Source organism: Syngnathus scovelli, chromosome 8 (genome assembly GCF_024217435.2).
Source record: "Syngnathus scovelli strain Florida chromosome 8, RoL_Ssco_1.2, whole genome shotgun sequence".
Classification (NCBI taxonomy): domain Eukaryota; kingdom Metazoa; phylum Chordata; class Actinopteri; order Syngnathiformes; family Syngnathidae; genus Syngnathus; species Syngnathus scovelli.
This window is the reverse complement of record NC_090854.1, coordinates 2701284-2845462: the sequence shown is the minus strand read 5'-3', so window position 1 is coordinate 2845462 and position 144179 is coordinate 2701284. Positions and strand designations below refer to the sequence as shown.

The window sequence follows — 144179 nt, the reverse complement described above, 5'->3', positions numbered from 1 at the left end:
ATGAATGGGGAAAAAAATGCCACAAAATCGTGAATTTTGTGAAAACGGAAAATTTTTCGAACAAAAAAAATGTAAGCAGCCGTGTCATGAATATTTGGAATAAGTGAAAAGTGGAACGGAGTGAATCGGTTGAAGTATGTGGAAGGAGTTAAGCGTCAAAAAAGTGAGCGGAATAAGTAGAATAATAATAATAACTAGAATTTGCAATTCCTGAAGAAATTGCGTGTGAAGGTGAAGAGGTTGAATAAATACTTGGGGAATGTTGCAGAATGATGTTGAAAAGAGTTGAATCGGTTGAAAAATGTAGAAATTACAAGGGAAAAAGGAAATTTGGGAAAATTGGGTGTGAGTTACAAAATTGAAAATTTGGAATTTTGGGTAAGTGGGAAGTTGTGGAATAGGTAGGAAAATGATGAACAGTTGAAAGGTCGAATGGGTTGAATAAGTTGAAAAATGTAGAAATTAGATTAGAAAAACAAAATTGTAGAGAATTTTTGGTAAGTGGGTAGTTGTGGAATAGGAAGGCAAAAGAAGAACAGTTCAAAGTTGGAACAAGTTGAATCGGTTAAAAAATGTAGAAGTTAGAGCAAATCTTGAATCCTAATAGAGAATGAATGGGAATTAAAAGAAAAAAAATTGCACCAAAATTTTTTGAAATTTGGAACAAAAGGAAAAAAACAGCTTTAGGAGGTTCACTTTTGGGGTTAAAATGCTGAAATGGGTTTAATCGAGCAAATGTAGGTATTTAGGGCACTTAATGTTGAAATATGGTCACTTCCGGTTTGATTAGAGGCACTTCCGGTCTATTTAGGTCACTTCCGGTTTGATTAGAGGCACTTCCGGTCTAGCTGAGGTCACTTCCGGTTTATCTGGGGTCACTTCCGGTTGAAAAAGGTCACTTCCGGTTTGATTTGGGGTCACTTCCGGTTTGATTTGGGGTCACTTCCGGTTTACCTGAGGTCACTTCCGGTTCATTTGGGGTCAATTCCGGTTTGATTTGGGGCACTTCCAGTTCATTCCGGGTTCATTGGGGCACTTCAGGGTCAATCCAAGATGGCCGCCACTCTGGAAGTGGGGGTCAAGGGTTGAATTGTGGAAGTGGGGGTGAAGGGGGTGAATATGGTAAGCATAAGGTGAACAAAGTGAATAAAGTTGGAATGGGTTGAATCGGTTGAAAAATGTAGAAATTAGAAGGGAAAAACTAAATTTTGGGAAAATTTGGTGTGAATTTCAAAATTGAAAATTTGGAAATTTTGCCAAGTGGGAAGGTGTGGAATAGGTAGGCAAAAGATGAACAGTTGAAAGTTGGAACGAGTTGAATCGGTGGAAAAATGTAGAAACTAGAAGTGAAAATTTTAAAAGTGAAAACGTGAAATTTTTGAATTTGGCAAGTTTGGGAATGTCCCCAATGTGATTTGAATGTGTTGAAATAAGTGAATTTCAAACTGGAACAACAAAAATGTGAAATGTTGAATCTGCCATTAAGAATGAATGGGGAAAAAAATGCCACAAAATCGTGAATTTTGTGAAAACGGAAAATTTTTCGAACAAAAAAAATGTAAGCAGCCGTGTCATGAATATTTGGAATAAGTGAAAAGTGGAACGGAGTGAATCGGTTGAAGTATGTGGAAGGAGTTAAGCGTCAAAAAAGTGAGCGGAATAAGTAGAATAATAATAATAACTAGAATTTGCAATTCCTGAAGAAATTGCGTGTGAAGGTGAAGAGGTTGAATAAATACTTGGGGAATGCTGCAGAATGATGTTGAAAAGAGTTGAATCGGTTGAAAAATGTAGAAATTACAAGGGAAAAGGAAATTTGGGAAAATTGGGTGTGAATTTCAAAACTGAAATTTTGGAATTTTGGGTAAGTGGGAAGTTGTGGAATAGGTAGGAAAATGATGAACAGTTGAAAGGTGGAATGGGTTGAATAAGTTGAATGGGTTGAATAAGTTGAAAAAAGTAGAAATTAGAGTAGAAAACCAAAATTGAACAGTTGAAAGTTGGAACGAGTTGAATCGGTTAAAAAATGTAGAAGTTAGAGCAAATCTTGAATCCTAATAAAGAATGAATGGGAATTAAAAGAAAAAAAAAATGCGCCAAAATCTTTTGAAATTTGGAACAAAAGGAAAAAAAACGGCTTCAGGAGGTTCACTTTTGGGGTTAAAATGTAGAAACGGGTTTAATCGGTCAAAATTTGCAAAAGTTAGCGCAAATGTAGGTATTTTGGGCACTTAATGTTGAAATATGGTCACTTCCGGTTTGATTTGGGTCACTTCCGGTCTATTTGGGTCACTTCCGGTTTGATTAGAGGCACTTCCGGTCCAGCTGAGGTCACTTCCGGTTTATTTGGGGTCACTTCCGGTTTAAAAAGGTCACTTCCGGTTTGATTTGGGGTCACTTCCGGTTTGATTTGGGGTCACTTCCGGTTTACCTGAGGTCACTTCCGGTTCATTTGGGGTCAATTCCGGTTTGATTTGGGGCACTTCCAGTTCATTCCGGGTTCATTGGGGCACTTCAGGGTCAATCCAAGATGGCCGCCACTCTGGAAGTGGGGGTCAAGGGTTGAATTGTGGAAGTGGGGGTGAAGGGGGTGAATATGGTAAGCATAAGGTGAACAAAGTGAATAAAGTTGGAATGGGTTGAATCGGTTGAAAAATGTAGAAATTAGAAGGGAAAAACTAAATTTTGGGAAAATTTGGTGTGAATTTCAAAATTGAAAATTTGGAAATTTTGCTAAGTGGGAAGGTGTGGAATAGGTAGGCAAAAGATGAACAGTTGAAAGTTGGAACGAGTTGAATCGGTGGAAAAATGTAGAAACTAGAAGTGAAAAACTAAATTTTGTGAAATTTTGCAAAATTTTGTGCAAATTTTAAAAGTGAAAACGTAATTTTTTTGAATTTGGCAAGTTTGGGAATGTCCCCAATGTGATTTGAATGTGTTGAAATAAGTGAATTTCAAACTGGAACAACAAAAATGTGAAATGTTGAATCTGCCATTAAGAATGAATGGGGAAAAAAATGCCACAAAATCGTGAATTTTGTGAAAACGGAAAATTTTTCGAACAAAAAAAATGTAAGCAGCCGTGTCATGAATATTTGGAATAAGTGAAAAGTGGAACGGAGTGAATCGGTTGAAGTATGTGGAAGGAGTTAAGCGTCAAAAAAGTGAGCGGAATAAGTAGAATAATAATAATAACTAGAATTTGCAATTCCTGAAGAAATTGCGTGTGAAGGTGAAGAGGTTGAATAAATACTTGGGGAATGTTGCAGAATGATGTTGAAAAGGGTTGAATCGGTTGAAAAATGTAGAAATTACAAGGGAAAAAGGAAATTTGGGAAAATTGGGTGTGAGTTACAAAATTGAAAATTTGGAATTTTGGGTAAGTGGGAAGTTGTGGAATAGGTAGGAAAATGATGAACAGTTGAAAGGTCGAATGGGTTGAATAAGTTGAAAAATGTAGAAATTAGATTAGAAAAACAAAATTGTAGAGAATTTTTGGTAAGTGGGTAGTTGTGGAATAGGAAGGCAAAAGAAGAACAGTTCAAAGTTGGAACAAGTTGAATCGGTTAAAAAATGTAGAAGTTAGAGCAAATCTTGAATCCTAATAGAGAATGAATGGGAATTAAAAGAAAAAAAATTGCACCAAAATTTTTTGAAATTTGGAACAAAAGGAAAAAAAAACAGCTTTAGGAGGTTCACTTTTGGGGTTAAAATGTTGAAATGGGTTTAATCGGGCAAAATTTGCAAAAGTTAGCGCAAATGTAGGTATTTAGGGCACGTAATGTTGAAATATGGTCACTTCCGGTTTGATTAGAGGCACTTCCGGTCTATTTAGGTCACTTCCGGTTTGATTAGAGGCACTTCCGGTCTAGCTGAGGTCACTTCCGGTTTATTTGGGGTCACTTCCGGTTTAAAAAGGTCACTTCCGGTTTGATTTGGGGTCACTTCTGGTTTGATTTGGGGTCACTTCCGGTTTACCTGAGGTCACTTCCGGTTCATTCGGGGTCAATTCCGGTTTGATTTGGGGCACTTCCGGTTCATTCCGAGTTCATTGGGGCACTTCAGGGTCAATCCAAGATGGCCGCCACTCTGGAAGTGGGGGTCAAGGGTTGAATTGTGGAAGTGGGGGTGAAGGGGGTGAATATGGTAAGCATAAGGTGAACAAAGTGAATAAAGTTGGAATGGGTTGAATCGGTTGAAAAATGTAGAAATTAGAAGGGAAAAACTAAATTTTTGGAAAATTTGGTGTCAATTTCAAAATTGAAAATTTGGAAATTTTGCTAAGTGGGAAGGTGTGGAATAGGTAGGCAAAAGATGAACAGTTGAAAGTTGGAACGAGTTGAATCGGCGGAAAAATGTAGAAATTAGAAGTGAAAAACTGAATTTAGCGAAATTTTGCAAAATTTTGTGCAAATTTTAAAAGTGAAAACGTGAAATTTTTGAATTTGGCAAGTTTGGGAATGTCCCCAATGTGATTTGAATGTGTTGAAATAAGTGAATTTCAAACTGGAACAACAAAAATGTGAAATGTTGAATCTGCCATTAAGAATGAATGGGGAAAAAAATGCCACAAAATCGTGAATTTTGTGAAAACGGAAAATTTTTCGAACAAAAAAAATGTAAGCAGCCGTGTCATGAATATTTGGAATAAGTGAAAAGTGGAACGGAGTGAATCGGTTGAAGTATGTGGAAGGAGTTAAGCGTCAAAAAAGTGAGCGGAATAAGTAGAATAATAATAACTAGAATTGCAATTTCTGGAGAAATTGCGTGTGAAGGCGAAGACCTTCGCACTATTGTTATTCTACTTTAAGCGGGAAGAATAAAAAGGAAATTAAATTATTATGAAATAAATGGGAAAATGACAAAAGTTACAAATGATAAATGATAAAAATGATAAGCGGGAAGAATAAAAAGAAAATTAAATTATTATAAAATAAATGGGAAAATGACAAAAGTTACAAATGATAAATGATAAAAATGATAAGCGGGAAGAATATAAAGGAAATAAAATTATTTACACAATAAATGGGAAAATGACGAGAGTTACAAATGATAAGCGGGAAGAATAAAAAGGTTATTATTAAAATAAATGGTAAAATGACAAGTTACAAATCATAAGCGTAAAAAATAAGAAGCAGTGAATAAAAAGGAAAAAAAACAGTACCAACAGTTGGAATCGAACTCACACGGGGACATGGCTAGAGGTAAGAAGTGCCCTCGTTACCACCTGAGCTAATTGGTTCTCTTTTTTAAAATGGTGGAATTCGCTTAATGTGATGAATGTTCATGTTGAATACGCCATTAAGAATGAATGCGTAATTTTACACCACAAATGTACTAATTATGCAAAAACGATAAATGTTTATGACGAAAAAAACTGCAGCCAGTGTCGTGTGAGTTTGTGTAATGGTGAGACGCCCAATGTGACACATGTAAAATTCGAACCCACGCAGGGAAATGGCTCGTGTTGAAATTGCCATTAAGAATGAATGGGGATTTAAAAGTCACAAATTTGCTAATTACACAAAAACGGTAAATGTTATCAACAAAAAAAATGGTAGCAAGCATGCCATGAATTTTTGGAATGTGTGAAAGTTTGAACGGGGTGAATCGGTTGAAGCATGTAGGACTAGTTAGGTGCCAAAAAAGTGAGAGGAATAAGTTGAATAATAATAATAATAATAATAATAAAGTAGAATAACAATGTGTGAAGGCCTTCGCCTTCACACAATAATAACTAGAATTTGCAATTCCTGAAGAAATTGCGTGTGAAGGTGAAGAGGTTGAATAAATACTTGGGGAATGTTGCAGAATGATGTTGAAAAGAGTTGAATCGGTTGAAAAATGTAGAAATTACAAGGGAAAAAGGAAATTTGGGAAAATTGGGTGTGAGTTACAAAATTGAAAATTTGGAATTTTGGGTAAGTGGGAAGTTGTGGAATAGGTAGGAAAATGATGAACAGTTGAAAGGTCGAATGGGTTGAATAAGTTGAAAAATGTAGAAATTAGATTAGAAAAACAAAATTGTAGAGAATTTTTGGTAAGTGGGTAGTTGTGGAATAGGAAGGCAAAAGAAGAACAGTTCAAAGTTGGAACAAGTTGAATCGGTTAAAAAATGTAGAAGTTAGAGCAAATCTTGAATCCTAATATAGAATGAATGGGAATTAAAAGAAAAAAAATTGCACCAAAATTTTTTGAAATTTGGAACAAAAGGAAAAAAACAGCTTTAGGAGGTTCACTTTTGGGGTTAAAATGTTGAAATGGGTTTAATCGGGCAAAATTTGCAAAAGTTAGCGCAAATGTAGGTATTTAGGGCACTTAATGTTGAAATATGGTCACTTCCGGTTTGATTTGGGTCACTTCCGGTCTATTTGGGTCACTTCCGGTTTGATTAGAGGCACTTCCGGTCTAGCTGAGGTCACTTCCGGTTTATTTGGGGTCACTTCCGGTTTAAAAAGGTCACTTCCGGTTTGATTTGGGGTCACTTCCGGTTTGATTTGGGGTCACTTCCGGTTTACATGAGGTCACTTCCGGTTCATTTGGGGTCAATTCCGGTTTGATTTGGGGCACTTCCAGTTCATTCCGGGTTCATTGGGGCACTTCAGGGTCAATCCAAGATGGCCGCCACTCTGGAAGTGGGGGTCAAGGGTTGAATTGTGGAAGGTGGAAGTGGGGGTGAAGGGGGTGAATATGGTAAGCATAAGGTGAACAAAGTGAATAAAGTTGGAATGGGTTGAATCGGTTGAAAAATGTAGAAATTAGAAGGGAAAAACTAAATTTTGGGAAAATTTGGTGTGAATTTCAAAATTGAAAATTTGGAAATTTTGCTAAGTGGGAAGGTGTGGAATAGGTAGGCAAAAGATGAACAGTTGAAAGTTGGAACGAGTTGAATCGGTGGAAAAATGTAGAAACTAGAAGTGAAAAACTAAATTTTGTGAAATTTTGCAAAATTTTGTGCAAATTTTAAAAGTGAAAACGTGAAATTTTTGAATTTGGCAAGTTTGGGAATGTCCCCAATGTGATTTGAATGTGTTGAAATAAGTGAATTTCAAACTGGAACAACAAAAATGTGAAATGTTGAATCTGCCATTAAGAATGAATGGGGAAAAAAATGCCACAAAATCGTGAATTTTGTGAAAACGGAAAATTTTTCGAACAAAAAAAATGTAAGCAGCCGTGTCATGAATATTTGGAATAAGTGAAAAGTGGAACGGAGTGAATCGGTTGAAGTATGTGGAAGGAGTTAAGCGTCAAAAAAGTGAGCGGAATAAGTAGAATAATAATAATAACTAGAATTTGCAATTCCTGAAGAAATTGCATGTGAAGGTGAAGAGGTTGAATAAATACTTGGGGAATGTTGCAAAATGATGTTGAAAAGAGTTGAATCGGTTGAAAAATGTAGAAATTACAAGGGAAAAAGGAAATTTGGGAAAATTGGGTGTGAATTTCAAAAATGAAAATTTGGAATTTTGGGTAAGTGGGAAGTTGTGGAATAGGTAGGAAAATGATGAACAGTTGAAAGGTGGAATGGGTTGAATAAGTTGAATGGGTTGAATAAGTTGAAAAAAGTAGAAATTAGAGTAGAAAACCAAAATTGAACAGTTGAAAGTTGGAACGAGTTGAATCGGTTAAAAAATGTAGAAGTTAGAGCAAATCTTGAATCCTAATAAAGAATGAATGGGAATTAAAAGAAAAAAAAATTGCGCCAACATTTTTTGAAATTTGGAACAAAAGAAAAAAAAACGGCTTCAGGAGGTTCACTTTTGGGGTTAAAATGTAGAAACGGGTTTAATCGGTCAAAATTTGCAAAAGTTAGCGCAAATGTAGGTATTTTGGGCACTTAATGTTAAAATATGGTCACTTCCGGTTTGATTTGGGTCACTTCCGGTCTATTTGGGTCACTTCCGGTTTGCTTAGAGGCATTTCCGGTCTAGCTGAGGTCACTTCCGGTTTATTTGGGGTCACTTCCGGTTTAAAAAGGTCACTTCCAGTTTGATTTGGGGTCACTTCCGGTTTGATTTGGGGTCACTTCCGGTTTACCTGAGGTCACTTCCGGTTCATTTGGGGTCACTTCCGGTTTGATTTGGGTCACTTCCGGTCTATTTAGGTCACTTCCGGTTTGATTAGAGGCACTTCCGGTCTATTTAGGTCACTTCCGGTTTGATTAGAGGCACTTCCGGTCTAGCTGAGGTCACTTCCGGTTTATTTGGGGTCACTTCCGGTTTAAAAAGGTCACTTCCGGTTTGATTTGGGGTCACTTCCGGTTTGATTTGGGGTCACTTCCGGTTTACCTGAGGTCACTTCCGGTTCATTTGGGGTCAATTCCGGTTTGATTTGGGGCACTTCCAGTTCATTCCGGGTTCATTGGGGCACTTCAGGGTCAATCCAAGATGGCCGCCACTCTGGAAGTGGGGGTCAAGGGTTGATTTGTGGAAGTGGGGGTGAAGGGGGTGAATATGGTAAGCATAAGGTGAACAAAGTGAATAAAGTTGGAATGGGTTGAATCGGTTGAAAAATGTAGAAATTAGAAGGGAAAAACTAAATTTTGGGAAAATTTGGTGTGAATTTCAAAATTGAAAATTTGGAAATTTTGCTAAGTGGGAAGGTGTGGAATAGGTAGGCAAAAGATGAACAGTTGAAAGTTGGAACGAGTTGAATCGGTGGAAAAATGTAGAAACTAGAAGTGAAAAACTAAATTTTGTGAAATTTTGTGAAATTTTGTGCAAATTTTAAAAGTGAAAACGTGAAATTTTTGAATTTGGCAAGTTTGGGAATGTCCCCAATGTGATTTGAATGTGTTGAAATAAGTGAATTTCAAACTGGAACAACAAAAATGTGAAATGTTGAATCTGCCATTAAGAATGAATGGGGAAAAAAATGCCACAAAATCGTGAATTTTGTGAAAACGGAAAATTTTTCGAACAAAAAAAATGTAAGCAGCCGTGTCATGAATATTTGGAATAAGTGAAAAGTGGAACGGAGTGAATCGGTTGAAGTATGTGGAAGGAGTTAAGCGTCAAAAAAGTGAGCGGAATAAGTAGAATAATAATAATAATAATAATAAAGGACAGCAATAACAATAGTGTGAAGGTCTTCACCTTCACACTAACTAGAATTTGCAATTCCTGAAGAAATTGCGTGTGAAGGTGAAGAGGTTGAATAAATACTTGGGGAATGTTGCAGAATGATGTTGAAAAGAGTTGAATCGGTTGAAAAATGTAGAAATTACAAGGGAAAAAGGAAATTTGGGAAAATTGGGTGTGAATTTCAAAATAGAAAATTTGGAATTTTGGGTAAGTGGGAAGTTGTGGAATAGGTAGGAAAATGATGAACAGTTGAAAGGTGAAATGGGTTGAATAAGTTGTAAATGTAGAAATTAGAGTAGAAAAACAAAATTGTAGAGAATTTTTGGTAAGTGGGAAGTTGTGGAATAGGAAGGCAAAAGAGGAACAGTTGAAAGTTGGAACGAGTTGAATCGGTTAAAAAATGTAGAAGTTAGAGCAAATCTTGAATCCTAATAGAGAATGAATGGGAATTAAAAGAAAAAAAAATTGCACCAAAAGTTTCTGAAATTTGGAACAAAAGGAAAGAAACGGCTTCAGGAGGTTCACTTTTGGGGTTAAAATGTTGAAATGGGTTTAATCGGGCAAAATTTGCAAAAGTTAGCGCAAATGCAGGTATTTAGGGCACTTAATGTTGAAATATGGTCATTTCCGGTTTGATTTGGGTCACTTCCGGTTTGATTAGAGGCACTTCCGGTCTAGCTGAGGTCACTTCCGGTTTATTTGGGGTCACTTCCGGTTGAAAAAGGTCACTTCCGGTTGAAAAAGGTCACTTCCGGTTTGATTTGGGGTCACTTCCGGTTTGATTTGGGGTCACTTCCGGTTTACCTGAGGTCACTTCCGGTTCATTTGGGGTCAATCCCGGTTTGATTTTGGGCACTTCCAGTTCATTCCGGGTTCATTGGGGCACTTCAGGGTCAATCCAAGATGGCCGCCACTCTGGAAGTGGGGGTCAAGGGTTGAATTGTGGAAGTGGGGGTGAAGGGGGTGAATATGGTAAGCATAAGGTGAACAAAGTGAATAAAGTTGGAATGGGTTGAATCGGTTGAAAAATGTAGAAATTAGAAGGGAAAAACTAAATTTTGGGAAAATTTGGTGTGAATTTCAAAATTGAAAATTTGGAAATTTTGCTAAGTGGGAAGGTGTGGAATAGGTAGGCAAAAGATGAACAGTTGAAAGTTGGAACGAGTTGAATCGGTGGAAAAATGTAGAAACTAGAAGTGAAAAACTAAATTTTGTGAAATTTTGCAAAATTTTGTGCAAATTTTAAAAGTGAAAACGTGAAATTTTTGAATTTGGCAAGTTTGGGAATGTCCCCAATGTGATTTGAATGTGTTGAAATAAGTGAATTTCAAACTGGAACAACAAAAATGTGAAATGTTGAATCTGCCATTAAGAATGAATGGGGAAAAAATGCCACAAAATCGTGAATTTTGTGAAAACGGAAATTTTTTCGAACAAAAAAAATGTAAGCAGCCGTGTCATGAATATTTGGAATAAGTGAAAAGTGGAACGGAGTGAATCGGTTGAAGTATGTGGAAGGAGTTAAGCGTCAAAAAAGTGAGCGGAATAAGTAGAATAATAATAATAATAACTAGAATTTGCAATTCCTGAAGAAATTGCGTGTGAAGGTGAAGAGGTTGAATAAATACTTGGGGAATGTTGCAGAATGATGTTGAAAAGAGTTGAATCGGTTGAAAAATGTAGAAATTACAAGGGAAAAAGGAAATTTGGGAAAATTGGGTGTGAATTTCAAAATAGAAAATTTGGAATTTTGGGTAAGTGGGAAGTTGTGGAATAGGGAGGAAAATGATGAACAGTTGAAAGGTGGAATGGTTGAATAAGTTGAAAATGTAGAAATTAGAGTAGAAAAACAAAATTGTAGAGAATTTTTGGTAAGTGGGAAGTTGTGGAATAGGAAGGCAAAAGAGGAACAGTTGAAAGTTGGAACGAGTTGAATCGGTTAAAAAATGTAGAAGTTAGAGCAAATCTTGAATCCTAATAGAGAATAAATGGGAATTAAAAGAAAAAAAAATTGCACCAAAAGTTTCTGAAATTTGGAACAAAAGGAAAGAAACGGCTTCAGGAGGTTCACTTTTGGGGTTAAAATGTTGAAATGGGTTTAATCGGGCAAAATTTGCAAAAGTTAGCGCAAATGTAGGTATTTAGGGCACTTAATGTTGAAATATGGTCATTTCCGGTTTGATTTGGGTCACTTCCGGTTTGATTAGAGGCACTTCCGGTCTAGCTGAGGTCACTTCCGGTTTATTTGGGGTCACTTCCGGTTGAAAAAGGTCACTTCCGGTTGAAAAAGGTCACTTCCGGTTTGATTTGGGGTCACTTCCGGTTTACCTGAGGTCACTTCCGGTTCATTTGGGGTCACTTCCGGTTTGATTTGGGTCACTTCCGGTCTATTTAGGTCACTTCCGGTTTGATTAGAGGCACTTCCGGTCTATTTAGGTCACTTCCGGTTTGATTAGAGGCACTTCCGGTCTAGCTGAGGTCACTTCCGGTTTATTTGGGGTCACTTCCGGTTTAAAAAGGTCACTTCCGGTTTGATTTGGGGTCACTTCCGGTTTGATTTGGGGTCACTTCCGGTTTACCTGAGGTCACTTCCGGTTCATTTGGGGTCAATTCCGGTTTGATTTGGGGCACTTCCAGTTCATTCCGGGTTCATAGGGGCACTTCAGGGTCAATCCAAGATGGCCGCCACTCTGGAAGTGGGGGTCAAGGGTTGAATTGTGGAAGTGGGGGTGAAGGGGGTGAATATGGTAAGCATAAGGTGAACAAAGTGAATAAAGTTGGAATGGGTTGAATCGGTTGAAAAATGTAGAAATTAGAAGGGAAAAACTAAATTTTGGGAAAATTTGGTGTGAATTTCAAAATTGAAAATTTGGAAATTTTGCTAAGTGGGAAGGTGTGGAATAGGTAGGCAAAAGATGAACAGTTGAAAGTTGGAACGAGTTGAATCGGTGGAAAAATGTAGAAACTAGAAGTGAAAAACTAAATTTTGTGAAATTTTGCAAAATTTTGTGCAAATTTTAAAAGTGAAAACGTGAAATTTTTGAATTTGGCAAGTTTGGGAATGTCCCCAATGTGATTTGAATGTGTTGAAATAAGTGAATTTCAAACTGGAACAACAAAAATGTGAAATGTTGAATCTGCCATTAAGAATGAATGGGGAAAAAAATGCCACAAAATCGTGAATTTTGTGAAAACGGAAAATTTTTCGAACAAAAAAAATGTAAGCAGCCGTGTCATGAATATTTGGAATAAGTGAAAAGTGGAACGGAGTGAATCGGTTGAAGTATGTGGAAGGAGTTAAGCGTCAAAAAAGTGAGCGGAATAAGTAGAATAATAATAATAATAATAACTAGAATTTGCAATTCCTGAAGAAATTGCGTGTGAAGGTGAAGAGGTTGAATAAATACTTGGGGAATGTTGCAGAATGATGTTGAAAAGAGTTGAATCGGTTGAAAAATGTAGAAATTACAAGGGAAAAAGGAAATTTGGGAAAATTGGGTGTGAGTAACAAAATTGAAAATTTGGAATTTTGGGTAAGTGGGAAGTTGTGGAATAGGTAGGAAAATGATGAACAGTTGAAAGGTCGAATGGGTTGAATAAGTTGAAAAATGTAGAAATTAGATTAGAAAAACAAAATTGTAGAGAATTTTTGGTAAGTGGGTAGTTGTGGAATAGGAAGGCAAAAGAAGAACAGTTCAAAGTTGGAAACAGTTGAATCGGTTAAAAAATGTAGAAGTTAGAGCAAATCTTGAATCCTAATAGAGAATGAATGGGAATTAAAAGAAAAAAAATTGCACCAAAATTTTTTGAAATTTGGAACAAAAGGAAAAAAACAGCTTTAGGAGGTTCACTTTTGGGGTTAAAATGTTGAAATGGGTTTAATCGGGCAACATTTGCAAAAGTTAGCGCAAATGTAGGTATTTAGGGCACTTAATGTTGAAATATGGTCACTTCCGGTTTGATTTGGGTCACTTCCGGTCTATTTGGGTCACTTCCGGTTTGATTAGAGGCACTTCCGGTCTAGCTGAGGTCACTTCCGGTTTATTATGGGTCACTTCCGGTTTAAAAAGGTCACTTCCGGTTTGATTTGGGGTCACTTCCGGTTTACCTGAGGTCACTTCCGGTTCATTTGGGGTCAATTCCGGTTTGATTTGGGGCACTTCCAGTTCATTCCGGGTTCATTGGGGCACTTCAGGGTCAATCCAAGATGGCCGCCACTCTGGAAGTGGGGGTCAAGGGTTGAATTGTGGAAGTGGGGGTGAAGGGGGTGAATATGGTAAGCATAAGGTGAACAAAGTGAATAAAGTTGGAATGGGTTGAATCGGTTGAAAAATGTAGAAATTAGAAGGGAAAAACTAAATTTTGGGAAAATTTGGTGTGAATTTCAAAATTGAAAATTTGGAAATTCTGCTAAGTGGGAAGGTGTGGAATAGGTAGGCAAAAGATGAACAGTTGAAAGTTGGAACGAGTTGAATCGGTGGAAAAATGTAGAAACTAGAAGTGAAAAACTAAATTTTGTGAAATTTTGCAAAATTTTGTGCAAATTTTAAAAGTGAAAACGTGAAATTTTTGAATTTGGCAAGTTTGGGAATGTCCCCAATGTGATTTGAATGTGTTGAAATAAGTGAATTTCAAACTGGAACAACAAAAATGTGAAATGTTGAATCTGCCATTAAGAATGAATGGGGAAAAAAATGCCACAAAATCGTGAATTTTGTGAAAACGGAAAATTTTTCGAACAAAAAAAATGTAAGCAGCCGTGTCATGAATATTTGGAATAAGTGAAAAGTGGAACGGAGTGAATCGGTTGAAGTATGTGGAAGGAGTTAAGCGTCAAAAAAGTGAGCGGAATAAGTAGAATAATAATAATAATAATAATAATAATAAAGGACAGCAATAACAATAGTGTGAAGGTCTTCACCTTCACACTAATAATAATAATAATAATAATAATAAAGGACAGCAATAACAATAGTGTGAAGGTCTTCACCTTCACACTAATAATAATAATAAAGGACAGCAATAACAATAGTGTGAAGGTCTTCACCTTCACACTAATAATAATAATAATAATAATAAAGGACAGCAATAACAATAGTGTGAAGGTCTTCACCTTCACACTAATAATAAAGGACAGCAATAACAATAGTGTGAAGGTCTTCACCTTCACACTAATAAAGGACAGCAATAACAATAGTGTGAAGGTCTTCACCTTCACACTAATAAAGGACAGCAATAACAATAGTGTGAAGGTCTTCACCTTCACACTAATAATAATAATAAAGGACAGCAATAACAATAGTGTGAAGGTCTTCACCTTCACACTAATAATAATAATAAAGGACAGCAATAACAATAGTGTGAAGGTCTTCACCTTCACACTAATAAAGGACAGCAATAACAATAGTGTGAAGGTCTTCACCTTCACACTAATAATAATAATAAAGGACAGCAATAACAATAGTGTGAAGGTCTTCACCTTCACACTAATAATAATAAAGGACAGCAATAACAATAGTGTGAAGGTCTTCACCTTCACACTAATAATAATAAAGGACAGCAATAACAATAGTGTGAAGGTCTTCACCTTCACACTAATAATAATAATAAAGGACAGCAATAACAATAGTGTGAAGGTCTTCACCTTCACACTAATAATAATAAAGGACACCAATAACAATAGTGTGAAGGTCTTCACCTTCACACTAATAAAGGACAGCAATAACAATAGTGTGAAGGTCTTCACCTTCACACTAATAATAGAGAATGGTGTAGAATAACATATGTGTGAAGGCCATCGCCTTCACACAATAATAATAGAGAATGGTGTAGAATAACATATGTGTGAAGGCCATCGCCTTCACACAATAATAATAATAATAATAATAATAGAGAATGGTGTAGAATAACATATGTGTGAAGGCCATCGCCTTCACACAATAATAGAGAATGGTGTAGAATAACATGTGTGAAGGCCATCGCCTTCACACAATAATAGAGAATGGTGTAGAATAACATATGTGTGAAGGCCATCGCCTTCACACAATAATAATAATAATAATAATAATAATAATAATAATAATAGAGAATGGTGTAGAATAACATATGTGTGAAGGCCATCGCCTTCACACAATAATAATAATAAAGGACAGCAATAACAATAGTGTGAAGGTCTTCACCTTCACACTAATAATAATAAAGGACAGCAATAACAATAGTGTGAAGGTCTTCACCTTCACACTAATAATAAAGGACAGCAATAACAATAGTGTGAAGGTCTTCACCTTCACACTAATAATAATAAAGGACAGCAATAACAATAGTGTGAAGGTCTTCACCTTCACACTAATAAAGGACAATGTGTGAAGGCCATCGCCTTCACACAATAATAATAATAATAGAGAATGGTGTAGAATAACATATGTGTGAAGGCCATCGCCTTCACACAATAATAATAGAGAATGGTGTAGAATAACATATGTGTGAAGGCCATCGCCTTCACACAATAATAGAGAATGGTGTAGAATAACATATGTGTGAAGGCCATCGCCTTCACACAATAATAATAATAATAATAATAATAGAGAATGGTGTAGAATAACATATGTGTGAAGGCCATCGCCTTCACACAATAATAATAATAATAGAGAATGGTGTAGAATAACATATGTGTGAAGGCCATCGCCTTCACACAATAATAATAATAGAGAATGGTGTAGAATAACATATGTGTGAAGGCCATCGCCTTCACACAATAATAGAGAATGGTGTAGAATAACATATGTGTGAAGGCCATCGCCTTCACACAATAATAGAGAATGGTGTAGAATAACATATGTGTGAAGGCCATCGCCTTCACACAATAATAATAATAGAGAATGGTGTAGAATAACATACGTGTGAAGGCCATCGCCTTCACACAATAATAGAGAATGGTGTAGAATAACATATGTGTGAAGGCCATCGCCTTCACACAATAAAGGACAGCAATAACAATAGTGTGAAGGTCTTCACCAAAAGTTACAAAGATAAGCGTTAAAAATGATAGGCGGGAGGAATAAAAAGGAAAATAAATTATTTTTAAAATAAATGGGAAAATGACAATGCTTAGAAAAAAAAAAGTTACTTTTGGATTGATAATTAACTAGAGAAAAAACTGGAGAACCAGCAACACATGCAGAAGATGTGTGAACTGGGAAATTGAGAAGCGTTTTGGAAAGAAAGTCAAATTAAATGATGATAGAATCATACGTAGTAAAGAACACATCTTCCAAAAAAAAGTTTGACCAAGTGTGAGGCATGGGCGTTGCCAAGCCTCAGAAGGAGGGAGGGAGTAGGACAGATAGTGAAAGATAGTAATACTACAACACTTTACGACATATGGATTCTCTAATTCATTTGGCGTCATACTATTAAGTAAAAATTTTCTCAAGCTTTTCAAACTTTTGCCTGAAGCAATCGGAAGATGATGGGCTGGGCTTCCTGAAAAACTGGACAAAGGGCCCATCTGATGTAGGACTTTTAACGTCCATTACCCCAGTACAAATCCAACCAAGATCAGAGAATCTCCTTTAAAACAGGAGGCAATAAAAGGGATAGCTCCTGTCCTAAATGGTCTTTGGCTAGGAGCAATCATTAGGAAGTGCTCAAACTCTTCCCGCAAGCACTCCTATTTGCCCAGTTTAAAAGGGCAATACAATTGACTACAAGAGTTGCAAAAAACAGACGAAGAACATTCCTTGGCAGATAGCATGATCAGAGCACTCAAACTGAAAGATGTTGTTGGATTTTGTCCACAATTTAGGGAGCGCGCTATCTGCGCCTCACGGCAAAAGCCATTGCCAATCACTTGTTATCCAATTTACTCACTGCGTGCTCGTTTGATTTCTTCAGATTTAGGAAAATGCTAAGACAACTGAACCAGAAATTAGACCTACACAGGTTGGTTGAGTTCAATCACAATTCTTGTTAAGAAAGCTCTGTTTTCAGGAAAGTACAATACAGCGCTGGGCCCTTCGTGCGACCATGCTCAAGAGCAGAAAGTCTCCATTCAGAAAGGCAACGTTCAAGGTTCTTTGGTCAGCTTATATACAGTTGCACATTGTGGGCCCAGTTTGATGGGTGATGAGTCTTTGGGGTGGGGCAAGTTCGCAGCAGAGTTTGATTTCATGGGAGTGGGTGCTGGTTCGGTGAGAACTGGTTCCGTGGGGTTGGGTGCTGATTATGGGCGATTCGATGTGTGTGAGGGCTGTTGTTTTCCATCCCATCTTTCGGCCTTGGCGATCACCTTGGCTGTTTTCCTCCTGGCGTTCTCCCTCTGGCACCTCTGCTGGTTTTATCTCTAAATGACCTTCCTGTAAACATTCTCCTCCATTCTTGCACATACACTGTCGCACCTCATCCATTCCTCAGTCTTTCAATTTTGTCATTTTGTACGGAATTATGTGAGTTTTTGGCTGTGACATCATCAATTTATTGATGTTCCCTGACTATGCAAAGTTTGTACTCATCACTTACCATGTTTTTGTTTGTTTGTTCTTTTGATACTCCATGTACTTGCTTACATCATCATATTCTTAGTTTAATCATGCTTTCAACCATATCTTTTCTTTGTTAGGCAAAATATTTCCCTCTGTCCAGAACGTTCAGTAGTAATCGAAAACTGGCGTCTAGCATTAGTCAAAACATAAGATACAATCAAGTACTGAACATTTTTAGTCGACTTTGGCAGTGTCCGTGATTTACAAAATTATCAGGCATGCATTAAACAGTTCCTTAAGGGTCGTTAAGCTATTCAGGCAATATATCAAAAATCTTTGTTATTTCAAAGTGCTCAGAAATATATACTATATCAGATCATAAAGTTATAAAAACCTTTCTCATTACCACTTATCAAAAATGTCTAGTTATGTCTTCTTTATTGATTTGGTGTGTAGGTATAATTATATGCTTAAAATGTTTCTTTTATTGATTCAATATGTGAATATACTTTTCTGCTTATGTACTTTATTGAATAAGGTTTGAGCATATCTGTTTTTGTAGCTAGGCAGGACTTTTTGTATTTCGACCCCATTCCTTCACTGTGTCAAATGCAATTTTACTGCCGCCTGATCTTTCTTTCCCACAGGTCAACAACCGCTCCAAGCCAGGAGACTGGGATGACACAAACGTCGTCAAAAAGGACAAACTTGGCCAGCCATGGTGGGAGGGGCCATTCCAAGTCTTGCTGACTACCCCCACTGCACTGAACATTGCTGGAAGGCCCAGCGAAGTTTCACCTCAACCACTGGATGTTACAAAGAGTGGGGGGGGAAGTCTGACTACAAAGGGGCCTCGTCGTTTAGGGTGGGGCGTCTCAATGTTGGTGAATGGAATCCATAAGATCCCCACTCTGATGAGGCAATGGGAAATATTGGTGTCTCTGTCATCCTAGTAGCAACGGGGCTCCACATGCCAGGTGGATCCTCTGCTGCGTTGTGGTTGGAGTGTGCTATGGTCTATGGGCTTGTCTGAACAGACCAAGTGACAATGTCGACCGAGGAAAAAGATGGTCACATGATGAGAACTTTGAGGACTCGTCATGGGACTCCAGAAACCCACACAAAACTTGGTACCGTTCACCTTGTGGCCAGAGCAATGACTGTCACTGAAGCAAAATGCATGGCCTCTATAGGTGGAGTTGGATTTCAACACCGTGCTGTCAGTCAGTGATGCTCTACCCCCACCGTTCTGGACTCACAGAAAAGAACCTGTGATCGAACTCTTTTGGATTAGTCCCAATGTGACTGTTGAAGGACGAAGGATGCCACAAGTGGCCTAACAAAAAGGCTACCTGGAATGGACTACACGTGTTTCATCCAAGAAAATGAAACCCACAAATGCATTAACGACTGCTCTCCAGGAGGAAACTGGATGTGAGCTTTGGACATCATCGCTGAGTGCCAAGATAGGAGAACCATTTCAAGGCGTCAGGGCTCTCCCACCAACATGGCTGCACCATCGGGCGGGACCTGCTTCATTCAGAATGGCTCGTGGCTTTGTGGTCACAAGAGTTGTCCGATGCTGCCCGCCAACTGGACACGAGTGTGTGCACGAGTGTGGGTGACCGACCACACCTACAGGATACAACATCATCAGCTGACGACAGCACGCAACTCTTCTGGACGTCGACGCAGGGCTGTTGCAGCCTTTGAACCACGTTACCCCGTCTGGGGTGTGAATGTCCCTGACAGCCACAAAGTGTGGTCCGTCGGAGACAAAGTCGTTCATGCGCTTTTTCCTTGGATCGGAGATGGAAAACAATCAGTCTTCATCAAGACACTGAACTATCGTTTTCAATCCTTTGTGAAAATCTCACTGCAAGTCAATGATAGACAAAACAGAGAGATTCAGGCTATTGGACTAATGGTCTTGCAAAAAAGGATGGTAGTGGACTTGATGACTGCAGAGCAAGGTTGCGTGTGCCACATCATTGGGACTTCCTGTTGCATATACATTCCAGGAGTTAATGACACTCACATCAACGATGCCGTGAACTCACTGAAGAACTTACAGCAGGCCCTGTCAAAAGACAAAGTCCCACATCAATGGGATTTCTTTTCTTGACTATTCTCCGGGGCCTGGTGACAACTGCTGTTGAAACTTGACTCCTATGCTTGTTGTGCTGGTATTGTTGTGCTCGTTTACGACCTGTGTTATCTCATGTTTGAAGTCAGCTGTATCAAGATCTGTGTCTTCTACCGTAGCTGAAGTGCGAATGCAAAATCTCAGGCATGTTGAACGTGATGTTTTAATGCGCTGCGGACAGATAATTGCGATAATGTTGATTAGCTGAACGTTTTTCACGGAAACTTGATAATCTGACCGTCGGAAATGCCTCGCAAGTGATGAATACGTTGATGTACTGTTTCTGTGTTTTTGTTTTTATTTTTCTATCTTCATGATATTTTCTTGCTTATGTTTGTTAATCGGGGTAACATAATCATATGATTGTAACTAATCTCGGGGTAATATTTGACCAAACGCTCTCCTTTCAAAAACACATTAAGAATATGACCAGGATTGCGTTTTTTTTACCTTCGTAATATTGCTAAGATTCGTCCGATCCTCTCGACCGGGGATACGGAAACTATTATACATGCGTTCGTCACGTCGCGCCTGGACTACTGTAATGTATTATTCTCTGGTCTTCCTAAGTCCCTCATCAAAAGTCTACAGTTAGTACAAAATGCTGCTGCGAGGCTGCTCTCACGGACAAGAAAATTTGATCACATTACCCCAATATTAGCCAACTTACATTGGCTCCAGGTCCATTTAAGATGTGACTTCAAGGTTCTTCTACTAACCTATAAATCACTGCATGGCTTAGCGTCTTCATATCTTTTCGACCTAGTCGTTCCTTATGTTCCGTCTCGTAACCTTCGTTCGCAAAACGCTAGTCTTTTAGTTACACCGAGGGCCAAGAAAATGTCTGCAGGGTCTAGAGCATTCTCTATTCGGGCTCCAGAGCTTTGGAATGCCCTACCAATGGATATTAGAACTACTACCTCAGTAGAAACATTTAAGACACGTTTAAAGACATATTTATATGAGATGGCCTTTAACTAACTTGTAGTGGCCGATTTGGCCGGAGTTTGTTTTGTTCTCTCTGCCCACCCCCTCCCTGGCTGGGGAGAGGGTTAGGTGGCTCAAAAGCTGATAGCGGCTAGCGGGATTCTTGGGGACCAATTCAAGATGAGGAAACTGCAGCTCAACCTCCTTGAAGACACTGCCAGGACAATCGAGGGCACCTCCGACATCCATTTTTTCATTGATTTTCATATTATGTATTACTTGAGCCCTCTCTGCATCCATTACAACCTGGTGATCCTGAAAGGGGGATCCTTCCATCCGTGGTCCCTTCTCAAGGTTTCTCATTTTCCCCTGGCAGGGTTTTTTTGAGTTTTTCCTTGCCCTTTTGGGAGCTTAAGATCAGGGGATGCTTTGAGAATAATTGTCAATTTTTGTCTATGTGAAGCCCTTTGAGACTGTTTGTGATTTAGGGCTATACAAATAAACTTGACTTGACTTGACTTGACTTGACTTGACTTGATAAACAGAAGGGATATGTTAGGGTTGATAGATTAGTTTGATCCTATGATTATGTTGGAATGTAACCTGTAATAATTTACCTAGCTTGTCCTGTCTTAACAAAAGTAGTAGAACAAAGTGCTAAGATCTTTTGAACTGATTGACCAGCTGCAGAGGAAGCAATCAAAGTTGTTCTGTTTACACAACGTCGTAAAAGACCCCTGCTATGCTTTGACCAGAGGCCAGGGGCTTCAACCCCATCCTGTCCACTCTCACCTCCACTCTCACCCCCGCTCTCACCCCCACCCTGTTTCTCTCAATAAAAATGCTCTTGCAAGAGGCCTGAGTCAGACCTCATTCGATCATCGCTGTATGCAGAGCGACGAATGACTCTCCACTTGCAAGTGCTTAAAAAGGGCATACTGTCTCTCGTGTGGTTCTTGCAAAAATAAGTCAGAGTGAGCACCACTCTGACAAACGTAATTGTTTTTTGCCAAATAATAATTAACTTAGACTTTCATGGCTTCAACACGTCCAGTAGAAGTTCGGAAAGGTGGCAAATAATACTGAGAAAGCTGAGAAAAGCTCATAATACACCTATTTGGAACATCCCACATGTGATCAGGCTAATTGGGAACAGGTGGGTACCATGATTGTGTATAAAAGGAGCCTCCCAAAACATGCTCAGTCATTCACAAGCACAAGGATGGGGCGATGTTCACCACTTTGTCCACAACTGCGTGAGAAAATTGTCATGCTGTCATGTGTCGTCCGGATCACTTCCTGTTTTATTGTGTGATTTTCCTCTCGTTCCAGTCGGTGTGTCCTTCCCCTGTGCGTCCGGTCACGTGAACCCCTGATTCCAAGTGTGTGCACCTGCGTCAATGATCAACTGTCTTCACCTGTGTTCCCCTCCTGTGTCCATATAACCCGCGTCTTTCCCAGTATCCAGTGCCAGTGCGTCTTGCCTTGTAAGAACACTAGCGATCACGAAACCCTCGAGTTCCACGTAGAAGCCTTGTTTGAGCGACTTTGATGTTAACTTGGTTACATCGCTATCTTGTTTTTGTATTTCCCTCGGTTCGAGGCGCTTTGATTTCCCCTTTTTCTCCCTCGGTTCGAGGCGCCTTAGTTTTCCCTTTTTTCCCTCCTATTGAGGCGTTTTTTGTTCAACTATCAGTGGAGACAATAAAAGCCTTTTTGGACATTGAAATCTCTGCATTCGAGTCCTCTCCCTGCTCTGCGCCTGACAAAAATAGGTGAACAGTTTAAGAACAACATTTCTCAAGGCAAAATTGCAAGGAATTTAGGGATTTCAACATCTACGGTCCATAATATCATCAAAAGGTTCAGAGAATCTGGTGAAATCACTGCACGTAAGCGCCACGGCCAGAAACCAAGACTGAATGACCGTGACCTTCGATCCCTCAGACGGCACTGCCTTAAAAACCGACATGAGTGTGTAAAGGATATCACCAAATGGGCTCAGGAAAACTTCAGAAAACCACTGTCAGTAAATACAGTTCGTCACTACATCAGTAAGTGCGGGTTATAACTCTACCATGCAAAGCAAAAGCCGTTTATGAACAACATCCAGAAACGCTGCCTGGTTCTCTGGGCCCGAGCTCATGTCAAATGGACTGATGCACAATGGAAAAGTGTTTTGTGGTCTGATGAGTCCACTTTTCAAATTGATTTTGGAAACACTGGACGTCGTGTCCTCCGGACCAAAGAGGAAGCGGACCATCCAGACTGTTATCAATGCAAAGTTCAAAAGCCAGCATCTGTGATGGTATGGGGGTGCATTAGTTCCCATGGCATGGGTGACTTACATTTCTGTGAAGGCAACATAAATGCTGAAAAGTTCATACAGATTTTGGAGCAACATATGCTGCCATCCAAGCGACGTCTTTTTCATGGACGCCACTGCTTGTTTCAGCAAGATAATGCCAAGCCACATTCTGCACGTGTTACAACAGCGTGGCTTCGAAGTAAAAGAGTCCAGGTTCTCCCCTGGCCCGCTTGCAGTCCAGACCTGTCTCCCATTGAAAATGTGTGGTGCATTATGAAGCGTAAAATACGACAGGGAAGACCCCGGACTGTTGAACGACTGAAGCGATTCATCAAGCAAGAATAGGAAAGAATTCCACATGAGACGCTAAGAGAATTAGTCTCCTCTCTTCCAAAACGTTTATTGAGTGTTATTAAAAGGAAAGGTGATGTAACGAAGTGGTAAATATGCCCTTTCCCAACTAAGATAATTATTTGAAAAATAAAATAAACTTTGAGTTTGAGCATTAAATATGTTGTCTTTGTAGTGTATTCAATTGAATATAGTAGGTTGAAAAAGTATTTTCAAATCATTGTATTTTGTTTTTATTTACATTTTACACAATTTCCCAACTCCAACCGAATCCGGTTTGTACTATTGAGGGACAAAATGCAAAGTGAGGTAAAAAATGCGCATAGCGCTGCTATGGTAACTTGTGACCACCAAGTCAAACCACCTCAAATATATATTTTTGACTAACCTGGCTCACAACACTGTCATTGACAAACACATCCAGAAGTGTGTGATGATTATGTCGTGCAATATTTGGCACTTAGTTTTTGTCCCAGTGAAAGATGTTTGCATGTGCTCACATTCCCCCTGGTGGCACTTGTGTGCCATTAGAAGTGACAGAAGGGACTCGCAGCCACCTTGTGGTGCAACGTGACATCAAGCACAATTGTCCATGAACTGCAGACCCTGATTTTTACAGAAATTAGCCAGCCACCGCTTATACGAGAATAATCTGCTAAACCTCTCATCATTACCTCTCGCAGGCATGGAGGCAGCGATGCAGACTTATCTTTCTGGCGAGATCACAAGTCTTCGCCAAGTTTTTCTTTGTAATCTCTTATTGCATCATCCCAGTATCGTTAGAGCCGACGTGTGTCACTATACTCAAGTAGCCAGTGTTGTTAGTGCTACGCTATTGTCTAGGGCTGCTGTGAGCCAGCTTCCTAAGGTTAGCTTAAATGTCAGGTGGCTCCAGGCTGGATTTTTAAGCGTAATGATGGGTAATAGAGTCACCGAGGACCAAAGTGCGAGAGCCAGTAGACCGAGGTGGATTGGTAAGGCTATGTTTCTTTATAGGCTCATCTGTGTTAGCAAATTGCTTAGGGCTAATGTTAACCGGTTATTAGGTTATTCTGCTCTAACTGGCGGACATGTCCCACTAACAGGGACAGCCTATTTAAAAGAAGGGTGCAGGTGGTGCACAGAGCCGTACAAACCTGTTTATCTGAAGCCATACTTACGAGCATACTTGCCAAGTACTCTCCCAGGGCGACTGACGCTCACCAAAACGTGGCTGGAGGAGCTATCGGCTCAAGACCAGAGCCCTACTTGGCTGCTCCAGCAAGCGTTGCAAGGCAGCGGAGCCACTGCATCTGCCCCTTCGCTCATCCGTCCGGCCCAACTGCGTCCGCCCGCCTCTGTCATGGGTCCGCCCACAAGGTGGGAAAGCCAGAACCAAGTACAGCCTTTCATCTCAAGCTGCCGGAATCAGTTTGCGCTCCAGCCACAGACGGAGGGAGCCAAGGTGGGCTACACCACCACGCATCTCACCGAAAAAGCCCTCCTATGGGGAACGTCTGAGTTCGACCGCCAAACAACCACCTGCACTTCCGTCGAGGCATTTGCTTCCGAGATGCAGGAGATGCTCAGTGTCTGCCGGAGGGTCGTCCACTGACCGAACACACCTTGAACTTTTGCATCACAGTTAACCGTAGTTCGTGGAACCCGTCCTCAGTGGTTGATATATTTTATGAGAGCCTGGACGACTATTTGAAAGATGAGCTGGTGTCATGAGTTCCCCGGGTTGCTAGACGAAGCCGTGGAGCTGGTGACATGAACCGACTGCCGCGTTCAGGCGCGGCGCAAGGAATGTGGTCGACGACACGTCACGTGGTTTAGGACCGAACTCGGAGACTGGGTGGCCGGACTGTCCAGGCTCCTCCCCGAACAGATCGTTCAGACCGGGCAGGGCCGAACGAGTGTCAGTGGCGATTGGTTGACAGCCTCTGCCTCTACTGCAGAGGTGAGGGGCACCGAGTAGCAAGGTGCCCAGGAAGAGAAAGGGGGTCACGCGGGGGTCGGGGAATCTGCGTGAGCTCGACTACAGTCCCCGCTCCCGCCGGCTGCAATACCCTGCTGCCGGCTCGGCTATTAATTAATGAAGTCCACGATCTGTCCACCTTGGTGGACTCCGGAGTGGATGCCAACCTCATGGACCTACACCTCGCCCAGAAGCTGCGGCTCGGCAATCTGTCCCTGCCAGAACTCATTCCTGCATGTGCGCTCGACGGACGCCTCATAGGCACCGTCAGCCACATTTCTGCCCCAGTGACGATGCTGCTGTCAGATAACCATCAAGAAATCATCCAGTTCCACCTGTTGTCAGTTCCAGTCCAACCCCTCATCCTTGGTTGTGGCAGTACAATCCCCACATCGACTGGTAGATTGGGGTTGTGCGGGAGTGGAGCTCTAAGTGCCATCAAAACTGCCTGAAGCTAGCTATCATTGTAATGGGCTCCTGCTCCACTCGCCCACCACCTGATCTCACCGGGATTCCTGCTGCTACCATGACCTCGGTGAAGTGTTCAGTAAAGCCAAGGCCACCTCTCTGCCACCTCATCGGCCTTACGACTGCACAATAGACCTCCTGCCAGGCGCCCCCAAGGGGTCACCTGTACTCTCTGTCGGTCCCCGAGAGGCAAGAAATGGATGCCTACATCAAGGACTCCCTAGTGGCCTAAATCATCCAACCCTTATTTTCCCCACTGGGAGCTGGGTTCTTCTTCGTTGAAGGGAAGGACGGCACGGTTCGTCCCTGCATCGATGAACGTGGCCTTAATGACATCACCGTGAAAAATCGCTACCCTTTGCCTCTTTTGTCCTCTGCATTTGAGCTTCTTGAAGGAGCCACATGCTTCACAAAGCTGGATTTAAGGAATGCCTATCACCTCGTCCGCATAAGAGAGGGGGACGAGTGGAAGGCCGCTTTCAACACCCCCAGCGGCCATGATGAGTATCTGGTAGTACCTTTTGGCCTTACCAACGGGTCTGCTGTCTTTCAGGCACTAATCAACGACGTCCTCCAAGACATGCTTAATTGCTTCGTGTTCATCTACCGCGACGATATTCTCATTTTCTCCTGTACGATGTCCGAACACGTCATCCACGTCCAGTCCGTCCTCAGCCGCCTCCTCAAGAACGCCCTGTTTGTCAAGGCGGAGAAGTGAGTTCCTCGTGAAGTCGGTGTCTTTTCTGGGCTACATAATAGCCGAGGGAAGCATTCTGATGGCGAAGGTGTAGGCAGTTACCTTAAAAGAAGAAAGAAGTAACATCATTTCCTCGGATTTGCAAACTTCTACAGGAGGTTTATTCGTAATGTATGACCTAATTTTTTAATTCAGTTAATTTTAACCGTGATGATATTTTTCAATTATTTATTTTTTTAATATTTGATTTTGCCCATTTCTTGAAACACAATCTACCTGCGTCGTTTATTCATATAGCCCTAAATCACAGGCAAGTCTCAAAGGGCTTCACATATACAAAAAATTAACAATTATTCTCGAACATCCCCTGATCTTAAACTCCCAGGAAGGCAAGGAAAAAAAAGAGAAACCTTGAGAAGGGACCAGAGATGGAAGGAACCCCCTTCCAGGATGACCAGGCTGCAATGGATGCAGAGAGGGCACATAGAATACATAATATAAAACAATCCAAAGAAAAAGTGATGTCCAATTCAAAGCTGCAGCTTAGATTGACCTGGCAGTGTCTGTGAGTGGGGTAATCTATTACAGTTCCCTCATCCTGATTGGTCCGTGAGAAATCCAGACAGCCGTTGTCAGTTTGGGTTTCACCTAACCACGTCTCCATCCATCCATCCATCCATCCATCCATCCATCCATCCATCCATCCATCCATCCATCCATCCATCCATCCATCTTCTTCCGCTTATCCGGGGTCGGGTTGCAGGGGCAGCAGCTTTAGGAGGGACTCCCAGACTTCCCTCTCCCCTGCCACTTCATCCAGCTCATCCCGGGGGATCCCAAGACGTTCCCAGGCCAGCTGAGAGACATAGTCTCTCCAGCAGATCCTGGGTCATCCCCGGGGTCTCCTACCGGTAGGACATGCCCGGAACACCTCTCCAGGGAGGCGTCCAGGAGGCATCCTGATGAGATGCCCGAGCCACCTCATCTGGCTCCTCTCAACGTGGAGGAGCAGCGGCTCTACTCTGAGTCTCTCCCGGATGACCGAGCTTCTCACGCTATCTCTAAGGGAGAGCCCGGATACCCTATGGAGAAAACTCATTTTGGCCGCTTGTATCCTGGATCTCGTTCTTTTGGTCACGACCCATAGCTCGTGATCATAGGTGAGGGTAGGAGCATAGATCGACCGGTAAATCGAGAGCTTTGCCTTTTGGCTCAGCTCTCTCTTTACCACGACGGACCGGTACAGAGTCCGCATTACTGCCGACGCTGCACCCTCATTCGTGAACAAGACCCCAAGATACTTGAACTCCTCCACTTGGGGCAGGATCTCATCCCCGATCCGGAGAGGATTCCACCCTTTTCCAACCGAGGACCATGGACTCGGATTTGGAGGTGCTGACCCTCATCCCGACCGCTTCATACTCTGCTGCGAACCGCTCCAGTGAGAGCTGGAGATCACAGCACCACGTCATCTGCAAAAAGCAGAAACGCGATGCTAAGGTCCCCAAACCGGACCCCCTCAACGCCTCAGCTGCATCTAGAAATTCTGTCCATAAAAGTTATGAACAGAATCGGTGACAAAGGGCACCCTTGGCGGAGTCCAACCCTCACTGGGAACAAATCTGACTTACTGCCGGAAATGTGGACCAAACTCTGGCATCTGTGATATAGGGACCGAACCACCCTTATCAGTTGGCTCGGCACCCCGTACTCCCGAAGCACCCTCCACAGAACCTCCCGAGGGACATGGTCGAACGCCTTCTCCAAGTCCACAAAACACATGTGGACTGGTTGTGCGAACTCCCATGCACACTCGAAGATCCTGTCTAGGGTGTAGAGCTGGTCCACTGTTCCACAGCCAGGACGAAAGCCACACTGCTCCTCCTGAATCTGAGGTACGGCTTCCCGACGGACCCCTGAATAGACCTTGCCAGGGAGGCTGAGGAGTGTGATTCCTCTGTAGTTGGAACACACCCTCCGGTCCCCCATCTTAAAGAGGGGAACCACCACCCCTGTCTGCCAATCCAGAGGCACCATCCCGATTGTTCACGCAATGTTGGAGAGGCGTGTCAGCCATGACAGCCCCACAACATCCAGAGCCTTTAGGAACTCCGGGCGGATCTCATCCACCCCCGGGGCTTTGCCACCGAGGAGTTTTTAACTACCTCAGTGACTTCGACCCCAGAGATTGGAGAGTCTGCCTCAGAGTCTCCAGGCCCTGCTTCCACAATGGAAGGCGTGTAGGTGGAATTGAGGAGGTCTTCGAAGTATTCTCCCCACCGACTCATGACGTGCCGAGTCAAGGTCAGCAGCACACGATCTCCTCTGTAAACAGTGTTGAGGGTGCACTGCTTCCCTCTCTGAGACGCCGGATGGTGGACCAGAATCTCCTCAAAGCCGTCTGGAAGTCATTCTCCATGGCCTCGCCAAACTCCTCCCACGCCCGGGTTTTTGCCTCAGCAACTGCAGAGGCCGCGTTCCGCTTGGCCATCCGGTCCCTGTCAGCTGCCTCCAAAGTCCCACAGGCCAAAACGGCCCGATAGGACTCCTTCTTCAGCTTGACTCAAAGCCGTCCAGAAGTCATTCTCCATGGCCTCGCCAAACTCCTCCCACGCCCGGGTTTTTGCCTCAGCAACCGCCGAAGCCGCGTTCCGCTTGGCCATCCGGTACCTGTCAGCTGCCTCCGGAGTCCCACGGGCCAAAACGGCTCGATAGGACTACTTCTTCAGCTTGACGGCATCCCTTACCGCCAGTGTCCATCAGCGGGTTCGGGATTGCCGCCACGACAGGCACCGACCACCTTACGGCCACAGTTCCAGTCGGCTGCCTCAACAATGGAGGCACAGAACATGGTCCACTCGGAGTCAATGTCTCCCGCCTCCCCCGGGACGTGGGAAGAGCTTTGCCGGAGGTGGGAGCTGAAGCTCTTCCTGACAGTGGAATCTGCCAGACGTTCCCAGCAGACCCTCACGGAGCGTTTGGGTCTGCCAGGTCAGACCGGCATCTTCCCCCACCATCGGAGCCAACCCACCACCAGGTGGTGATCAGTTGACAGCTTGGCCTCTCTCTTCACCCGAGCGTCCAAAACATGCAGCCGCAAATCCGATGACACGACTACAAAGTCGATCATCGAACTGCGGCCTAGGGTGTCCTGGTGCCAAGTGCACACATGGACACCCTTATGTTTGAACATGGTGTTCATTATTGACAATCCGTGTCAAGCACAGAAGTTCAATAATAGAACACTGCTCGGGTTTAGATCGAGGGGGCCGTTCCTCCCAATCACGCCCTTCCAGGTCTCATTTTCATTGCCCACGTGAGCATTGAAGTCACCCAGTAGAACGATAGAGTCCCCAGAATGAGCGGTCTCCAGCACTTCTTCTAAGGACCTCAAAAAGTAGGTAGGTACTCTGAGTTGCGTTTCGGTGCATAGGCACAAACAACAGTCAGGACCCGTCCCCCCACCCGAAGGCATACGGAATCTACCCTCTCGTTCACCAAGGTGAACCCCAATGTGCAGGCGCCCAGCCGGGGGGCAATAAGTTTGCCCATGCCTGCTCGACGCCTCTCACCGTGGACAACTCCAGAGTGGAAGAGAGTCCAGCCCCTCTCGAGAGGGCCTGTACCAGAGCCCAAACTATATGTGGAGGCAAGTCAGACTATTTCTAGTCGGAACTTTTCTGCCTCACACACCAGCTCGGGCTCCTTTCCCGCCAGAGAGGTGACATTCCATGTCCCAAGAGCCAGCTTCTGCAGCCGGGAATCGGACCGCCAAGGTCCCTGCCTTTGCCCTCCACCCAGCTCGCTTTGCATCTGACCCCTTTGGCCCATCCTACAGGTGTTGAGCCCATGGAAAGGGGGACCCACGTTTTCTTTTCGGGCTGTGCCTAGCCAGGCCCCATGGGCAAAGGCCCGGCCACCAGGCACTTGCCTTTGAGCCCCACCTCCAGGCCTGGCTCCAGAGCGGGGCCCCGGTGACCTGCGTCCGGGCGAGGGAAAACTAGTTCCATATATTTCATTCATCATAAGGGGTCTTCTGAGCCGTGCTTTGTCTGGCCCCTCACCTAGGACCCTTTTGCCATGAGTGACCCTACCAGGGGCATGAAGGCCATAAGGTGACGACTCCCTATCTATCTATCTATCTATCTATCTATCTATCTATCTATCTATCTATCTATCTATCTATCTATCTATCTATCTATCTATCTATATATATATATATATATATATATCGCCCATTTGAGATGGCTAGAAAGAGCTGGTCTGAAGGACAGCACAGAGGCACTGATCCTGGCTGCACAAGAACAGGCCTTGAGCACCAGAGCAATAGAGGCCCAAATCTACCACACCAGACAAGACCCCAGGTGTAGATTGTGCAAAGAAGGTCCTGAGACAATCCAGCACATAACTGCAGGGTGTAAGATGCTGGCAGGTAAAGCATACATGGAGCGCCATAACCAAGTAGCTGGAATAGTGTACAGGAACATCTGTGCAGAGTATGGACTGGAAGTCCCAAGATCCAAGTGGGAAACACCTCCAAAGGTGGTAGAGAATGACTAAGCCAAGATCCTCTGGGACTTCCAGATCCAGACAGACAGAATGGTAATGGCGAACCAACCGAACATTGTGGTGGTGGACAAAGAGCAGAGGAAAGCCGTTGTGGTTGACATAGCCATCCCAAATGATGGTAACATTAGGAAAAAGGAACATGAGAAACTTGAGAAATATCAAGGGCTCAGAGAAGAGCTGGAGAAGGCCTGGAGAGTGAAGACTTCAGTGGTACCTGTGGTCATTGGAGCACTAGGGGCAGTAACCCCCAAACTGGAGGAGTGGCTGAAACAGATCCCAGGAAAAACATCTGACATCTCAGTCCAGAAAAGTGCAGGACTAGGAACAGCAAAGATACTGCGTAGAACCCTCAAGCTCCCAGGCCTCTGGTAGAGGACCCGACCTTGAAGGGAAAAAGAGACCACCCACGGGGGGTGAGGAAAAAGTTTTTTTTAATATATATATATATATATATATATATATATATATATATATATATATACACTGCTCAAAAAAATTAAAGGAACACTTTGAAAAAACATCAGATTTCAATTGTGAAATTTTTTGGGGGGGTATCTATACTGATATGGACAGTTTAATGTCTCAGGAACAAAAGGACGCCACATCTTTTGATGGAAATAAAAGTTTTCAGCCTACATAGGGCTCAGTATATAGACACCCCAAAATACTCAGTGAAAAAATTATATGGCAGGCTCGTCCATTTTGCCTAAATTCAATTTCTGCAACTCAAAATTATTTTCAATATCTTGTGTGCCCGCCCCCCCCCCCCCACCCCCCCCCACCCCATGCTCCTAATGAGACGAAGAAAAGCACAGGGCGCCAGTGGCGGACTTGCCAATTCTAGTGTTCAATGGCAAATGCCAATCAAGCTCCACGGTGCTGAGCAATGAGCACAGGGCACACTACAGGACGTCGTGCCCTGATGCCACCCTCGTGAAGTCTGTTTCTGACTGTTTGGGCAGAAACATTCACACCAGTAGCCTGCTGGAGGTCATTCTGTGTGTATATATATATCCCGGCTACTTTTCAGTGCTTTTGCACATTTGCAATCCTCATCCATACATGTTACCTGTTGTTTCCCCTGTTGTAGGTGTTCCGGCACCGCCGCTCTCGGGTTCGGCTCCTGACTTTGAGGATTCAGATGCCTCTGCAGAGTACTGAACCGCTATGGAGTATTGATCCGTTCCTGTTTCCCCCCTGCCCGTAAAGTGTCGGGGCCCTGCTTCCTGGATTTTGGGAGCCGTCACTTTTTTTCTTCTAATATCTCTATGTCCTGTTACTGAGTGGTCCACAGAATGGTACCAGGGCGTGGACCGGTGTTGTAGGAGGCTGAATCTTAGATAAGAAAAATCTTCAGATTTTTCACAGCCCGATCTTGGTAAGTGGAGACCCTGTATTCTCGCAACATTGTTATTGACTTGCATATATTTTGATTTTATTACCATATGCTTTTGGATGAGATTATATAGTGTATATGTGTGTGTGTGTGTGTGTGTGTGCGTGAGAGTGTGTGTGTGTGTGTGTGTGTGTGTGTGTGTGTGTGTGTGTGTGTGTGTGTGTGTGTGTTTGTGCGTGTGTGGGTGGTGTGCGTGTGTGTTCGTGTGTGTAAAAATAGTGTATATGATATGGTATCTACAATTGCAATAGTGTTGTAGTATAAGTTACAAAGGGGTAAGAAAAAAAATTCTACTTTCTACTCCCTTTCTGAGCATGTGTATATGCTGTTTTGTAGATACCTGTTTTATTTTTTTCTTCTGACTTTTGCTTTTTCATTTTATGCTTGCTTGAAGTAAAAATTGCATTCATTCATATTTAAAGACGGCATTTTTATAGCACTATAGACCAGGAAGGGAGTCCAAAATGAACAGTCTAGTAACTTCATGGATTGAATTTACGAAGGGAAGGCCAAATGCTAAGTAAACAGTAGTATTTTTTTGTACATGGATATGTGAAGGCGGCTCGGTGGCGCACTGGGTAGCACGTCCGCCTCACAGCTAGGAGGGTGCGGGTTCGATTCCACCTCCGGCCCTTCCTGTGTGGAGTTTGCATGTTCTCCCCGGGCCCGTGTGGGTTTTCTCCGGGCACTCCGGTTTCCTCCCACATTCCAAAAACATGCTTGGTAGGCCGATTGAAGACTCCAAATTGTCCCTACGTGTGAGTGTGAGTGCGATTGGTTGTCTGTCTCTGTGTGCCCTGCGATTGGCTGGCAACCAGTTCATGGTGTCCCCCGCCTACTGCCCGATGACGGCTGGGATAGGCTCCAGCACGCCCGCGACCCCCGTGGGGACTAAGCGGTTCAGAAAATGGATGGATGGATGGATGCATATGTGAAAGTCAATATTCCATGGAATTATGGGAAAAAATGCTACATTTCAAACATGCTGCTGGTTGATATTTGACTATATTTTATATTTTCTGCTGCCTCTTTGTGAAGACATGAGATTGTATGCTTCAAAAAGTGTTTCCCTTGTTAAATAAATGTTAAATACATCAATAATTTTGTAATTTTGTCATATTCATTCAAACACAAATGAAAAAGTATGTGTAAATAGTTAAAGCAGGGGAGGGGGAAGTGTTCAAAAAATCAACCCTCAACAAAACTTCTGGGGTCTCAATATTCATGCATTTAACTGTCTGAGACTATTTGTCTATGCACGAAGCTGAGAAGGTGTTGCAAGTGCAGACTCGTTATACTTCCTGCCAGGCAGTCTTTGGCATAACCGTCACCCAGAGGCAGCAAGCATCTTCCTCATTCTTGTGAGTTAGATTTTTTTACAAATAAATTATTACTGCTAATCAGTGCCTGAGGGAAAAATGAGGAAACAATGGCTATTTAATTATTTGAGTATTATTTAATGTTCATATGTTTGACTACCAAATGCAAACGCATGAGGATATCGACTGAATTATAGAGACACATTATAGAGAAACAAGATCCATATACATTCATCTGAATTAAAACATACTACTACCATGATACTTATCCACATTTTGATGCTACTCCTAGACAATACTGAGTGAGTAAAAAAAGTCTTCTGTTGTGTGAATATAAACTTTGCCAAGTAATCCGATACAACACAACTGCATAGTTCTTTTGATTAATAGTATAATATTGTAATTGTAAATCTGTATATGGGCTCACTTGGAAAGGACAGTATTTTAGTTTGAATAATATTGTATATGATTGCAAAACTGATGGAACAATACAAAACTCAGTTTTTAGAAATGTGAGAAATGGAAACGTTTTAATAAAAATAAAAGTTTTATTTGAAAAAATGACAATTTTCAACTGACGGCGAAAATTGTTTCTGTGAAGAGTTCAAACACAAAAAAACAAACTTTTTGTGCAGTGAGTGAAATGTTATTTTCTTTCCAAGTTATATATCTGAAAGATGTAAGGGAATTCGAAGAAAATATGTATCTTAATTTCTTAAGAGGCTAATTTTGGGGGGTCGATTCTTAACTCATTTTCTGCCAGTCCAGTTAATATCCAGTCCAGTATATGCAAAACTAAACAGCTCCAAGAAAATAGTTTGGTTAAAAAATCACATAGTTATAAAATGACACCGTAATAGTATGGTAAATCTTACACTTTGTAAAAAACAAAAAAAAAACGTTGCACTCCTACTACTACAACAATTTCTCTAACGCTTGAACTTAAATTAACCCATCATAATTACACCAACGGGAGAGAAAATTCACAGTCATGCACATAGCCCATAAGTTATACGCTCTTTGTTTCTTCTTTTCACAAGAATCTGTTGCAACCAAAATCGGCAAATCATTCCTCATAGTCTTTGTTGCTTAATTACTTCACACAGAGCACTTTTAAAAACACACACACACAATTTTAACAAAGTGCTGTACATAACATCAGACATGAACACAGCACACATAATACAGAAAACTTTTTTAATTACTCTTTTTATGAATCCACTTTATAATATCCATTTTCTAGTCCATTTTCTAAACTGCTTCTCCTCACGGGGGTCGTGGGTGCGATGAGCCTATCCCATCTATCTATCTATCTATCTATCTATCTATCTATCTATCTATCTATCTATCTATCTATCTATCTATCTATCTATCTATCTATCCATCCATCCATCCATCCATCCATCCATCCATCAATATTTGTTAACTTTGTTAATATTTGTTAACTTTCTTCCCATGCCAAAAATTTTTATTCATTGTTGATAATTTACAGATTCAAAACATTATAGAAGAATAGAAGAATTATTCAGAATATCAACCAAAAAACATGGGTTTAGACACAATGGAACGAAAAAGAATGAGAAGTGCCTGTGGGTGGGGCATTAAATTGGAACTTTGCCACCCTAATATGGAATATCAGTCTGGACTTTTTTATGTATTTATTTAGGTTTTACTAAAGTGAAACTCCCACTTAGTGAATAAAATATCTTGTGTAATGGAAATATATTTGTTGGAATTAAAATAAAATTGCACTATGTGCAATACATTTTAAACTATTTAGAATAACTTACTCAGCATGACTACCAGTGCTGCTCAAGTTCTCCTTTTTTGCTTAAAATGCACGTAAACTTGTGTAGCATGTTTTCCATTCTCATGTCTCTGGTTGAGTCATACTTCCTGTCCTGTCCAGCAGTCTTCTGTATAACGGTGAGCTACATAGTGAATAGTGTTTCTCTTCCTGTCTATCCTTATCTGACAAACCATGATGCAAAAAATGAGCAGAAGCTTCTTTTTTTCGATGAGGAAGTTGACTGAAGTTGACTTTACAGATGACTAAATATTAGTATACTTAGTCATCTGTAAAGTCAACTTATACATTTACCAGGGAATGGATAAAGAATACTTTCCAGTTTAATGGCTTTCACTTCTAGAATATACAGAGTAGTTTCAGGAAGTTTATTCTTGTCTTATGTGCAAGATTCAGACTTATCAGACAAATACAATAATAAGGCTGTATAAAAGTCTACGGAGACATATATCAGGTTGATATTAAGTACAGACGGATTGTAAGGGTTGTACGGATTGTTTATTCTTGTCTTATGTGCAAGATTCAGACTTATCAGACAAATACAATAATAAGGCTGTATAAAAGTCTACGGACAAATATCAGGTTGATATTAAGTACAGACGGATTGTAAGAAAGTTGTGACTGTGCACAAAGTATAATTTTGGACCATATGCAAACAATGTTAAGATGAACACTAGTGCACCAACAAACACACTAAATAAGAAAGGTTTTTCCTTCGTGCGCAGATGTGTCACGTTTCAGCTCTCGCCCTGCTGGCCTTGACGCGTCCTCCTCGCAAGGCCTCGGGGCGTGCATTACCAATACAGAACTGTGCGTGCTAATCAGCGATGACCGCCACCACCTGTCCTGTGTTACCCCCTGATTAGGGCATGTATATAGACGCCGTTCGCTAGTGATGGCAATTTTGATGCCTTATGAACCAATGAATCACTTCAACACAACTGCTCTAAACTAAAAATGCTACTTTGAAGCCTTTGATACACTTTGAAGGGTGCCATCTGGTGGATTTCTTTGAGTACTACCTTTGAGGGAATTCTCTGACGAACACGTGCCATAATTAATGAATGACTAATGTGGCTTGCTCTGGTAATAATGACAACAATAAAAATAAAAGGCAAAAAATCCAAACTCGTGTATTTTAATGCGTTTTAAGGTATGAATGCAATAAATAGCCATTTTGATGCATGCTTAATAATCAATGAAGCTTTTATTGTAGGTTATTTAGGTATTTATGTATTAATGAATAACTAAGCATATGTGGATAAAATGTTACGGGAAATGTGAGAAATGTGCTTCTGCAACTGGGATAGTGCTTTTGTAACTAATAGAAAATTTAGGAAGGCGGCTCGGTGGCGCACTGGGTAGCACGTCCGCCTCACAGTTAGGAGGGTCCGGTTTCGATTCCAACTCCGGCCCTCCCTGTGTGGAATTTGCATGTTCTCCTCGGGCCCACGTGGGTTTTCTCCGGGCACTCCGGTTTCCTCCCACAACACAGGCTGATTGAGCATTCCAAATTGTCCCTAGGTGCGAGTGCAAATGGTTGCTTTCTCTGTGTGGCCTGCGATTGGCTGGCAACCGGTTCAAGGTGTCCCCTGCCTATTGTCCGATGACAGCTGGGATTGGCTCCAGCACGCCCACGACCCCCGTGGGGACTAAGCGGTTCAGAAAAGGGATGGATGGATGGATGGAAAATTTAGGAAATGGCGATTGTGTGACTTTGTAGTCATTGGGATGGTTCACCAATTTTCATTCAAAAAAATAATTGTCTTCACAGTGCTTGGCTTTAATTGGCTCTTCTGCGTCACTCCCTCTCCAGCTTTGGAGAAGACCCTCACATGGCACTGATGTCGCTGGCATTGATACATATTTTATGTATCAACAACTACTATTGTCATTCATAGCTATATGCAATTCATTTCGTTGGACAATAATTATTTTTTTTATTTTTTTTGTCAGGACATGAATCGTCATTGGCCTTTTGTCCTACTGTCCATCTTCCTATCAGTGGCTCCAAATGGTAAGTTATAACCTATTGTTTAAAAAAAACAGATTTCTTTTCATTTCTTTCTTTTCTATTATTAATTTCTTTGAAGGCGGCTCGGTGGCGCGTCCGCCTCACAGTTAAGAGGGTGCGGGTTCGACTCCACCTCCGGCCCACCCTGTGTGGAGTTTGCATGTTCTCCCCGGGCCCGCGTGGGTTTTCTCCAGGCACTCCGGTTTCCTCCCACATCCCAAAAACATGCTTGGTAGGCTGATTGAGCACTCCAAATTGTCCCTAGGTGCAAGTGCGAATGGTTGTTTGTCTCTGTGTGCCCTGCGATTGGCTGGCAACCGGTTCGGGGTGTCCCCCGCCTACTGCCCGATGACGGCTGGGATAGGCTCCAGCACACCCGCGACCCCCGTGAAGACTAAGCGGTACAGAAAAAATGGATGGATTGATGAATGTCTATGAAACCGGCCTTATGATTTTATGATACCAAGTATGTGAAAAGCAGTGACGTGCGGTGAGGTTCATGACAGGGGAGGCTTATTCATTACTTAATTTGAAATATTTTAATTAAAATCTCATATCAGCAGTCTTCACACATAAAAACACTCAATAAAGCACATGGAATCTAAAACTTGATTTCGATCGTGCGCACCACTCCGTTTGAAAAGACATGCTCCAAAGTGCCGCTGTCCGAATCAAACCTTTTAAGTCCGGAGTTGGTCTTCCTTTACTGATGACCTTGTGCTTCGACCGAAAATCCATAGTTGAAAATAGTTTTGATATGTAATCTTCCATTGTAAAACGAAATGTAAAAACGAGGAAAAAAAAAAAAAAAAACGAATGTAAAAAAAACAAAACGAATGTAAAACGAAATAAATGGACGACTGCTCCTCAGTTGTTCACTGTAAATTTGAACTGGAGATATCTTATTCCACAGGTAGGTGCATGAAGCATCCCGGGATCACTAGCACCCCCTACCATAAGGCTGGAGAAACTTTATTTCGTTGCCTCCGTAAGGTCTCTTTTCAAAGCCGTTTTGTTCATCTAAAGAAACACGACGTTACAGACAGACGACAAAAACACTAGATATTATATACATCAGCTAGACTACGGAAATTAGTCAAGCTGATGCTTGACACGGTTTTTGAATACTTAAACAGCGACGGAAAGACAGAGAGCAGTTCAAACTGTATATAGCCTGTCAACATAGGCAGCCGTGTGATTACGCAATCCTCAGAAGAGGCAAGGCAGGAAGTTGGCTCCTCCGAGCAAATCGTCTTCGGTTTTAAACTAACATAAAAAATTCAGTGATTTTAGTCCAAAATGATGCAAAACTACTGAAATTAAAAGGAGAATGACTTTATAATAAAAACAATTAAATTAGTTTTTTTCCCCTTTTCATGATGGCAGGGGAGGCTGCCACGTCCCTGGTACGTACATATATTAAAGTTGTCACTGTGTGTGTGTGTGTGTGTGTGTGTGTGTGTGTCACGTTTTCAGCACACTGACGTCTGAAGAGACGTTTATATTTTCAAGCTGGAACTACAGTATAATAGTATTAATTTGGTTGTACAGTACATACAAAGTGTTTTCTACAAGAAAAAGAAAAAAAAGATCAAATTCAAAGAAACATTACGCACCAACCTGCAATGCAGCCATATCAAGTTTTAGTTTAAAATTACTTACTTAAATTTAACTAATTTACAGTGAACAACTGAGGAGCAGTCGTCCATTTATTTCGTTTTACATTCGGGTTTTTTTGGGGGGGGGTTCCTCGTTTTTACATTTCGTTTTACAATGGAATATTACATATCCAAACTATTTTCAACTATGGATTTCCAGTCGAAGCACGAGGTCATCAGTAAAGGAAGACCAACTCCGGACTTAAAAGGTTTGATTCGGACAGCGGGACTTTGGAGCATGTCTCTTCAAACGGAGTGGTGTGCACGATCGAAATCAAGTTTTTGATTCCATGTGCTTTATTGAGTGTTTTAATGTGTGAAGACTGCTGATATGAGATTTTAATAAAAATAGTTCAAATGAAATAATGAATAAGCCACTCTAGAGCAGCGTTCCCCAACCTTTTTTGTGACACGGTTAGTTGCCGGGGTGTGTGTGTGTGTGTGGGGGGGGGGGGGGGCACACGTCAGTGCCTCCCCAGTCATGAACCTCACCGCACGACACTGGTACGTACGTACATACATACATATATACATACATACACACACACACACACACACACCCTTGACCCCTTCCAGTTTGCATACCAAGCCAAACGGTCCTCTGAGGATGCAATCTGCTCTGCCCTCCACTCAGCCCTCACCCACCTGGAAAAAAGAGACTCGTATGTGAGATTGCTGTTTGTGGACTTCAGTTCTGCATTCAACACCATTGTACCACAGCGACTCATCTGCAAACTCGACAAACTGGGACTCAGTACCTACCTCTGCAACTGACTACTGGACTTACTCTGTCAGAGGCCTCAAGTAGAACGTGTTGGCGACAATATCTCAAGCAGCATCACGCTGAGCACAGAGGCCCCCCAAGGCTGTGTGCTCAGTCCGCTGCTCTTCACCCTGCTGACGCATGACTGCACTACAACCGACAGCAACAACCGCGTAGTGAAATTTGCTGACGACACGACTCTGGTGGGTCTCATCACCAAGGGCGACGAGACTCAATACAGGTCGTAGGTCGACCTTCTGACCACGTGGTGCAGGGACAACAACCTCCTGCTGAACGTAAGCAAGACCAAGGAGATTGTTGTTGACTTCCGGAAGGGTCACACCCAACACCTGCCACTGACCATCGACGGTGCTGTGGTGGAGCGAGTGAGCAGCACCAGATTCCTGGGGGTGCACATCAGTGAAGACCTCTCCTGGACCACCAACACCACATCACCGGCAAAGAAAGCTCAGCGCCTGTACTTCCTGCAGAAACTCAGGCGAGCAAGTGCTCCACCGGCCGTCATGACCACATTCTATCGAGGCACCATTGAGAGTGCTGGAGACAGCTGTATCGCTGTGTGGGGTGGAAGCTGCACTGAGTACAACAGGAAGGCCCTGCAGCAAATAGTGGACACAGCTGGAAGGATTATTGGTGCTTCACTCCCCTCCCTGAAGGACATTTACACCTCCCATCTCACCCACAAGGCGACCACGATTGTGAGTGATGTGAGTCACCCCACTCACACTTTGTTTGTACTGCCCTCTGGGAAGAGGTACACAAGCCTGCACTCCCGCACCACCAGACTCATCAACAGCTTCGTACTCCAGGCTGTTAGGATCCTGAACTCTCTTCCCCCTCCACCCTCGACTGCATAACGTCCTGGCCTTTTGGGCCACGTTGGCTGCCTTGCACTACTCCTACTGTACTTTTGCGCTATATACAGACTGTCTGCTGTATGCACAATTGCTCCGTTTCAACCATGTTGCTCTTATTTATCCATCCATTTTCTGAACCGCTTAGTCCCCACGGGGGTCGCGGGCGTGCTGGAGCCTATCCCAGCCGTCATCGGGCAGTAGGCGGGGGACACCCTTTATTTATTATTTATTCATTGCTCGTATTTGTTCATTCTTTGTGCCTTCTTGTTTTTACTTTTTGTATTGTTTACTTGAATGTTTTGTTTGTCCATGGACCATCCATCCATCCATTTTCTGAACCGCTTAGTCCCCACGGGGGTTGCGGGCGTGCTGGAGCTTATCCCAGCCGTCAACGGGCAGTAGGCGGGGGACACCCTGAACCAGTTGCCAGCCAATCGCAGGGCACACAGAGACAAACAACCATCCGCACTCGCACTCACACCTAGGGACAATTTGGAGTGCTCAATCGGCCTACCAAGCATGTTTTTGGGATGTGGGAGGAAACCGGAGTGCCCGGAGAAAACCCACGCGGGCCCGGGGAGAACATGCAAACTCCACACAGGGAGGGCCGGAGGTGGAATCGAACCCGCACCCTCCTAACTGTGAGGCGGACGTGCTACCCAATGCACCACCGAGCCGCCTTGTCCATGGACCAATATAATATAATATACAGTGGAGCCTCGGTTTTCGAACACAATCCGTTCCAGAAGGCTGTTCGAGAAGTGATTCCGAATCATATTTTCCCATTACAAATAATGGAAAAACAATTAATCCATACTTATGAATTTTTACGGCCTCCGGCCTCCAGGGGGCGCTCTAGCAGGAAGCAAGAGCGAGACAGGCGAAGAAGAGATAATGCGCCGAAGAAGACGTGCTAGTTTTTGTTTACATTTCGCGCATCACGCAGAACGCGATCAAGTCGGACATTAATGAAAGGAAGCCTTTATACACAAACCGTCATCATGGGGGACAAAAGAAATGCATATGATGCCGCTTTTAAGACAAAGGCAGTCGATGTTGATGACATTATCTTGTGTCTACTCTGGAGCGTACTTATGGATTTTTACGGCTTCCGGTCTCCAGGGGGCGCTCTAGCAGGAAGCAAGAGCGAGACAGACAAAGAAGAGATAATGCGCCGAAGAAGACGTGATCGTCTCGCGCACCACACACACACCCGCATTCACACAAAGACAGGAAGCTTTTATACACAAACCGTCATTATGGGGGACAAAAGAAATGCATACGATGCTGCTTTTAAGCTATACGTGTCGCTCGCTAGTTTAATGTAATTTGGCGCTTTGTGCATGAATAAGATTAGCATGAACAGACCCTCTTCGCACTCGAAGAAATGCATAAAACCGACGACGAAAGAGAGACTGAGAAAGTGTGAGGCGAAGGATATCTAATGCTATTCCAATTGGACACTAAGGAGGAAGACTTTGATGGTTTCAGTGCACAGGAGGAAGATGAAGACGGCTCTTTTTTTACTTTTACTGGTATGTTTTTTTTTTAACCAGCCCTGTTAGTGCTGTGCTACCGTGTTGCTCCTGTGTTGCTGCTGTGTTACCGCCGTCTCTCAGTGACTTTGCTGTGTTACTTCCGTGTTGCTGTGGTATTACTGCCGCGTCACAGGCAGTGTTTGGAAAGAAATGTTAAGGTATGTTATTAAAGCTTTAAAAAAAACTTTTTGTGTCCAGTTTTTCTTTGCTAATAACTCGCGTGCACACTTCCGCGTTGCTGCGGTACTACTGCTGCGTCACAGGCAATGTTTAGAAAGACATGTTCAAGTATGTTATTAAAATGTTAAAAAGGCTTTCTATGTACTATCTTTCTTTGTAAAAAACTCGTGTGCACGTGCGGCTTATAGTCCGGTGATGCTTATGTAAGAAAAAAACTGAAATATCCCTGAATTTTAGTTGGTGCGGTTTATAATCCGGTGCGGTTCCTTTATAATTTTTTTTAAATAGAACTATGTCTTTCCTTCATTTTATCTTCTAGCCCATTCCACATAGTTACTCCATAGGATGATATGCACCTGCTCCTGAGATTGGTGCGAGCATACCCTTTATCAAAGTTACATTTTCCTCTCAAATTATATCCCTTATCTTTTTCAATAAATAATTGTTTAATGTTCCCTGGGAGTTTTTGAGTCTTTGCTCGATACATTATCTGTGCCAGTATAAATTTGAATAAGTCCATTAGCTTTAAAGCGTTTGATTTTAAAAACAAATTATTTGTATGATCTTGAAATCCAACCTTGTGTACAATTCTCAAATATCATTTATGTACAAAATATATAATATGGGACCCAGCACTGACACCTGAGGGACTCCACGGGTAATATCTAGCTAGGCATGATGATATATGATTACCCATCTTAACAAGCTGTTGTCTATTAGTAATGTAACTTTTTTACCAGCTCAATGCTTCACCTCTCATCCCATATCTTTACAATTTATACAATAATATGTTATGGTCAATGATATCAAAAGCTTTTTCCAAATCAATGAATACTCCTACCGCATATTTCTTATTGTCAATACAGTTAGTTATTTCTTCCGTCAAATCCATTAGGGCCATACTTGTTGATCTATTTGTTCTAAATCCATATTGACTGTCAGTTAGCAAGTTGTGTATCTTAGTGAAGCTATCCAGTCTCACAATGAAAAGCTTCTCCAAGATTTTAGAGAATTGACATAATAGAGAAACAGGTCTATAATTTGTGAGAAGAGATGTTTATCTCCTGTTTTATACAGTGGAATAACCTTCGCCGTTTTCATTTTGCTTGGGAAGGTACCTATTTTAAAGGACAAATTACAGATGTAGTATATGTCAGAGGATTTACCACTCCATCAACAACTTCCTTAATTAAGGCCATATCAACATCATTCCCATCTGTAAATGTTTTATTTTTGCATGATTTTATAATATCTAAAACTTCTTTCTCATCAACTGCGCTCAAGAACATTGAACTTGGATTAATTCCAATACCATCTCCTACTGCTCTCGCCTGCTCTATCGACGGGTCACTGATACCCTCAGCCAGTTTCGGTCCTACATTCACAAAAAATGCATTCAAATCATTGACTGCATCTTCCATATTGTTTATGGTCTTGTCATTATCCATGAAGTGTTCAAGGTACTTCGTGTTAGCAGCTCCTTTCTAGATAATACTGTTTAAAACCTCCCATATCCCTATCCTTACTATTGTTTCTATTTTTCTCTATTAACTTGCTGTAGTATTCCTTCTTGCACCTCCTCATAATTTGCGTTAGCTTTTTTTTATATCTTTTGTACCTAATTTCTGTCTCTATGCTTTATAAATTCTCAATACATAGAATTTTTCTTTTTACTGGCATTTTGTAGACCTTTTGTGATCCATGGGGACTCTATACTTATGGTTCCTATTGCATTGCTTTAGTGGGCAGTTTTTATCATACAATGACATAAATCTTTCTAGGAATATATCATATGATATGTCTACATTACACTCATTAGACACACAATTCCAGTGTTCCGTCAATAGATCTGCTCTGAAAGCACTCAGGGATTCTGATGTTCTCACCCTCCTGTAAACTTTACTTCCATCCTTTACATTATTACAATCACGGTCATAAACCACAAAAACAGACAAATGGTCACTTATATCATTCAGTAATAACCCACTAATGATATTGTTTTCCAAGCTATTCGTGAATATGTTATCAATGAGAGTGGCACAATGTGATGTTACTCTGCTTGGCTTGGTGATCATGGGAAAGATACTCATACTAAACAATGTATCATAGAACTCGTCAGTCTGTTTATGTTTGTTGGGATTCAGAAGATGTATATTGAGATCACCACAGATGAAGTTCAATTTCTGATTTGTATTAGCAAATAATCCCTCCACAATGTCCTTAAAAATGTCAATGCTGGAGCCAGGAGCAATTACGTTTCTTTTTTTACCCATATCGATTTCTATGGTAATACATTCCATCACATCAGCAATAGTCATATTTTCGATCACCTTGAAGTTGAGATTCTGGTCTACAAACATGGCCACTCCCCCTCCCTTTTTTTCCATCCTACTCTTGTACTTGAGTTCATAACCTTTTAACTCAAAATCTGCACCCTTCTCGGAGTTAATCCAAGTCTCAGAAATAGCTACAATATTGAATTGCTTCTTAAAATGGTATAAGTACTCCTTAATATGTTGAAAGTTGGCGTAAAGGCTTCTGCTATTAAAAAGGATAATTGACAGTCCTTGATTTACATTGATTTTGGCATTAAATTGGTCATCTGAATAATAACCACAATTGCTATTTACATTCTTAAAGAAGTTGCAATCAGGTTCAATGTTATATTCAAATCCATGCATGTTATGTTCAGTGAGTTCAACTATATCAGAAGAGTCTAATGCCATTTCGGTCCACAGTCATTTCCACAGGTAGCCAGTCCATAAGTAGACAGCATCTTGTGTAGTTGTTGTCTGATTGTCACTGATACTTGTTCAATTCTTCTATACTTCTGATGACCATTCCTCTGGATTCCTCTGGTTCAGCTTTATATAGACTTTGCAGTTTGCTGTCCATATGGATTGGATCTTTCTGTCCTTTCGTAAAAAGCGAGCTTTCTTGGAGATATCCGCATTCTTTTTGGTGGAGTGCTCATTCAGGTAAATGTCGGATCCTCTCAGCATTTTCTTTTGTTTTAACAGTGCCGTTTTATGTCTTTGGTTTGCAAATCTCAGTATTACGGCAGGTTTGTCGCTCGTCCTCTGCAGTAGTGGGTGACAGGCCTCTATGCTACGCCCGTCCAGTTCTATGCCCTTGGACAGGAAAAAGGCTGTCACCTGTTGCTCTGCGCTGGTTAAGTCAGCCTGGTTGGTCTCATCGAAACCCGCCACCGCCCGGGCAAATGACCAGGGTTTAATCTCAAGTCCAGTGACAATTATGTCCTTCATTCTTGTGTACTGCTCGAGGTCCGACACTCGATTTTCCAAATGTGCAATTGTTTTCTCCTTCTCATTGAGTTGTAGTCGTAGCGTTTTAACTTCTTCTACCAAGTTGAGAATTGTTATCTGCTGTACTCTGACGGCCTCCATCTCCGCAGTCAGAAAATCGAGCGCTTCCTTACGCTCTTTTCCACTTTCATCGGCATGGTAAAAAGGTGGTAAAAAGAGTGTCCAACAGAGTTTCAACATTGGATCGGAGGCGCCGTGATGGCAGCACGGACAGGCTAGGCGGAAAATACTGCTCCAAGCGTATTTTCCTTTCACTCCTTGGTTTTGTTAATTCCACTCCACGTTCGTTTCTTTCACTCTTGAAATCTGCTGTGTGGCGAGCGTTAGCTGCGTTTGTGGAGAAAATCAACTTTCCCAACACTGTTAAGAGGAGAATGTTGTTTTTATGTTCCAAAAATGTTGAATACATGCTTTTATGATTTCAAAAACGTGTAAATAATCGTGATTTCAATATTGAACAAAATAATTGTGATTTGGATTTTCACCCATAATCGAGCACCCCTAAAACAAACACGCACACACACACACACACGCACGCACGCACGGACACACACACACACAAACAAAAACACACACACACACGTCAAACTTCAGCTGGGACGACTTGCTGAACAGCGTTTTAGCTGCCTCCGCCATTATGTGAATTCACGCTGGAACGCACGAGACTGCTGCGGGGCCTGCGGCAGAAAAATAACTCCAGTGCACACCCTGGTTGTATTAATATTTTCGTATTATGAATCCATTAAGTAAAATTTTAATGATATCGATTTTTACCCAGCCCTAATATATATAACCACCTACCAACAACAACTCCAGGCGGCTCTCAGTGCGTACCTGCCCAAGCAGTATCCAAATGATGCTGAAGAACACTGGGACAGGCTTTCCTCTACCATCATGGACTCCAGCAAAAGCATTCTTTGGCCAGAAAAAGTGGAAACGTCAGGACTGATACGATGAAAATGACATTGAAATCCAACACCTCATAGACATCAAGCGGCAAACTTTTATCACCTGGCAAAATAACATCAAATGAAAGGTTAAAAGAGCAGTCCAGTCCACTATGTCATCTCCTTTTCCCATTGATTGGTCAGCCGCCTTTGCCTTAACGGATAGGAAGCTGAAGAACCTTTGCTGGACAAGGAAGGCTCTGGAGATCCAGCAGCTTGCTGACTCTGGAGACACCAGAGGAGTCTTCGAAGCCACAAGAGCGGTATACGGCCCCAGCTACCGTTCCATAACGCCCCTTTGCTCCATGGATGGGCTCACGCTGCTGAAAGAAAAGGGAGCAATAACAAACAGGTGGAAAGAGCATTCCGAGGAACTTCTGAACAGGGACACCACTCCGGAGATGGAGGCCCTTGAAAAACTCCCTCAACAGCCCATAATTGAGAAGATGGAAGAACCACCCAGCCTGGAAGAGGCGCAGAGGCAATTAGGAAGATGAAGAGCAACAAGGCGGCCAGCCCTGATGGCATCCCAGCAGAAGTCCTGAAGGAAGGAGGACCCGATCTCCCCAGACACATCTGTGCCCTGCTTCTCAAAATATGGGAAAAAGAGAAAATCCCTGCACAACTTAGGGATCCCTTACTTGTCCCCATCTTTAAGAAGGGAGACAGGGCAAACTGCGGGAACTACCGTGGCATTTCTCTTCTGTCCACCACAGGCAAAGCCCTAGCTCGGATTTTGGCCAACAGACTCACACCCCTGGCAGAAAACATACTTCCCGAGCCTCAAAGTGGTTTCCGCCCAAACAGAGGCACCACAGACATGATTTTCATTGCTCGTCAACTCCCCAAAAAGTCAGGGAACAAAATTTACCACTACACATGGCCTTTATAGACCTCACCAAAGCCTTCGACTCGGTGAACCGTCAAGCACTCTGGCTGGTTCTGGCAAAGATTGGCTGCCCAGAGAAGTACATCCGGGTACTGAGACTGCTACATGACAATATGTCAGCTACAGTCCTCAGTGGCAGTGGAGATGAAACAGAACACAGAGTGAAACAGGTATGTGTCATTGCTCCAACGCTGTTTTCCATCTTCATTACTGCTATTCTCTATCTCACGGGCAAACATTTTCCCCATGGAGTCTAAATTATGTACAGAACTGACGGGCAACTTTTTAACATCAACCAATTCAGGGCCAAAGGTCGAACCACCACCATATCCATCATGGAGCTGCAGTATGCGGACGACAACGCTCTTGTAACCCTCTCAGAAGAGGCCCTACAGTGCACAGTGGTTGCCTTCACGAGAGCATACAAACAGCTTGGTCTACCCATCAACATAAAAAAGACCCAAATTCTCCATCAGTCACCACCAAACAGTACTCCTGTCCCACCCCGAAACATCTCCATCGACAACACCAGACTGGAAAATGTGGACCACTTCCCATATCTGGGCAGCCTCTTATCATCAAAAGCCAACGTTGATGAAGAGAGAAACCACCGCCTCAGCTGTGCCAGTGGGGCTTTCTCAAGGCTAAGGAAGAGAGTCTTTGAGAACCGCGACCTTCTGGCGAGGACCAAAGTCCTGGTCTACAAAGCTGTCATGCTGCCCAGTCTTCTGTAAGGGTCAGAGGCCTGGACCACATACAACGGGCACTTAAAAGTACTGGAGCTATACCATCAGAGATGCCTCCGAAAAATCCTCAGGATCAGTTGGGAGGATCGACGCACTAACAGCAGCGTCCTGAAGGAGGCTGATATCCCTACCATCACCGCCACCATTGCTCAACACCAGCTCAGATGGACTGGTCATGTTGTCCACATGCCTGATCTCTGCCTTCCAACACAAGTTCTCTACTCCCAGCTTGTTGAAGGAAAACGTGCCCCAGGAGGCCAGAAGATGAGGTATAAGGATAACATCAAAATAAACATGAAATGGTTCCACATAGACCTTAAAACTTGGGAAGATATGGCAAAAAAATAGGTTGACATGGAGATCATGTGACATGTGCACCCCCAGGAACTTGGTGCAGCTCACCCTCTCCATCATCGACGGTGCTGTGGTGGAGAGGGTGAGCTGCACCAAGTTCCTGGGGGTGCACATCAGTGAGGACCTCTCCTGGTCCGCAAACACCTCGTCACTGGCAAAGACAGCTCAGCGCCGCCTGTACTTCCTGCGGAAGCTCAGGCGTGCATGTGCTCCTCAGGCAGTCCTGTCTACATTCTACCGTGGCACCATTGAGAGCGTCCTCACCAGTTGCATCGCTGTCTGGGGTGGTAACTGCACTGAACAGAACTTGAAGGCCCTGCAGCGCATAGTGAATACGGCTGGTAAGATTATTGGTGCTTCGCTCCCCTCCCTGAAGGACATTTACACCTCCCATCTCGCCCGCAAGGCAACCTCGATTGCCAGAGATGTGAGTGACCCGGCTCACTCTTTGTTTGACCTTCTGCCCTCTGGGAAGAGGTACAGGAGCCTGCGCTCCCGCACCACCAGACTCGCCAACAGCTTCTTTCTCCAGGCTGTTAGGGCCCTGAACTCGCTACCCCCTTCTGCGTAGCGTGCGGCACTGTTGCGCTATTTTCGGGAATGTCTGCTGTACGCACACTTGCTCCTTTTTTTTCTGCTCCTCTTATTTATTTATTTATTGTTGTGTTATTTATTAATTATTTATTCAGCACGCTTTTGTTATACTTGTTTACTTGTTTGTCTGTTGTGAGCCATGTCTTGTCACCGTGGGATAGGGGGGAACGAAATTTCGGTTTCTTTGTGTGTCTTTGGCATGTGGAGAAATTGACAATAAAGCTGACTTTGACTTTGACTTTGAAACCTTTTCCGTGAGGATGCTGCACTTTATAATGACGACCTCCACCATACTACAGAAGACAAGCGCAGACTCAGAATGGAGAGACCATCCACCAAACAGGCCCAACCCAAACCCACCACCACTACTTTCACCTGCTTACACTGCACAAGAACAATCGGGTCCAGGATCGGCCTCCACGCTCATCTGAAGACCCACAAGACCAAGACGGAGGACAGTCATACTAGACAACGAGCGTGTATATATATATATATATATATATATATATATATATATATATATATATATATATATATATATATATATTTACGTATGGGTTTGACTGTATATATTGACGGTTCTCGAACAAATCGGAATTCGAACAAAAAATTCGAGATTTTTTTGCTGCGGTTGTGGAACAAAATTCGGAGGTCGAACCTCGCGAGATGAGCCGAAAGGACCCGAGAAAACCTGACCGCGGGGCCCGGATGCCGACTGACTCCGTTCATTATTGTATTTTCGTTACTTTGAGGATTGTATTAACCCCTAATCATGCCTCCAAAGAAAGAAAGCAAGTGGGAGCAGTAAAGCCATCCGAAAACACAAAGACGCTCTTAAAGCAATGCAACAGTGAGCCCCCGGCATGCTGCGGTTGCGCGATCAGATCAAATTAAGCTCCCTGCGCACTGGGGTCCACTTAAATTTTTGAAAGTACATCAGTACTTTACATTTTTTTTCTTAATTTCAGCGACGGCTCTGTCACAATAATCCGACCAGCGCTGTGCGTGTTCGGCGGTGCGCCGCAGTTGTGCAATCGGACAAAAATGAGCAAATGAAAAAATGCTTAAAAAAGGCGTTTTGTTAGTCTGGGAACGGATAAAAATTTTTTCCATTATTTGTAATGGGAAAAATTTATTTAGAATTCGATCGATTCACTTCTCGAACTGCCTTCTGGAACGGATTGTGGTCGAAAACCGAGGTTTGACTGTATATATATATATATATATATATATATATATATATATATATATATATATATAATATATATATATATACACAGTCATGCTGCCCACTCTTCTGTATGGGTCAGAGGCCTGGACCACATACAACGGGCACTTAAAAGTACTGGAGCTATACCATCAGAGATGCCTCCGAAAAATTATATATATATACACTACCGTTCAAAGGTTTGGGGTCACCCAAACAATTTTGTGTTTTCCATGAAAAGTCACACTTATTCACCACCAAACGTTGTGAAATGAATAGAAAATAGAGTCAAGACATTGACAAGGTTAGAAATAACGATTTGGATTTGAAATAAGATTTTTTTTACATCAAACTTTGCTTTCGTCAAAGAATCCTCCATTTGCAGCAATTACGGCATTGCAGACCTTTGGCATTCTAGCTGTTAATTTGTTGAGGTAATCTGGAGAAATTGCACCCCACGCTTCCAGAAGCAGCTCCCACAAGTTGGATTGGTTGGATGGGCACTTCTTGCGTACCATACGGTCAAGCTGCTCCCACAACAGCTCAATGGGGTTCAGATCTGGAGCGTCACATTTGTGGGGTCAATTAAACGCTCAAAATGGCCAGAAAAAGAGAACTTTCATCTGAAACTCGACAGTCTATTCTTGTTCTTAGAAATGAAGGCCATTCCATGCGAGAAATTGCTAAGAAATTGAAGATTTCCTACAACGGTGCGTACTACTCCCTTCAGAGGACAGCACAAACAGGCTCTAACCAAAGTCGAAAAAGAAGTGGGAGGCCGCGTTGCACAACTGAGCAAGAAGATAAGTACATTAGAGTCTCTAGTTTGAGAAACAGACGCCTCATAGGTCCCCAACTGGCATCTTCATTAACTAGTACCCGCAAAACACCAGTGTCAACATCTACAGTGAAGAGGCGGCTGCGGGATTCTGGGCTTCAGGGCAGAGTGGCAAAGAAAAAGCCATATCTGAGACTGGCCAACAAAAGAAAAAGATTAAGATGGGCAAAAGAACACAGACATTGGACAGAGGAAGACTGGAAAAAAGTGTTGTGGACGGATGAATCCAACTTTGAGGTGTTTGGATCACAAAGAAGAACGTTTGTGAAACGCAGAAAAAATGAAAAGATGCTGGAAGAATGCCTGACGCCATCTGTTAAGCATGGAGGAGGTAATGTGATGGTCTGGGGTTGCTTTGGTGCTGGTAAGGTGGGAGATTTGTACAGGGTAAAAGGGATTCTGAATCAGGAAGGCTATCACTCCATTTTGCAACGCCATGCCATAGCCAGTGGACAGCGTTTGATTGGAGCCAATTTCAGCCTACAAACAGGACAATGACCCCAAACACACCTCCAAATTGTGTGAGAACTATTTAGAGCAGAAGCAGGCAGCTGGTATTCTGTCGGTAATGGAGTGGCCAGCGCAGTCACCAGATCTGAACCCCATTGAGCTGTTGTGGGAGCAGCTTGACGGTATGGTACGCAAGAAGTGCCCATCCAACCAATCCAACTTGTGGGAGCTGCTTCTGGAAGCGTGGGATGCAATTTCTCCAGATTACCTCAACAAATTAACAGCTAGAATGCCAAAGGTCTGCAATGCCGTAATTGCTGCAAATGGAGGATTCTTTGACAAAAGCAAAATTTGATGTAAAAAAAATCTTATTTCAAATACAAATCATTATTTCTAACCTTGTCAATGTCTTGACTCTATTTTCTATTCATTTCACAACGTTTAGTGGTGAATAAGTGTGACTTTTCATGGAAAACACAAAATTGTTTGGGTGACCCCAAACTTTTGAACGGTAGTGTATATATATATATATATATATATATATATATATATATATATATATATATATATATATTGCACACACACACATAGTAAGGAATGAGTTTGAGCTCCGCCGTCTGATCCATATCAGGTGTTTTCTAATTGTCAGTGTGCTTCTGTCCATGACTTATATCATTGGTGCTGTCATATCAGGTGCGTCACAGGTGTTGAGTGGCTATGGTGGTGCAGCCGACAGAATAGAAATGTTTGTTAATTTGTTGTCAATTGTCAGAGTTGGATACAATGATGATTTCACACTAACCTCTGTTCCTGTCTCACTTCTCCGTTTCTACCTGTTTCTTTGTTTCCCTTTTCTCTTTCCTTGTTCACTCTTCCATCTTCATTTTTTCTTTCACTCACTGTTTCCATATTTCCTCCTCACAACACAATTCATAACTGATCTGACTCTGTTATCTCCTTTTTCTGTAACTTACCGCAATTTTCAGACTATAAGTCGCCGTTTTTTCATAGTTTGGGTGGGGGGGGGGGGCGACTTATACTGAGGAGCGACATATGTGAATTTTTTCACAAATTTTCAAAATAATAATAATAAAAAAGTTAAACTGCGATAAACGAACCGCGATGTAGCAAGGGATTACTGTAATTTGAATTTCAAGTGACGTCAGTGGCGCGGCGCAGCGGTTGTTTACATAAAGGACAAAGATTCGATCACGGGATGACGAAGATGACGAAGGGCCCCACGTACTACTGGCATCATTAGCGGCTTTGTTTGTAAGTGACGCGGAGGACGAAGAGTTTGAAGGATTTAAGGATTTGGAGTGACACAGAAGGTTTGAAAAACTATTATGGCTTTTACGCACGCCCGGGCCTACTCCACAGAGCTCTCTTTCACCTCCGTGGATGGAAGTCGGGGGCCGGCGCTTGGCCGGGTGGCTGTCCGGGGATGGTGGATGGGGCTCGGACATGGCTTTTACGCACGCCCGGTCCTATTCTATGGAGCTCTCTTCCACCTCCGTGGCTGGAAGTGCCACCTCCTGGGATGGAAGTCCACGCCGCCACACACCTGGAAGTCCACGCCGGTGCTTGGGGCCGTGTGGTGGTGAACTATTTATGTTATAGTTATTTGATATATTTTATTTCGTGTAGCAACTTGTATATGTTTTTATCGTTACAGTTCAGTACTTGTTGGCTCATTGAACTCTTTTTTTGTTAAATAAAGAGACTTTTACCAAACGCTCGTCTTTCCTTGTACTTTGTTAACGCTATAATATAGTTATATACTAGATCTGTGGAAAGACGACGAGGCTGACGTCAGGGCGTACGCGCGGCGTAGTTGACAAAGGACGAGGAATTTGATCGATGGATTTAATGATTTGGAGTGACACAGATGGTTTGATAATATTTTTGTTTATATGATAGTTATGTGATATATACTTTATATATCGTTATATGGGTCTGTGGAATATTTAGAATATTTAGACGTCAGCGGCGCGGCGCATACGCGGCATCGTTTCCATAAAGGACGATCGATGGGTTTAATGAATTGGAGTGACACAGATGGTTTTATAAACGTGTTATTTATGTAATAGTTATTTGAATAACTCTGAATGTTACGTCAGCTTTTCATTTGTGTTTATGTCACGTTAGCATACCTATCATTTTGCCTGTTGTTGCTCGTTCATGTCTGTTCTTGGTGTTGGATTTTGTCAAATAAATTTTCCCCAAAATGCGACTTGTACTCTGGAGCGACTTATATATGGTTTTTTTCACCTTATTGTGCATTTTATGGCTAATGCGACCCGTATTTCCGGAGCGACTTTTAGTCCGAAAAATAGGGTACTATTTCTCTTATGCAACTCAAGCCATTCTTTTTGCAACATTTCCTTTTCTCTGTTTTTCGTCTTTAGATTACCCAAGCCTTGATCCTTGAGACAAAATGTCTGCGAACCTCTACTCCACAGTAGTCAAACAATTCATAGTCAAACAATTCACAGAGGGCTAAGTTAGATCGAGCGAGGGTTTGGAGCAGTGGTTCTTAACCTTGTTGGAGGCACCGAACCCCACCAGTTTCATATGCGCATTCACCGAACCCCTCTGTAGTGAAGACATTATTTTTTTCAAATTCAAGACATCAATGTTTATTACTGGTGCACAAAATGAGCAGTGCATGAACATCACCTTGTTCAAAGGACAAAACCAACACAATGCATGAACTCAAAACAAGTTGCATACTTGCAAATCAGTGTGACTTCTGCTGTTGCCTTTGCGAGACCAGTACATATATGCGTCGTCATGAATTTAAACAAGCCCGTGATGCTCTGCAGGCCTTTTCACACTGTTGAGGGATCAGGATTAGCAGCGAGGTGTCTCCCCAGGCTTTCCCCATAACACTTCTTGGCTTTCCGAATCTCTTGGTTCAGTGTGTTCCTGTTCTGCCTGAACATGTACCGGTCCCCACACCTGTAGGCCTCCTCCTTGGCTTTGCGCAGCATCCTGAGGTTTGGTGTAAACCAAGGTTTGTTGTTGTACGCACAGAAGGTCTTAGTCTGCACACACAAATCCTCACAAAAGCTAATGTATGATGTCACAGGTTGCCTGTGAGTTCATGCAGGTCTGAAGCTGCAGCTTCAAAAACACACCAATCGGTGCAGTCAAAGCAGGCCTGGAGGTCCTGCTTTGACTCGACTGTCCATTTCCTCACAGTCCTCACCACAGGCTTAGAAGTTTTTAATTTCTGCCTGTAGGTTGGGATCAGATGAACTAGACAGTGGTCCGAGAGTCCTAAAGCTGCACAGGGCACAGAGCGGTATGCGTCTTATATTCCGGTGTAGCAGTGGTCCAGTGTCTGTCTCCCTCTGGTGGGACACGTTATGTGCTGTCTGTATTTGGGGAGTTCGTGTGCAAGGTTCGCTCTGTTAAAAACACCCAGAACAATGATCAGTGAGTTTGGTAATTTTTTCTCCATGTCTGTTACCTGGTCAGCCAGCAGCTGCGTGGCTTCGAACGCACATGCGTGTGGTGGAATGTATGCAGCCGCTCTTTCAACACTGTGACATCAGTACACCAACCTTCATCAATATAGAAACATAGACCACCTCCCTTTGATTTTCCCGTGAGCTCCCTGTTGTGATCTGCACGTAGTAGTAGCTGAAACCCAGTTAGATCTACGGCATGGTGGGGGATGCATCCATCAAGCCACATTTTGACGAAGCAGTTTAAGGCAGTTATTTAAGATTTGTGAAAACATCTTGCCGGCAAATGCTAACAAGAATATTTCATGATAGTTACCACATTCGGATTGATCTTTTTTATTTGTAAATGGTCATGATGTCAGCAGTTTTAAAATTGGATGGCACACTTTCATTGGTCCAGATGTTAAATAGGAGCTCATGAAGCTTCTGTTGGATCAAGTGGCCTTCTAGTTTGTAGACATCGCTGTTGTTTTTCATGGCTTTGATTCCATATTTGACTTGATGGTGTCTGAGCAAGAGAATCTCAAATCATTTACAGTAGAAAACACCTTTGGTCTTCAGTTTTTTTGTGTTTTGAAATATCATCCTATTGGGAACCTTTCCATTTCCCTCGAGCATTTGACTATCCTTCTTTTCCACACTTTACAGAAAAACACAATCTACTCATCATGTTGAAGCCAGGGGAATTTACAAAACCAGAGTTTTAATTTTTTTCAATTTTCAATATAAGTTACCAAATGTCTCAATTAAATATTTTTTTTCCCCCTGCCACTCACCCGGCTTTGTTTTTTCAATAGGGGAGTACAATATTGTTTTGCATGAATGAAGGAAAATGACATCGTTTTTTTGGGTGCAGAAACAGACCCAATATTCACACATTCTTGCTAACTCTCTAATGTGCTGCATCATAGACATCATTATTTGAATGAAATCTTTATTTACAGTTATACAGTTATACAGTTATACGTATTTGTAATTAAGTGTTTTTGGATGTTGTTTATTTGTAGGATGGTGTCTTACAAATGGAGAAGAGGTTTGCTTTAAGTCCATCGTAAACTCCTGCAATGATTGTGTCAGATCTGGGCCATACTGCGCTTGGTGTCAACAACTGGTATGTTTTAAGCACAGTCTGTGATTTTACCATTTGATCTTTCGAACTTTTACATAAGTTGAATTTAATATTATTTCTGAATATATTTAATTGAATTTATTTAGTTGATTTTCTTCCCTATTAAAACAAACAAAAACAGTCTCTTCCAGAATTGATCACTCAATTAGCCTATTTCTCAACTCTCCAGTAATAACTTTGTTTTTAAGCAAGGAAACACTGGCCATGCTGGTCTTGGTTGATGTTTGGATGATGGAGAAGGTTATTTACCAGTTGAAGCCAACAACCTGCCTTTTCAATCCTACCTTAACCTTTTTTCAGACTTCTTGGCAGAGGATGTCCTAGACATTTAAGGTGTTCTTTCTGGTGCCTTTCCATCAGATAATGTCAAATATTTAAAAAAAAAAAAAAAAAAAAAAATCTAAAACGTTTGATAGGTTATGTGACAGTTCTGTCTGAGGTTCAAACTCACATGTCTACAATTGGGTTGGGAATCAAATGCACAAACTGCTGAGCACAAACGGCCTTGCCTGATTGTCAAGTTACATGGGGTAGGATGGTAAAAAATGGTGCGTGAATGTGTATTGGATTTGGCCCAGACGAATTGGCTAAGATGAAATTCCAAATTTCAAAGCTTGACATGGAAGACCTGAAGAAGGGGGCCTGAGTAAGGGTTACTTAATAGTTAGTTCTTCAAAATTAACTATTATTAAATTGGTAAAGGGGAGTTTGTTGGTTGAACCAGTCAACCTCCATTCCCATTCCAAATTTCACCAGAAGATGGTGCCAAAGTCAGATTGACCTAACACAGTAAATTAATAGTTTAAAAAGTCATTGATTAGATGAAGACTTGTTCTGAAACACAGCAACACACGATTTTGGATTATTGTATATTATAAAATATTATATTAAATATTGAATAATATTTTATATTATTTTGTTTTTCTATAATATACTTTGAAACTGTTTGGATATTTTAATTTGCTAACGAGAGAAGCCCATGCTCATCGTTAGGTGATGAGAATGAGACATGTTAATCACAGTTACAGTAAGCTGTAATATACTTTATTTTATTCTGCTTTAACATATTATATACTTAGGAGCAACTTGAGCAGCATCATAGCACTGATGTTTCATTTACACATGAATGTATTAGTCAAGTCAAGTCAAGTTTATTTGTATAGCCCTAGATCACAAGCAGTCTCAAAGGGCTTCACATAGACAAACAAACGGGTGGGTGGAGGGGGGGTGGGGAGAGGGAGCGAAAACAAACTCCAGCTGAATGGGCCACGACAGGTTAATTAAAGGTCATGTCACAGAAATGTGTCTTTAAACGTGTCTTGAATGTTTCTAGTGAGGTAGCAGTTCTAATATCCATTGGTAGGGCATTCCAAAGCTCTGGAGCCCGAATAGAAAATGCTCTAGACCAGGGGTGTCCAAACATTTTCAGCTCGCGAGCTACTTTTGAAATGACCAAGTCACAAAGATTTACCCACTAAAAAAATAATTAATTTTATATTTTGACCTAGAGGTAACCAGCTTGTCAAAATACGTTTTGAAGCTGCTTAAGTATTGTAATCTGCTAAAAAGGAGAACCCACGATCATAGTTATGATTATGTGTTAAATTGAGTATTGTGAAAGTATGTGTTATTATTGTCACGATGTTTAATCAATATCAAACATGTATGTAATATTGATATTAACAGCTCTAGTGTGGGTGCACGCTAGTGTAAATGAACAAGTTCACACGGTCTTAACATCCATCCATCCATCCATCCATCCATCCATCCATCCATCCATCCATCCATCCATCCATCCATCCATCCATCCATCCATCTTCTTCCGCTTATCCGGGTTGGGTCGCGGGGGCAGCAGCTTCAGGACGGACTCCCAGACTTCCCTCTCCCCAGCCACTTCATCCAGCTCATCCCGGGGGATCCCAAGGCGTTCCCAGGCCAGCTCAAAGACATAGTTTCTCAAGCACGTCCTGGGTCGTCCCTGGGGTCTCCTATCGGTGGGACATGCTCGGAACACCTCCCCAGGGAGGCGTCCAGGAGGCATCCTGATGAGATGCCCGAGCCACCTCATCTGGCTCCTCTCAACGTGGAGGAGTAGTGACTCTATTCCGAGTCTCTCCCGGATGACCGAGCTTCTCACCCTATCTCTAAGGGAGAGCCCGGACATCCTGCGGAGAAAACTCATTTCGGCCGCTTGTATCCGGGATCTCGTTCTTTCGGTCACGACCCATAGCTCGTGACCATAGGTGAGGGTAGGAGCGTAAATCGACCGGTAAATCGAGATTGCCTTTTGGCTCAGCTCTCTCTCTCCACGACGGACCGGTACAGAGTCCGCATTACTGCCGACGTTGCACCGATCCACCTGTCGATCTCGCACTCCATCCTCCCCTCACTCGTGAACAAGACCCCAAGATACTTAAACTCCTCCACTTGGGGCAGGATCTCATCCCCGATCTGGAGAGGGCATTCCACCCTTTTCCGATCGAGGACCATGGCCTCAGATTTGGAGGTGCTGACCCTCATCCTGACCGCTTCACACTCGGTTGCAAACCGCCCCAGTGAGAGCTGGAGATCACGGCTTAAAGGACCCAACAGCACCACGTAGGATTTATTTAATCCCACCCCATCCAATTTAAAACTAAACATTTTTAGTTACCTGTAACAAAGTTGTTACTTTACATTTTAGAGTACGTTTATTTTCACATGTACAGAAAAGAAGAGAAAAAAAAAAACGCAATTGAATTATTTAATTTCAATGTGATCATAACTCATAAGTATCAACATCAAAAAAACATTGTTTCAGGTTTAGATTCATATTATTCCAGAGTTTAACACCTGCAATGGAGATACAAAAGCTTTTCATTGTTAATCTGTGTTTGGGTCGAGTAAATTTACCGTCACTATTATATTAATATTATTATTATAGTAATATATATCCACACTTAAAATCCAATTTAGTAATACATGCCCACACATAATATCAGACCATCTGGGCAAAAACTTCATCAGGCATCAGTCACACAGGTGACAGAACCACTGTCGGCAAGACTTCTGACCAGCCCTGATTTACTTCTGACCACATCAAATAAACGTGTAACATTTTTTAAATTACCCCACCACCCCATTTTCTCTCCGTCATAGCGAGGGAAAACTTTGATCCACGTAAAAATTAATAGGGTGGAAAAACTAGACTGGCCAGTAGAAAAGACCTTGCTTTCTTTGTAAATATATGGCGCTTTATGAAGTGCAAAATCGTCCGCCCAGGAATATGCGTTTTTGCTGTCGCAGAATTTGTCCTTTGAGCAGCTGGTGAGTGATAACGGCATTCCTCGCTCACACATTTCTAGATACAAACCGGATCCGGTTGAAGTTGGGAAATTGAGTAAAATGTAAATAAAAACAAAATACAATGATTTGAAAATCCTTTTCAACCTATATTTAATTGAATACACTACAAAGACAACATATTTAATGCTCAAACTCATAAACTTTATTTTATTTTTCAAATAATAATTAACTTAGAATTTCATGGCTGCAACACGTGCCGTAGAAGTTGGGAAAGGGCATGTTTACCACTTCGTGACATCACCTTTCCTTTTAATAACACTCAATAAACGTTTTGGAAGAGAGCTTCTCATGTGGAATTCTTTCCCATTCTTACTTGATGAACCATTTCAGTTTTTCAACTGTCCGGGGTCTTCCCTGTCGTATTTTACGCTTCATAATGCACCACACATTTTCAATGGGAGACAGGTCTGGACTGCAAGCAGGCCAGGGGAGAACCTGGACTCTTTTACTTCGAAGCCACGCTGTTGTAACACGTGCAGAATGTGGCTTGGCATTATCTTGCTGAAACAAGCAGCGGTGTCCATGAAAAAGACGTCGCTTGGACGGCAGCATATGTTGCTCCAAAATCTGTATGTACTTTTCAGCATTTATGTTGCCTTCACAGAAATGTAGGTCACCTATGCCATGGGAACTAATGCACCCCCATACCATCACAGATGTTGGCTTTTGAACTTTGCGTTGAAAACAGTCTGGATGGTCCGCTTCCTCTTTGGTCCGGAGGACACAACGTCCAGTGTTTCCAAAAACAATTTGAAAAGTGGACTCATCAGACCACAAAACACTTTTTCATTGTGCATCAGTCCATTTTACATGAGCTCGGGCCCAGAGAACCCGGCGCCGTTTCTGGATGTTGTTCATAAACGACTTTGGCTCTGCATGGTAGAGTTTTAACCCGCACTTACTGATGTAGTGATGAACTGTATTTACTGACAGTGGTTTTCTGAAGTTTTCCTGAGCCCATTTGGTGATCTCCTTTACACACTCATGTCGGTTTTTAAGGCAGTGCCATCTGAGGGATCGAAGGTCATGGTCATTCGGTCTTGGTTTCTGGCCGTGGCGCTTACGTGCAGTGATTTCACCAGATTCTCTGAACCTTTTGATGATATTATGGACCGTAGATATTGAAAACCCTCAATTCCTTGCAATTTTGCTTTGAGAAATGTTGTTCTTAAACTGTTCAACTATCTTCTCACGCAGTTGTGGACTAAGTGGTGAACCTCGCCCCATCCTTGCTTGCGAATGACTGAGCATGTTTGGGGAGGCTCCGTTTATACCCAATTAGCCTGATCACATGTGGGATGTTCCAAATAGGTGTTTGATGAGCTTTTCTCAGCTTTCTCTGTATATTTTGCCACCTTCCCCAATTTCTACTGGAAGTGTTGCAGCCATGAAATTCGAAGTTAATTATTATTTGGCAAAAAATAATTAAGTTTATCAGTTTGAACAATAAATAGGTACTCTTTGTAGTGTATTCAATTGAATACGGGTTGAGAAGGATTTTCAAATCGTTGTATTTTTTATTTATTTACATTTTACACAATTTCCCAACTTCAACCGAATCCAGTTTGTATTTACAGGTCAAGAAATATTTTACTTTTCCATGACTTCCCCTGGATGGATGGCATGATGAGTGGCTGGAGGGGGGATCTGATTCAGAGGGCCATGGTGGGCAAATTATATAGCAGTATTCAAAAGATGGCATCTCCAACACTAGCCTGTATTGGGGAATCTTGGTGTAACAATATAGGAATGGAAATCCCTGATTTTTGGCAATCAAATGAATACATTCATAGTCTTTCTGTGTCAGACGGACTACTTCAATTTAATGTGCTCCATTGATTAGCTCTATCCAGAAGCAGGCTTCCTGAGATCTACCGAGGTGTTGACCCGACCTGTATTAAGTGCCACTCTCTGCCATATGTTATTGTCATGCCCATCTCGGTCACACTTTTGGCAATATTCTGAGTGGTTTCTGAGTAGATCTTTTGCTCAATCTGATGTCACTGTCTTCTCTGCTTTATTGAGTTGATGTCTTTTATTGTTCAACTGTTAGTCCATCACATCATTTTATGCGTATCGTAAAAACAACTCATGTCAACTCAATGTTACTTGTTAAAATACTAGAACACAATTATCTTCCTTTTTAAAAACAGTGAGATATTGCTTTTTTTTTAAACCCCACTTTCAAAATAAACATTTTTTATTGGATTATGTTGTGTGTGTATGCAATATTATGAGATATTAAGTCATGAAGGGCCAATGAGAGAAACCATAACTTCGTGGCCAGCAACTGAAATGAGTTTGACACCCTTTCTGGACAGACAAAAGCAGAGCAATTTGGTAACCCAGTGCAGAGTAGCAGTAGTAAGCTTTTACAACATACCTGCTGTGGACAAACACGCTTATTTGGTATAGAAAATACTGTACATATATACACAGCACTCGGTTAACTTAAACACATCATGCCACCTCCAGTGCAAAATTTGGACTGGAAGTGTTACATTGAGGTGACTCTTCATTTAATTTAACAAATTGACAAAGAAAAAGCGCTAGGAATTCACTGGGGAGCCAAGCGGGCGCTAGTCTGAAAAAGTTTGGGAACCACTGAACTAAGTAAATGTCTCTGAAAAAATTAAGTAGATGTTACTCAACTCCATTTACTCTCTTCCACTCTGGAGTTGCCCACGGTGAGAGGCGTCGAGCAGGTGTGGGTATACTTATTGCCCCCCGGCTGGGCGCCTGCACATTGGGGTTCACCCTGGTGAACGAGAGGGTAGCCTCCCTCCGCCTTCGGGTGGGGGGACGGGTCCTGACTGTTGTTTGTGTCTATGCACCAAACAGCAGCTCAGAGTACCCACCCTTCTTGGGGTCCCTGGAGGAAGTGCTGGAGAGCGCTCCTTCTGGGGACTCCATCGTTCTACTGGGTGACTTCAATGCTCACGTGGGCAATGACAGTGAGACCTGGAAGGGCGTGATTGGGAGGAACGGCCCCCCCGATCTGAACCCGAGCGGTGTTCTATTGTTGGACTTCTGTGCTCGACATGGATTTTCAATAATGAACACCATGTTCAAGCATAAGGGTGTCCATGTGTGCACTTGGCACCAGGACACCCTAGGCCGCAGTTCGATGATCGACTTTGTAGTCGTGTCATCAGATTTGCGGCCGCATGTTTTGGACACTCGGGTGAAGAGAGGGGCGGAGCTGTCAACTGATCACCACCTGGTGGTGGGTTGGCTCCGATGGTGGGGGAAGATGCCGATCCGACCTGGCAGACCCAAACGCTCTGTGAGGGTCTGCTGGGAACGTCTGGCAGAATCTCCTGTCAGGAAGAGTTTCAACTCCCACCTCCGGCAGAGCTTTTCCGACGTCCCGGGGGAGGCGGGGGACATTGAGTCTGAGTGGACCATGTTCCGCGCCTCCATTGTTGAGGCGGCCGACCGGAGTGGCTGTAAGGTCGTTGGTGCCTGTCGTGGCGGCAATCCCCGAACCCGCTGGTGGACACCGGCGGTAAGGGATGCCGTCAAGCTGAAGAAGGAGTCCTATCGGACCGTTTTGGCCTGCGGGACTCCGGAGGCAGCTGACAGGTACCGGATGGCCAAGCGGAACGCGGCTTCGGCGGTTGCTGGGGCAAAAACCCGGGCGTGGGAGGAGTTTGGTGAGGCCATGGAGAATGACTTTCGGACGGCTTCGAGGAAATTCTGGTCCACCATCCGGCGTCTCAGGAGGGGGAAGCAGTGCAACGTCAACACTGTTTACAGTGGGGATGGCGTGCTGCTGACCTCGACTCGGGACGTCGTGAGTCGGTGGGGAGAATACTTCGAAGACCTCCTCAATTCCACCTACACGCCTTCCATTGAGGAAGCAGGGCCTGGAGACTCTGAGGCGGATTCTCCAATCTCTGGGGTCGAAGTCACTGAGGTAGTTAAAAAACTCCTCGGTGGCAAGGCCCCGGGGGTGGATGAGATCCGCCCGGTGTTCTTAAAGGCTCTGGATGTTGTGGGGCTGTCATGGCTGACACGCCTCTACAACGTTGCGTGGACATCGGGGACAGTGCCTCTGGATTGGCAGACTGGGGTGGTGGTTCCCCTCTTTAAGAAGGGGGACCGGAGGGTGTGTTCCAATTACAGGGGAATCACACTCCTCAGCCTCCCTGGTAAGGTCTATTCAGGGGTGCTGGAGAGGAGGGTCCGTCGGGAGGTCGAACCTCGGATTCAGGAGGAACAGTGTGGCTTTCGTCCTGGCCGTGGAACAGTGGACCAGCTCTACACCCTCGGCAGGACCCTCGAGGGTGCATGGGAGTTCGCCCAACCAGTCCACATGTGTTTTGTGGACTTGGAGAAGGCGTTCGACCGTGTCCCTCGGGAGGTTCTGTGGAGGGTGCTTCGGGAGTACGGGGTGCGGAGCCAACTGATAAGGGCGGTTCGGTCCCTGTATCACCGATGCCAGAGTCTGGTCCGCATTTCCGGCAGTAAGTCGGATTCGTTCCCAGTGAGGGTTGGACTCCGCCAAGGCTGCCCTTTGTCACCGATTCTGTTCATAATTTTTATGGACAGAATTTCTAGGCGCAGCCGAGGCGTTGAGGGGGTCCGGTTTGGGGACCTCAACATCGCGTCTCTGCTTTTTGCAGATGATGTGGTGCTGTTGGCTTCTTCAGGCCGTGATCTCCAGTTCTCGCTGGAACGGTTCGCAGCCGAGTGTGAAGCGGTCGGGATGAGGGTCAGCACCTCCAAATCCGAGTCCATGGTCCTCGATCGGAAAAGGGTGGAATGCCCTCTCCGGATCGGGGATGAGATCCTGCCCCAAGTGGAGGAGTTCAAGTATCTTGGAGTCTTGTTCACGAGTGAGGGGAGGATGGAGCGCGAGATCGACAGGCGGATCGGTGCAGCGTCGGCAGTAATGCGGACCCTGTACCAGTCCGTTGTGGTGAAGAGAGAGCTGAGCCAAAAGGCAAAGCTCTCAAATTACCGGTCGATTCACGCTCCTACCCTCACCTATGGTCACGAGCTATGGGCCGTGACCGAAAGAACGAGATCCCGGATACAAGCGGCGGAAATGAGTTTTCTCCGCAGGATGTCCGGGCTCTCCCTTAGCGATAGGGTGAGGAGCTCGGTCATCCGGGAGAGACTCGGAGTAGAGTCACTACTCCTCCACGTTGAGAGGAGCCAGATGAGGTGACTCGGGCATCTTATCAGGATGCCTCCTGGACGCCTCCCTGGGGAGGTGTTCCGGGCATGTCCCACCGGTAGGAGACCCCGGGGACGACCCAGGACGCGCTGGAGAGACTATGTCTCTCAGCTGGCCTGGGAACGCCTTGGGATCCCCCGGGATGAGCTGGATGAAGTGGCTGGGGAGAGGGAAGTCTAGGAGTCCCTCCTAAAGCTGCTGCCCCCGCGACCCGACCCCGGATAAGCGGAAGAAGATGGATGGATGGATGTTGTGTAGCGCTTAATTACAAATAAAGTAGTCGCATTTTGGTGACGTTTGCTCTATAAATGGTATTAGCTTAATGAACCGTATGATAACAGAGCAATATGTTGGCTCGAAAACATTAACAAAGTTAGCTAACAGCATAACGGTGACAACGTTTATATGCACATTAAATCGTTGTCCGTTGACCGTTCACAGCACGGTGTTATTTCAAAAAGCAGTGATGGTAGATATCCCATGATTCCACTCGAGAGTACGAAAACTACTAATTTTCTCAAGTTGTTAGAGATTACAAATATTGAGTAAGAGTAAGTAATAATTGTAGTTGACGAAACCGATTGGTATGATTGGCCCATACTCAAATATTCTGACTGGTATTTACTAAATAAATAATGAATATCTTAGAATTATAATTAGTTTGTCAAATACTAATTCATTTTGTCAAACAAGCTTAATAAATATAAGGCAAAAATAACGATCTAATTTTTCACCATTCATTTTGATATATCCAACTCAAATGATCTGTTTTGTGATTTTTCGAGATTTTAATAAGTTAATATACTTTTTTTAATATTGTGATATATATACTAAGGCCCTGAATGACTTTTTAGAGTGTATCTGATTGGCACAATTGCCTCATGCATCACCAACTATATTACAAATATTTATCAAAACCTGCCAAAATTAATTTCAACCCACATTTGGCAGGTGTTAATTTAATACCCAGACTATAACTGATCAGTTATTGTTTATAAAGGCACAAAAATCAAAGCTACTTGGAAATGAAAATTTATGCTATGACTTTACTTGTCGGCACACTTGACATCAAATGAAGCACTTGTGGCCCCGGAACATGACTATAGATTCTATTATTGTCATTAATTGTTGCAAAAGAGTTTAATTGAATTTAATTTTCATATCATTCATAGTATTGTAATGTTATATATTATTCTAATTATATTAATGTTAATTTTATAATAAATAAGATGAAAGCTTTGATTATGGTGCTCTTTGGTTGTGGTGCCTCAAATCCAGGTGTGTTGTTTTCGCTTTTGTCATGTGCATATACACAAAAAAAGTTTAAATTAATATGATTTAATTTTCTCTTATTTTACATGTCATCTGAAAAGAATTTCACCAAAGCAGGTGAGCAGGAATCAGCACGCTGTGAAACCCGATTTAAATTGATGGAAAGAGGGTGCAATGAAGAGGAAATTATCGACCCTGTGAGCATTCAACAAGTTGAGAAAAATGAACCTTTGTCCACATCATTCAATATGCAAGAGCCTATTCAGCTAAGTCCACAGAAGATAAGTCTAAAACTGCGACCTGGTGAGTTTGATTCCTGATTTAATCACACTAAGAGTCTGTGATATGTTTTTTTTCCCCCGTAAGAAATAATTATGAATGTTATGGCATGACAACTTTGGCTCACGCTGACTTTGGTCCTCCTCACAGTTAGGAGGGTGCCGGTTCGATTCTACCTCTGACCCTCCCTGTGTGGAGTTTGCATGTTCTCCCCGTGCCCGCGTGGGTTTTTCCCGGGCACTCCGGTTTCCTCCCACATCCCAAAAAACATGCTTGGTAAGCCAATTGAACACTCCAAATTGCCCCTAGGTGTGAGTGCGAGTGCGGATGGTTGTTCGTCTCTGTGTGCCCTGCGTTCGGCTGGCAACCGGTTCAGGGTGTCCCCCGCCTACTGCCCGATGACTGCTGGGACAGGCTCCAGCACGCCCGTGACCCCCGTGGAGACAAGCGGTACAGAAAATGGATGGATGGATGGATACAAGCGACCGAAAGGAGTTTTCTCTGCAGGATGTCCGGGCTCTCCCTTAGAGATAGCGTGAGAAGCTCGGTCATCCGGGAGAGATTCGGAGTAGAGTCGCTACTCCTCCACGTTGAGAGGAGCCAGATGAGGTGGCTCGGGCATCTCATCAGGATGCCTCCTGGACGCCTCCTTGGGGAGGTGTTCTGGGCATGTCCCACCGGTAGGAGACCCTGGGGTCGACCCAGGACGGTCTGGAGAGACTATGTATCTCAGCTGGCCTGGGAACGCCTTGGGATCCTCCGGGATGAACTGGATGAAGTGGCTGGGGAGAGGGAAGTCTGGGAGTCCCTCCTAAAGCTGCTGACCCCACAACCTGACCCCGGATAAGCGGAAGAAGATGGATGGATGGATGGATGGATGGATGGATGGATGGATGGATGGATGGATGGATGGATGGATGGATGGGTGGATGGATGGATGGATGGATGGATGGATGGAATACTCGTCTTCCGTGTCACTTATAAACAACACCGCTGCTGACTCCGGAAGTACATGCGGCGCTGACATCAGACTCATTGTCAGTGGCGGCTCCGATTATTCCACAGGCGTAACCCTAACCCGGCCAAACTATGAAAAAAACTGTGACTTATAAAGGAAAATAGAAACAGAAAATATGGTATGTTCTTGTTCCCCCCATGCCTGCGTGGGTTTCTTCCGGTAACTTCAGTTTCACAGTCCAAAGATATGTATGGCCGGCCTATTGAGCACTCTAAATTGGCCGTAGGTATCATTATGACTGTGGATGCTTGTTAGTCTGTATGCCCTGCAATAGGCTGGCAACCGGTTCAGGGTTTCCGCCACCTACAACCTGAAGTCAGCTGGAACAGGATCCAGCACGCCAGCGACCCTCATGAGTGCAAGCGATACTGAAAATGGATGGATTCATTTATTTATTCATCCATCTATTTTCCGTACCGCTTGTCCCCTCGGGGGTCGCGGGCGTGCTGGAGCGTATCTCAGCAGTCATTGGGCTGTTGTTGGCTTCCGTCAGTCTCGAGAGACTATGGATTATGTGCCTTGGTGGTCATTGGTTGCTGGACCTGCAGTTCCTTCTGTGACTAAAGAGTCCAATTCTGGAGCCGCATGCCCTGTTGCAGATGTCACAGCTAAAGGCAGTAGAGTTTCGGGGTAGCTGAGCATCTCTTTTGTGTCTTTGAGCCCTTTTCTCTTCCATTTTCTTCTCTCTGTTCTCTTCCATTTTCTTGATGACTGATTTGGTAACGGCTTTCCACCCTGAGCGATCTGCGGCCAGTGTCTCAAATTGTGCTGGTGCGATGTTGCCCTCCTTCAAGCTCCGTTTACAAACATCTTTGAAGCGGAGAAGTGGTCTTCCGAGTGGTCTAGAACCAGAGGCGAGCTCACCATACAATATGTCTTTGGGAAGTCGACCATCTTGCATACGGGATACATGGCCAATCCACTGCAGACGTCTGTTTGTAAGGATGGCAAACATGCTGGAAATTCCTGCTCTGGCCAAGACCTCTTTGTTGGAAACGTGATCCTGCCATGAGATGTTGAGGATTCTCCTTAGACAGCGCTGGTGAAAACTGTTCAACTTGCGTTCCTGATGACTATACAGCGTCCAGCTCTCGCTCCCATACAGAAGTGTATTCAGCACGCAGGCCTGATACATTGAGATCTTGGTTTTGATGGTGAGCGAGCTATTTTCCCACACCCTCTTTGCTAGGCGGGCTAGCACCGATGAGGCCTTGCCGATTCTGACATTGATCTCTTTGACGAGGCTGAGACTGTTAGAGATGTTGGAGCCAAGGTAGGTGAAATCTTCGACCACATCGAGGCAACAGTCGACAATTGAGATGTGAGGGGTAGAGCTGACACCTTGGGCTAAGATGTTCGTCTTCTTTATGCTGATTGTCCGACCGAACTCTCTACAAGCATGAGCGAAGGCATTTATAAGGTCTTGGAGGCCGGCTTCGGTATGTGATGTCAGTGCCGCATCATCCGCGAACAGCATTTCACGAATGAGAACTTTGCGCACGCGTGTTTTTGCTCGAAGGCGGGTAAGGTTAAATAGGCTGCCATCACTTCGGGTGTGCAGGTACACTCCTTCTTCGGATGTCTCGAAGGCATATTGTAGCAATAGTGAAAAAAAGATGCCAAAGAGAGTTGGGGCAAGGACGCAGCCTTGCTTTACCCCACTTGTAATTGGGAAGGGTTCAGATTTTAATCCATTGCACTGTACAGTACCTTTCATATCCTTGTGAAAGGAGACAATCAGTCTCAGCAATTTAGGAGGACAGCCAATTCTGTGCAGGAGTGTGAACAGACCCGTTCTACTGACCAAATCAAAGGCTTTCGTTAGGTCTATGAAGGCGATATACAGTGGTCGCTGTTGCTCACGACACTTCTCTTGCAGTTGCCTTAATGAGAAGATCATGTCGATGGTGGATCTCCCTGTTCTAAAGCCACACTGGGATTCTGGATAAATCCGTTCAGCCAGTGGATAGAGTTTGTTTAATATAACTCGGGCAAATGTCTTTCCCACGACAGAGAGTAGGGATATTCCGCGATAGTTGTTGCAAACACTTCTATCGCCTTTGTTCTTGTATAGTGTGATAATCTTGGCATCTCTCATGTCTTGAGGCACGTTTCCTTCATCCCAGCACTGTAAGAGTAGCTTGTGGAGATGCACGAGGAGGCTGGTTTGTTTGGCTGCTTTGATGACCTCTGGGGGGATGGAGTCATTTCCTGGGACTTTACCGCTGGATAGGGAATCGACAGCCTTATACAGCTCCTGAATAGTGGGCGGTTCATCAAGCTCTTCCATGACAGGTAGTGGTGTTATGCCTTCCACAGCATTTACCGTGACTTCAGTTTCCCTCGTTAAAAGCTCTTGGTAATGCTCAGCCCATCTCTCCATTTGTTTGGTTCGATCTGTAATGATTGAACCAGTGCTTGACTTCAGAGGGGCAGTTTTGGTGACAGTGGGGCCGAATGCTATTTTCATCCCATCATACATTGCCCGGATATTGCCACAATCAGCAGAAGTTTGGATATTCTGGCATATACTCTGCCAGTATTTATTTGCGCACTGCCTGGCAATCTTCTGGGTGTCAGCTCTGGCTTTCCTCAGAGCTGCAAGTGTTTTGTCACTGGGATTGGCTTTGTAGTTGAGGAGGGCTGATCGTTTACGTGACATGGCCGGTTCAAGATTCATGATTCCCGCTTCAAACCAATCTGGGTTCATCTTCGTTCTTATTCCAAAGGAGTCGAGAGCCGTTGTGTATATTGCACTTCGCATGTGATTCCATTTTTCTTCTGCACTGCCAGTTGAGCATTTGTTAAGGGCTTCTTCGATGTTAACAGCAAAGCTTTTAATTAACTGAGGGTCCTGGGTCTTGGTTGTGTTTATGCGAGGCTGGCCCTTTGGCTTTGTTCTATGAGCTCGTTTGGGTTGGAGGCATACTTTACTGGCGACCAAAGCATGGTCTGTATCGCAGTCTGCGCTGTGATAGCTGCGAGTGATGTTGACGCAGTTGAGGAAGGATCGTCGAGTGATAATGAGATCCAATTGATGCCAGTGACGAGATCTAGGGTGCCGCCATGATACTCTGTGGCTGGGCTTTGTAAAGAAGAACGTATTTGTGATGCAGAGATCATGAAAGGAGCATAGTTCCAACAATCTTTGCCCATTTTCGTTCACCTTGCCAACTCCAAACTGGCCAATACAGCAGGGCCAAGAGGAATTGTCCGAGCCAACACGAGCATTGAAGTCTCCCAGCAGGACCAGGTGCTCAGATGCAGGTATTTCCCTGATGAAGGTCTCAAGCTCGTCGTAGAATTGGTCTTTTTCCTCTTCTGATGAGGTGAGTGTTGGGGCGTAGGCGCTCACGATGTTTACAAGGCCAGACGTGGTTTCAATGCGCATGATGAGGATGCGGGCGGTGCCCACTGTTGGTGGCGTGCAAGCAGGCAGGAGGGAGTTCCTCACTGCGAAACCTACACCATGCATACGATGTTCCCCTGGGGCCTTTCCTTGCCAGAAGAATGTGTAGTCTTTCTCTCTGATGCTGCCGTTAGATAATAGCCTGGTTTCTTGCAGTGCAGCAACGTCGATGTTCAGACGTGTCAGCTCGCGGTTGATGACAGCTGTCTTTCTAGCATCGTTTATCTGTTTCGGGTCATTGGTGATCCCTGGACATAAAGTTCTAACATTCCATGTTGCCAGTCTAAGCGCTGGCGGCTTTGTTTTATTTTTATCATTGCTTGGTGCATGGATTACAGTCCGCCGTTCGGATTTTATCCTAGCTCCAAGCACCCATTGAAGCAGACGGACTGTGGCGGGTCAGCACCTAATTGGCTAGGGGCTGCCCAGCTTAGGCGGGCGGTAGCTGACCAGTGGGATGCGATGATCCCTCCCACCGTTGGAGACAACCCGTAGCGCCTGAGCTGACGCCAATTGGCTCAGGCTTAGAACTCGTAACTGCTGTCTCCCGAATTGTTTCTGTCACTAAAACAGCGACAATGAGTGACCTATCCAAGGCACAGGCCTGGGCACAGTGTATGGAGACCTTGGGTTGCCCAGTCGTCAAGATCCCCCTCTCGGCTTTGTTGGTGTGGTCCAGAGGAATGCAAGCAATACATTTGGCACCAACTGGGCTGCAGGAGCTGCCGGAGTCAGTGAGCGTTCTACACTGGTCCGCCTTCGGGGCCCCACTCCTGATTTGTGAGGTTTACTCCTCTACACTTGGCCGTTGGGTCTGGGACCTCCTCCGCCCTCTGGCCGTTGGCTGGTCATGCAGCTCCTCCGCCCAGTGTCGTAGTGCAGCGTAGACATTCCGTAGGCTGGTTATTGGTTTGAGCGCCAATCGTTCGCTTTCGCACCTAGCTCATTTAGCAAAACCAGTGTCGCCACGAGGAGGCAGAGCTGAGGAGCTTGTCTGGCAGAGGTGAACAAGTTACACAAGCCTTATGGAGCGATTTTATAGGTCACCGGGAGCTTATCCCCGAGAGCCCAGCTCCGGCATTACCAAACCATTTTGACACCTTGGGCTGTAGGCAGGAGACATCCTGCATCGGTTGCCAGCCAAACGCAGGGCACACAGAGACAACAAACATCTGCACTCACACCTACGGGCAATTAGGAGGGCTCAATCAGCCTACCATGCATGCTTTTGGGATGTGGGAAGAAACCCGAGTACCCGATGAAAACCCATGCAGGCACGGGGAGAACATGCAAGCTTCACACAGGGAGGGCTGGAGCTGGAATCAAAATAGCAACGTCTGAACTGTGAAGCGGATTTGCTAACTGGTGTACCACCGTAGTTGTTGTACTAAGTTCATCTTGTTTTTCTTTTTTTTTCAATCACTTCACTGGTTTCTTTTATATCAAACAAATTATTTTAGGTTCATTACCGGACATGTTTCGGCGGTTTCTTCCGCCTTCATCAGAGTGTCACCGACGCGTCTTTATCAGCTGATGGATGAAGGCGTGGCTCACCTGTCAGATTTGACAGGTGAGTCACGCCCTCTGCTGTCCATTCACCTCTCCAGAATGCTGTTCCAGGTTGTAGAGAGCATGTAGGTTCCCTCATCCCCGTTGATGGTCCTCGGGCCCCGATTACGGATCTCAATGGCCTCCCTGATCCAACGCTGATATTTGTTTTCTTCAGTGCGGATGACTCTGGCCTTTTCTCAGTCCATGATGTGGTTTTCTCTTTTACAGTGATCGGTTATGGCTGACTTGTAGTGTTCCTGTTCTGCTTGTAGTTTTATTGCTCTTGTTTGTCTTGTTGCTGTCTCCTTCTCACACTCCTTCTTGTGTTCTATTTTTCTTGTGATGAAGTTCCTCCCTGTCTCCCCGATGTACGATTTATTGCATGATTTGCATGGAATTTTGTATATGGAATTGCATTTATTTTCCGGGTTAACTTTGTCTTTTGGGTGGACCAGTATTTGACGGAGTGTTGTATGTGGTTTGATAGGTGTTTATGTTGTATTTTTTCATGGCTCTTTTGATGCGTTCCGTAATTCCTCTCACATACGGCAACGTCACCATTCCGCTGGGTTCTTGTTTCCGTGTTTGTTTGTTTCTTTCCCCCTGTGTTTTGTATTTTTTGTTTTTTACCTGTTCTGCACCTTTGGTTATTGCCCATTGTGGATACTGACATTTTTTGAGTGCGTGTTGTATGTATTGTTCTTCCTGTGTTATGTCCTCCGGATCCGTGATTATTGTTGTGCGTTCGTATAGTGTTCTGACTACTGACAGTTTATGTATAGTGGGATGTCCTGATGTCCAGAGGAGGTATTGGTCAGTGTGTGTGGGTTTTCTGTGTACTTTTATTTTTGTCTCCGTTGTCTGTGTGGTATATGTTGATGTCTAGAAAGGCTATGGATCGATCTGTTTCTTCTTCATGGGTAAATTTGATGTTACCGGTGGTGTCTATGGTGTTGAGATGGTCTGTGAGGTGTTGTGTATGTCCTGTTTTTGTTTTTTCTAGAATGTCATCGATGTAGCGTCTCCATAGCGTGGGTTTGTATGTGTCCGGAGCTGTTAAGAGTGCCTTTTGTTCTAGATCTTCCATAAAAAAATTGCACATGATGGCAGAAAGAGGGTCTCCCATGGGGACTCCCTCTTTTTGCCTGTAGATTGTGTTTCTGTATTGGAAGTATGTGGAGGTGGCGATGAAATGGAGTAGTTGGGTGATGTCCTGTGCTGTTAGATTTGTGCGTTTCTTGAGTGTCCTGTCTGCTGATAGTCTGTCATGTACTATGCGTATGGTGGCCTGTGTGGGTGTTTTTGTGAAGAGTGAAATGACGTCGTGTGATATGAACATTTCATCTTTCTGTACCTTTATGTGTGTGAGTTCTGTGGCGAGTTGTTTCGAGTTTTTGCAGTGTCGATCCGTGAGTCCTAGTATTGGTTTTATTATTTCTGTGAGTGCTTTTGAAAGGTTGTATGTGACTGACCCTATGCTGTCTACGATGGGGCGGAGAGGTGTACCTGGTTTATGGATTTTTGGTATGCCATAGATTCTGGGGATGATGATGGGTATTAAGTGATTGTATGCCTGTTTGTTTATTTTATTTTCAATGAGTAGTGGTTTGAGTAATGCTTTGAGTTGATTTTTCTTGTCTTCTGTTGGGTCTTTTTGTACTACGTCGTAAGTGTCATACGGTACTAACTGTTGCATTGATTCTTCGTAAGTGTCTGTATCCATAATTACCGTTGTTCTACCTTTGTCCGCTGGGAGGATTGTAATGTCTTTGTTTTTTGCTAGTGTGATCATTGCGTTTGCTTCCTGTTTTGTAATGTTACTGGGTGGTGATTTAGACGTTTTTAAAATACCTGCAACTTCATTGCGTAGTGCTGCTTTTTGTCCTGGATTATGTATTTTTTCGCATGCTAACTGTTAGAGATTTGCTCACTCCAACTTATTTTGCAAGAACCACACGGGAGACAAGCAAGCCCTTTTAGACACCTGCAGGTGGAGAGTCCATTCGTCGCTGTGTGTGCAGCGATGATCGAATGGAGGTCTGAACTCTCCACCCTGCAAGGGCATATTTATTAAGAGAAACAGAGTGGGGGTTGAGAGTTGACAGGTTTGGTGAACCCCCGGCCTCTGGTAAGATCAGAGCAGGGGGTGTTTTACGATGTTGTGGGAAACAGAACAACTTTGATTGCTTCCTGTGCAGCTGGTCAATCAAGCAGAGGAAGCAACCACTTTATTTTACTGCGTTGTGAGAGCAAGACAAGATTGGTTAATCATTATAGTCTACATTCCAACATAATCCTACGATTAAGATAACCTGGAAAACCCTAACACTAACTCCGTGGCTAAAATGAAATCATCGACGGGTATGTTTTTGGGTGTGATCGCGTAGTTGAATCCTTTTGTTAGTATGCTGCGTTCTGCCTGGGTGAGTTTGTGGCGTGACATATTGTGAATCCATTTATCGTTGATATGTGTGTGGTCCGGTTGTGTCTTTTGTGCGATGAGTCTGTCCAATTTCCCGATGTGTCGGTTTTTTGTGGCGGTGAATTCCTGTTCGTGTATATTATCTAAATGTCCGTGTAGTGTTGTTTCTGTGTTATTGTCCAGGGCATACCGGTGTTTGAATTGTTCCGTCAGTCGCTGTAGTTCATCGTTGATGTTGTTGAGTTTGTTGGTAGTGCAGCGTATCCGTTCTTTGACCAGAGTCATCCGCACTTTTCTGATAATCCTTTCCGCATTCCTGGTCGGTATTGGGTTCTTGATTGTTAGGCTGGCCGGCATTACCTCTTCGTCTCGGCAGCGTAGATTGAACCTCAGGTGGTTCGTTTTTTCGTCAGCTTTTCGAGGAGGCGAAATTCCTTGACGCAGTTCTCTCCATAACTTCTTCGTAATAGTTGTACTAAATTCATCTTGTTTTTCCTTTTTTCAATCACTTTACTTTACTTTTATATCAAACAAATTATTTTAGGTTCATTACCTGACATGTTTCGGCGGTTTCTTCCGCCTTCATCAGAGTGTCACCGATGTGATTGTGACGCGTCTTTATCAGCTGATGGATGAAGGCGTGGCTCACCTGTCAGATTTGACAGGTGAGTCACGCCCTCTGCTGTCCATTCACCTCTCCAGAATGCTGTTCCAGGTTGTAGAGAGCATGCAGGCTCCCTCATCCCTGTTGATGGTGTACCACCGTGCCACCCTCCTTTTTTCAATCATTCATTCTGATTAAGGTATTAAGATTTTGAAAACAAGACAATCAAACATAGTATCAGCCACATCACAATGTAAAGTTGTGTACATAAAATACGTATAATCATCAATTGTACATCGTACTGTGATTAAACATAAACAATAAAAAAAAAACGTAAAAATAACACGGAATAAAAAAAAATATACAATAACAAATAGTTCCATCCATCCATTATCTGCACCACTTGTCCCCATGGGGGTTGCGAGTGTGCTGGAGCCTAACAGAGATCGGGCAGCAGCGGGGGACACCCTGAACTGGTTGCCAGCCAATCGCAGGGCACACAGAGACGAACAACAATTCACACTTGCCCTCAAGGTAGAGTGCTCAATTGGCCTATGCATGTTTTGGGAATGTGGGAGGAAACCGGAGCGGCAGGTGGAAGCCCATGCAGGCACGGGGAGAACATGCAAAGTCCACACAGGGAGCCAAAGGAAAATGGAGTTGAACCCGTAACCTCTGAACTGTGAGGCGGTCGTGCTAACCAGTGCTGCACCGTGCCGCCCATAAAATAGTTAATAATCATGAATAATAATAATGATAAAATAAGAAATATTTTAATAAACTAATGGGAAATTGAAAGGGAATAAAGAAAACAGTAACAGTTCACAGCACGTCGCACACCTATGCCAGGTGTTGCATTCAGATTGGTCACGGCATCTCCTAATCAGGCCCCTTCATATTAGACAGGTATTGCTCCCATTTCAAGTAAAAGGTTTTATTTTATTCCATTTCATTGTATACATTTAGTTAGATTTCAAAACTTGTAGGTTGTTTCAGAAGGAATGGGCTGCATTTGGAAAAGTATGTAAGGGTGGGTGGCCGGATGGCTGTTCTCCCAGTCCCAGCCTTTGTCTAGCTTCGCCAGTGGTAGCTCACCGGACACTGCTGGTCACACTTTCCAGGTCTTCCAAATATCACAATCATTTGCACATTTTACTTTCTTGGACACCATACTGAGCAATATGGAGCAAAAATAAAAAAGACCGCGGAAGTATCTTGATGTGAAACACATGACACAAACAGTGACCAATATTCACACTGTGTGAGAGAAAGCATGACTGTGTGCTCCATGTGGTTTAGCTGGCTGTTTGCAAACTGCAGTTAATGACTGTGCATGAACTGCATATTGTTTTTTTCCCCTCTGCACAGGACGTCCAACTACATTTAGTGTTTCATTTAAAAGAGTTCAAGGCTATCCAGTGGATCTCTACTACCTGATGGACTTGTCTTTCTCTATGAAAGATGACTTGGAAAATGTCAAAGAACTTGGGCAAGACCTTTTTGCAGCTCTCAAGAAAATTACACAACATGCTCAAATTGGTAATATTACATCTTGAATGATCTTGTACTCTGACAGTATTGCAAGAAGAAACATGAAATATGGGACTAATGTCACTTTTTTAACTTTAGGGTTCGGTGCCTTTGTTGATAAGACAGTTCTTCCGTACACCAACACTAACAAGAAGAAATTGCAGAGGCCATGTGATGAGAATCACCAGTGTCAAGCTACCTTTGGCTACCGACATGTGCTTAGTATGACACCAAGGATTGATGAGTTCAAAGAAAAAGTAACACAGCAGTTAATTTCTGGGAATTTGGATTCTCCTGAAGGGAGTCTTGATGCTATGATGCAGGCAGCTGTTTGTGGGGTAAGGGCTCAAGCGTTATTCGTATTAACTACATGAATGAATGAATGAATGAATGAATGAATGAATGAATGAATGAATGAATGAATTTTATCTCAAACATGTAAAAACTACACCAATAAATAAATAAATATATTCAGTTAGCAAATAGGTGGGGGAGAACACTGTTAATAATAGCGGCCAAAAACGAACACATTTTTTAATTTCTGTACTACTTACACGTACCGAAAAGAAGAGAAAAACGCTGTGTTGTACTCACTGCAGTGTAGCAACTAAAGCTATCCAACAAGTTAAACTCTGATGCGATAACCAGGGGTCTGTGTAGTAGTTAACATTTTACGTTTATTGAAGATTCCAGTATTACATGGCAGAGTGAAAACTGCAACAAAACAAGGTTTGGCTGTTTTTAGCACATAGCGTTAGCATAGCATATAGCGTTAGCATTTTAGCAAATAGCATATACATACATGTAAATAAAAACGATCTTTTTAAACTATTAATTACCTTCTCTTTCAACATTAAACCCAACTTAATCTAACAATTATTCAACTCAAGAATAAACTTTACTCACGACTTTGCTTCTAGCATCCCTCACGGTCAGAAATCAGTTTGTTGAAACTCTTTTTGAACAGATAGAAAAAAGGCAGGACGTAACTGAGAACAATACTCCGTCTATGCGTCGGACACCACGGCGGGTGCCGAAGCCACAGGTGCGGAGGGCAAAAGTGCAGAGCCTAGGAAGCGAGGCCACCCCGGACCGTCCCTTCCCTCCGATCATCTCAGACGCTCCCGGCGAGGACCGGGCTGGTCAGGATGCCGGCGGTGAAACTCCGCAATGAGTGATGGCTCGAGAATCCAGCGGCCCGGCACCCAAGAGCGGTGCGCGTCCTTGTAACCCTCCCAATCCACAAGGTACTGGAAACCGCGGCCACAGCGAGGCGACCGGAGCAGGGAACGGATGGTGTAGGCCGATTCTCCCTCGACGAGCCGGGGTGGAGAAGGGACGGATGCCGAAGCCAAGGGACTTTCAAAGACGGGCTTCACACGCGAGACGTGAAAAGTGGGATGGACCTTCATAGAACTCGGAAGGCGCAGACGGACGGCAGACGGGCTGATTACCTTGCGTATTGGGAAAGGGCCGACGAAGCGAGGCGCCAACTTGCGGGACTCCGCAAATAGTGGCAAATCCCTTGCCGAGAGCCACACTCATTCAGCTGCCCTGTACACCGGGGCCAGCGTTCAGCGCTTGTTTGCTTGTCGCGCGTAGCCTGAAACTGAGCGCAGAAGAGAAGCCTGGGCTCTTGCCCAGACCCGATGGCAGCGGCGGACACAGGCCAGGGCCGACGGACACGCCGCACTCCGCTCCTGGTGAGTGAACAAGGGCACCTGGTATCCGAAGACGCAGTGGAACGGAGAAAGTCCTGTGGCTGAGCTGGGAAGAGTGTTGTGAGCGTACTCCACCCATGGCAGCTGCTTGGCCCACCCGCGCTGATCACTGGCGGTCATGCAGCGGAGAGCCTTGCTTAGCTCCTGGTTGAGTCTTTCTGCTTGCCCATTAGTCTGTGGGTGAAACCCCGAAAAAAGGCTCGCTGTGCACCCCAGAACTCGACAGAACTCCGGCCAGAATACGGCCGCGAATTGCGGGCCGCGGTCCGAGACGATGTCCCGCGGGATGCCATGATAACGGACAATCTCGCGCAACATGATTGACGCGGTCTGTTTTGCCGACAGAAGCTTGAGCAATGGGAAAAAACGAGCCATCTTACCGAAGCGGTCCACTACCGTAAGTACTGCCATGTTCCCGTCCGAGGGCGAAAGCCCGGTGACGAAGTCAATTGACGGGCAAGGGTTGGAGCAACCCGGTCAGGGGACCATTAGGAGTTGTACTGTGGTTACATATGGGACAGGCCCGGATATAATCGCGAATGTCCACCCTCCAGGTGGGCCACCAGAAGCTCTGGGCCACCACGTACCTTGACAAGCAAGGCGGGAGTTGTATGCCCACTGCAGGACTGATGACCGCAGGTCCTCCAGGACGAACAGGCGATCCTCCAGACAGTTGCTGGGACCAGGTTGGTCACGTGAGGCCGCCTCCACCTGGCGCTCAATCCCCCATGAGAGAGCCACGACCTAAACAGAGCTTGGGAGGATAGTGGGAGCCAGGCCATGCTCCTCTTCTCCTCCAGGAAACACACGAGACAGGGCGTCTGCCTTCGCGTTGCAGGACGCCGGTCAGTAAGAGAGCGAGAACTTGAAACGGCCAAAGAACAGGGACCACCGAGCCTTTCTGGCATTTAGTCTCTTGGCTGATCTCAAATACTCCAGGTTACGGTGAACAATGAACGGTAAGGTGGTGCCCTCTATCCGCTCCTCCAAGGCCAGTTTGACGGCGAGGAGTTCCTGATTGCCGATGTCGTAATTGCGCTCTGCGAATGACAAGCGGCGAGAGAAGAAGGCGCACGGATGGAGGCGATTGTCCTGGCTGCTGCGCTGGGACAGCACAGGTGGACGCCCACATTTGAGGTGTCCACCTCGATCACAAATTGTCTCTCAGGTTCGGGCACAAGAAGGATCGGGGCGGACGTAAACCGCTTCTTTAACTCGTTGAATGATCGTACCACCTGTTCCGTCCATTTGTATGGAGAGGCGGGGCTGGTGAGGGCCATGAGAGGAGCAACCACTGTACTGTAGCCGCGAATGAAGCGGCGATAAAAGTTCGCGAAGCCCAAAAATTGTTGCAGCTTTCCGCGGGACTCAGGGACGGCCCAAGACCCGACTGCCCTCACTTTCTCGGGGGCCATCGAGATGGAGCCCGCTCGTATCACGTAGCCGAGGAACTTGACCGAGGGAATGTGAAACTCGCATTTCTCCGCTTTCATGAACAGGGAGTTCTCGAGGAGATGGCGCAACACTGCCCTCAGGTGGCCGATGTTAAGTTAAAGTTAAGTTAAAGTCCCAATGATCGTCACACACACACATCTGAGTGTGGTGAAATTTGTCCTCTGCATTTAACTCATCCCCGTGTGATTTTGATCCATCCCCTGGGGGAGAGGGGAGCAGTGAGCAGCAGCGGTACCACGCTCGGGAATCATTTGGTGATCTAACTCCCCAATTCCAACCCTTAATGCTGAGTGCCAAGCAGGCTGCCAATGGGTCCCATTTTGAATCCACAACCTTCCAGTCTGAGGGTGGACACTCAACCACTAGGCCACTGAACATGTGTTTGGTGGGAGAGCAGGGGAGAAAATGAGGATGTTGTCTAGGAACACAAAGATGAACTGATTTAGCATGTCTCTTAGCACGTCATTGATGAGGGCCTGGAAGACGGCGGGGGCATTGGTGAGTCCGAACGGGACCACGAAATACTCGTAATGGCCACTCGGGGTGTCGAATGCTGTCTTCCACTCATCACCTTTCCGGATGCGCACCAGGTGGTATGCATTATTGAGATCTAATTTAGTGAGCCCTGGCCTTTTAACGGACATCTGGCAGCCCGATGACCCTCCTTCCCACAAAACAGGCATAAACCCTGCGTGAAGCATCTAAGGCGTTCCTCCGTGGGAAGACGAGCCCTTCCCAGCTCCATCGGCTCGGTTGGTGGTGCGCTCGGTGGCTCCTGCCCTGAGGAGGGGAAGTGGCGACGTGGTGCGCGCAGCTATCTCCGCTCATGTTCGCGCCCCCGTGTTTGGATCCGGCGATCGACTCTGGCTGCGAGGTCCATCGCCTCCTCCAGGGTCCTGGGGTGATCATACGCCACCATCCCGTCTTTCATATAAGTCAAAGTCAAAGTCTGCTCTATTGTCAATATCTTCACATGTCAAGACATACAAAGAGCCCGGAATTACGTTTCCTACTATCCCACGGTGACAAGACATATTACACATTCAAGTAAACAATACAAAAGGTAAAAATAAGAAGGCACGTACAATGAATAAATAAGACCAACGAATAAATAAGAGCAACTTGGTGGAAATGGTGCAAATGTGCATACAGCAGTCAGTCAGTATAATAGCGCAAAAGTACAGGAAGTGGAGTACTGCAAGGCAGCCAATGTGGCCCAAAAGGCCAGGACGTTATGCAGTCGAGGGTGGAGGGGTGAGAGAGTTCAGAATCCTAACAGCCTGGAGTATGAAGCTGTTGGTGAGTCTGGCGGTGCGGGAGCGCAGGCTTCTGTACCTCTTCCCAGAGGGCAGTAGATCAAACAAAGTGTGAGCGGCGTGACTCACATCACTCACAATCATGGTCGTCTTGCGGGTGAGATGGGAGGTATAAATGTTCTTCAGGGAGGGGAATGAAGCACCAATAATCCTTCCAGCTGTGTCCACTCCTTGGTCTTGCTGAGGCCGTGGAGGAAGGTGCTTACCAGGGCCGGGGTGTTCCAGCGGCTACTTCCGGCCAATGTCTGGAACTTGAGGGTGTATTCGGCTACCGAGCGGCTTCCCTGGCACAACATTGCCAACTCCTTGGCTGCGTCCTTGGCGGCGGAGCCCAGGTCAAACAGGCGGAGTAATTCCTCCGCAAAGTCGTCAAAACTGTCCCATGCCGAGGCCCCCCTCTCGTACTCGGCCAATCCCCACAATCGCGCCTCGCCCGTGAGGTGGCTCAACAATGAACCCCACCTCGGCTGGTTCGGACACAAAGGTAACTGGCTGGAGACCAAACATGATGCAGCAGTTGGTTACGAAAGCCCAGACGTGCTTGGTATCGCCGCTGAACTTCTCAATGTTGCCAAGGAGGGGCTCTGGCACGACCACGAGTCTCCTAGCCTCTGGGGCCGGCCGGGCCGTGTGCGTGGGACTGGGCGTGGGCGCGGCCGAGGACGGATGATGGGTTGCATGCTGGGTTGCCAGCTCTTGGAGGGTGCCAAGTACCTGGGTCACCTCCCGCTGTTGCAGCTCGATCTGCCGCTGCTGTTGCTGATGCTGTTGTTGCTGTTGTTGGCCCATCTCGATATGGGTCCGTAGATCGTCCGACAGGCTGCTAACAGCGGTCTCTGCCCGCTCCAGTCGGGACAATGCTTCCGGGTCGCTCGCTGGCTGCATGGTGCTGGTCAGCTTGTACTGTAATGAACGGACAGTACAGCCAAGTGCGGTGATGACACAGAGTTTATTGTCAAGGGGAAAGGGATCGGTGGAGGGCTGGAGTGGTGTACGGGCGAAGCCGGGTTCGTCGGGCGTGGATGGCTGGATGGCGGACCAGGGACCGGAGTGATCGGCGGGACTCCTCACTGACGAGAGCAGATCACAGCCAGGAGTGCTCTGAAGAGGATAGCGGCTGACTGGGGAGCAGGTCGGACAAGACAAACAGGTCAAGAATCGAGTCGGAATGAATCGGGGAGTCAAGCTTTCTTGGACCAGTGCGCACACGGACATCACGAGACAAGCTGACGGAGAGTGTTGCGCTGGCTGCGCTGATATAGCGCTCTCAATGAGCCCGTGCCAGGTGACGGTGATTTCGGCGACAAGGGGGACATGGTCGAGTGGCCGGTGGCGCCTGCGCGTGACATTCTTTCAATTACGGTTCCATCTATTTGTATTTCAACATCAGTCAGTTTGCAACGTTTACCAAAAATCATGAGTTTGGTTTTACTCAAATTAGGTGTTAATTTATTAGCGTCAAACCGTTTTTTCACTTTTTTCATTTCCATATTAATCAAATTTAAAAGTTCTTTTAAATTTTCCTCTTAGCAAAACATATTTGTATCGTCAGCAAAAACAACATTTTTTAATAACTTTAAAACATTACATAGATCAATGACGTAAAGATTGAACAGTTTGGGGCTCAATACCGACCCCTGGGGGACACCGTAGGGAGTGTTTAAACATGAAGATGGGTGTCTGTTACTTATAGCACTTAGTAAATGCCAGTCACATGGGGCAGGATCTCATCTCCAACCTGAAAAGGGCACACCACCTTTTTTAGACGGTTCCATTTGAGATTTGGAGATGCTGATTTCTGTCAATCGTGTCACACTCTTCTGTGAACTCTATTGAGAGTTGATTGCATCTTGATGAAACCAAGAGTACAAGATCTGCAAAAATCAAACATGTAATGATGAGGTTACCAATACCAACACCCTCATCACCTTGGCTGTGTACACAAATTCATTCTATAAAAGTTAGGAACAAAAATCCAGCTGGTGGACAGTGGTGGTAAGGGATGACGTCAAGCTGAAGAAGAAGAAGAATTCTTTCAGGTCTTTTTGGTCTGTGGGACCCGACGCTGATGACGAGTCCAAGCAGAATGCAGCTTAGGTAGTCGCCGATGCAAAAATTCATGTGGGAGGAGTTTGTTGAGCACATGGAAAGCAACTTCTGGAAGGCTTTGAAGAAATTCTGGCCTCCCAGATGGGGGAAGTTGCTTACCTCCACTTGAGAAGCTGTTCGACGATGTGCAGAATACTTTGAATTCCTCTGCAATTCCACCAACGCGCCTCCCTTTGAGTCCCTAATTCTTAACCCTAGGGGTTCGGTGAGTCGGCTTCAGAGGTTCGGCAGAGCTGGTATGTCATTGCTCCGCGGATGACCGAACACACCTGAATGTCGTGTAAATTTACGATAACGCATATCTGAACTGGTCTCGCAAAGGCAACAGCAGAAGCCACACTAATTTGCTGGTATGTCATCCGCCTGTTGATCTCATGCTGTATCCTACCCTCGCTTGTGAGCAAGACCCCAAGACACTTGAATTCCTCCACTTGGGGTAGGCTGGCACTTGGGATCCCTGATCCAGAGAGGGCCTTCCACCATTTTCCGACTGAGGACTATGGTTTCAGATTTGGAGGTGCTGACTTTCATCCCTACCGCTTCACACTCGGCTGCGAACCGCTCCAATGAGAGCTGGAGATCACAGCCTGAAGAACCCAACAGCACCATATTGTCTGCAAAAAGCAGAAATGCAATGCTAAGGTCACCAAACCGGACACCTTCGACGCCTTGGCTGCGCCTAAAAATTCTGTCCATAAAAGTTACAAACAGAATCGGTGACAAAGGGCAACCCTCACAGGGAACGAGTCCGACTTACTGCCGGGAATAAGAACCAAATTCTGGCGTCGATGATACGAGGACCAAACTGCCCTTATCAGTTGGTTCTGCATCCCGTACTCTCGAAGCACCCTCCACAGAACTCCCCGAGGGACACGGTCGAACGCCTTCTCCCATGCACACTCGAGGATCCTACAGAGGGTATCGAGCTGGTCCACTGTTCCACGGCCAGGAGAAAAACCACACTGCTCCTCCTGAATCCGGGATTCGACCTCCCGACAGACCCTCCTCTCCAGCAGCCCTGAATAGACCTTACCAGGGAGGCTGAGGAGTGTGATTCCTCTGTAGTTGGAACACACCCTCCGGTCCCCTTTCTTAAAAAGCGGGACCACCACCCCAGTCTGCTAATCCAGGGGCACTGTCCCCGATGTCCACGCAATGTTGTAGACGCGTGTCAGCCAGGACAGCCCCACAACATCCAGAGCCTTTAAGAACTCCGGGTGGAATTCATCCAACGCCCGGGGCCTTGCCTCTGAGGAGCTTTTTAACTACCACGGTGACTTCGACCCCAGAGGTTGGAGAGTCCATCACTGATTTTCCAGGCCCTGCCTCTGCAGTGAAAGGCGTGTCGGTGGTATTGAGGAGGTCTTCGAAGTATTCTCCCCACCGACTCATGATGTCCCGAGTCAAGGTCAGCCGCACACCGTCTCCACTGTAAACAGTGTTAACGGTGCACTGCTTCCCCCTCCTGAGACGCCGGATAGTGGAACAGAATTTCCTTGAAGCCATCCGGAATTCATTCTCCATGGCCTCGCTGAACCTCCCATGCCCGGGTGGGTGCTCCTGTGACCCGACCTTGGATAAGCGGAAGAGAATGAGATGTGACTATATAAATTACCGTTTAAAAATAATAAATAATTAAAAATAAAAAAAACTATTTGCTGAACACGGACGATTCACAAGCCCAAAGTAGCTATTGTTATTTTACATTTCATGCCACTGATAGTTAGCTACGCTTCAATATGACCATCCGTATGACGTATTCAGAGTGAAGTGTTACAACATGACACACTACCGCAAGGTGCCTTGGTGTTGCCGTGCCTTGACCTTAGAATTCTGTGATGAAAAAAGTTCTGAATTCATTTAAGGCTATCGTCGATCGTGCTAGATGAAGCAAGCAACATGAGGCTAATATCAAGCTCATGCTCGGACAAAGCATTGTGCAAAGGAGGAGACAAGCCATCCTCACGTCTGTCGTCATGTGGAATGTTAGATCTATCCCTAGGAAGATGGACAAGCTTGTGGCGCTGACATGAGAGAGACCTCTGGGACATAAACCTGCTGCTTGTTTACTGCTTGAGTTGTAGCTGTGACACTGACACTGGAATCGGTCTTGGTCATTTGTGAGGCACTGGTTTGAATCACTCTTCTCTCTGCAGTGTGTATGTGTTCATGTATATGGTGTTGATATGCTTGAGCACATACAATGGGTGATCTACATTTCTGTGCCCACCTTGCTTGCTATTTATTTTTGTATTGTTTACTGCAACCACTATTGATGCTGCAAATTTTCCAATTGTGGTACTAATTTAGGTTATCTGAAGTAAGAACTTTAGGGGGCATGGTAAACACCTTGGGGAAAATGTACTTTGTGATAACATATCTGGTCAAAGTAGAATAATTTCTAAACCTTTCATAAGCGCAAAGATGTTTGTTAATTGTACAAAGTTTCACACATACAAACAAATCCTGACTGCTGCCCTTTTACTTAAATTTGAAGCCCATCGATCAGGTTCTGAAATATGAAACTCAAAGAATGTAAACAAATACTGACCGGTAGACCATTCAAACTCACTGTCACACTTAGTATGTGTAATAAATGTTTTTGGGTGTGGCAGCAAAACTGGTTGCTATGTTGGTACCCTAATTATATTACATTTATATGAAAAAAATATTTGAAGGATGCAGAGAGGCTAACTAAAAGTGGCTTTTTAATGTAATTTACTTGTGATTGTAAAAAAAAAGTGTTAACTTGTAATTTATTTGAAAACTGCTTTGAAAATACACATTTTGTTCATAGGGCAAAATAGGTTGGAGGAACAGTAGCACTCGACTGCTTGTGGTTGCAACTGATGATGGATTTCATATGGCTGGAGATGGAAAATTGGCTGGAATCCTGGAACCAAATGATGAACAGTGCCACATGAGCAACACTCTTTATACCAAGAACAATGAAATGGTATGTGCAGGCACACATGATGATGGGCATTCAATATCCAGGGTCTTTGTCACAGCTACTTAGAGCTGTGCATCAAGTATGGTTATACATAGAGTATATATTATTCATCAGTTTTTTAACAACAAAATTTAACAAGATATATTATTACTATGTGATTAAACTTTGTTTTTACAAATGCCTAAAATTCAGTTGGGCAATGTGTTTGATCATGTTATTGCAATCTTGTATTGTCTCTTCAGAATACGTATAGTAATGTAAACCTAATGTTGTGTTTAAGTTAAAAGTTAAGTTAAAGTCCCAATGATCGTCACACACACATCTGGGTGTGGTGAAATTTGTCCTCTGCATTTAACCCATCCCCATGTGATTTTAATCCATCCCCTGGGGGAGAGGGGAGCAGTGAGCAGCAGCTGTGCCGTGCTCGAGAATCATTTTGTGATCTAACCCCCCAATTCCAACCCTTAATGCTGAGTGCCAAGCAGGGAGGCAATGGGTCCCATTTTTATAGTCTTTGGTATGACCCGGCCGGGGATTAAACCCACAACCTTCCAGTCTCAGGGTGGACACTCTACCACTAGGCCACTGAGCTAGTAAAGTGGTACTTTTTATATTTATCGGAGAATTACTGTCTGTTGGGAGTTCATTATGGGCCAATAGGCTCCATGATGGTAGGAGAAAGCTATGACACCTGGATAAGCAAATGCAAGTGCATTCATTCGTTTGTTTGTTTGTTTGTTCGTGGATCCGTTCCTTCGTTCGTTTGTTCGTTCATTCATACAGTCGTTCAATCATTCATTCAATCAATCATTCATTCATTTTCTTAACCGAGCTGGAGTTGCGGGGGAAGCAGCTTCAGCAAGGAAGCCTAAGCATCCCTCTATTTCTGTTCTCGGGCCTCCTTTCAGTGGGACATGCTCAGAATACCTCATCAGGGAAGTGTACAGGGTTTTTTTGTACAGAGCCGCCTCATCTGGCTCCTCTTAATTTAATGGAGTAGCAGCTCGACTCAGAGTCCCTACCGGAAGACCAGGTTTCTCACCTTATCTATAAGGGAGAGCCGGGATACATTGCGAAGTAAGCGCAATTGCTTGCATCGGTATTCTTGTTCTTTCTGTCACGCCCGACAGCTCTTGACCATAGGTGAGTGTAGAAACGTAGATTGACTTGTAAATCCAGAACCATGCCTTCTGGCTCAGCTCCTACTTCACCATAACGGACAGGTACAGAGTCCGCATCACAGCAGATGCTGCAACGATCTGCCTGTCAATCTCACATTGTAAATCAAGAGCCATGCGTTCCGCCTCAGCTCCTTCTTCACCACAACGGAGCGGTACAGAATAGGGTTGTCACAAGAACCGATACTTCCATATCGTAAAATACGTAATATGTAAAATACGTCAATACCTGCTTTTTGTGGTACCGTCAGAACCAAATATTTAACTTTTCACTCGGCGAGCTGTGTCGATTCTTGCGGGAACTGAAGGGGGCAGTATACACATGCGAGCAGCACGGAGCAGCAGCCAGCGGCGCTGAAGACGAAGAAAACGTTCGGTCTTTCATAACAATGGCTTCAGTAAGTGGGAGTGGAAGTCCAACACGCCAGCTTGTTGAGAAGCCTGGTCGCTCAAAGAGTCGTGTGTGGAAATACTTTGCATTCGAGGCAGATGCAGTTCGATTCGTCCATTTACTATCACTATTATGCCACGTTACGTTATAAATACGTTAACCCGAGTATGCCTACGTGCCGTCATTTTGGCATGTGTCAGCTGGGGCGATACGGTTACCAAACGTATTTAATGTCGAACACATAAACAAAGTGCGCAGACAAAGGCTCAAATATGCAAAATTACGTTTGGGCACATGTTGAGGGTGTGCGCGCAAGCCTTTTTGGCTATAGCAGATGGATTATTGATTTTAAAAGCAAGTGGATTCTGTTGTTTTGTTGTTTTTTACCGTGGTAACGAATTAGTATCAAAAATCATGGAAAATCACAGGTATTGGTACCAACTACTGAAATTTTGGTATCGTGACAACCCTAGTACAGAGTCCACATCGCAGCAGATGCTGCACAGATCCGCCTGTCGACATCTCGCCCTCACTCATGAACAAAACCCCAATATTCTTGAACTCCTTTACTTGGGGCAGGATCTCATCCCTGACCCTAAGAGGGCATTCCACCCTGTTCCGACTGAGGACCATGGTCTCAGACTTGGTGGTGCATATTTTCATTGATGTCGAGGCCACCAAACCGGAGCCCCTCAACACCTCGTCCGGGCAAGGGAAAACCAGATCAATTTATTTTACTCATCATAAGGGGTCTTGAATCATGCTTTGTTTGGTCCCTTACTTAGGACCTGTCAAGTGTTGTGATGGATGTTGATGATGTAACCATAGGTGCTGCAATGAGATGATCCATTTAGCCATGTGTGTTAGAGTGATGGCATAAGTACTGTTGGATTTGGTTCACTAGGAAGCGCAATATCCGTGCCTCACGGCAAAAGCCAGAGCCAATCACCTGTTATCTAATTTACTCCCTGCATTTTTTGTTGTCTTTTGCAATGTAAGGAAAAGACTGAGACACCGAAACAAAATTTAGATTTACACAGGTTGGTTGAGTTCAATCACAATTCTTGTTAAGAAAGCTTGTTTTCAGGAAAGTACAATACAGCGCTGGGCCTTTCGTGCGACCATGCTCAAGAGCAGAAAGTCTCCATTCAGAAAAGGCCACGTTCAAGGTTCATTGGTCAGCTTATATTCAGTTGCCGGTGTGGGCCGAGTTTGATGGGTGATGAGTCTTTGGGGTGGGGCGAGTTCGCAGGAGAGTTTGATTCCATGGGAGTGGGTGCTGGTTCGGTGAGAGCTGGTTCGGTGGTGTTGGGTGCTGATTATGGGCGATTTGATGTGTGTGGGGGCTGTTGTTTTCCTTTTCGTCTTTCAGCCTTGGCGATCATCTTTGGCCGGGTTCTTGGCTGTCTCCCTCTGGCACCTGCTGGTTTTATCTCCAAGTGACCTTCCTGTAAACATTCTCCTCCATTCTTGCACATACACTGTTGCACCTCGTCCATTCATCATCCTTCCACTTTTGTCATTTTGTACGGACTTTTGAAGATTTGTGTGTGACATCATCAATTTGTTAATGTTCCCTGACTATGCAAAGTTCTTACTCACCGCTTACCATGCATTTGTTTGTTTGTCACATTCTTAGTTTAATTATGCTTCCGACCGTAGTTTTCATTATTAGTCAAAACATGTTCTTTCTGTCCAGAACATTCAATAGTAATCCAAGGCTGGCGTCTAGCATTAGGCAAAATATGATGTCACATCAAGCATTAATGAAAACATAAGATATAATCAAGTACAAAACATTCTTAGACACCTTGGGCCGTGTCCGTGAATTAGAATAACATTAGGCATGCATTAAACAGTTCCTTAAGGGTCGTTATGCTATTCAGGCAACATATCAACAAACATTTGTTATTTCAAAGTGCACAGAAATACATATCAGATCATGAAGTTATAAAAACCTATGTCATCACCGTATATAAAAATGTCTAGTTATGTCTTCTTTATTGGTTTGATGTATAATTGTATGCTTAAAATGTTTCTTTTATTGATTTAATATGTGAATATACTTGTCTGCTTATGTACTTTATTCAATGAGGTTTGAGCATATCTGTTTTTGTAGCTAGGCAGGACTTTTTGTGTTTCAACCCCATTCCTTCAGTAGTATATGTGTGTGCCGGGTTGTTCCCAGGCAGATCAGCGTTGTTGTAATCCCAAATTTCTGCACTAGACCGTGATCAAATTGGCTTTGTTGTAATCCCAAATTTTGGTACGAGAGTGTGATCAATTTGGCCTTGTTGTAATTCCAAATTTAGACAGCAGATGATGCCAAATCTTGACATGAGACCGATTCAAAGTTGCACACACAACTATAGAGCCAATGTACTTTTAGTTATTTTTGCTTTCCACTAAAATATATAACCTGTAACAGCTTCACAAAATAGTCACATATGTTAACGTAGGCGTAGGGGGGCCCATGATCATAAAGTGTTATGTTTCATGTGTTAAGATGATATATGTTATCGTAGGGATTTCCATGATCATAAAGTGTTATGATTCATGTGTAAAGATAATCACAGTTTAGTAAGTTTAGTGTTACACTTGTTAATCAATTGTTTATGTTAATTGATGTTACGTGTATGATGATTGTGGATGTATAAATGCGTTAGTTTGGGTCGAAACATAAACTAAGGAGAGTTTTTACCATTTAAACGGAGAGTCGGTCTCTGAATGGGCTCGATTTTGAAAGACCGGACTTAGGACTTAGGACCAAGGGTGGCCCTGCCAGGGGCATAGATCCCCAGACAATTTAGCTCCTAGACTCGCTGAGACATGCAAACGCCGCCATCATGGTAAGGTGATGACTCATGGAGGGGTAAAAACATCAAGCACATACTATAAAAAAAAACATGCAATTTCCACACAATACAGTCATAAATTAAACCTTCTTGTTGTGCAATAGTGCTAACATCATATGCCACGCAGCTGCCCTTTAATTGAAATACAGCATGTAATAGCAATACAGTATGTTAAACTGTAATTACTAGTAATTACATGATGAATATGATGCAGTAACTTATGCGTGTAAATGCATAAACTTATGCGCGTAAATGTTTAACTATATTAATGTGAAGGACTACCCCTCTGTTGGACAAGTAGCCATGCAGTTGGAAAAAGAACATATCCAACCAATATTTGCTGTGACAAAAGACGTGGAAAACACGTACAAGGTAAAATCTTCTTATCAGTATATGTATCTTTTTATCTATATAGTGTGGTGGGGTGTTGAATGATTTTTAACCATACTTCCCATTTTTTTTAAAGCAACTCTCCAGAATGATTCCAAAATCTGAGGTGGGAGTTCTGTCACAAGATTCTATTAATGTTGTTCAATTGATTGAAAAAGCATATAATGTAAGTCTTGAACTATAATTATTTTCAGTTTTCAAAAACCAATTGTAATTTTTATTCCTGCATTGGAGTCTTGCATAATCCTTCAAAACAATTGTATTTGCAGAGATTGTCCTCCAAAGTTACCCTAACTCATGATACTCTCCCTGAAAATGTAAGAGTTGTCTACACTCCACGCTGTGATAATGCAAAACAAGAAGGGAACAATAAAGGCGTTTGTGACAATGTTCATGTGGGACAGAAGGTCAGTTTTTTGTAGTGTTCTAAAGCTTGGTTATATTATATAAAATACAATGAAAATTTATGGTACTGTATGGTACGGGACTGTATTGTACTAGGGGTGCATATGGGATTTTGGAAGTACAGAGGGCATGGTTATTACATATTTTCAGTCTTTTATTATTGTGATTTTCCTCAACATTACAAAGCAATTGTGACTGCCACATCTCTGTAATAGGCATAGGATGTGATAATGCACTTAAATTCAGTTTTTGAGAAAATGCGGTGATTTTTTTGTTGTTTCTTCATTTGTTCTCTTATTTCTGAACACTATAACAGGCACTGCATGGCTACCTGTTTCTTTTAGGACCTGAACCTGGACTAGGTTGACCAACCATCCCATGTAGCACGTGCACATACAGCACTTGAAGCTCAATTAATACGTCCTGCAAAATCAATGCTTAGAATCAAACACTGGCCATCATAAGGACTGATGTGTATTGGGCCTTCAAAAGTAATGTATTGAGAGCCATTATTCTCACGTTCACTTAAAAGTGCCCACACGTGATTATCAATTACAAATTGACAGAGCCTCATTGTAAATTAGTCATTGACTGACGGCTTAAGTGAAGACACTGCAAGAAGCGTTCACCAGGTTGCGACAACCACAAAGTTGAGGCAGCAAATGAAAATGAGAGACTGCAGCAAAAAGAGGGTTATATCTGTACACATTGATCAGCTGCTCAAACCTCTTTTAAATCTTCCCCTTGCCAATCTTAACTACACAAAATTTCTCTTCTCAAAACTCTCTCTCTCTCTCTCCACACGCTGGAAATTTTTTAATTGTGAGAATAATTCATGTTTTATGAAATGATTAACTGACATTTTTTAAGGGTCTTTTCTCAGAATGGCTCTTAAAATGTTCCCCACAGATTTCTTTTGATGTGTCAGTAACAGCAGACTCATGCATGGAGAACAAGACATTCACTATCAGACCACTTGGTATTAAAGACACATTGATGGTGACCTTATCTACAAGCTGTGAGTGTCAGTGTAAAGATCCAAGCGAAAGTAGCCCACAATATTGTAATGGCAAAGGAAGAATAAACTGTGGTATTTGCAGGTAAACTTTATCCTTTCATTTATCACATATTTATTATTTATTTGTCTGTCAACACTTTTCTTTCCCAAAGGACAATCCAGTTTTAATTCAAATATATTCATTATACTACAAAGAGAACCAGAAAACACATGCATACACAAGCAATATATCTTGCTCATTGGACACGGATTTGGTACTGTGCAACAGAGGTGGTTCGTGCCTTTCTCATGAGCATAGTACAGTGGAGGGATGCAGAGAAGCATTTCTCTCATTACACTGCACTCCAAATTTGTTCAAAGCCTTTTTCCTCAAATTTGTACTTTATTTGCAGTTTCCCCACTTTAATATTTAAGATCATCAAACAAATATATATGTATATCAGAATAGGATAACACAAGTAAACATAAAATGCAGTGTTTAACGTGTTTTTCTGTATTGAGAAAAAAATAACTAAGCAAACTGACCCTGTGTGGGGAAAAGACTTGCCCCTTAAACCTTATAATCTGTGTGGTCCACCCTCAGCAGCTGGAATGAAGTGTATTAGTCCAGCTTGTTTTACAGAAAGCATTCTGCATATAGGGCTCTAACAAAATGTCCATAGATTTTTGTCAGTGGCACCAATTTGGGTTCATTAACCTGTACAGATGACAGATAAATCCGATGAGAAAGATGGTCATGAAACACTTATAGAACAATATATATTTTTTAAAAAGCAAAACAAAAAAAAAACAAAAAAAAAAACGGTTTTATTGTAACAGGCAATTGTAGGTGTTTAAAAGGCAGCTCAAGCTAAGTAACACGAGTTTCCAGAACAAACTGGAGGAGGCTGAAAATATGTTTGGGAATTTATTTACCAGGAGGCACTTAACACAAGGCAGGAATTGAGACAATAATTTTAACAAAAACAACAAATAATTTAAACATAAAAAAAAGCACTAGCACACTGGTTACCATGTCCACCTCACAGTTCAGAGATTATGGGTTCGATTCCACCTCCAGCCCTCTTTGTGTAGAGTTTGCATGCTCTACCCGTGCCAGCGCTGATTTCCCCCAGGAACTCTGGTTTCCTCTCACATCCCCAAAACACGCTAGGTATCGAATGAGCACTCCAAATTGCCCATAGGTATGAGGGCAAGTGCGATTGGCTGGTAACCAGGACCAGTTATCTATAAAATACAGTCCCTGCTTCTTACAGAAACCGGCCATCCATCGATTAAGGGAGACTAATCTACTAAACCTCTCATCAGTGCCTCTCCCAGGCAGGGGGCCAGACACAAATACTCGATGCCGACTCATCTTTCTGGCGAGATCACAAGTCCTCGCTATATTTTTCTTTGTGATCTCTGATTGCCTCATCCTAACATCACTGGAGCCACAGTGTATCACTATATCAGAGTAGGTAGTGTTGTTGGACCTACGCTGTTGACTAGACTTATTGCGAGCCAGCTCCCTAAGGTTAGCTTCTATGTCGGGCGCTCTGCCTCCAGGGATACACATTACCGTGGCTGGATTTTTTAAGCGTGATGTTTCGGGTAATGGAGTCACCTATGACCAAGGTGCAAGAGCCAGTAGACCGAGATGGCTTGGGACGACTATGAGTCGTAACTGGCTCATCGCGGTTAGCAAGATGTTTGGGGCTAATGCTAACTGGGCTAGCGGGCTGACTACAGTCCGCATCTGTGTCCGCCACATCTACTGTTATCACACTATTCTGCTCTAGCTGGCGGACACGTCCCTCTAGCAGGGACAACCTCTCTAAAAGAAGGGTGCAGTTGGTGCACAAAGCAGTACAAACCTCCGCTGAGAGCCAAACAGTGACGTGGTCGAAATGGCAGGGATTGACGGTCAGCGACTTTCAACAACAGTAAACTGCCATAAAAGGAGTAAAAAACATAAAAAGCGAGGAAAAACTAGAAAATAATATACAAATTTAGGAATGTAGATCGTCTCTCTCGTGACGCTGCGGCGCTCTACGTGGCAAACCGGAAGTCTACCTACCTATGTTTGAGGGGGCGTGCTGTGCTGACGAACACTGATTGGTTGCATCAACTTCGGGGTGTGTTGTTTTTGGTTTGTGTTGTTCTTGATGCCTGCATTGCACACGTTGGCCACAGCCATTACACGACTCAGCATTCATTTGCAGCAGATTAGGGCATCAAGCACAATCATCTCAGGAATTGTTCAGATTTTAGAATGTCGGTGCAACATTTTAAAAGCACCAACAACAAAAGGCTCGCAAGAAAAAGGGCACGTGGTGCACAGCCCCTCCTTCCACCATAGCTGCAGCGCGAGTGGGCGGCAGTTCGTCTTCACTGGCTACTGCTCTCGACCAGCCCCTCCGCCCGCTCCACGCCAGGACGCTCGGGCTGTGGCAAAGACTCAGTGCATCAGGCCCTTTCCACAGATTTCCCCAGCTGCGTTGCCTGCTGTGGCCTGCGATGGATGGTGACTGCGGTCGTCCTTTGTGCATTCAGCAATCCTACCCGTGGCGGCCCATTGTGTTGGCTCAGCCGACGTCTAGCTTTTGAATCGTGCAGCTCCAGACCCGAAATCTGAATCGGCTGAGCACTTCTAATGCCAACAACCAACAAGTTAAACTGGGATAGAGTAAACACTCAAATAAATGCACATATCAAGCAACATATGCAGCATACATATGAATATACAGCCTATGGTTCCATAGCTGCTTAGATTAGATAAACCATTTTCCTTGCTTGCCCTTCAAATGAAGCATTGTTTTTCATGATATGTTTGTGATTTTTTTCTGTGGTTGTAGTTTTTTACCCCTTCGTTTTTTCTTTGTTTTATTGGTCACATTAAAAATTTAAAGAATGACTTAGTCTCCTAAAAACAATGTGTTCATATCCAGGAGTGTTATGTACATACAATGAACTTGAAATGTTGATGTTTCTCTCATTCTTTTTAAGTTGCACTCAAGGCTCTGTCGGTCAGTTCTGTGAATGCTCCATTGGCAACAAAGATGAACATTCCCTGAGAAGATATTGTTTGAGCCAAAGTGGTATGGAATGTGAGAGTCATGGAGACTGTGTGTGTGGAAGATGTCAGTGCCACACAACAGCAAGTGGAGGCAGTTACTACGGTGACTTCTGTGAATGTGACGACGAACATTGTGAGAAGTTCCAGAATAAATTATGCGGAGGTATGTTTGTTTCTTTTACATGCATTTTCTGTACATAGAAGTGTTCAAACGGAGGTAATCTCAAAACGGTACATCACTGATAACACTAGAGAAATGTTTATCCAGACTTTCTCTCCGACACCTGCCCTCTCCTGCATTACAGTTAATGAACTTGTGAACAATTTTAACACTAAAGTTACAAATTTTATTGATGCCATTGCACCAGTGAAGGTGATCTCTGGCAAGAAGAAATCTCCATGGAGAAATGACACCCTGGTTAGAATCAGTAAGAGAGAATGCCGAAAAGCTGAACGCAGGTGGCGAAAACAAAATCACCATGTTCATTATGACATTTATAAAGAGAAACTTTGTAATTATAATCTGGAATTGAGAAATGCAAGGCAATCTTTTATCTCGGACATCATCTCCAAAAACAATAAAAATTCCCGTGCCCTGTTTGCTACTGTCGACAGGCTAACAAACCCTCCTGTGTCAGTAGCCTCTGAACTTCTATCCACTAGGGCCTGCAATGAATTTGCCTCCTTCTTCACAGACAAAATTCTGAAAATTAGACAAACGGTCACCACCTCCATTGCAGGTACAGGATACGTGTTGGCACAGAACTCAAATTCACTTGTGATGGCATGACACAATTTGTTCCAATCAAACATAAAAACCTGGAGGACATAATCAAAGTCAAAGTCTGCTTTATTGTCAATTTCTTCACATGCCAAGACATACAAAGAGATCGAAATTACGTTTCCCACTATCCCACGGTGACAAGACATAGTACACAATATACATACAAGTAAACAACACAAAAAGTAAAAACAAGAAGGCACAAACAATGAATAAATAAGAGTGATGAATAAATAACAAATAAACAAATAACATAATAAATAAGAGGAGCAAAAATGGAGCAAGTGTGCACACAGCAGACAGTCAGAATATAGCGCAAAAGTACAGGACGTTACGCAGGAGGGGGGAGAGAGTTCAGGATCCTAACAGCCTGGAGTATGAAGCTGTTGTTGAGTCTGGTAGTGCGGGAGCACAGGCTCCTGTACCTCTTCACAGAGGGCAGAAGAGCAAACAAAGAGTGAGCAGGGTGACTCACATCACACACAATCGTGGTCGCCTTGCAGGTGAGATGGGAATACAACATCTGAAATCCTCCTCCTGCTGTTTGGATATTCTGCCAATGAGCTTTTTGAAAACAGTTTTTAATTGCATGGCCTCAGATCTCCTGCACATTGTAAACACATCACTTGTCTCAGGTGTGTTCCCACAGGCCCTGAAAACTGCAATCATCAAGCCACTCCTAAAAAAGAATAATTTAGACAATTCAGTGATGAATAACTACAGGCCCATATCAAACCTACCGTTCTTAAGTAAAATAATTGAAAAAGCTGTTTTTTAAGCAGCTGACTAATTATATGGCACTAAACAACTGTTTCGATGACTTTCAGTCAGGTTTCCGACCGCACCACAGCACTGAGACGGCTCTCGTTAAGATCTTCAACAACATTCACTTAAACACAGACAGTAACAAAATCTCAGTCTTAGTATTACTGGATCTCAGTGCTGCATTTGATACAGTTGACCACAACATATTACTAGAGCGTCTGGAGAACTGGATGGGACTTTCTGGCATAGCACTTAAGTGGTTTGAATCCTACTTAAAGGACAGAGACTCTGAACATACCTGTACAAACATAACCTGTGGGGTCCCCCAAGGTTCAATCCTGGGGCCTCTACTATTTAATATTTACATGCTCCCACTAGCTAAGATTATGAAAGAAAACAAAATATGTTACCATAATTATGCGGATGACATACAAATTCATAACACCATATCACCAGGAGATTATAATCCCATACGAACACTGATTAAATGCATTGAACAACTCAATGACTGGATGTGCCAGAACTTTCTCCTATTAAACAAAGAGAAAACTGAAGTAATTGTTTTTGGAGCCACAGATGAACGATTAAAAGTCACCACTCAGCTTCACTCAGTGATGCTAAAGGCCACAAACCAAGCTAGAAATCTTGGTGTAGTTATGGACTCAGACTTGAATTTTAATAGTCACATTAAAAGTATTACAAAGTCAGCCTACTACCACCTGAAGAACATATCAAGGATTAAAGGTCTTATGTCTCAGCAAGACTTGGAAAAGCTTGTCCATGCTTTTGTTTTTAGTAAACTTGACTATTGTAACAGGGTTTTTACAGGCCTTTCTAATAAGTCAATCAGACAGCTGCAGCTGATTCAGAATGCTGCCGCTCGAGTTCTCACTAAAACAAAAAAAAAATAGATCCCATCACTCCAGTTCTGAGGTCCTGTCTGCCAAAGAATTAAGTTTAAAATACTTTTATTGGTTTATAAGGCTCTGAATGGTCTAGGGCCCAAGTATATTTCTGACCTGCTGATCCCTTACGAACCATCCAGACCTCTCAGATCATCTGGCACAGGTCTGCTCTCTGTTCCCAGAGTCAGAACCAGGGAGAAGCAGCGTTCAGCTTCTATGCTCCAAATATTTGGAACAAACTCCCAGAGATGTGCATGTCTGCTGTAACTCTCAATGTATTTAAGACAGAACTGAAGACTTCTTTGTTTGCTGCTGCCTGTTAGAGTGGTGCTCACTCTAATTTATTTGCAAGAACCACACGGGAGACAGTATGCCCTTTGAGCACTTGCAAGTGGAGAATTCGTTCATCACTGTGCATACAGCAATGTTCGAACGAAGTCTGACTTAGGCCTCTTGCAAGACCATATTTATTGAGAGAAACAGGGTGGGGGTGAGTGTGGACAGGATGGGGGTGAACCCCTGGCCTCTGGTCAAATCATAGCAGGGCGTGTTTTACGATGTTGTGTAAACAGAACAACTTAGATTGCTTCCTCTACAGCTGGTCAATCAGTTCAAAGGATCTTAGCACTTTGTTCTACTATTTTGTTAAGACAGGACAAGTTTGGTTAATTATTACAGGTTACAACATAATCGTAGGATCAAACTAATCTATCAACCCTAACATATCCCTCCTGTTTATCATATGATTATGTCACCCCAATCAACAAACACAAGCAAGAAAATATAATGAAGAAAGAAGAATAGTAAAAATAAAAATAATTAGAAAAACAGAAACAGTATATCATTGTATCCATCACTTGTGGGGCATTTTCGGTGGTCAAATCATTTAGTTTCTGTAAAACATGCTGTTTAGCCGACTAAACATCATCTATGCAATCCACGTTTCGTAGCACATTATAGTCATCAAATCCGACATGCCTGAGAAGTTGTATTTGCACCTGTGCTACGCTAGAAGACACAGATCTTGATACAGCTGACTTCAAACTTCATAACAGGTCGTAAATGAGCACAACAATCACAGGAGTCACCAGTTTCAACAGCTCAACTCCTGGAATGTATGTGCAACAGGAAGTCCCAATAATGTGGCACACGCCACCTTGCTCTGCAGTCATTAAGTCCAGAACAATCTTGTTTTGCAAGACCATTAGTCTAATAGCCTAGATCTCTCTGTTTTGTCCATCAGCGAGAAAGTCACAAAAGATTGAAAATAGTGCAGTGTCTCTATGAAGACTGATTGTTTTCCAACTCCGATCCAAGGAAAAAAGCGTATGAACGACTCTGTCTCCGTCGGACCACACTTTGTGGTTGTCAAGGACATTCACACCCATCCATCCATCCATCCATCTTCTTCCGCTTATCCGGGGTCGGGTCGCGGGGGCAGCAGCTTTAGGAGGGACTCCCAGACTTCCCTCTCCCCAGCCACTTCATCCAGCTCATCCCGGGGGATCCCAAGGCGTTCCCAGGCCAGCTGAGAGACATAGTCTCTCCAGCGCGTCCTGGGTCGTCCCCGGGGTCTCCTACCGGTGGGACATGCCCGGAACACCTCCCCAGGGAGGCGTCCAGGAGGCATCCTGATAAGATGCCCGAGCCACCTCATCTGGCTCCTCTCAACGTGGAGGAGTAGCGACTCTACTCCGAGTCTCTCCCGGATGACCGAGCTTCTCACCCTATCTCTAAGGGAGAGCCCTGACATCCTGCGGAGAAAACTCATTTCGGCCGCTTGTATCCGAGATCTCGTTCTTTCGGTCACGACCCATAGCTCGTGACCATAGGTGAGGGTAGGAGCGTAAATCGACCGGTAAATTGAGAGCTTTGCCTTTTGGCTCAGCTCTCTCTTCACCACAACGGACCGGTACAGGGTCCGCATTACTGCCGACGCTGCACCGATCCGCCTGTCGATCTCACGCTCCATCCTCCCCTCACTCGTGAACAAGACTCCAAGATACTTGAACTCCTCCACTTGGGGCAGGATCTCATCCCCGATCCGGAGAGGGCATTCCACCCTTTTCCGATCGAGGACCATGGACTCGGATTTGGAGGTGCTGACCCTCATCCCGACCGCTTCACACTCGGCTGCGAACCGTTCCAGCGAGAGCTGGAGATCACGGCCTGAAGAAGCCAACAGCACCACGTCATCTGCAAAAAGCAGGGACGCGATGCTGAGGTCCCCAAACCGGACCCCCTCAACGCCTCGGCTGCGCCTAGAAATTCTGTCCATAAAAATTATGAACAGAATCGGTGACAAAGGGCAGCCTTGGCGGAGTCCAACCCTCACTGGGAACGAATCCGACTTACTGCCGGAAATGCGGACCAGACTCTGGCATCGGTGATACAGGGACCGAACCGCCCTTATCAGTTGGCTCGGCACCCCGTACTCCCGAAGCACCCTCCACAGAACCTCCCGAGGGACACGGTCTGTTAGAGATTTGCTCACTCCAACTTATTTTGCAAGAACCAAACAGAAGACAAGCAAGTTCTTTTAGACACCTGCAGGTGGAGAGTCCATTCGTCGCTGTCTGAACAGCGATTATCGAATGAAGTCTAAAAGTCTCCTCCCTGCAAGGGCATATTTATTAGGAGGAACAGAGTGGGGGTGGGAGTGGACAGGTTTGGTGAACCCCCGGCCTCTGATAAGATCAGAGCAGGGGGTGTTTTACACTATTGTGGGAAACAGACTCTGCATTGTGAGGGCCAGACGTGATTGATTTAATCATTACAGTCTACATTCCAACATAATCATAGGATCAAACTAACCTGAAAACCCTAACATCTCCCTCCTGATTTATCATATGATTATGCCACCCCAAACAACAAGAAAAAAACATATATACGTATAATGAAGAAAGTAGAATGGTAAAAATAAAAACAACAAACAATGATAGCAACACTTTCCAGTGAAGATGAGGCATTACCTCAAACTTATTGTGTAAGCGAAAAACCTGCTGGCCAGATGTTATTAGCAGGAAAATTCTTACACGGCCCCGTTGCCACAGGCGACCAGAATGCTATCAATAAAAAATAAAAAGAAAAACAGAGAAACAGTACATCATTGTATCCATCACTTGTGAAGCTTTTCGATGGTCAAATCAACAAGTTTCCGTAATACATGCTCAACAGAACAGCATCTACGCAATCCACGTCTCATTACCATTATCACAACTGTCACGTCTAAGAAGTTGTATATGTGCCCGTGTTTTCGTCAGCTGATGATGTTCTAGTCTGTAGGTGAGGTCAGTCACACACACCGGCGCACACACTCTTGTCCAGTTGGCAGGCAGCATCGGACAACTCTTCTGGCTGAAGTAGGTCCCGTCCGATGGTGCAGCCATGTTGGTAGTAGAGCCCTTACACCTTGAAAACGGCTCTCTCATCCTGGCACACAGCGGTGATGTCCAAAGCTCCCATCCAGTTTCCTCCTGGAGAGCAGTCGTCGTTAATGCATTTGTGGGTCCTGCAACCTTGGGTGCAACATGTGCAGTCAGCAAGACTTGGAATGCTCCCTCCCGTCGTGGCTGGCCCAGTTCTTTCCTTTGATGACCTCGATGTAGACCCAGTCTCCTGGATTGATGGGGTTGTCGACCTGTGAGGAGGAAAGATCAAGCGGCAGTAAATTTGTCTTTGACACAGTTTGAGCGTCCTGATCATATAATCTGCCAAGGACTGCTCTTCATCTGTTGTTTGCAACTCTCGTAGTCAATTGTAGTGCCCATTTAACTGGCAAATAGGAATGTTTGCGGGAAGAGTTTGAACACTTCCTAATGATTCCCTTTAACCAAAAACGATTTATGACAGGGGCGTTCCCATTTATTGCCTCCTGGTTTAAAAGAGATTGTCTTATCCATGCCTTCTTTGTCCTCACACGCTCGCACCCACACAGGGTGTGAACACACACACACACACACACACACGCACACACACGCACCCACGCAGACAAAGAGATTCTAATCCATCTCTCATGTAGCTTCTCTTGATAGAATCTCCTATTGGTAAATGTATAGCAGATAATCCCATACTCTGCTCTCTCACTTCTACTTTTTCATGTCGGTGCAGTCGTAGGTGGCCCCTATTGGAGTCATTGTCTTGTTAACTGTCGCCGTGTGGCTCCTATGCATGACTGTGTGAATGTCAAAAATTGAACGTACCTAACTTTCTGACCATCCAACCTCCACTGTGGTATAAAAAACCTTACTATTGTATTGAGTAGGTACATTGAGCAACCTAGCTTCCTCCTGACTGCCAAATGTCCTGTTCTAAAATTTATATAACTCGACCTCTACATCTTAAGCTTGATGAGCCAAAATATAAGATCTTGCTCTTGTTTCCTACCGTTTTAGTCTATTTGTTTTATCCAAATCCGTTCAATCTCTGATTATAATCTGTAGCCCTACGTATTTTTCAAATTTTTTTTTATTTATTTATCAAATCTCCTCAGTTCTGTCAAACTCAGTGCACAATGAACCTCCCTTCCACTTTGAACCAAGCTTCACCAAATTTGGGAACGCCGTAGCAAGGAGTGCGATTTGGTTGTCAGACACTCCAAGTCCATATCTTTTTGCCGCACTTCACCCTATCAAGTTGGTGTTCTTTTGTTGTTGCTTCGGAGTGACCCCATCCATCACTCTTGAATGAGTCCATTGTTCAAATGAGTCAATTTTCATCATTGTGAGTTCCTCCGCTTTCCACTGTCTTTTCTCGTCCCCGAGGATGTTGTATTTCCTCTGGAGTGTACTTGTCCTCCTCCAAGCACAACAGCAGTCTTTTCTTGTCCTTCGCCAAAGGTCAAAGGTGCTTCAGAGCCAGGCACCATTTTGTGGTTGTTCACGGCTGCAGGCGAAGACTCGGATTGGGTTTCAGGGGCCCTGACACTGAGAATGACAGGCTGGTTTGAACACTTGTAAGACTATCTCCAAATGTAGCTGCTTCCATCAATTTGCTGGTAATGTTTGTTTACCAAACTTCAAATTCTTCTAATAACAGCGGTCTCGTTTTTATATCGTAAATCCTGCAACTCATCCTATTTTTGAGCTACATTTTATCTATAGTTCCAATTTAATCAGACAGTATGTTGTCTTCTGTATCATTATTGAAAATCAACTCATCGAGGTCTGCTTTCCACATCAAGCCCTGATCTGTATGTCTTGACCTATCACATGTTATTGTCATGCTTGCTCAAAAATGTGACTTAGAGTATGGTGCTGTGAATTCTCAATCTCCCCAATGAAATTGGATCTCCCCTCGTAGTTCTTATCTTTCTCATGTTCCTGTTAGCCTGCAATTGTCCAAATCAAAAATGTTTTCTTTTAACTGTCTTTCTTTTGAACCTCTAAATCTCTCGTGTTGCTAAACTATCTACACCAGAACAAAAAATTTACCACAATATAACACCAAATGTATTCGAAAATTCATTGTCATAAAGTGTTGTATTATTACTATCTTCCACTATCTGTCCTACTCACTCCCCCCCTTTTGAGGCTTGGCAACGCCCATGCCTCACACCTTGACAAACTTTTTGGGAGAATGTGTTCTTTACTACATACGATTCCATCATCATTTAATTTGACTTTCTTTCCAAAACGCTTCTCAATTTCTCAGTTCACACATCTTCTACATGTGTTACTGGTTCTCCATTTTTTTTTGGTTTTTTTTTTCTAGTTAATTATCAATCCAAAAGCTACGTGTTTCTTTCTAACATTCAACCTGCTCAAAATCGTTCTTTCATCAAAGTCGCTCTACTAATTTTCCATAGTAGTCGCCAACAACTTCAACCATTCAACCTGTAATTTCTTTTCATTCAGGCTATCATTCATCAATGTTCATTTGCATCTCATACGCAGTCTCCAAAAAGGAGTCTTTCTATCACATTGGTCCCAATTCATCCAAGCTCACCACACAACATTCATATATCAAAATCATTTCTGTTCTGCGGTGCAAATTGGATAGACCACAGTCTAGCAAATTTTTTTTATACTAAAACTTTAGCCAATGTTCATCATTTTAACATATACGCACACACATGCACAGCTCTCGCATGCAAAAGGTAGTTCCCAGCAACAATGATTCGTCACAGGCTGGCCATTTCCTGTGGTCGATCATGAGCTGGTCCCTCCCATGCACACGAGGACAGCACATTCTAATTTTATTTATTCATCTCCTAGAAGCAAGTTGCATTTCTTTACCACTTGATTTGCATATTTTAACTTCAGTGTAACACAATTTGAGCTCTAGTCATTTGTAATTTGGGCATACAAACAGCATTGTCATACTTCTTGGATGGACAGGACTTCTAATAATCTAAAAAAAATTCTAACAATCTGACAATGACATGTTTTGCTGTCATATGGGCATCTATTCTTTCTTTCTCTGTATGAGTATAAGCGGTCAAAGAGGAGGAAGCTTGTCATGCTAAAAATGAGGCTTTTCCTCTTTTCCTTCCTCCACCCTTTGATTGATATTGTTTTGCAAAACGACACTCTCGTGCGAAGTGTCCTCGTCTCCCACAGTTCCAACAGTTGTCAGAATCTCGTGGGGGTTTTGAATTATATGGCGGCCTGCGACCTTGTTGGCCTCTACCTCTCCCTCTGCCTAGCTGGGACCCTTGGAAGAAGACTGTTGTATCTTCATCTAGTTCATCATCATCATTATCTAGATGAAATACATCAGAACTTTTGCCTTTTTTGATCACCTTTTCAGCATGTCTGGCCCATTGCATAGTTGTTGTCACACTTGCAACATCCACTTCCACCAAATGTTTCCTCACCAAGTTGCCTATTTCAGGGCGGAAATTAGTGAGGAGCGCATTTTTAAGCTGTTGTTGATAAGCACTCTCAGCTGTATCATTGAATGGGATGCCACTATGTACCCTGAATTCTTTTTCAAATCTCAATTGAATGGCGGCCTCATCACTTTTCAACTTTCTATCTTTTGTCTTTTGGATTTGTTCTCTTCTTTCTTGTGAAGCTTTCAACCACACTCTAGCACTTCTACCACTTCTTCCACATTTCAAATTTCCTTGTACTCCATACATTTTCTTCCACTTCAGCATGTATTGCATACAATTAAGAAATCTACTTGCCATGAACTTCTCGTTTTAAAGAAGAGCAGAGCAAGAGATTTACCGTTCTTATTTCCCATCTTAATTTTAGTAGTTTAAGGTTTTACAATTTTTTTCAATTTTTTTTTTTTTTTTTTTTTTTTTTTCTTTGAGGATCCTCAATGCAGGTTTAAATTGACCTTTCAACAAATTACTAGCCTGTTTTATTGCCATGGATCAACGCTAGAACTGCTTCTTAGTCAATTTATCCTACCAGTCACACACTCAATCACACAAACTCCAGCGCTTTTTTAGGCCTATCCAGGGATGGGTGTAAAACCCTCCCAAACAGCTTTGGAAAAACGGACAAAAGAAAAAATCTACACCCTTCTTCAATTAAGAAAAAGAAGCTCTGTTTTTCTTAGCCCGTTTCTTCCACTGGGACTTGAACCCAAGCTATTCTTTGGCTTGGAAAAACATACAAAGAAAAATCTACGCCCTTCTTTGATTAACAAAAAAGAAGCTCCGTGTTTCTTAGCACGTTCCTTCCACTGGGACTTTAACCCAAGCCAGATCCCTCAGCTCGGAAAAACAGACAAAGAAGAGTCTACACACTTCTTCGATGAACGAAAAAGAAGCTCTGCCTTTCTTAGCCTGTTTCTTCCACTGGGACTTGAACCCAAGCTATCTCCCGTGCACCTCTATGTGTTACGCGTTTAACAACACAACACAATTCCAAGCCTTTAACTTACTTGTCCCCTGGTTCGTTGCACTGCCGGGTCCCGTCAATCCACCTCTGTCAGACGAAGGCAGACCTAAGATGCTGGCCCAGCGAAGAATTTCCTTCCCAGGTCTTTCTTTACCAGGTCCGGCTAGTGGACGCTGGCCCGTCGACGGTGTACAGCGCGTCGTCCTCCGTCAGCCAGATGATGGGTATGAGGGTCCCGGGTTTCGGCACCAAAATGTTAGAGATTTGCTCACTCCAACTTATTTTGCAAGAACCAAACAGAAGACAAGCAAGTTCTTTTAGACACCTGCAGGTGGAGAGTCCATTCGTCGCTGTCTGAACAGCGATTATCGAATGAAGTCTAAAAGTCTCCTCCCTGCAAGGGCATATTTATTAGGAGGAACAGAGTGGGGGTGGGAGTGGACAGGTTTGGTGAACCCCCGGCCTCTGATAAGATCAGAGCAGGGGGTGTTTTACACTATTGTGGGAAACAGACTCTGCATTGTGAGGGCCAGACGTGATTGATTTAATCATTACAGTCTACATTCCAACATAATCATAGGATCAAACTAACCTGAAAACCCTAACACGGTCGAACGCCTTCTCCAAGTCCACAAAACACATGTGGACTGGTTGGGCGAACTCCCATGCACCCTCGAGGATCCTGCCGAGGGTGTAGAGCTGGTCCACTGTTCCACGGCCAGGACGAAAGCCACACTGCTCCTCCTGAATCCGAGGTTCGACCTCCCGACGGACCCTCCTCTCCAGCACCCCTGAATAGACCTTACCAGGGAGGCTGAGGAGTGTGATTCCCCTGTAATTGGAACACACCCTCCGGTCCCCCTTCTTAAAGAGGGGAACCACCACCCCAGTCTGCCAATCCAGAGGCACTGTCCCCGATGTCCACGCAACGTTGTAGAGGCGTGTCAGCCATGACAGCCCCACAACATCCAGAGCCTTTAGGAACTCCGGGCGGATCTCATCCACCCCCGGGGCCTTGCCACCGAGGAGTTTTTTAACTACCTCAGTGACTTCGACCCCAGAGATTGGAGAATCCGCCTCAGAGTCTCCAGGCCCTGCTTCCTCAATGGAAGGCGTGTAGGTGGAATTTAGGAGGTCTTCGAAGTATTCTCCCCACCGACTCACGACGTCCCGCGTCGAGGTCAGCAGCACGCCATCCCCACTGTAAACAGTGTTGACGTTGCACTGCTTCCCCCTCCTGAGACGCCGGATGGTGGACCAGAATTTCCTCGAAGCCGTCCGAAAGTCATTCTCCATGGCCTCACCGAACTCCTCCCACGCCCGGGTTTTTGCCTCAGCAACCGCCAAAGCCGCGTTCCGCCTGCCATCCGGTACCTGTCAGCTGCCTCCGGAGTCCCGCAGGCCAAAACGGCCCGATAGGACTCCTTCTTCAGCTTGACGGCATCCCTTACCGCCGGTGTCCACCAGCGGGTTCGGGGATTGCCGCCACGACAGGCACCAACGACCTTACGGCCAGAGCTCCGGTCGGCCGCCTCAACAATGGAGGCGCGGAACATGGTCCACTCAGACTCAATGTGCCCCGCCTCCCCCGGGACGTGGGAAAAGCTCTGCCAGAGGTGGGAGTTGAAACTCTTCCTGACAGGAGATTCTGCCAGACGTTCCCAGCAGACCCTCACAGAGCGTTTGGGTCTGCCAGGTCGGACCGGCATCTTCCCCCACCATCGGAGCCAACTCACCACCAGGTGGTGATCAGTTGACAGCTCCGCCCCTCTCTTCACCCGAGTGTCCAAAACATGCGACCGCAAATCCGATGACACGACTACAAAGTCGATCATCGAACTGCGGCCTAGGGTGTCCTGGTGCCAAGTGCACACATGGACACCCTTATGCTTGAACATGGTGTTCATTATTGAAAATCCATGTCGAGCACAGAAGTCCAACAATAGAACACCGCTCGGGTTCAGATCGGGGGGGCCGTTCCTCCCAATCACGCCCTTCCAGGTCTCACTGTCATTGCCCACGTGAGCATTGAAGTCACCCAGTAGAACGATGGAGTCCCCAGAAGGAGCGCTCTCCAGCACTTCCTCCAGGGACCCCAAGAAGGGTGGGTACTCTGAGCTGCTGTTTGGTGCATAGACACAAACAACAGTCAGGACCCGTCCCCCCACCCGAAGGCGGAGGGAGGCTACCCTCTCGTTCACCGGGGTGAACCCCAATGTGCAGGCGCCCAGCCGGGGGGCAATAAGTATACCCACACCTGCTCGACGCCTCTCACCGTGGGCAACTCCAGAGTGGAAGAGAGTCCAGCCCCTCTCGAGAGGGCTTGTACCGGAACCCAAACTGTGCGTGGAGGCTAGTCCGACTATATCTAGTCGGAATTTTTCTGCCTCGCACACCAGCTCGGGCTCCTTTCCAGCCAGAGAGGTGACATTCCATGTCCCAAGAGCCAGCTTCTGCAGCCGGGGATCAGACCGCCAAGGTCCCTGCCTTTGGCTGCCGCCCAGCACACATTGCACCCGACCCCTTTGGCCCCTCCCACAGGTGGTGAGCCCATGGGAAGGGGGACCCACGTTTCCTTTTCGGGCTATGCCCGGCCGGGCCCCATGGGTGAAGGCCCGGCCACCAGACGCTCGCCTTCGAGCCCCGCCTCCAGGCCTGGCTCCAGAGGGAGGCCCCGGTGACCCGCGTCCGGGCGAGGGAAAACGAAGTCCATTTATTTCAATCGTCATAAGGGGCTTCTGTGAGCCGTGCTTTGTCTGGCCCCTCACCTAGGACCCGTTTGCCATGGGTGACCCTACCAGGGGCATGAAGCCCCCGACAACATGGCTCCTAGGATCATAAGGGCACGCAAACCCCTCCACCACGATAAGGTGACGACTCACGGAGGGGGTCACACCCCAGATGGGGTAATATGGTTCAAAGGTTGCAACAGCCCTGCGTCGACGTCCAGGAGAGTTGTGTGCCGTGGTCAGCTGATGATGTTGTATCCTGTAGGTGTGGTCGGTCACCCACACTCGTGCACACACTCGTCCACTTGGCGGGCAGCATCGGACAACTCTTGTGACCACAAAGCCATGAGCCATTCTGAATGAATTAGGCCCCGTCCGATGGTGCAGACATGCTGGTAGGAGAGCCCTGACCACTTGAAATGGCTCTCCTATCCTGGCACTCAGCGGTGATGTCCAAAGCTCCCATCCAGTTTCCTCCTGGAGAGCAGTCGTTAATGCATTTGTGGGTTTCATTTCCTTGGATGAAACATGTGTAGTCCATTCTAGGTAGCCTTTTTGTTTAAGCCACTTGTGGCATTCTTCGTCTTCCAACAGTCACATTGAGATTAATCCAAAAGAGTTCGATCACAGGTTCCTTTCTGTGAGTCCAGGGCGGTAGGGGTAGCATCACTGACTGTGACAGCACGATGTTGAAATCCAACTCCTCCCACAGAGGTCATGCATTTCGTTTCAGTGACAGTCATTGCTCTGGCCTCCAGGTGAACTTGCGTGGAGGAAGGGGGGGAGTTTGGAACACACATAGCATCCCTCCTGTGTTTGGGATCTCACAGTGAACTTTACATATTGGTACCAAGTGTTTGTTTTGTATGGGTTTCTTGGGTCCCATGACCAGTCCTCAAAGTTCTCATCATGTGACCATCTTTTTCCTCGGTCGACATTGTCACTTGGTCTATTCAGATGAGTCAATAGACCATAGCACGCTTCAACCACAACACAGCAGAGGATCCACTTGGCATGTGGAGTCCCCCTTGCTACTAGGTTGGCAGAGACACCAATATATCCCATTGCCTAGTCAGAGTGGGGATCGCTGGATTCTTCACCAACATTGAGATGCCCCGCCCTAAACGATGAGGCCCCTTTGTCATCAGACTTCCCCACCACTCCGAAAATGGGGTCCAGCACTCTCTATAACTTCCAGTGGCTGAGGTGAAACCAGCTGGACCTTCCAGCAATGTTCAGTGCAGTGGGGGTCGTCAGGAAGACTTGGAATGGTCCCTCCCACCATGGCTGGCCCAGTTTGTCCTTTTTGACGACCTTTATGTTGTCCCAGTTTCCTGGCTTGGAGCGGTTGTTGACCTGTGGGGAAGAAAGATCAGGCGGCAGTAAATTTGCATTTGACACATCTTTCCGTTTGAATGCTTTGATCATGCTATGTACCAAGGACTGTTCTTCGTCTGCTTTTTGCAAATCTTGTATCATTCACCAGTCAATTTTATTGCCCTTTTGAACTGGGCAAATAGCAGTGTTTGCGAGAAGAGTTTGAGCACTTCCTAATGATTCCTCCTGACCAAAGACCATTTATGACGGTTATGACCATTATGGGTTATCCCAGTTATTGCCTCCTGTTTTAAAGGAGATTCTCTGATCTTGGTTACTGGAAGAATGGACCTAAGTCCTGTCGCAGATGGTGCCTTTGCCCACCTCATCAGTTAAAAAAAAAGTTGATTAACCGGGGAAGCGCACAAGCGTGTGCCCTTAACAGCTACACCATTTCCTCATAGTTTCTTTATTGAATTTGAAACATCTTCCGATTGTTTACAGCAAAAGTTTGAGAAAAAACTTAAATTAATCGTATGACGCGAAATGTATTAGAGAATCTATAGTATGTTGTAAAGTGTTGTATTATTACTATCTTTCACTATCTGTCCTACTCCCTCCCTCATTTTGAGGCTTGGCGACGCCCATGCCTGACACCTTGACAAACTAATTGGGAGGATGTGTTCTTTACTACATATGATTCTATCATCATTTAATTTGACTTTCTTTCCAAAACGCTTCATAGTTCCCAGTTCACACATCTTCCGCATGTGTTACTGGTTCTCCAGTTCTTTGTCTCTAGTTAATTATCAATCCAAAAGCACCTTTTTTTTCTTAGCAGTTAACTTGCTCAAAATCACTCTTTCTTCAAAGTGCTCTACTAATTTCCAACAACTTCAACCATTCAACCTGTATTTTCCTTTCATTCAGGCAATCATTCACCCTTCCTCATTTGCACCTCACACAGTCTCCAAAAAGGAGTCTTTTCATCACATATTGGTCCCACTATTTTCAAGCTCTTCACACAACATTCATGTATCGTAATTTTTTCCTAAGGTTCTTGATAGAACAATCCACCAATCAAAAAAAAAAAAACAACACAAAAAATCTACTGGCAAATTAATCCGAATTTTTGTTTGTTTTTAAATTTAACCAACTCAATCTCTCGGATTTTAACACATATACACTGCTCAAAAAAAATTAAAGGAACACTTTGAAAACACATCAGATTTCAATGGTGAATTTTTTTTTGGGGGGGTATCTATACTGATATGGACAGTTTAATGTCTCAGGAACAAAAGGATGCCACATCTTTTGACGGAAATAAAGGTTTTCAGCCTACAGAGGGCTCAGTATACAGACACCTCAAAAATCAAAGTGAAAAGATGATATGGCAGGCTCGTCCTTTTTGCCTAAATTCAATTTCTGCAACTCAAAATTATTTTCAATATCTTGTGTGGCTCCCACGAGCTTGTATGCATGCTTGACAACGTCGCGGCATGCTCCTAATGAGACGGATGGTGTCTATTGAGATGTCCTCCCAGATCTGTCTAAGGGCATCAGTGAGCTACTGTAAAGTCTGAGGAGCAACCTGGCGGCGTATGATGGACCGAAACATTATGTCCTAGAGGTGTTCTATCGGGTTTAGATCAGGTGATCGTGAGGGCCATTCAAAGTCCCAAGTCCCAATGATCATCGTCTCTCACACACATCTGGGTGTGGTGAAATTTGTCCTCTGCATTTAACCCAGCCCCATGTGATTTTGATCCATCCCCTGGGGGAGAGGGGAGCAGTGAGCAGCAGCGGTGCCGCGCTCGGGAATCATTTGGTGATCTCACCCCCCAATTCCAACCCTTAACGCTGAGTGCCAAGCAGGGAGGCAATGGGTCCCATTTTTATAGTCTTTGGTATGACCCGGCCGGGGTTTGAACCCACAACCTTCCAGTCTCAGGGCGGACACTCTACTACTAGGCCACTGAGCAATTGTGTCAATTCCTTCATCCTCCAGATACTGTCAGCATACTCTTGCCACAATAGCATCATTGTTGTGGATCAGGAGGTACCCAGGACCTACTGCACCATGGGTGCAAGGATTTCAACCTCGTGACAGTCAGACTGCCGTTCTCTAGCCTGTAGAGGTCTGTTCGTCCCTCCATGAAAATGCCTCCCCAGACCATCACTGACCCACTACCAAACTGGTCATGCTGAATGATGTTGCAGGCAGCATAGCGCTCTCCTTGGCTTCTCCAGACCCTTTCACGTCTATCACAGGTGCTCAGGGTAAAACCTGCTCTCATCTGTGAAAAGCACAGGGCGCCAGTGGCGGACTTGCCAATTCTGGTGTTCGATGGCAAATGCCAATCGAGCTCCACGGTGCTGAGCAATGAGCACAGGAAACATTACAGGACGTCGTGCCCTGAGGCCACCCTTGTGAAATCTGTTTCTGTTTTTTGGGCAGAGACATTCACACCAGTAGCCTGCCGGAGGTCATTGTAGGGCTCGGGCAGTGCTCAACCTGTTCCTCCTTGCACAAAGCAGCAGATATCGGTCCTGCTGATGGAATGAGGACCGTCTACGGCCCTGTCCAGCTCTCCTAGAGTAACTGCCTGTCTACTGGAATCTCCTCCATGCTCTGGAGATTGTACTGGGAGACACATCAAATCTTCTTACAACAGCACGCATGGATGTGCCATCCTGGAGGAGTTGGACAATCTGCGCAACTTCAGGAGGGTTAAGAAATCACCTCATGCTCCCAGTCGTGATAATGACTCTAGCTAAAGCCAACACTTGTGGAAAAACAGTTAAAAAAAGATCAAGAGGGAGGAACTTGAAATGGCCTCCACCTGCAAAATCAGTCCTGTTTTGGGGACCATCTCGTTGTTGCCCTTCCCTTGCACCTGTTGTTAATTCCATCAACACCAATAGAGCTGAAACTGATTAACAACCCCCTCTGCCACTTACCTGACCAAAACCTTATCAGAAAAGTCTAATTGAATTCATGCCATACTCTGATAAAAAACTGTTCCTTTAATTTTTTTGAGCAGTGTAGAAGTTTGTATAATCTTTTAACACAACCAATCAATTAGTCCTCTTAAATGTAGCAGTGCAATGTCTTAAATTCACAATTTTGCTTCATCCAATTCCTGAAAACATGTTTTCTCTGCCTTTCGAATTTGTCATCAGGGCGGGACACGAATGAGCACTATTGTGAACCAATTTCTGCCCACAGATGTATTTCTTTTTCTCTGTTTTTTATCTTTCAAAATTGTTTCTGTTTTGCGGTGCAAATTGGATAGACCACAGTCTAGCAATTTCTTTGCACTAAAAGTTTAGCCAATTTCATCATTTTAACCCATACGCACACACATGCACAGCTCTCGCGGGCGAGGGGTGGGGGCCTGGCACCAATGATTCGTCACAGGCTGGCCATTTCCTGCAGTCGGTCATGAAGCCGGTTCCCGCCCACACACGTGAGGACAGCACATTCTAATTCTTTATTTATCTTTTAGAAGATAGTTGCAATTCTTTACCACTTGATTTGCAAATGTTAACTTTAGTGTGCACACACAATTTGATCTCTGGTCATTTGTCACTGGGTATACAATAAGCATTGTCATAAGTCTTGTACAGGAGTTCTAATAATCTAGAAAATGTTCTAATGAACAACAATGACATGTTTTGCTGTCATATGGGTGAGGCTTCAGGTCTTTTAAATTTGGATACATGATTTGCATAGAAGCGGAAGCTCCTCTTGCCCCTCTGCTTGAGCCGCGGCTTGAGCTGTGGCCTTGCACCTGCGCACTGGGGCCTTATTGTGTTCGGTCTGACAAACACTTGTGACCTCATCACTTTTCATCTTTCTATGTTTTGTCTCTTGAATTTGTTCTCTTCTCTCTTGTGAAGCTTTCAACCACACTCTAGCGCATTTCATTTATCTGTGTTTTCTTTCCTTTCTCAGTTACTTTTCTTCCCAGCCACACTCCTCCAAAACTTCTACCACTTCTTCCACATTTCAACATTCAACTTTCCTTCTGCTCCATACTTTTTCTTCCACTTCGGCATGTATTGCATACAATTAAGAAATCTACTCACCATGTACTTATCTCTTTCAAGAGCTTCTTTATTTGGAGATTTGCAGTTTTCATTTCCCATCTTAATTTGGTAGTTTTAGTTTTTTCAAATTTTTTCAATTTTTTTTCTTTGAGGATCCTCAATGCAGGTTTAAATTGACTTTTCAACACATTTCTAGCCTGTGTTATTTGCTAGTACTGCTCTTTAGTCAATTTATCCTACCAGTCACACTCTCAACCACACAAGTTTTTTATCCCTACCTACGCGAAGTCCTCTTTAAAAAAAAAAAAAAGAGCTGCTTCATCCAGAGGGGGACTGGGGACTCTACAACACCCCCCCCCCTCCTTCCCTGGGAACTAAAGACAACATTCCTGTTGCCCAGCCCTCCCAACGCGAAGTAGCACTCTTTAGAACAGTGGTTCTCAAATGGGGGTACGTGACATTTTACAAAAATATATAAAAAAGTTTGACAACCACTGCTCCAGAAGAGCCACTTCATCCAGAGGGGGACTGTACAACACCCCCTCCTTCCACAAGACTTAAAATCTTCTGTCCTGCCTATTAACTTGTACAAACCGGATTCAGTTGAAGTTGGGAAATTGTGTAAAATGTAAATAAAAACAAAAGACAATGATTTGAAAATTCTTTTTAACCTATATTCAATTGAATACACTACGAAGACAACATATTTAATGCTCAAACTCATAAAGTTTATTTTATTTTTCAAATAATAATTAACTTAGAATTTCATGGCTGCAACACGTGCCATAGAAGTTCGGAAAAGGGCATGTTTACCACTTTGTTACATCACCTTTCCTTTTAATAACACTCAATAAACGATTTAGAAGAGAGGAGACTAATTCTCCCCTCCATGAGTCGTCACCTTACCGTGGTGGAGGGGTTTGCGTGTCCTAATGATCCTTGGAGCCATGTTGTCCGGGGCTTTATGCCCCTGGTAGGGTCACCCATGGCAAAAGGGTCCTAGGTGAGGGGCCAGACAAAGCACGGCTCAAAAAGCCCCTTATGAAGAAAAACATATATGGACTTAGATTTCCCTCGCCCGGACGCGGGTCACCGAGACCCCCCTATGGAGCCAGGCCTGGAGGTGGGGCTCGAAGGCGAGCGTCTGGTGGCCGGGCCTTTCCCCATGGGGCCCGACCGGGCACAGCCCGAAAAGGAAACGTAGGTCCCCCTTTTCATGGGCTCACAACCTGTGAGAGGGGCCAAAGGGGTCGGGTGCATTGTGAGCTGGGCGGCGGCCAAAAGCAGGGACCTTGGCGGTCCGATCCCCGGCTGCAGAAGCTGGCTCTTGGGACATGGAATGTCACCTCTCTGGCTGGAAAGGAGCCCGAAATGGTGTGTGAGGCGGAAAAATTCCGACTAGATATAGTCGGACTTGCCTCCACACACCGTTTGGGTTCCGGTACTAGCCCTCTCAAGAGGGGCTGGACTCTCTTCCACTCTGGAGTTGCCCACGGTGAGAGGCGTCGAGCAGGTGTGGGTATACTGCTGACATGCCTCTACAACATTGCGTGGACATCGGGGACGGTGCCTCTGGATTGGCAGACTGGGGTGGTGGTTCCTCTCTTTAAGAAGGGGGACCGGAGTGTGTGTTCCAATTACAGGGGAATCACACTCTTCAGCCGCCCTGCTAAGGTCTATTTAGGGGTGCTGGAGAGGAGGGTCCGTCGGGAGGTCGAACCTCGGATTTAGGAGGAGCAGTGTGGCTTTTGTCCTGGCCATGGAACAGTGGACCAGCTCTACACCCTCGGCAGGATCCTCGAGGGTGCATGGGAGTTTGCCCAACCAGTCCACATGTGTTTTGTGGACTTGGAGAAGGCGTTCGACCGTGTCCCTCGGGAGGTTCCGTGAAGGGTGCTTCGGGTGTACGGGGTGCCGAGCCAACTGATAAGGGCGGTTCGGTCCCTGTATCACCGATGCCAGAGTCTGGTCCGCATTTCCGGCAGTAAGTCGGATTCGTTCCCAGTGAGGGTTGGAGTCCGCCAAGGCTGCCCTTTGTCACTGATTCTGTTCATAATTTTTATGGACAGAATTTCTAGGCGCAGCCGAGACGTTGAGGTGGTCCGGTTTGGGGACCTCAGCAACGTGTCTCTGCTTTTTGCAGATGACGTGGTGCTGTTGGCTTCTTCAGGCCGTGATCTCCAGCTCTCACTGGAACGGTTTTCAGCCGAGTGTGAAGCGGTCAGGATGAGGGTCAGCACCTCCAAATCCGAGTCCATGGTCCTCGGTCGGAAAAGGGTGGAATGCCCTCTCCGGATCGGGGATGAGATCCTGCCCCAAGTGGAGGAGTTCAAGTATCTTGGAGTCTTGTTCACGAGTGAGGGGAGGATGGAGCGCAAGATCAACAGGCGGATCGGTGCAGCGTCGGCAGTAATGCGGACCCTGTACCGGTCCGTCATGGTGAAGAGATTTACCGGTCGATTTACACTCCTACCCTCACCTATGGTCACGAGCTATGGGTCATGACCGAAAGAACGAGATCCTGGATACAAGCCGCCGAAATGAGTTTTCTCCGCAGGATGTCCGGGCTCTCCCTTAGAGATAGGGTGAGAAGCTCGGTCATCCGGGAGAGACTCGGAGTAGAGTCTCTACTCCTCCACGTTGAGAGGAGCCAGATAAGGTGGCTCGGGCATCTTATCAGGATGCCTCCTGGACGCTTCCCTGGGGAGGTGTTCCGGGCATGTCCCACCGGTAGGAGACCCTGGGGACTTCTCAAATATCTTGCTGAAATAAGCAACGGCGTCCATGAAAAAGACGTCGCTTACGTGCAGTGATTTCACCAGATTCTCTCAACCTTTTGATGATATTATGGACTGTAGATATTGAAATCCCTAAGTTCCTTGCAATTTTGCTGTGAGAAATGTTGTTCTTAAACTGTTCAACTATTTTCGCACGCAGTTGTGGACAAAGTGGTGAACCTCGCCCCATCCTTGCTTGTGAATGACTGAGCATGGTTGGGGAGGCTCCTTTTATACCCGATCATGGTACCCACCTGTTCCAAATTAGCCTGATTACATGTGGGATGCTCCAAATAGGTGTTTGATGATCTTTTCTCACCTTTCTCAGTATTTTTGCCACCTTTTCCAATTTCTACTGGACGTGTTGCAGCCATGAAATTCGAAGTTAATTATTATTTGGCAAAAAACAAGTTTATCAGTTTGAACATGAAATACGTATGTTGTCTTTGTAGTGTATTCAATTGAATATGGGTTGAGAAGGATTTTCAAATCGTTGTATTTTGTTTTTATTTACATTTTACACAATTTCCCAACTTCAACTGAATCCGGTTTGTACATTTTCCTGTGCACTTTTACGCGTTTCACATCACACAGCTTTAGGGTTTTTATTTACTTGTCCCCTGGTTCGTTGCACTTCTGGATCCCATCAATCCACTGTTGTCAGACGAAGGCAAACCTAAGAAGCTGGCCCAGCGAATAATTTTTTTCCCAGGTCTTTCTTTTCCAGGTCCTTGTAATGGACGCTGGCTTGTCGACAGTGCAGCACGTCCTCCTCCGTCGGTCAGCAGTGGGTATGTTGGAATCCGGGTCACGGCACCAAAATGTTAGAGTGGTGTTCACTCTAACTTATTTGCAAGAACCACATGGGAGACAGTATGCCCTTTGAGCACTTGCAAGTGGAGAATTCGTTCATCACTGTGCATACAGCGATGTTCGAACAAAGTCTGACTAAGGCCTCTTGCAAGAGCATATTTTTGATAGAAACAGGGTGGGGGTGAGAGTGGACAGGATGGGGGTGAACCGCTGGCCTCTGGTCAAATCATAGCAGGGGGTGTTTTACGATGTGTAAACAGAAAACTTGGATTGCTTCTTCTGCAGCTGGTTAATCAGTTCAAAGGATCTTAGCACTTTGTTCTACTACTTTGTTAAGACAGGACAAGTTTGGTTAATTATTACAGGTTACATTCCAACATAATCATAAAATCAAACTAATCTATCAACCCTAACACTGCCTATTGCTGATTTTACCTTAATTTATACTGCACTGTAACTGTTTTATTTAGATTTTTACTCATTTTAATTTTAATCAACTGTTTTGAATGTTTTTTAATGTCGATGTACTTTTAAAGACCAAGGAAATTGTTGTTGACTTCAATGACTACCGCCCCGTGGCACTGACACCCACCATCATGAAGTGCTTTGAGGGGCTTGTCATAACACACATCAGCTCTATTCTCGCCCCCACCCTTGACCCCTTCCAGTTTGCATACCGAGCCAAATGGTCCTCTGAGGATGCAATCTGCTCTGCCCTCCACGAAGCCTTCACCCACCTGGAAAAAAGAGACTCGTATGTGAGATTGCTGTTTGTGGACTTCAGTTCTGCTTTCAACACCATTGTACCACAACGACTCATCTGCAAACTCGACAAACTGGGAATCAGTACCTACCTCTGCAACTGGCTACTGGACTTCCTCAGTCAGAGCCCTCAAGTAGTACGTGTTGGCGACAATATCTCAAGCAGCATCACACTGAGCACGGGGGCCCCCCAAGGCTGCGTGCTCAGTCGGCTGCTCTTTACCCTGCTGACGCATGACTGCACTGCAACCGACAGCAACAACCACATAGTGAAATTTGTTGACGACACGACTCTGGTGGGTCTCATCACCAAGGGCGACGAGACTCAATAATGATTGGAGGTCAACCTTCTGACCACGTGGTGCAGGAGCAACAACATCCTGCTGAACGTCAGCAAGACCAAGGACATTGATGTTGACTTCCGGAAAGGGCACACCCAACACCTGCCACTGACCATCGACGGTGCTGTGGTGGAGCGAGTTAGCAGCACCAGATTCCTGTGGGTGCACATCCGTGAAGACCTCTCCTGGACCACCAACATTGCATCACTGGCGAAGAAAGCTCAGCGCTGCCTGTATTTCCTGCGGAAACTCAGGCGAGCAAGTGCTCCACCAGCCATCATGACCACATTCTATGGAGGCACCATTGAGAGCGTCCTCTCCAGCTGTATCGCTGTGTGGGGTGGAAGCTGCACTGAGTACAACAGGAAGGCCCTGCAGCACATAGTGGACACAGCTGGAAGGATTATTGGTGCTTCACTCCCCTCCCTGAAGGACATTTACACCTCCCATCTCACCCTCAAGGCGACCACGATTGTGAGTGATGTGAGTCACCCCGCTCACACTTTGTTTGATCTACTGCCCTCTGGGAAGAGGTACAGAAGCCTGCGCTCCCGCACCACCAGACTCACCAACAGCTTCATACTCCAGGCTGTTAGGATCCTGAACTCTCTCCACCCTCGGCTACATGACGTCCTGGCCTTTTGGGCCATGATAGCTGCCTTGCACTACTACTCCACTTGCACTACTCCTCCTGTACTTTTGGGCTAATATACTGACTGTCGGCTGTATGCACAATTGGACCATTTCCACCAAGTTGCTGTTATTTATTCGTTGGTCTTATTTATTCATTGTATGTGCCTTCTTTTTACTTTTTGTATTGTTTACTTCAATGTGTAATATGTCTTGTCACCGTGGGATAGTAGGAAACGTAATTTCGATCTCTTTGTATGTCTCGACGTGAAGAAATTGACAAAGCAGACTTTGATACATATATATATATATATATCTTCTAAAGTGGAACATGCGCCTTCATTCAGCCACTGAGAACTAAGCCAAGTAGAGAACAGAGCAGGCTAACAGGGATACCGTATCTTTCCAATAATAACTATAAGCCAATCAATTAAGATTTAGTACCAATTTTGAAATATATATGTGCACCCTCACATGTGCTTATTAGTTATTTAAAAAAAATTCTTAATTGTATTCATTTCCATTGGGTGGTGCTAGTTATATTGGAGTGTACGTTCAAACAGACCAACAGCTACGTATATAGTAACAATAAACATTGCGCACGGTGTTTTAGCTTTGACAGGTAGAGATTTGAATGTGGAAAACGTGCAAATCCATTTTAGGATCTTGGGAATCGCTGATAAGTTGCATTTACCTGACCACTAATACTTACATTACAGTTTTGTTTTCAAATATCCTTTTCAAATAATTAAATGTATAATAGAGTCTATTTTCTTTCTGTTTGTTGCAACTGACAGGAAATGGTAAGTGCAACTGCGGCAAATGTGAATGCCACCCAGGCTTTGATGGCTCAGCATGTCAATGCACAATATCAGAAGAGGGGTGTCGTACCCCGAATAATACCATTTGCTATGGCAGAGGGAATTGCAAGTGTAACCGTTGTGACTGTAAAAACGGATACCAACGTCCACATTGCCAGACATGTCTTGGTTGCCCTGATGCTTGCCAAATAAATTTGTAAGTAGTTTAATCATTGAGCAATTTTGAAGTTACTGAATTAAATGGACCATATTCATTTTTATTTTCATTTTAATTTTTTTTTCAGAAATTGCATCGAATGCCTTGGCTTTGAATCTGGCCCTTTTAAAAAAAATTGCAGTATGGCTTGCAGAGATAGCCTTTTGCATGAAATGGTAGATCAGTTCACTATTTCGAGTATGCTGTGCCAGCAAAGGGACTCGAATGCGTGTTGGATCAAATTCAAGCTGGACCAACAGTTTGGAGAAAATAAGTACATGGCTGAAATTCTGAAACACAGAGGTAAGATCCCATGTAAATATATTCCATCTTTTATGTGGACCCCTACACAGTGTTGTAAAAGCCTCAGGTTATGTTTGTTTGTTATTTTATTTGTTTTGTTTGTTTGTTTGTTGGTTGGTTTGTTTGTTTCAGCTTGTACATTGTCACCATTCATCACGATTTCATTTTATGCACTGTTAACACATCACTTGCCGAAATGGGAAACATGTTGAAGCAAATCATCATCTTTTTCAAGCTTAGGAGCTCATAAAATCTTCTGCAAGATTGATGACCCTTCCAGATTGATGACACACCAATTGCCCAGGCAACTTTCAAGCCACGACTCTCATTTCTTTTATATCGGGAGCATAGGAACCTGCCTGCAATAGTAGATAATACAAACATAATAGCAGATACAGACATAATGACTCACGAAACATTTCATCATGATGACATGTCATGTTAAACCTGGTATTGTTTTCTCAAGGAACTCTTCACTTTTCTTTTAAAGACGGTCAGATTTGCAGATATCTTTTTTCTGTTTGACACCTCCAACTGTGACTTTGTAGTGTGGTGTCAATCTGTTGTTACTTGAATATCAACATTCCTGTGAGACAAAAATTATCTGGCCTTAGTTTGAATACACCTTGCACATTATCCGGCAGCATCTTTTTAGAAGATTTGTCCATATTTAGTCATGTAGTGTGTTTGATGAGATCACGAAGCTTGAGTATGTCAGCATTAAGTAAAAGACCATCCATCCATCCTTATGCTTGAACATGGTGTTCATTATGGACAATCCATGTTGAGCACAGAAGTCTAGTCATAGAACACCACTCAGATTCTGATCGGCGGGGCCGTTCTTCACAATCACGCCTCTCCAGGTCTCACTGTCATTGCCCGCGTGAACATCAAAGTCACCCAGCAGAAAAATGGAGTCCCCAGAAGGAGCGCTTCTTCCAAGGGCTCCAGAAAGGGTGGGTACGCTCAGCTGCTGTTTGGTGAATAGACACAAACAACAGTCAGGACCTGTCAGCCCACCCAGAGGCGGAGGGAGGCTACCGAGGTGAACCCCAATGTGCAGGTGCCCAGCTGGGAGGCAATAAGCATGCCCATAAATGTTTGGCGCCACTCACCATGGGCAACCTCAGACTGGAAAAGAGTCCTCTCGAGAGGACTGGTACCAGAACCCAAGCTGTGTGTGGAGACGAGTCCCGACTATATCTAGTCAGAGCTTTTCTGCCTCGCACACCAGCTCAGGCTCCTTTCGTGCCAGAGAGGTGACGTTCCACGTCCCTAGAGCCAGCTTCTATAGCCGGGAATTGGACCCTAAAGTCCCCGCCTTTGGCCACCGCCCAGCTCTTCCCTCAGGTGGTGAGCCCATGAGAAGTAGGACGACCCACGTTGCTTTTTCGGACTTCACCTGGCTGGGCCCCATGGGTGAAGGCCCAGCCACCAGACCCTTGCCTTGGAGCCCCGCCTCCAGGCTTAGCTCTAGAGAGGGGCCCCGGCGATCCGCGTCCGGGCAAGGGAGTATTGAGTCCATTTTTATTTATCGAGTAAAAGTCAAAAGGTAAAAGATTATTTGTGTAGAAAGTTTATAGTGTAAAATTCTTACTGCAGATTTTTGTTGTTTGAAGAGCGGTTCCAGTGAGGTTTTATAGGTATGTCCTGTCACGGCCCTCCCCTGCCTGTTGTGGGAGGCTTGGCAGGCAGGGGTGGGGCTGACTGAGTGGTGACACGTGTGCTGTTAAATTGTTTGTGCAGTGCTCATTCACTCTCTCTGCTCTCTCCCCCACCAGATAACACCTTTGGGTTTTTGTCTTCAGTTCATCTTCCATTCCATTATCCTTGATTTACTCATGTCAACACATTTGCACCCACACATTCATTTGCATTCATGCACTGCATACAACACTGATTCTTACTCACAATTATTATCATTATTGTTTGTAAAATAAACCATCTTGATTAGCCTGAACCCTCTGAGTTATTTCCCTAAAGTTAGTTTTGTTTGTGTTGTGATTTGCCGTCGAGCCAGGCTTGTTACAGTCCCAAAACCTCTGCACAATAGTATAGTAGGTGTTGTTCTATTAGCGCTGAATTGTTGACATATTAACTCTATTTTGGAGCCTCTGTTGGACAGAGATGCTTTATGCTAATTTCTTGTGTAATTATAAAAAATACAGTTTTCATCTTAAGACAATCTACTTTGACTTCCAACATTTTATATTCATAAACTCTTTCAATGGTGTAGCAGTTTATGAATAACTATATTTCCTCGTATAAACTCTTCTTCCCATAAGAATTTTATTTTTGAGAGGGTTAATTGACAATTTATTAACGCTGAACTATGTCAATAGATTAGAAATTTCTCTATTTACAGTAATCATCCAGCGGTTTACGGCGGCACAGTGCCATACTGGTTAGCATGTCTGCCTCACAGTTCAGAGGTTGCGGGTTCTTTTCCACCTCCGACCCTCCCTGTGCCAACGTGGGTTGTCCCCGGGAACTACGGTTTCCTCCCACATCCCACAAACATGCTTGGTAGGCCAATGGAGCACTCCAAATTGCCCATAGGTGCGAGTGCGTGTGTGAATGGTTGTTCATCTCTGTACCCTGTGATTGGCTGGCAACCAGTTCAGGGTGTCCCCCGCCTACCGACCGATGACTGCTGAGATAGGCTCCAGCACGCCTGCGACCCCCGTGGGGACAAGCGGTAAAGGTAATGGATGGATGAATGGATCAAGCGGTTTTGGTCAGCTCCAGAGCCGGAATTATTGGTGTCATCCGTAAACATTACAATTTTGAGATTTTCACACACATTCACATTAATTAGTCTGTCATTTATACACAATATAATTAATTTGGGCCCTAAAACTGACCACAGATGATGTCATAAACCTTTTGACCACTTGTTCCTGCTGAGGGACAACCCTGAAGACCCACTGTACAGAACCGTCACTAGGCAGATCAACAGCTTCAGTGACAGGCTGTTGACACCATCTTACTCCACAGAAAGGCTGAGGGGTTCATTCCTTCCCCATGGCGTGAGACTTTTTAACTCGTTGCGGGGGTTAGGGGTGCATTCACGGTCATGACACTGTTTATTGTTTATTTATTTGACTATTTAATTATTAATTATTATTATTAACCTATTTATTTAATTTAATCAGATCTATTCTCTTTCTCTCTTTTGTTATTGTTTTTGTTGTGTCCGATGATTATGTTGTCTATCTGTTTATTTATGTATTTAACTGCTGGCAATTGAATTCCCCCCCGATGATCAACCCCTGTTGGACTGACCGACTGATCGACCTACCTAAAAGCTTTTCTTAAGTCTGAGAATATTAAAATACTATTTAATTTTTTGTCTCGGGCCTCGTTGATGTTTCAATGTAATCTCTAAGTGCGTATACAGTTGAATCTTGAAACCATATAGATTATTACACAATACAGTCCAACCTCTGCATAAGAATTTAATTCATTCCGAGACCTACTTCGTATGTTGAAATATTCGTATGTTGGATGAAATATTCCCATAAGAATACACTGTAATTCGTTTAATTCGTTCCACAGCCAAAAAACAACGATAACTCCTTAATACTGTGTAGCAATAAAAAACATAGCAATAAATCAAATGCATTATATCAGAGAGATGTAAAAACAAATAAATTACAAAGAAATAATAAAAAGGGGGTTTTATTGTCACTGTACCTTAGAGACACAGAGATGTGTTTCGTAACTTACTGTAACTCGAAGGTGAGCGTCTGGTGGCCGGGCCTTCACCCATGGGGCCCGGCTGGGCACAGCCCGAAAAGGAAACGTGGGAGCCCTTTCCATGGGCTCACCACCTGTAGGAGGGGCCAAAGAGGTCGGGTGCATTGTGAGCTGGGCAGCGGCCAAAGGCAGGGACCTTGGCGGTCCAATCCCCGGCTGCAGAAGCTGGCTCTTGGGACATGGACTGTCACCTCTCTGGCTGGAAAGGAGCCCGAGCTGGTGTGCGAGGCAGAAAAGTTTTGACTAGACAAGTCGGATTTGCCTCCACAGACAGTATGGGTTCCGGTACAAGCCCTCTCGAGAGGGGCTGGACTCTCTTCTACTCTGGAGTTGCCCACGGTGAGAGGCGTCGAGCAGGTGTGGGTGTACTTATTGCCCCCCAGCTGGACGCCTGGACATTGGGGTTCACCCCGGTGAACAAGAGGGTAGCCTCCCTCTGCCTTCGGGTGGAGGGATGGGTCCTGACTGTTGTTTGTGTCTATGCACCAAACGGCAGAGTACCCACCCTTCTTGGAGTCACTGGAGGAAGTGCTGGAGAGCGTTCCTTCTGGGCACTCCATCGTTCTACTGGGTGACTTCAATGCTCACGCGGACAATGACAGCGAGACCTGGAAAGGCGTGATTGGTAGGAAAGCTCCCCTGAATCTGAACCCGAGCAGTGTTCTATTATTGGAATTTTGTGCTCGACACGGATTGCCAATAATGAACACCACGTTCAAGCATAAGGGTGTCCATGCGTGCACCTGGCACCAGGACACCCTAGGCTGCAGTTCGATGATCGACTTTGTAGTCGTGTCATGGGATTTGCAGCCGAAGGTTTTGGACACTTGGGTGAAGATAGGGGCGGAGCTGTCAACTGATCACCACCTGGTGGTGGGTTGGCTCGGATGGTGGGGGAAGATGCCGGTCCAACCTGGCAGGCCCAAACATACTGTGAGGGTCTCCTGGGAACGTCTGGCAGAATCTCCTGTCAGGAAGAGCTTCATCTCCCACCTCCGGCAGAGCTTTTCCCACATCCCGGGTGGGGGATATTGAGTCAGAGTGCTCCATGTTCCGCGCCTCCATTGTTGAGGCAGCCGACAGGAGCTCTGGCCGTAAGGTCGTTGTTGCCTGTCGTGGCTGCAATTCCCGAACCCGCTGATGGACACTGGCGGTAAGGGATGCCGTCAAGCTGAAGAAGTAGTCCTATCGGGCCGTTTTGGCCCGTGGGACTCCGGAGGCAGCTGACAGGTACCGGATGGCCAAGCGTAACGCGGCTTCGGCTGTTGCTGAGGCAAAAACCCGGGCGTGGGAGGAGTTTGGCGAGGCCATGGAGAATGACTTCTGGACGGCTTTGAGTAAATTCTGGTCCACCACCCGTCGTCTCAGGAGGGGGAAGCAGTGCAGCGTCAACACTGTTTACAGTGGAGATGGCGTGCTGCTGACCTCGACTCGGGACGTCGTGAATCGGTGGGGAGAACACTTCGAAGAAGTTCGCTCAACCAGTCCACATGTGTTTTGTGGACCTGGAGAAGGCGTTCGACCGTGTCCCTCGGGAGGTTCTGTGGAGGGTGCTTCTGGAGTACGGGGTGCAGAGCCAACTGATAAGGGTGGTTCGGTCCCTGTATCACCGATGCCAGAGTTTGGTCCGCATTTCCGGAAGTAAGTCTGATTCGTTCCCAGTGAGGCTGCCCTTTGTCACCGATTCTGTTCATAATTTTTACAGACAGAATTTCTAGGCGCAGCCGAGGCGTTGAGGGTGTCCGGTTTGGGGACCTCAGCATCGACTCAGTAGCAAATTGACATCACGTGAAAATAAGGCCGCCCCATGCCCACCGAACAAATTTGAGATGGAACGGATTGAGCTAGAAAATTTGTGTTTTTTTTTTTTTTCTTGAGGGCGCTCGTGCGCCCCCACGTAGATTGTGCCCTGGGCGGTCGCCCATATTGCCCATAGCAAAAATCGGCCCTGCACATTACTTAGTTATTTATACAGTATATCACTTCATATGTTATTTTCACACTAAACCGAATGAGGGCGCTCTCGGCCTGTGGAATACTTGGAACTGGAACTGACGAGTCTGACGTCAGCAAGAGGATGCGCCGCATCTACTTCCGGAGTCCATGGAGTTGTTTGTATTATATATTTTGATGGATTTAATGATTTGGAGTAACACGGATGGTTTGATAAATTAATTTATGTTGGAGTTATTTGAATAACTCTTAATATGTTACGTCAGACACGTTCTCAGTTCCTTGTTTGTGTTTATGTAACGTTAGCATACCGTACCATTCAGCCTGCTGTTGCCTATTCATGTCTATTCATGGTGTTGGATTTTAGCAAATAAATTTCCCCCAAAAACGTGACTTATACTCCAGTACGACTTGTATATATTTTTTCTTCTTTATTATGCATTTTATGGCTGGTGCGACTTGTACTCCGTAGTAATTTATAGTCCGAAAATTACGGTATTAGTAGTATTACTGTATTTTTCGCACCAAAAGGCGCATTGGATTAAAGGTGCACCCTCATTGATTTTGTTATTTTAGAAATTATTTCATATATAGGGCACATCGGCGTAAGAGGCACATAAAATAGAAGCTATACTGCAACAAACTGAGGTTGACTACGGTTGCGGTATGCACCCACTAGCCAATAACCAATGAGCCCTCTGTAAACAATCACGTTTCTCAAACTATCTCCTATAAAATGATCAGAACTGACTAAAGTTCGATATAACGCATTGGTACTGCTTACCTATGTTTCCCTTCTATATTGATCCGTAAATTTACTCAAAACATTAACAGAGCAGCCTATTTTGACATGAAATATCCCCGTGCGTATACAATAGCATTAGCCACCCGCAAACTCCCATGAGCCTCAGCTGGCAGACTCCCATGAGCCTCAGCAAAGTGTAAACAATCGCGTTTCTCAAACGATTTCCTATAAAATGATCTGAACTGACTAAAGTTCGATCTAACAAATTGGTACTGCTTACCTATGTTTCCCTTCTATATCGAGCCGTAAATTTACTCGAAACATTAACAAGGCAGCCTATTTTGACATGAAATAGCCTCGTGCGTATAGCAGCTATCATTATAGCATTAGCTGCCAGCAAACTCCCATGAGCCTCAGCTCGTAGACTCCCATGAGCCTCAGCAAAGTGTAAACAATCGCGTTTCTCAAACGAGCTCCCATAAAATGATCGGGACTAACTAAAGTTCGATCGAACACATTGGTACTGCTTACCTGTGTTTTCCTTCCATATCGATCAGTAAATTTACTCGAAATATTAACAGAGCAGCCTATTTTGACATAAAATAGCCTCATGCCTATAGCAGCTATCATTGTAGCACGAGCCACCCGCAAACTCCCATGAGCCTCAGCAAAGTGTAAACAATCGCGTTTCTCAAACGATCTCCTATAAAATGATCAGAACTGACTAAAGTTCTATCTAACACATTGGTACTGCTTACCTGTGTTTCCCTTCCATATTGATTCGTAAATGTACTCAAAACATTAACGGAGCAGCCTATTTTGAAATGAAATAGCCTCACGAGTACAACAGTTATTCAGTGACGCCCCCTGACCACGGTTGCCGTAATGCTGGGGAGCGATGCGACCTTGTAATTTACTAGTCGTACAAAAACGTACTGAAACATTTTGGCAGAGCACTGTGTACAACCAGTATGTTTCAACAAATTCATTAATTGATATATATATATATAAGGTGCAACGGACTATAAGGCGCACTGTCAGCTTTTGAGAAAATTTTCGGTTTTTAGGTGCGCCTTACAGTCCGGAAAATACGGTAGTAGTCGTATTATTATTTTGATTATTTATTATTATTATTATTAGTAGTAGTAGTAGTAGTAGTAGTAGTGAGAAAACAGAGCTCCTCCTCATAGGCACTAAATCCTCCCTTAATAAAACTGGATCCATCACGCTCACCATTGACTCCTCAAGCATCACTCCCTCCCCTCTGGCACGCAATCTTGGCATTATTTACGACCCTACACTGTCTTTCCACCCTCATGTTAGCTCGGTTGTTAAGACCTCCTACTTCCACCTCCGACGCATCGCCAAAATCCGGCACTGCCTCTCTCTCCCTGCCGCTGAATCCCTCATCCACGCCTTCATCTCATCCCGGCTTGACTACTGCAACTCCCTTGTCACTGGAATCACGGCTCATTCACTCCATAGACTTCAACTGGTCCAAAACTCTGCTGCCCGCCTCCCTACCCACACCCGGTCCTGTGAACACATCACTCCTGTTCTCCACTCTCTTCACTGGCTCCCCATTAAGGAGCGTATCATCTTCAAGATACTCCTCCTCACCTTCAAAGCCCTTCACCACCTGGCTCCCACTTACCTATCCGACCTCCTTGTCCCCTACCGCCCCAACTGTCCCCTCCGATCCTCCAATACTTCACGTCTGACAGTCCCAAAATCTAAACTCAAATCCTTCGGCGACAGAGCCTTCTCCTGCACATCAACCCGATTCTGGAACTCTCTCCCTCAGTCTGTCTGTGACTCACCCGCACTCCCCACATTTAAGTCCCGTCTAAAAACGTACCTCTTCTCTCAAGCCTATGACCTCCCCTACCCATAACTGGTTTCCTCTTCTTAACTTTATCCCATTGTCTCTTCCCCGTCCCCCTCCCCTCCTGTATATTGTTGGATTCTGTCCACAATTTAGGGAGCGCGTTATCTGCGCCTCACGGCAAAAGCCTTTGCCAATCACCTGTTCTCCAATTTACTCACTGCGTGCTCGTTTGATTTCTTCAGATTTAGGAAAATGCAAAGACACTGAAGCAGAAATTAGACTTAGACAGATTGGTTGAGTTCAATCACAATTCTTGTTCAAAAAGCTCTGTTTTCAGGAAAGTACAATACAGCGCTGGGCCCTTCAAGAGCGGACAGTCTCCATTCAGAAAAGGCAAAGTCCAAGGTTGTTAGATCAGTTTTATATTCAGTAGCACATTGTGGGCTGGGATTGATGGGCGATGAGTCTTCGGGGTGGGGCAAGTTCGAAGGAGAGTCTGCTTCCATGGGAGTGGTGCTGGTTATGGGCGATTCGGTGTGTTGGTGGGGGGCTGTTGGTGTGTGTGTGTGTGTGTGGAGGGGGCTGTTGTCTTCCATCCCGTCTCTCGGCCTTGGCGATCATCTTTGGCCGAGTTCTCGGGTGGCTCCTTCTGGCACCCACTGGTTTTATCTCCACGTGACCTTCCTGTGAACATTCTTCTCCAATCTTGGACATACACTGTCGTACCGCATTCAACCGTATCTTTTCTTTGTTAGGCAAACTATTTCCCTCTGTGCAGAGCGTTCAGTAGTAATCAAAAACTGGCGTCTAGCATTAGTCAAAACATAAGATACAATCAAGTACTGAACGGTCAAGACGACTCTGGCCGTGTCCATGATTCAGAGAAAAAACATCAGGCATGCATTCCACAGTTCCTTAAGGGTCATTAAGCTATTTAGGCAATATATCAAAAGTCATTTGTTATTTCAAAGTCCTCAGAAATATATATATCAGATCATAAAGTTATAAAAACCTTTCTCATCACCACTTATCAAAAATGTCTAGTTATGTCTTCTTTATTGATTTGGTATGTAGGTATAATTATATGCTTCAAATGTTTCTTTTATTTATTTAATATGTGAATATACTTGTCTGCTTATGTACTTTATTCAATGAGGTTTGAGCATATCTGTTTTTGTAGCGAGGCAGGACTTTTTGTATTTCGACCTCATTCCTTCAATATCTTTGCCTTGTTCCCTGTAAGCGCCTTTGGGTTTTTGAAAAGCGCTATAAAAGTTTAATGAATTATTATTATATGCTTTGCTCCAGAGTGTCCAGAACCACCTAGTGTTGCAGCTATCATCGGAGGTTCGATTGCATCCGTGGCTCTCATTGGCATTTTCTTGTTAATGCTGATTAAGTTGCTTATCTACGTGAAGGACCTGAAAGAGTTCAGGAAGTTTGAAAATGAAAAAAAGAAATCCAAATGGGCAGAGGTAAGACAGTTTGATTTAGATTTTACATTACATTGAATGTTTTGGTAATTGACAGTTGCACTCTGATTTAAATATCATTTCAACAAAACTTATCGTATTTTCACGTTTATTAGACGTGGAAAAAAGTCTTAGATTTTCTTCAAAATGTGCGGCGCGCCCTATCATGCAGTGGTCCCTATGTGTGTTGTTGTAAGGTGGACGTATTAGAGCACGTTAAAGGGAGAATTGTGAGCGTGGATTTGCAGTACGCTCCGCCCTGTGTGTGTGTTGTTGTAAGGCGGACGTAGTAGAAAACGCTATGAGAACATTAAAGGGGGAAGTGTGGGCGGGGGAAGCATGGGCGTGGATTATAGATAAAAGAACGGGTACATGCGTCATGCAAAACATCGTTGTTATGACAACAGTGAAAATGGCAAAGAGACACGCTTATCAAGCACAGTTCAAACTAAAGGCCATCAGTTGGATTATGTTTATTATGTCTTCATTTGAGATAGCCATAGTATTCTTTTGTTCAGACAAGTTGCAAGGTCTTACCTTAGTAGCTTTTCGGCAGTAACTTCCGCCTTCATCAGAGAGTCAAGGCCATCAGCTACGCGGAGGAGCATGGACAGCAGCAACGCTAGCAAAAGAAATGAAAATTTAACATTTTCAAGGAGGTCTGTCTTGTTACTTTCGTTTCATGAAACAGTGCCATTTTTCCATCCGGACCAGGACTACCTTGGCGCAGCAACTTCCAGTGGATTATAATGAAAAGCTGGCCATCTTCCGCTCCTACTGCATCAAACGCATCGCCAACAAACACATCCAGCCCAGCCACATGGACGAGGTGCCGCTCACTTTTGACATCCCGGTGAATCACACTGTGGAGAACAAAGGAACCAAGACGATAGCAATACGCACAACGGGATACGAAAAGTCTTCTTTTACTGTTGTGCTTGGCTGCCATGCTAATGGACAGAAACTGCCGCCTAGGGTGATTTTTAAGAGAAAGACTTTGACTAAAGAGAGGTTTCCAGCAGGAGTCATCACTAAGGCAAATGAAAAGGGCTGGATGGATGAGGAAATGATGACTGAGTGGCTGAGGGAGGTATATGTAAGGAGACCAGGTGGTTTTTTTCCACACATCACCATCGCTGTTGATCTGTGACTCTATGCGTGCCCATCTCACAGCCGATGTGAAAAAACAAGTGAAGCAAATGAATGCCGAGCTTGGTGTCATTCCGGGAGAAACGACAAAGCAACTCCAACCGCTGGACATCGGTGTGAACTGGCCGTTCAAAGTAAAGCTGCGAGCAACGTGGGAGCGATGGATGACTGATGGAGAGCATAGTTTAACTAAGAGTGGAAGGCAGCGCCGGGCGAGTTACGCCACAATTTGCGAATGGATTGTGAATGCTTGGGCTAACATGTCTGCTGGCGCTGTTGTTCGAGCTTTCGTAAAAGCCGGCATCATATCCGAGGAGCCACACGGCACAGAAACTGACTCTGACAGTGAAGAAAGTGAACCTGGCATGTCTGTTGGAGATTTAGCGCTGCTGTTCATTTCGGAAACAGAGGATGAGGACTTTGATGGGTTTAATTGATGACCATTACCGGTAATAAAAATGTGAATACCAAATTGACAATAAAGCTGACTTTGACTTTGAAATTCAGTTCTGCTCCCGCTTCATTTTTAAATACGCACACTAGTATGCTTGTGTGTGTGTGTGTGTGTGTGTGTGTGTGTGTGTGTGTGTGTGTGTGTGTGTGTGTGTGTGTGTGTGTGTGTGTGTGTGTGTGTGTGTGTGTGTGTGTGTGTTGTTGTTTTCATGAGAACGTTAAAGGGGGAAGTGTGGGTGAGGATTTGCAGTGCGCCACGTGTGTGTGTGTGTTGTTGTAAGGCGGATGTAGTTGAGAGCGCCATGAGAACGTTAAAAGGGTAGGTGTGGGCGTGGATTGTATAGTATATAAAACCCGCGCCCTATGAGCCGTTGCACCCTATTTGTCTGTTTAACAAAGTCATGGCACACAACTGAGACTGCGCCTTTTATTACGGTGCACCTTTTGAACGTGAAAATACGGTATATACAGGACTATCTCAGAAAATTAGAGTATTGTGATAAAGTTATTTAATTTCTGTAATGCAATTAAAAAACAAAAATGTCATACATTCTGGATTCATTACAAATCAACTGAAATAATGCAAGCCTTTTATTTTAATATTGCTGATTATGGCATACAGCTTAAGAAAACTCAAATATCCTATCTCAAAATATTAGAATATCATGAAAAAGTATCCTAGTAGGGTATTCAACTAATCACTTGAATCGTCTAATTAACTCAAAACTGTTATCGTTTTAGCGATTGATTTGACCCACATGCAGAAAACCAACTCAGATGGTCAGAATGAGTTAGTAGTGTTTATTGGAGGAGCTGCGGTGAGGTAGAGCGGGATGATCGAAGCAAGGAGCGGGGCAGCAGTTGCGGGGCGTGAGGAGTTCAGCCAGAATGGGGTGGATCGTGGTGGTGATCGGTGGAAGTAATCTGCAAGCATGAGACCTGATCAGAGGAATCAATGTGACTGTGGCGGAGATCTTACTGCGAACCAGAGGAATCTGAAGAGCGTGGCGTGGATGAACAAGGCGGGAACCAGGAGCAAGATCAAGGAGCAAGATCGAGGAGCGAGAGGCACAACCATGGAGATGATCACACTGGTAGGGACACTCAGGCGACGACTAGTCGACAGCATGCTCCTTAAGAGCACTCCTTAACGGGCCTGATGAGTCACACCTGGGCCCTCTGCACTCTGCTCACAGTTGCTCCCTGTGGATAAAAGAAACACGCCACCCCGGACCCTGACACCATCCCACACCCTCAACGGCCGCCCCCAGAAGAGGAAGAAGGGAATGACGACCAGTAGTCCGAGACGAGGGCAGGGTCACAGATATATGAACGGGGCACCCACGACCGGTCCTCCGGACCGTAGCCCTCCCAGTCGACGAGGTACTGCCACCCCCGGCGACGGACATCCACGATCCGTCAGACCAGGTAGACCGGGTCCCCATCAAGGTCCCGGGCAGGAGGCGCGGGCACGGCCGGGGGAAGAAGCGTACTGGACTCGACTGGCTTTATCTGAGAGACGTGGAAGGTGGGATGGACTTGGAGGCTCGGAGGGAGACGGAGACGGACCGCCGAGGGACTAATTACTGCCAGGATCTCATATGGCCCGATGAAGCGGGGGGCCAGTTTCCGGGACACGAACTTGAGGGGGACATCCCGAGAGGAAAGCCAGACCTTCGGACCTGGGGAATAAAGAGGGGCAGGCATGCGTTGTCGGTCGGCATACTTGCGGTTCTGTTCGATCGACCGATGAAGGGCTTTAATGGTGTTTGACCAAATGCTCTTGCAGCGTCGGATATAGTGGCAAACAGACGTAACCGCAATCTCCTTCTCGTCAGCCGGGAACAGCGGCGGTTGGTAACCTAATGAAACCTCAAACGGGGAGAGTCCTGTGGCAGAGGAGAGAGTGCAGAGCAGAGTTGTGGGCATACTCTACCCAGGGGAGAAACTTGTTCCACTCGGACGGGGTATTGGAGCAGAGACATCGGAGCGCGGCCTCGAGCTCCTGGTTCAAGCGCTCAGTCTGCCCGTTCGTCTGGGGATGGTAGCCCGACGTCAGGGAGACCTTTGCATCAAGGGCTGAACAGAACTGTTTCCACACCTGGGATATGAACTGGGGACCTCGATCAGACAGTATCTCAAGCGGGATACCATGGAGACGGAATACGTGTTTGACAAGAAGCTGAGCTGTCTGGAACGCAGAGGGGAGTTTTCTGAGTGGTACAAGATGACATGACTTGGAGAAACGGTCGACAATGGTGAGGATGGTGGTCATTCCCTGTGAAACGGGCAGGCCAGTGACAAAATCCAGTGCAATATGGGACCAGGGGCGGTTGGGTATGGCAAGAGGCTGCAGGAGACCAGCAGGGGGTCTATGGGAGGACTTCTTGCGAGCACAGATGGGACAGGCGAGAACGTATTCCCTGACGTCCTTGAGGACGGATGGCCACCAGAAGCGCCTGGTGATCAACGCGATGGTGCGGTTGGTCCCGGGATGGGCTGAGAATTTGGTCAAATGAAACCAGTTAATTAGGTGAGGACGGACTGAGGAAGGGACGAAGGTCTTTCCCCGTGGCCCTGTGCCTGGATCGGGTGCTCGTAGCTGAGCCTGAGCCACGAGCCCCTCGATATCCCAGGAGAGGGAGCCTATGGTACAACTGGGGTGAAGGATGGGAGTTGGTTCCTCCACAGACTCGCCGGGAGCGAATTGGCGGGACAAGGCATCTGGCTTTGTGTTCTGGGATCCTGGGCGATAAGAAATGGACAGAGTAAAACGAGAGAAAAACAAGGACCAGCGAGACTGGTGAGGATTCAGGCGTTTGGCGGACTGTAGATATGACAGGTTCTTGTGGTCGGTCCAGACCAGCACCGGTTGCTCAGTGCCCTCCAGCCAGTGACACCACTCCTCAAGCGCCACTTTAATGGCCAAAAGTTCCCGGTCACCGACATCATAATTCCTCTCTGTGGGTGACAGACGTCGCGAGAAAAAGGCACAGGGGTGAAGCTTCCCATCAGAGTCTCAGCGCTGTGACAAGATAGCCCCTACTCCACTGTCGGAAGCGTCGACCTCCAGGGTAAATTGTTTGCTGGGATCTGGATGAATCTGGATTGGTGCCTGTGAGAACTTCTCCTTTAAAGTGATGAACGCGGCGTTGGCTTCTTGAGTCCAGGTAAATGTTGTCTTGGTAGAGGTCAAGGCTGCTAGGGGAGCGGCTGTCTGACTGTAGTTGCGGATGAATCGGCGGTAAAAGTTGGCAAACCCGAGGAAACGTTGGACCTGGTTACCTCAGCAATGCCACAGGCTGATTGCCTCCATGCCACGCCGCAATGATGCAGTAATCCGTGTAAAAGGATTCCGAACCAAGTACTGAGCGCATTAATGGACATTTTCAAATGTTTGATTTTGTTTTGCTGTTATAAATCTTTTTTTTTACTTGGTCTGAGGAAATATTCTAATATTTTGTGATAGGATTTTTGAGTTTTCTTAAGCTGTAAACCATAATCAGCAAAATTAAAATAATAAAAGGCTTGCAAAATTTCAGTTGACTTGTAATGAATCCAGAATGTATGACATTTTTGTTTTTTTAATTGCATTACAGAAAATAAAGAACTTTATCACAATATTCTAATTTTCTGAGACAGTCCTGTATACTGTATGTTTAGGTATACACAAATATACACACACAAACACCATTTTCTTTGGCTTGTCTGTGGTCATGCCATAGAGGGAATAGCTTTGTCAGGGAATCCCAGACTTCCCTCTCCCGAGCCACCTCATTCAACTCTCTCTCCAGAGTCCTGGCTTCTATGCCCAGAACACCTCACTGTGGACACAATCCTGGTCAGGGCGAGTGGTAATATCCGGTTGGGTCCTTAGGCAAGACCCTTCATGCTATGTGACGATACCCCGGATTATTGCCAAATATGTATAATGATAATCAGCGAGACATTCATAGAGCATGGCCGAAAACAAGCTACTGATGGAGTGCTACTAAGGTAGTAACCCCAGCGGGAGAGTATTGATTGATATCTTTATTTTATTTTGAACATTTTATGGTATGGTAGTATGGCTGCATGCACAAAATTTGGGAGGCATGGATTCTTCAGATCCCCACAACCACATTGACAAAGAAACAATTAAGGGCTCAGTGTTCAAACATTAGCAATAGGAGGTTGGTATCACAAGTGGAGATGGATGAGGCACAATGTACTTCATCTGCAATTATAATATGCTATGGCAAGGGGGAGCCAGGACACAAGGTCACTCCCAAACATCGAGAGTGGGTTCCAAGCCCCACAAGCAGAACAGCTCAACACAAAAGCGATTGACCTGAGAGTGAAGATCATTTAGTCCTGGCAGAACAACTCGCTCCTGCTTGCCAAGGCTAAAGAAAGAAGTGTCATCAGAATCACTCCTGAATGATGTCAACACAGCAATGATGAGTGTCCCTACTGAGAACCGATCAATGATCTATGCAAGAGTATCAGTTATCCTAGAAATGCTTGGCTATCAAAAGACCAACAGAAAGGAGCACCTCCATGAACGAGAAGGCTAGAAGCAAAACTAGGGCGACCCACAGAGAAGATGGGCTCCAAACAGAGCAAAGCATAGGTATGAGCCTTAAGAAATAACTGGCCAAGAAATACAACAAAATCTTCACAGATGAGGCACTTGAGACTGCCAAGCAAAGACTCACAGGCTTGGCTACTTGCCATAATGTTCTTCAACAACCCAGCTAAGGTCTACTCTCAAAGTATCGAGACTAAAACAAACCCACCCAAGGCTGAAACAGTAATACTACAAGTAGTTCAGTTCAGGCTGCCGAGAGAGCAGGACTCTTTTGTTCTGCTCTCAAGGTTATTGGTGCAAACTGAGAGATACATACAGACACAGACATGAAAAATACAAATTACTTAAAATAGCTTAACTTGTACAAGGGAGGAGCAGAAGCAAGATTTTTTTTTTTTTTTTTTTAGCGATGGGGCCAAAAAAAGATCAGGGAACGGCCGATGCTTTCGAAAAAATTAAAAATCAACTGAAAACTCTGGGAACTCTGGGAAAAAAAATCAGCAGAGAGCTCTGGACATTCTTCAAGAGACTGGAGGGGAGATCAGAGACATTAAGAGGAGTATATGGGAATGGAGACTTGATTGATTGGATTAGAAACCAAGATGGAAGAAATTACACTTCTCGAATGCCATGAAAGACCATCTGATAAAAATTCTCACTAGCAGAGTAGAAGATATCGACCAACAATATAAAATTAATGATGCTGGCCAAGGCAAATGTGGATTTCTGCTGACTTCTTCCCAAACGGGGGCAACTGGAGGTAGGGTGAGTGAAAATCGAGTGGTACTACTGAGATTTATAAATATCAAGCACAAAGTTGCTCTACTGAAACAGGGAAAGCCTCCTGTTCATCCGATCCTCCATGCATCCCGCAAGCTTGTCTGCAGTTTCCGCGCTTACATCTCTGGGGCACAGGTGAATTCCAAATGTGGAATATTCTAAGAACATCACTGCTGTTCTGCATTCTGAACCCACTTAGCCAAGTGCCTACTGCCCGATGACTGCTGGGATAGGCTCCAGCACGCGGTATAGAAAGCGGTATAGAAAATGGATGGAATATATCTTAATACAAATTTTCATCAAACAGTGATTTGCCACCAGTGTTCCCTCTAATTTTTTTAAGTGTTTGTGCAAACACACAAGCTCCCTGTGCACACTGTGGACCACTGTGTGCAACACCAGATCAATCAATCAATCAATCAACCAACGAACTAATCAAGAAATCAACCAAACAATCAATCAATCAAATAAATATTGTCAATTATAACTTTAACTTGCTCGGGGTCGGATTTTGTTTTGTGTGACAGCTCGTTCCTTTTCTGTCGATCTTTTGCGCTCTCTGCAATAATGTACCGATCCCCTGTCAAATAACATTTCTGCTGAATGTGACGCTTGAGGTAGTCCAACTTCCATTCCTTCCATATTTTTCCCTCCGTAAATTCACCTGCCACTTTGGTTTCACTGCATGTTTTGCAGAGGAGACCTTTCTCATTGGTTTCCTCTTGTAGTTGCACACACTCCGACAGCCATCCAATCTTAAAAGAACTGCCGCATCTCTTATTTATTTTGGCTTGGCGAGTGGATGTGTCGCTGTTCATTCGTTTCGCCATGATTAGCTAATTTAGCATTTGCATCGCTAGACTCCGCCGCAATGTCGTTAGCTAGCTAACCTGCGCGGCACGGATGGGCAGGACACATGTGTCATACATACGTATATGTAGTGTAAGTGAACCATATCATATCATTGGCTGGACACCTGTCAATTACTGATTTACACTATAAAAATGCACAGAAAGAAAATCATTTGTCTATTTAATTACATTAGATTACGTCTAACATTAACATATTTATCAATCACTTTATGCTGAATTTTATTTTGTGCGCAGCATGGAGTTTCTTGTGCGCAAAGACTGCGCGATCAGTGCGCAATTGCGCAGCTTAGAGGGAACACTGTTTGCCACCATAGTCAAAAGACCATAGTCTAGATGTACGAAGCTGGTCGATAAATGCACCCGACAAGAACAGACAGACAAATGCGACACACTGTTTATTGGAGAAATGAGGGGATCGGGCGTAGAGTTCAAGGAGTGAGACAGAGTCATGGTCAGTGATCGGGCGTTCCGTCAGAGCTGGCGGCATTCGGGCTTGGTCGGTCAATATATGGGAACAGGTCGGCAACAAGAGCAACAAGGCACAGAGCAAGAGCATAGACTGGTACTTTACTGGGACGAACTGACAAGGGAGTGATTGATGTGTGGTGTTTAAATAGAAACTACAACTAGTACTGGGATGGCTTGAGGAATGCCATACACAGTACGGCCCTGTCAGTCTTTGGCAAAAAGCAGGGAAAGCCAAACAACTGGTTCAATGCCAATTTAACATCATTGGCACCAATCCTTGAAGAAAAATGCGTCGCACTCACAAATTACAAGCACACTCCAAACACCAAAACTCTACAGGCCCGCCGATCCTCTAGGAGGAAACTCCAACAAGCCGCTAGACGTTGTGCCAATGACTATTGGCTATAGCTTTGCAGCTGCTGACACAGGCAACATCAGACTCATTCATGTTCGACGGCATCAAAAAGGCACTTGGACCATCACCCCGCACAATCGTCCCATTGAAATCAGCTTCGGGAGAAACCATCGCTGAATGCTCTAAGCAGCTGGAGCGCTGGGTGGAACACTACTCAGAGCTTTATGCCAGGTACAACAGTGTCTCTGATGCAGCCCTCAGGCATGTAGTGCACCTACCTGTTATGGAAGAGCTTGACATGAAACCAACAACTGAGGAGCTAAGCAAAGCAATTAACAGCCTGTCCAGCGGAAAAGCTCCAGGCACCGATGGGATAACAGCCGAAGTCCTCAAGTGAGGGAAGCCTGCTCTTCTGCATAGACTGCACAAGCTCTTATGCCTGTGCTGGAAAGAAGGCTCTGTCCCACAGGACATGAGAAATGCTAACATCGTCACCTTGTACGAAAAAAAGGGAGACAGGAGCGACTGTAACAACTACCGTGGCATCTCCCTACTCAGCATTACCGGTAAGCTCTTTGCTCGAGTTGTACTAAATAGACTCCAAGTCCTCGCAGAGAAGCTCTACCCAGAGTCACAGGCAGGGTTCAGAGCAGGAAGATCAACTCTGGACATGATCTTCTTCTATTCAACCTATCCCGACTGAGACCAAAAACCAAGGTCAGACCACTCACCATTCAGGACATGTTGTTTGTTGATGATGCAGCATTGGCAACACACACTAAGGAACACCTGCAGATTCTCCTAGACCGGTTTAGCCAAGCATGTCAGGACTTCAACCTGACCATCAGCCTAAACAAAACCAAGACAATGGGCCAGGGGACCACTGTCCCACCATCCATCACCATCAACAACTAAACACTGGAAGCTGGAAGCAGCTTTATCTATCTTGGGTCTATCATCACCTGCAATTTGTCACTCGATGCCGAGGTCAGCAGCCGGATTGGGAAAGCAGCTTCTACCTTTGGAAAACTGATACCCAGGGTATAGCAGAACAGCAAGCTCATCATCCATACAAAGGTGCAAGTGTACAGGGCCTGTGTCGTCAGTACACTCTTGTATGGCAGCGAAGCCTGGACTCTTTATGCACATCAAGAGAGAAGGCCTAACGCTTTCCATCTGCGTTGCCTGAGACGCATACTGGGCATCACCTGGCGGGACAGGATCACAGACAGTGCAGTCCTGGAGAGTGCACAGCTCCCCATTATGCTCTCCCTGCTGAAGCAGCGGCGTCTCCGTTGGCTGGGCCATGTCTGTCGGATGGAAGACGGTCGTATGCCAAAGGACATCTTATATGCAGCGCTAAAATCAGGCAAAAGGCAAGTAGGCTGCCCACTGCTCCGCTACAAGGATGTCTGCAAACAAGACCTCAAATCCTTCAACATCAACCAAGCCACCTGGGAAGACGTCGCCCTGGATCGCCGCAAATGGCAACAGGCTCTCCGAAACGGGCTGCAGACCCACGGAATCACCCTGGCTCAACATCGAGAAACGAAAAGGAAGTTGAGGAAGCAGCAAGCCACCATGCCCCCACCTTCACCGGATCCGGTGCACACCTGTAACATCTGTGGCCGTGTCTGTCTCTCATGGATTGGACTCACCAGCCACAGCAGACGCTGTGCAAAGAACACCTAACCTCCATACAGAAGAAATCTATGGTCTTTCGAGACTGTGATGCCGATGAGTTAATGAGCAGGAACAGGTGTGGGTGATTGACTTAATGGAAGAGGCGTGGCTGTGAATGGTATCCATGGTGATTGAGTGACGCAGTACCGGCTGATGACAAGTGGCACGGCATATGACAGCACCAAAACAATTGCACCTGCAATTACAGAGATAGGTGGCAAAGTGTTGACACAGGGGTGCACACATTTTTCACTCTCTAATATGCATACATTTTTGAAAATTATTTATCATTCTGACCCCCCTTCCTAATTGTGTGCTAATTTGTAGGTTAGTCATAAAAAAACATTAAAAAAAAGAACATTGAAGTTTTCAATTGTGAAGTTATAAAAAATGTATACTTTTTCAAGACACTGTAGGTATATCTTATTGGTGACTGCCCTGTTCTGTAAAGTTTCAACACTTGTGAACCTGGCTTAACATTGTCACTTCTCTGTTTTAGGCGGACAATCCACTCTTTCAGAATGCTACCACTACTGTGACCAATCCAACGTTTACTGGAGAATGAAAATCAGCCACAGCATCCTTAAAGCAACACAAAATGTGTTGCACCAAATGAAAAAAAAACCTGCAATATTTTTTTTAAATCTAGTGTCTGAACCAAAAGGTTCCCCATCTGAAAATCTATTAATTTATGGAAATCATATATTCTGTTCATTTACAAATGAAATTAAATTGACCAGGTAAATTTGCTATTTTAAACCATATTTGATTACTTTTTAATTACTAAACATGGCTATGTTTACATGATCATTTGTATTTTGTTCAATTAAAAGCATAATGTCTCTGAATTTACTGCGGATTAAATACAGCCATTTAAACTGTCATCTGTTTGTGACTCCATCCATTTTCGATACCCCTTTTGCTTTGAAATCATACCTACCTCTCACACCTACCAAAAACAATCTCTTCCATGCACCCTGAAAGCTTCTCACTCACACAAGATCTTAGAGTGTTCCTCACTCTAACTTCTTTGCAAGAACCACACGAGAGACAGTTTGGCCATTTTACGCTTGCAAGCAGAGAAAGCCATCAGCACCCTGTGTGGTACAGAGGTGCTTGAAAGCAATCTGACTTACGCCTCTTGCAAGGGAATATTTATTGAGAAAGCAGGGTGGGGGTGAGAGTGAACAGGTTTCGGGGGTCACCTCTGCAACCTGGTTAATCAGTGCAGAGGGTCTTAGCTCTTTGTTTTACAAGGTTGTGTAAACAGAAACTAGTGGAGCATTTTAGATAACTAACTAATTAAGAATGTTTCCACATCATCTGGAAAGTTTCAACAACTGAATGTGGAAAGTTTCCAGAGTCAAGGAAAGGTAAAAGGTTTTAACAAAGTTGATGATTCTAGTCTACATTCCTACATAATCATATGATCACAATAATTTGTCAACCCTAACAGAAGTCATGCTCACATTCCTCTTATGGTGCGTTCACACCAAAGTTTCTGGCGACGCAATTCAATTATAGTTGACAGAGTTTGCGCGTGCTGGCGCGTGTGGCTGCAGAGTGGTGCGTTTGGGATTGGGACGTGGGGACACGGAACGCAAAAAATTGTCATTTGATTCTCTACGCCTTGCGTCACCCAATCACCTTCGGGAACGTACCACATGAAGCACTGCGTCATATACCGATGGAATGTGTGGAGAAGGAGAGAACCAAACGGGAGTCGCTGATGGTGCAGCGGTACACTTGCCTGTCGTGTACCGACACGTGAGTTTGATTCCCGCATATAATGGTGTGTGCGTGTGTGTGTGTATGTGTGAGACCAAAAACAGGAAAGAACCAAATGCAGGAAAAGATGATCTACAAGCTACAACATATCCATGTTGTGTGATAAAAAAAAAAAGAGAGAACCAAATGCAGGAAAAGATGATCTATGAACTTGTTGGATTTTGTCCACAATTTAGGGAGCGCGTTATCTGCGCCTCACGGCAAAAGCCTTTGCCAATCACCTGTTATCCAATTTACTCACTGCGTGCTCGTTTGATTTCTTCAGATTTAGGAAAATGCAAAGACACTGAAGCAGAAATTAGACTTAGACAGATTGGTTGAGTTCAATCACAATTCTTGTTCAAAAAGCTCTGTTTTCAGGAAAGTACAATACAGCGCTGGGCCCTTCAAGAGCGGAAAGTCTCCATTCAGAAAAGGCCAAGTCCAAGGTTGTTAGATCAGTTTTATATTCAGTAGCACATTGTGGGCCGGGATTGATGGGCGATGAGTCTTCGGGGTGGGGCAAGTTCGAAGGAGAGTCTGCTTCCATGGGAGTGGTGCTGGTTATGGGCGATTCGGTGTGTTGGTGGGGGGCTGTTGGTGTGTGTGTGTGTGTGGAGGGGGCTGTTGTCTTCCATCCCGTCCATCCCGGTCAAGACGACTCTGGCCGTGTCCATGATTCAGAGAAAAAACATCAGGCATGCATTCCACAGTTCCTTAAGGGTCATTAAGCTATTTAGGCAATATATCAAAAGTCATTTGTTATTTCAAAGTCCTCAGAAATATATCAGATCATAAAGTTATAAAAACCTTTCTCATCACCACTTATCAAAAATGTCTAGTTATGTCTTCTTTATTGATTTGGTGTGTAGGTATAATTATATGCTTAAAATGTTTCTTTTATTTATTTAATATGTGAATATACTTGTCTGCTTATGTACTTTATTCAATGAGGTTTGAGCATATCTGTTTTTGTAGCTAGGCAGGACTTTTTGTATTTTGACCTCATTCCTTCACTCCCTCTGTTGACCTCAGTTTTACTGAGGTCACCAAAATCGTTGATGCCACCAGGGTCCCTCTGTTGGCACACCACGTCCCTCTGTGGAGCCGCTACAAGTCCCTCTGTGGGGCCGCCAATGAGTGAGAAAAATAAATATAGATAAAATTCATACCCAGACATTTGTAAAAGATGGAGAGTGGAAAGGCAATTGGCCTAGACGACATTCCAGTGACAGCATGGAACTATCAAGGAGAGATGGCAGGGGAGATTTTTAAAAAGCGAGAAGTTCCCCGGAAAGGTGTTGACTTCTATTTCTTAATTCAGACCACGGCGATGCGCAAAACTGTAGTAGCTACAGAGGTGTTGTTATG

The 144179-nt window shown here is 44.4% G+C and overlaps 1 protein-coding gene across 4 annotated transcripts; it reads left to right on the top strand.

Annotated features, from left to right (window-relative positions):
- The first annotated feature begins 33624 nt into the window (after positions 1 to 33624).
- Positions 33625 to 141925, top strand: itgb2 (integrin, beta 2). 4 transcript variants are annotated; one of them, XM_049727695.2, is made up of 16 exons: positions 33625 to 33749; positions 37471 to 37531; positions 56377 to 56480; positions 66402 to 66603; positions 76952 to 77122; positions 77213 to 77451; positions 86512 to 86670; positions 91368 to 91463; positions 91558 to 91647; positions 91751 to 91888; positions 92796 to 92986; positions 95893 to 96125; positions 120432 to 120651; positions 120740 to 120954; positions 130548 to 130714; positions 141541 to 141610. In XM_049727695.2, the coding sequence occupies exons 2-16, from the start codon at positions 37474 to 37476 to the stop codon at positions 141604 to 141606; spliced, it is 2349 nt and encodes a 782-aa protein (XP_049583652.1). In that variant the 5' UTR covers positions 33625 to 33749; positions 37471 to 37473; the 3' UTR covers positions 141607 to 141610. The 4 variants fall into 4 exon arrangements, with proteins under 4 accessions (XP_049583652.1, XP_049583650.1, XP_049583651.1 ...); XM_049727693.2 differs by lacking the exon at positions 130548 to 130714 and having other exon boundaries at positions 141541 to 141925; XM_049727694.2 differs by lacking the exons at positions 33625 to 33749; positions 130548 to 130714 and adding an exon at positions 33822 to 34009 and having other exon boundaries at positions 141541 to 141925.
- The last annotated feature ends 2254 nt before the right edge of the window (positions 141926 to 144179 follow it).

What these genes read in the sequence shown, in the direction of transcription:
- itgb2 (XM_049727693.2), top strand. Translation starts at nt 37,474, where the DNA reads ATGAATCGTCATTGGCCTTTTGTCCTACTGTCCATCTTCCTATCAGTG. An exon ending in CCTATCAGTGGCTCCAAATG is followed by an intron (nt 37,532 to 56,376) that starts GTAAGTTATAAC and finishes GTTTATTTGTAG; the next exon opens with GATGGTGTCTTACAAATGGA. An exon ending in ACGTGGAAAACACGTACAAG is followed by an intron (nt 91,464 to 91,557) that starts GTAAAATCTTCT and finishes TTTTTTTTAAAG; the next exon opens with CAACTCTCCAGAATGATTCC.